Source organism: Theropithecus gelada, chromosome 12 (genome assembly GCF_003255815.1).
Source record: "Theropithecus gelada isolate Dixy chromosome 12, Tgel_1.0, whole genome shotgun sequence".
NCBI lineage: Eukaryota > Metazoa > Chordata > Mammalia > Primates > Cercopithecidae > Theropithecus > Theropithecus gelada.
In genome coordinates this window covers 3,207,539-3,351,717 of record NC_037680.1, presented here as the reverse complement: position 1 = coordinate 3,351,717, position 144,179 = coordinate 3,207,539, and the positions used below count along the sequence as shown (strand labels likewise).

Sequence of the window (144,179 nt, the reverse complement as noted above, 5' to 3'; positions counted from 1 at the left end):
CCTGAGCAAGCAAACACTTAGAGCACTGCACAGTTGAAAAAATGAGTTTTAAAACCATCTGTCAAGAAAAAAGATGTCAAAGTAGTCATCATGGGAAAAGTCAGAATTTTGATGGACTTCATTGCACTTATTCTGTGGCTATTATTTTAATTTTAAATTATGTATGTGGGGGAAGGGAGCACACCATAATCTTTCTAGTGCCCTGAGGCTGTTAAACCAGGCTCTGTTCACCTAGGCCTGTGTCTACGGGTGGGGGACTGCTCTAGGCCCTTTATGTGCCTTGTTTGATTTAATCCTGTAAGTGATTTTTTTTTTCTTTTTTTTTTTGAGACAGAGTCTTACTCTGTTGCCCAGGCTGGCGTGCAGTGGTGTGATCTCGGCTCACTGCAACCCCTGCCTCCCAGGTTCAAGCGATTCTCGTGCCTCAGCCCCCTGAGTAGCTGGGACTACAGGCATGCACCATCATGCCCATCTAATTTTTGTATTTTAATACAAAAATACATGTTTTTTGTATTTTTAGTACAAAAATACATGTTTTGTCATGTTGGCCAGGCTGTCTCTAACTTCTGGCCTCAGGTGATCTGCCTGCTTCGGCCTCCCAGAGCGCTGGGATTACTGGTGTGAGCCACCATGCTGGGCCCTCTAAGTGATCTGAAGAGATACATGCTCTTGCCTTCCCATTTTAGCCCCCAGTGTAACTGGCTCAGAGATGTACACAGTAAGTACAGACAGAATGGGGATGTGCTCCCAAATCTGCCCGACTCCAGGCGGGGTCCCTTTAGTTAACATTGGTCCTGGAGAGACCTCAGTGGAGTGAGGGACTGGGCAGGAGTCTAGCGGGGCTGAGGGGGAAGGCAGGCTCCCTGCTGGTTCTCGCAGAGGTTGGGGCTAAGTGGGGTGGGCCATGGGTCAGCAAGGTCTTCACGGCTGGCTGTAGATGGGGTTCTGGGTCTATTATCAGGGTGGTAGACGAGGGAGGGACAACGGCTCTCTGGAATTAGGTATGTGTGCTGTAACATGGGCTCTGGGCCACCTGGCTCCAGAGAAGCTATGCTGTTTTGGGGGGTGTCACCTCACCCCACCGTTGGCCTCACATTCATCAATTGTCCCTCATTTGGGCAAGAAAACCCAGGTCACACACGAGCTGGTGGGACAGCTAGGGCTCAAACCAGGTCCCCTGGCTTGGTGTCCAGTGTTCTTTCCTGTGCACCTGTCCCACCACCCTGTACAATAAGTGTGAGGGCCACAGTGTGGACCCTGAGGCCCCAGGAGCCTTTAGCAGGCCACAGCACACACACATGCTAAAAAAAAGTTATATATGCATGTGGTAAAAAAATCAAATAGGACAGAGGACTTCATGTGAGTGGTTGTACGTTGCCATCCCATCCCTCCTTACCTTTACTCTTTTTGCTCTCTGTATGCTATAATTTGAATACTTTCTATTATCTTTCTTCAAGTTCATTAATTCTGTCTTCTCGTGTGTCCAAACCCTGTGAAACTTAGCCAATTAGTCAATAATTTCAGATGCTAAACCTTTCAATTCTAGAATGTCCACTCGATTCCTCTCTACAGATTCCATTTCTCTGTAAAAATTCTCCATCTTCTCACCTATTTTCCCCATTTTTCTTCTATCTTCTTTAATATATTGCTATAGTTATTATCTTATCCAATATTTGGATCATCTGTGGGTCTATGTCTATTGGCTTTTTTTCTCTTGACTATTGGTTCTATTTTCCTTTTATTTGCCTGTCTTGTAATTTCCACAGTATGCAGAAGACTATTTATAAAGGAACTATAGCAACCAAATATTATATTATTTTCTTGTCAGGAAAGTCTGCCCTTTCAGGTTTAATTAACAACAAAACTGGGATGAAGCTGGGCTGCAGCTTTAGTTATAATCAGTCCATATCAGGTTTCAAAGGCTTGATGGGAGACCCTGAGTGCCTGGTAGGTCTGTCTTGTCAATCCCAAAGATATAGGAGTCATTCTTCCCTTTGGCAGTTTTAAACTCTGCTCCTTAGTTCCCTGTCCCCTGCTGCTTCCAAATTTGGCAGATGCCTTGAGAAGGACACTGGCAGTTTGTTCAAGACAGTCCCCCTTCCTGGGGAGGACTTTGCTTCCCAAATATCTAAGACTAAAGATTGGACTCTAGTTTAAAAACTCCCTAGTATCCTGTGAAGCTTCCAGATGCAGTGAATCAGCAAATGAACTGGGGGAAGGAGGGTGGCATGGCTGCCACACTTTTAAAAAATTAACAGATTTTAGGCCAGGCGTGGTGGCTCACGCCCGTAATCCCAGCACTTTGGGAGGCTGAGGCGTGTGAATCACTTGAGGTCAGGAGCTCAAGACCAGCCTGGCCAACATGGTGAAACCCCGTCTCTACTAAAAATACAAAAATCAGCCAGGTGTGGTGGCATACTCCTGTAATCCCAGCTACTCGGGAGGCTGAGGCAGGAGAATCACTCGAACCCAGGAGGCAGAGGCTGCAGTGAGCCAAGATTGCACCACTGCACTCCAGCCTGGGCAACAGAGCGAGACTCCATCTCAAAAAACAAAACAAAACAAAAAATTAACATATTAACATATTTTATTTTTCAGAGCAGTTTTAGGTTTATAGAAAAGTGAATAGGTGGCTGGGCACAGTGGCTCACACCTATAATCCCAGCACTTTGGGAAGCCGAGGTGGGTGAATCATGACGTCATGAGTTCGAGATCAGCCTGGCCAACATGGTGAAACCCCCGTCTCTACTAAAAATACAAAACATTAGGTGGATGTAGTGGGGGGCGCCTGTAATCCCAGCTACTCGGGAGGCTGAGGCAGGAGAATCGCTTGAACCCAGAGGTGGAGGTTGCAGTGAGCCGATTTCGCACCACTGCACTCCAGCCTGGGTGACAGAATGAGAATTCATTTAAAGAAAAAAGAAAGAAAAAAGAAAGAAAAAGCGAGAGGAAGGTACAGAGAGTTCCCATGTGCCTTCCTAACCCCAACAGAGTTTCTCCTATTATTAACATCGTGTATTAGTGTGGTACATTTGTTATAAGTGATGAGACAGTATTGATATATTATTAACTAAAATCCATAGTTTACATCAGAGCCCACTCTGTTGCCCATTGTATAGGTCTTGACAAACATATGACATGTATCCACTATCACAGCATCAGAAAGAATAATTTCACTGTCGTAAAATATCTTGTTCTCTCCACCTATTTATCCCTCCCTTCCTTCCTGCCTCCACCCCAATCCCTGGCAACCTCCGACCTTTTTTTTTTTTTGAGATGGAGTCTCGCTCTGTCACCCAGGCTGGAGTGCAGTGGCACAATCTCGACTCACTGCAACCTCTGCTTTCTGGGTTCAAGCAATTCTCTCCCTCAGCCTCCCGAGTAGCTGAGATTACAGTGCCCACCATCATGCCCGGCATTTTTGTATTTTTAGTAGAGATGAGGTTTCACCATTTTGGTCAGGCTGGTCTTGAACTCCTGACCTTGTGATCCACCGTCTCAGCCTCCCAAAGTGCTGGGATTATAGGCATGAGCCATTGCGCCCAGCCTGATCTTTTTACTGTCTCCATAGTTTTGCCTTTTCCAGAATGTCATGTAGTTGGAATCACATAATAGGTAGCCTTTTCAGATTGGCTTCTCTCACTTGGCAATGAGCATTTAAGGTTCTTTCATGTCTTTTAGTGGCTTGATAGCTCATTTCTTTTTATTGAGGAATAAAATTCCATTGTTTTGATGTACCCCAGTTTATTCAACTACTGAAGGACATCTTAGTTGCTCGCAACTTGTGGCAATATGAATAAAGCTGCTCTAAATATCTCTGTGGGTGCAGGTTCTTATATTAACACAAGTTTTCAACTCATTTGGATACAAACCAAGGAGTATGATTGCCACATTTTATGGTAAAAGCATGTGTAGTTCTTTCGTTTTTGTAAAGATGGGGTTTTGTTATGCTACCCAGGAGGGTCTTGAACTCCTAGCTCAAGTGATCCTCCTGCCTCAGCCTCCCAAAGCACTGGGATGAAAGGTGGGAGCCACCACGCCTGGCCTATGTTTACTTTGGTAAGAAACCACCTTCCAAAGTGGCTGTGTTCTATTTTGCATTCCCACCAGCAATGAATGAGAGATCACGTTGCTCCTCATCCTTGCCCAAATTTGATGTGGTCGGTGTTTTAGATTTTTGTCATTCTAATAGGTGTTAATGGCATCTCATTGTTTTAATTTGTAATTTCCTAGTGACACCTGATGTTGGATATCTTTTCATGTGTTTATTTGCCATCTGTATATCTTATTTGATGAGATGTCTGTTCAGATATTTTGCCTCTTTTAAATTTTGGATTGTATGTCTTCTTACTGTTGAGTTGTACGATTTTGTGTGTGTATCTATAGGTTTTGGACGCCCATCCAAATATATAGGTATTTTGCGAAGATTTTCTCCCAGTCTATGGCATGTCTTTTCATTTTTCAAACAGTATGTTTTGCAGAGCATGTGTTTTTAATTTTAATGAAGTCCAGCTTATCAATATTTTCTTCCATAGATTGTGCCTTTGGTGTTATATCTAAAAAGTCACTCCCAAATCCAAAGTCATCTAGATTTTCTCCTATATTTTCTAGAAGTTATAGTTTTGCATTTTTCCTTTAGGTCTGTGACCCATTTTGAGTTAATTTTTGTAACAGGTGTAAGGTCTGTGTATGGATTTTTTTTTTCTTTTTTTTGAGACAAGGTCTGGCTCTGTCCCCCAGGCTAGAGTGGAGTAGAGTGGTGTGCTCTCAGCTCACTGCAACCTCTGGGCTTAAGCCGTCCTCCCACCTCAGCCTCCTGAATAGCTGGGACTATGGGTGCATACCACTATGCCCAGCTAATTTTTGTAGAGAAAGGGTTTTGGCATGTTGCCCAGGCTGCTCTCGAACTCGTGAACTCAAGCAATCCAACCTCCTCGGCCTCCTGAAGTGCAGAGATTACGGGTGTCAGCCACCACACCCAGCATGGATTCATTTCTGCATGTGGATATCCAGCGGTTCTAGCACCATTTGTTGAAAAGACTGTCCTTTCTCCATTGAATTGCTTTCGCTCCTTTGACAAAGATCAGCAAACTTTATTTGTGTGGGTCTATTTCTGGGCTCTCTTTTCTGTTCCATTGATCTATTTGTCAGTTCTTTCACCAATACCACACTGTTTTAATTACTGTAGCTTTACAGTAAGGCTTGACGTCAGTATCAGTTCTTCAATTTGTTCTTTTCCTTCAATATTGTGTTGGCTATCCTGGCACCTTTGCCTTTTCATATAAACTTTAGAATTGCTGGACGCAGTGGCTCACGCCTGTAATCCTAGCACCTTGGGAGGCTGAAATGGGCTGATCACTTGAGGCCAGAGTTCGAGACCAGCATGGCCAACACAGCAAAACTCGTCTCTACTAAAAATACAAAAAGCCAGGTGTGGTGGTGTGCGCCTGTAATTCCAGCTACTCAGAAGGCTGAGGCCGGAGAATGGCTTGAACCTGGAAGGCAGAGGTTGCAGTGAGCCGAGCTCGCCCCACTGCACTCCAGCCTGGGTGACTTCATAAATAAGACTCTGTCTCAAAAAATAAAAAGTAAACTTTAGAATCAGTTTTCCAATATCTATAAAATAAGTTGCTGGGATGTGGGGGTTACATGGAACCAATCAAATTGCAGAAGAAACGTTTTGACAACACTGAGTCAAGATCTCTGTGATGGGATTGATTATCTCTGCATTTATTCAGATCTTTGATTTCTTTCATTAAAGTGTTGTCGTTTTCCTCATATAGATCTTTTATTTATTTTGTTCGATGTATACCTAAGTATTTCATTTTGGGGGGTGCTAATGTAATGGTATTATGTTTTTATTTTATTTTTTTCTTTTTGAGATGGAGTTTTGCTCTTGTTGCCCAGGCTGGAGTGCAATGGCACAATCTCAGCTCACCACTATCTCTGCCTCCTGGGTTCGAGCAATTCTCCTGCCTCAGCCTCCTGAGTAGCTGGGATTACAGGCATGCGCCACCACGCCCGGGTAATTTTGTATTTTTAGTAGAGATGGGGTTTCTCCATGTTGGTCAGGCTGGTCTTGAACTCCTGACCTCAGGTGATCCACCCGCCTTGGCCTCCCAAAGTGCTGGGATTACAGGCATGAGCCACTGAATAAAAGTTATTGCATACTCCACATAGAAAAGATCTAGCTGAGGCCGAGCGCAGTGGCTAAAAGTGCTGGGATTACAGGTGTGAGCCACTGTGCCTGGCCTATGTTTTATTTCAAATTTGACTTGTTTATTGTTGGTACATAAGAAAGCAATTTACTTTTGCATATTAACCTTGTGAGTAATATGCAACCTTGCTATAATCACTTATTTCAACTAAATGAAAATGAAAATTGCAATGCAAGATTGCAAGATGACTATAATAACTTATGCATTTCAGGAGGTTTTTGTTTTTAATTCTTCAGGATTTTCTACGTAGACAATCACATTATCTGTGAACAAAAACAGTTTTAGCTCTTCCTTCTCAATCTGTATGCCTTTCATTTCCTTTTCTTGTCTTAGTGTATTAACTAGCACTTCCAGTGCAATTCCGAATAGTAGTTCTGAGAAAGGTCATCCTTACCTTGTTCCTGATCTTGGTGGGAAAACATCTAATATCTCACAATTAAGTATGATGTTCACTGTAGGGTTTTTGTAGATGTTCTTTATTCAAATTGAAGTTCAGAGAACTATACCTAGTTCTCTGAGAGTTTCTATTATAAATGGGTGTTGGATTTTGTCAAATGCTGCTTCTGCATTTATTGATATGATCATGTGGGTTTTCTTTTTTAGCCTGTTAATATAATGGATTACATTAATTGATTTTCAAATGTTGAACCAGACTTGCATATCTGGAATCAATCCTATTTGGTCATGGTATATAATTGCCCTTATGCATTATGCACTGTTAGATTTGATTTGCATATATATGTATGTATATATATAAATGTGTATGTGTGTATGTGTGTGTGTGTGTATATATATATATATATAAAATGTGTATATATATATACACACATTTTTTTTTTTTTTTAGATGGCCTCTCTCTGTGTCGCCCAGGCTGGAGTGCAGTGGTGTGATCTCAGCTCATTGCATCCTCCACCTCCCAAGTTTCAAGCAATTCTGCTTCAGCCTTCCAAGTAGCTGGGATTACAGGCACACACCACCACACCCAGATTTTGTGTGCGTGTGTGTGTATTTTTAGTAGAGACAGCGTTTCACCATGTTGGCCAGGCTGGTCTCAACCTCTTGACCTCAAGCAATCCGCCTGCCTAGGCCTCCCAAAGTGCTGGGATGACAGGCATGAGTCACAGCACTCAGCTTGATTCACTAATATTTTATTGATGATTTTTGCATCTACGTTCATGAGAGGTATCAGTCTGCAGTTTCCCATTCTTGTAATGTCTTTATCTGCTTTTGGTATTAGGCTAATGCTCTCTTCATAAAATGAGTTCAGAAGTATTCCTTCTGCTTCTTTTTTCTGGAAGATGTGTTTGTTGTTGTTGTTTTTGCTTTTTGAGACGGAGTCTCACTCTGTCACCCAGGCTGGAGTGCAATGACACAATCTCAGCTCATTGTAACCTTCGCCTCCCGGGTTCAAGGGATTCTCCTGCCTCAGCCTCCTGAGTAGTGGGATTACAGGCGCCCACCACCATGCCTGGGTAGCTTTTTTTTTTTTTTTTTTGAGAGGGAGTCTTGCTCTGTGGCCCAGGCTGGAGTGCAGTGGTGCGATCTCGGCTCACTGCAAGCTCCGCCTCCCAGGTTCATGCCATTCTCCTGCTTCAGCCTCCCAAGTAGCTGGGACTACAGGCACCTGCCACCATGCCCAGCTAATGTATTTTAGTAGACACGGGGTTTCACCGTGTTAGCCAGGATGGTCTCGATCTCCTGATCCCATGATCTGCCCACCTTGGCCTCCCAAAGTGCTGGGATTACAGGTGTGAGCCACCACGCCCAGTCCTAGTTTTTGTATTTTTTAGTAGAGATGGGGTTTCACCATGTTGGCCAGGCTGGTCTTGAACTCCTGACCTCAGGTGATCTTCCTGGCCTCCCAAAGTGCTGGGATTATAGGTGTGAGCCACCATGCCCAGCCTTGGAAGAAGTTTTAAGATAATTTGTATAAATTATTCCTTAAATGTTTGGTAAAATTCTCCAGCGAACCCATCTGGTCTGGTGCTATCCATTTTGAAATGTTATTATTTTAACAAATTATATATTGAAAATTATAGTTGTAGATGCTATTATTGATTCAATTTATTTTAGTTATAGGCCTATTCAGATGACATATTTTTCCTTATGTGAGTTTTGTCCGACTGTGTCTTTCAGGAGATTGTCCAGTTTCATGTACGTTGTCAAACTTGCAGGCATGGAGGTGTTCAGAATATTTTTCTTTTTTTTTTTTTTGAGACAGAGCCTCTTGTCTCAACAAGAGCACTCACTCAACAGAGCCTCTTGCTCTGTTGCCCAGAATGGGGAGCAGTAGCCCCATCTCAGCTCACTGTAACCCCTGCCTCCCAGGTTTAAGCAATTCTCCTGCCTCAGCCTCCCAAGTAGCTGGGACTACAGGTGCACACCACCATACCCGGCTAATTTTTTGTGTTTTTAGTAGAGATGGGGTTTCACCATGTTGGCTAGGTTGGTCTCGAACTCCTGACCTCAGGTGATCTGCCTGCCTCCGCCTCCCAAAGTGTGGAATTACAGCCGTGAGCCACTGCACCCGGCCAGCATATTCACTATCCTTCAATGTCTTTGAAATCAGTAGTGATGATTTCTTTTTCACTTCTGATATTAGTGATTTGAGTCTCTCTTTTTTTTCATAGTTAACCTGGATAGAGTTTTATCCCTTTTGTGAACCTTTTTAAGAACTAGCTTTTGGTTTTGTTGATTTTTCTCTATTGATTTCCTGTTTTCAATTTCAGTGATTTCTCCTCTAATTTTTATTATCTTTTTCTCCTCCCTACTTTGGGTTTACTTTGCTCTTCTTTATCTAGTTTTCTAAAGTGGAAGCTTAGATTACTGATTTTAAATATTTCTCATTTTCTAATATACGTATTCAGTGATCTAAATTTCATCCCACAAATTTCGATAAGTTGTATTTTCATTTTCATTTAGTTGAAAATATTTTAAAATTTACCTTGAGACTTCTTCTTGTCCCAACACGTCATAAGTGTGTTGCCTAATCTCCAAATATTTTGGGGTTTTCTAGTTATCTGTTACTGATTTATAGTTGAATTCCATTGTGGTCTGAGAGCATATTTTGTATAATTTCTGTTCTTTTAAATTTATTAAGGTGCATTTCATGGCTGAGAATGTGGCCTATCCTGGTGAGAGCTCCACGTGAGCTTGAGAATGTGTATTCTGCTGTCATTGGATGAAGTAGTCTATAGATGTCAATTAGATCCAGCTGACTGATGACGCTGTTGAGTTCAACTATGTCTTTGCTAGTTTTCTGCCAGTTGGATCTGTTAAATAGAGGGGTACTGAAGTCTCCAACATAAAAATGAGTTTATTTCTCCCTGCAGTTCTATCAGTTCTTGCCTCATCTTGGGACACTGTGTTGCTAGGTGCATACACTTTAAGCACTGTTATATCATCTTTGAGAACTGACCCCTTTAGGGCTATGCAATGCTCCTCTTCATCCCTGATAACATTCCTTGCTCTGAGGAAGTCCGCTTTGCCTGAAATTAACACAGCCACTCCAGCTGTCTTTTGATTAGTGCTAACAGAGTACACTATCTCCATCCCTTTACTTGTAATCTATTTCTTTAGATTTAAAGTATATTTCTTCCATTTCTATTCATTGCCCTTGATTTGCTTTGTTCTTTCTAGCCTTTTCAGGTTGTGTGTGCGTGTGCGTGTTTTGCTTTCTCTGGTTTTAATCGAGCATTTTCTATGATTCCCTTTTTACTCCTATCATATACATTATACTTGTGGGGCTTTTTAACGTGTGTGGTTTCCCTTGAGTTTGTAGTAAATATTTACATCTAATTCAAGTCTTCTTTCATAAAACATTTTACCACTTCATGGGTAGTGCAAATACCTTATGAAAAAGTATTCTCAATTCCTCCCTTCCATCTTTATAACACTGCTGTCGTTCATTTCATTTATCCATAAGCTCTAATTACTACTATTAACCGAAAAAAACTTTACCTGTTAGATCAGTTAAAAAGAGAAAGCTACATTTTTATTTTGCCTTCATTTATTTTTTCTCTAACACCCTTGCTTTCTTTATGTAGATCTGAGTTTCTGACCTACATAATTTCCCTTCCTTTCTGAAGAATTTAACACTTCTTGCGAGGCAGGTCTACTGGTGACAAATTCTCTCAATTTTTGATTGTTTGATAAAGTCTTTACTTCTCCTTCACTTAAAAAAAAAAAAAAATCCTTGATTGTATTTCTAGTATCTCCTTCACTTTTGAAGGATAATTTGGTGAATAAAGAATTCTAGGTTGATGGGGTTTTTTTTCTTTCAATGCTTTAAATCCCATAAACCACTCTCTTCTTGGGTGTAGTTTCTGATGTGAAGCATGATGTAATTCTTACCATTGTTCCTCTACAAATAAGATGTTTTTCCCCTCTGGCTTCTTTCTATATTCTTCCCATGTCTTTGATTTTTGCAGTTTGAATATGATATTCTTAGGTGTAGATTTTTTGGGGTATTCATCCTGCTTGTTGTTCTCTAGGCTTCCTTCATCTGTGGTTTGGTGTCTGTCATTAATTTTGGAAAGTTCTGTCATTACTTCAAGTATTTCTTCTGTTTCTTTCTTCTCTGTGTGGTATTCCCATTATGCGTACATTATCCTTTTATATCTTTGGTATTTGTCCCACAGTTCTTGAATATTCCATTCCATCTTTTCCATTATTTCTTCCTCTCTGCATTTCAGTTTTGGGAGTTTCTATTGACATTCCTTGAAGCTCACTGATTCATTCCTTGGCTATGTCCCATGTATTGATGACTCCACTAAAAGCATTCTTCACTTCAGTTATAGTGTTTTATTTATTTATATTTCTAGCATTCTGTTTTGCTTCTTTCCTTCTTTCTTTTTTATAGAAACAAGGTCTCATTATGTCGCCCAGACTGGTCTCGAACTCCTGGGCTCAAGCGATCCTCCTCAGCCTCCTAAAGTGCTGGGATTACAGACGTGAGCCACCGCACCTGGCCTGTCTGATTCTTTCTTAGGTGTTTCCATCTCTCTACTAACATTACTTCTCTGTTCTTGCATGTTAGCCACTTTTCTTATTAGAGTCCTTAGCATATTAATCAATTATTTTAAATTTTCTGGTAATTCAAGCGTCTCTGTCATATCTGAGTCTTATTCTGATGTTTGTTCTGTCTGTTCAAAGTGTGTTTGTCTCTTAGTATATATGAAACATGATGTGTTGGGCAAAAGAAACTGAGGTAAACAAGCCTTTTGTGAGGCTTTCTGTACTTAATTCTCCTTCACTTAAAAAAACAAACAAACAAACTTGATTGTACTTCCAGTATCTCCTTCACTTTTGAAGGATAATTTGGTGAATACGGAATTCTTTCTGGCTTGGAGTTGGCCTGTGTTTACCGTTGGCTCTAGCTGTAGGTGTCAGAGGGGCTGTGTTTACCGTTGGCTCTAGCTGTAGGTGTCAGAGGGGCTGTGTTTACCATTGACTGTAGCTGTAGGAGTCAGAGGGGCTGTGTTTACCGTTGACTGTAGCTGTAGGAGTCAGAGGGGCTGTGTTTACCGTTGGTTGTAGATGTAGGAGTCAGAGGGTAACATTCACTTTCTATCTGGCTTGGAGTTGCGCTGTTTACCGTTGGCTGTAGCTGTGGGTGTCAGAGGGTAACATTCACTTTCTATCTGGCTTGGAGTTGGGCTGTGTTTACCGTTGGCTGTAGCTGTGGGTGTCAGAGGATAACATTCACTTTCTATCTGGCTTGGAGTTGGGCTGTGTTTACCGTTGGCTGTAGCTGTGGGTGTCAGAGGGTAACAGTCACTTTCTATCTGGCTTGGAGTTGGGCTGTGTTTACAGTTTGCTCCAGCTGTAGAAGTCAGAGGATAACATTTACTTTGGTGTTCTTGTCTGCGGCTTCCCTGTTGTCTTTGGGTTTCCCTAGAGTCGTCTTCATAACTCAGGTCTGAGATGTGCAGTTCAGTTGTACTCTCGTTATTACAGGAGCCCTGTTGATGTGGTAGTGAGGCGTGGAGGGGAAGCATTCTATAGGTCTCGGTCTTTTAATGAACCTCTGCTGGGGCTGCGACCAGCACAAGTGCTTCTCATTTGTCTTTCCCCGCTGGAGGTTGGGTGTTTCTCTTCCCACATGTCAGGCCCTGGTAAAACGGTTTCTCCTGAGCACAGACCTTGTTAAGAAGAGAATGCTCTGGGTCACCTTTTCTTTTCCTCTACCAGAAGCACCAGGGAATTTTTCTCTGACCTTTACTGTGACAACTTGGTAAAGCAAAACAAAGCAAAAAACTGAGTGGGACCCCATAAGACTGGCTCTGCTGGTATTTTTAACTCTCTCATGGAGCGCCCAGCAAATCATCGACCAAGTTCTAGGTTTCCCTACCCCGGTACTGGTTCCTGTGGAGTTTTCTTTTTTTTTTTTTTTTTTTTTTTTTTTTTTTTTTTTTGAGACGGAGTCTCGCTGTGTCGCCCAGGCTGGAGTGCAGTGGCGTGATCTCGGCTCACTGCAAGCTCCGCCTCCCGGGTTCACGCCATTCTCCCGCCTCAGCCTCCCAAGTAGCTGAGACTACAGGCGCCCGCCACCACGCCCGGCTAGTTTTTTTATTTTTGTATTTTTAGTAGAGACGGGGTTTCACCATGTTAGCCAGGATAGTCTCGATCTCCTGACCTCGTGATCCACCCGCCTCGGCCTCCCAAAGTGCTGGGATTACAGGCTTGAGCCACCGCGCCCGGCCCCTGTGGAGTTTTCTACTCCTAGGCTTCTGCTCCAGTAAGTTCTGGTTCTCTGTATGTGCTTCTCTGTCTCTCCATTTTGAGGGCAGCAGTTTGCCCCGTGGCCTCAAATCTCTGGTGGATCAAGAAAAGTTGATTATCAGTCCGTTCAGCATTTTTCTTGTTGTGAGGTTGGGGGTGATAACTGCTAAGCTCCTTACATGCCAACTGAAAACAGTGTCTTTTGAAGCGTGAAAGTTTTTAATTTTGAAGAAGTCCAATTTATTGATTTTTTTCCTTTGTAGGTTTTTTTGTGTCATATTAAAAAATCCCTGTCAAATTCAAAGTCACGAAGATTTTTTCCTAGTAGTGTCATGGTTTTAGCGCTAACATTTAGGTCTGTGATCCATTTATTTCTTTGTGTGTGGTGTGAGCTAAGGTCAGAGGTTTAATTTTTTACATATCCAGTTGTAAAGATTTCTTGTGAATATTATCCTTTCCTCACTGCATTGCCTTGGCATCTCTAGCAAAAGTCATATGCACATGAGTCTTATCTGGACACCCTATCTGCTCCATTGATTTCTTTGTCTCTATGCCAATGTCACATGGTTTTCACTGCTGAAGCTTTACAAATCTTTAAATGATGTAATTCATCCAGCTTTTAAACTTATTTTTCAAAGTTATCTTGGCTAGTCTAGATTTTTTTTGCATTTCCATATACATTTTAGAATCAGCTCATCAAATTTTACAAAAAAAGCCTGCTAGTCCTTTGGTTGGTATTACAGTAAATTTATAGATCAGTTTGGGAGAAATGATCTCTTAGCAATATTGAGTCTTCTGAAACATGAACATAGCATCCCTCTCAATTGATGTAGGTCTTTAATTTCTCACAGTAACTGTAGCTTTCAATGCACAGGACTTACACATCTTTTGCCAAAGTTATTCATAAACATTTCAAAATTTTGATGCACTATATTTAAAACTTTTTCTTCAGCCTCTCTCCTTGCTGAGATGCTATTTTTTAAACATTTAATTTCCAATTGCTTGTAGCTAGTTCACAGACATATGACTGAATTTTGCTATTGACACTGTATCCTGCAACGATGCTAAACTAACTTATTAGTTCTAAGAATTCTTCTGCAGGTTCCATGAAATTTTCTACATAATCATGTTGTTTGTGAATAAAGACTGGTTTATTCCTCATTTCCAAACCATATGACTTCCTTAAATGTTTAGAATTCTCCAGTAAAGACATCTTGGTTTGTAGTTTTCTTTGTGGGAAGGTTTTTAGCTACAAATTCAGTTTTTAAAAATACATATAGGCATATTCAGGCTATTTCTTCTTGAGTTAGCTTTAGTAGTAGTTTGTGTTTTATAAGGAATTTGTTTAGGTTGTCAAATTTATTGGCATAAAGTTGTTCATAATATTTTTTGTCCTTCTAATGTCTACAAAATAGTGATATTCCTTCTCTCATTCCTGATATTGTTTTGTTCTGTTTTGTTTTGAGATGGAGTGTCACTCTGTCGCCCAGGCTGGAGTGCAGTGGTGCAATCTCAGCTCACTGCAACCTCTGCCTCCTGGATTCAAGTGATTCTCCTGCCTCAGCCTCTTGAGTAGCTGGGACTACAGATGCCTGCCACCACATCCAACTAATTTTTGTATTTTTAGTAGAGACAGGGTTTCACCACGTTGGCCAGGATGATCTCCATCTCTTGACCTCGTGATCTAGCCACCTTGGCCTCCCAAAGTGTTAGTATTACAGGCATACGCCACCATGCCCAGCTAATTTTTGTATTTTTAGTAGAAACGGGGTTTTACCATTGTTGACCAGGATGGTCATGATCTCTTGACCTCGTGATCCGCCCGCCTCAGCCTCCCACAGTGCTGGGATGCAGGCATGAGCCACTGCGCCTGGCCTCCTGATATTGTTAATTTGTGTCCTCTGTTTTCTGATCAGACAGTGCTGTATTAATGAGTCAGATAGCTTCTCTGTGTTGTCCCTCTATTGTTTACTTCTTCAGGGCAGATTTCAAAAATCCACAGGCACCAAACTCAAAGTTTGACCCATCTAGTAGCTTCAAACATAGCCCATAGAAACTTATTTTTAGCCATTTAGAGCCTGTCTGCTTTGCATGCCCCATGAAACTGCACCCATCTGCCAGCCACAGACAAAATAAACCTGGTAGTACAAGACTCCAAGCCACAGCTGCCCTTCAGAAATCAGATCCAGATACAACGTGCTGCTGAGTAGCGTCATCTGACACATAAGCCCCTGGCAGTCCCCTCCGCCTTGAGTACCCTACCCTCCCGCACTTCTGCGTGGCTGTCCCAGGGCTGTCGCCTCTGGACAGCCTCGTCCCATCAGGGACTTCCCTCACATGCCACCCTATCAAAGTGTTGCCAAATAAAGCTCATCGTGTGCTATTGCTAAGTAATGGTCAGATCTTTTTTTCTTGGTCAGTCCTGAAATCCCCCTGTTGTTTCTGAGACAGAGTCTCACTCTGTTGCCCAGGCTGGAGTGCCGTGGCATGATCTCAGCTCGCTGCAACCTCCACTTCCCGGGTTCGAGCAATTCTCCTGCCTCAGCCTCCCGAGCAGCTGGGATTACAGGTGTGCACCACCACACCTGGCTAATTTTTGTATTTTTGGTAGAGACGGGTTTCACCATGTTGTCCAGGCTGGTCTTGAACTCCTGACCTCAAGTGATCCTCCTGCCTTGGCCTCCCAAAGTGCTGGGATTACAGGTGTGAGCCACTGTGTCCAGTCAGTCCTGAAATCCCTTGAACTCACTACAAATGGTGGTGAAGAAAGGGGAGGATTTTGGAAACGGTTAAGAAATTGATATGGGGTCCTCCCAGCCAGTAGGACAATCAATTGGCAAAAGGATCCTGGATAGTCCCAAGTGGTTGGGACTCAAAATTTGGAAGCCTTCCTCTCAGTGTGTATAGTATTGTCATGTGCCTCCCTCCCTCAGTGTGTATAGCATTGCCGTGTGCTGTATGGCACTTTACATTTTTGTTGGTTTACCGCAGACGCTCATTAGCTTGGGCAAGTGGTAGCACCAGTATTTGAATGAACGCACACCACTGGAACTGACCTTTGGGGCCCAAGGTTTGGGGTTGCCCAGGAGCAAGGTCAGTCCACCCGCCTGAGTCCTCCAGTAGGCAGTTGCTGGACATGATAAGACATTTGGGCCTGAATAATGAAAGGGGAGGATGGCATGTACCTGGACTGAGAACGGGCTACCCCTGACTTCCTAACAGTGTCCTGGTGATTTAGGGAACTCTTAGAGAAGAGCATGCTCTCGCCCCTGGAGACTGCAGTGGCGGCGAATGAACTGGTAAGGCAGAGGCATCAAGCCAAGGCTGGTCTCCTAAGCACGGCTGGAGCAATACCTCTGCTACTGGGACCTGCTGTGCCCGACCCCTGTGCTAAGCCAGCTAAAGCATCACTTAAAGTGACTAAAGGCGAGGAAGCTATATCCCTGCTCCCCCAGGACTCTGAAGGTGGTGGCTGTCCTACTGAGCAGGTGCTCCAAACCACGAAACACGGGTCAAGCTCTACTGCTTCTCACCAGGATGCCGCTGGACAGGAGGCAGGGGTTGAACGCCCAGGGAAGAAGAGCCTGAGGGTAGGACCCTGTGGAAAAGGACTGGTGTCCTCTAGAGGAAAAGGCAGCGTGACATCACCATGACAGGGATGAGTGGCAATCAATCACCTTCTGCTTTGCTGGTGACCACAGCAAAGTAATAAAAATGGAGAAGACAAAAAGGGAGGACCAAGAAGGAGGGGACAGCTCTCGCCTGGAAGAGAAAACGTCTTCTCTCTCGCCCTGTGGCCCTGTCTCTCCTAACCCAGGAACCAAGGAAAAGGGGCTGGCTGGCTGTCTAGAGTGTTCTGGCGGGGCGGGAGCTCCATCGAAAGGGCTGAAACTCAATGGCTGGCTGCCCCAGTATGGGATGGAAAAATGGTGTCCCTGCAACAGCATCCTGCACGTCAGTGAGGAAGGTGGGAATGACCCCCAGAGACGGCTGTGGACCGTGGTCCACAGACACCTTGTTGCCGGGGATTTTTAGGGCTTGGAAGGCTGCTGACCCTACGTTAGGTCCCTTTAGGGTCTGGGCAGACTGTCAATGGAAAATGTTAGCCGAGGCCAAAGGTCTTGGTCATCTGGGGATGTAGGAGTGGGCTTATCAAGCGACAGGCTGAATGCAACATGGTGTGGCAAGCCTTGAGCCACTCAAGGGAGTCCTGACTCCATCTGCTTCTTTCTCAGGAGAGCTTCTGACAAAGTCCTCTTCAGGGGCAAAGATGCGAATACTAAAACAATTCAAGGGGCCACAGCTGCCTGGACTTACTGGAAACTTAGAAAAGACAAACTCAGAGTGCTGCCCATGAATTCTACAAACAACACCCCACCTGACCTAAATCCAAATTACTATGAACAGTAAGACTTCCCCTCTCCTAAGCCAGACAAGCTTCCTACAGCCAGGCATCTCCTTAAGTGTGAACCCTGCAATGAACAAGAGAGGTTACTTTGGATCCTAAGGAGGCGAGGGTGCTCAAGATTGGATGATCTCTAGTAAATTGGTTTAACAGTTCCAGTAATTACTAGGGTTAGATGACAATTCTCAGCAGGTGTCTCCTCTGGAAATAGCCCCTCCTTCATATCTGGCCGTGCCCCCCATACGGATCCAGGGGTCCATGTTCATGGAAAACAGACCCTTCTGGTAGACAATCTCCCTTATTACCTTTCTCCAAGTTAATAGTTATCTGGGCAGGGTGCGGTGGCTCATGCCTGTCATCCCAGCACTTTGGGAGGCTGAGGCAGGTGGATCACTGGAGGTCAGGAGTTTGACACCAGCCTGGCCAACATAGTGAATCCCCATCTCTACTAAAAATACAAAAATTAGCTGAGTGTGGTGGCGGGAGCCTGTAATCCCAGCTACTCAGGAGGCTGAGGCAGGACAATCGCTTCAACCCAAGAGCGGAGGGTGCAGTGAGCCGAGATCACATGCCATCGCACTCCAGCCTGGGCGACAAGAGCAAGACTCCATCTCAAAAAAAAAATAGTAATGTGAACTCCAAAACATAAACCACACTGGGTGACGAAATCTCATATTCCAGGAAATGCTCATGCTTTAAAAGGACCTGTGGACTTTGCACCCTGGCTTGAACTAAGTCAGCGTGACAGGCTGTAATCCTTCCAAGGGGAATGGTTTGGGAGGATTAATTAAAGGGATAATTACCCAATTAACTGATAGTATTGGCCTGGTTTTGCTACAATGTACATCCCATTATTGGAATGGATCTCCTCAGTCGCTATGTAACTCATGGAACAAGCCCAAGTCTTTCATACTTTTTTTGTGGGTGCTGGGGATGAACTTTCCCCTCGTGGTGCAGGTGGTAAACATGCTACCTTACCGCTGAGGTGGGGCATGGAAGGATTACTGCCTGTCACAGCTGACTTAGTTCAAGCAGGGGTGCGAAGTCCACAGGCTCACCCCCACCCTTTCTCAGAGAGCTGGTTTCATACTGTTAGATTCGTTTGTCACAGTCTGCGTTTCATCCTAGGATTGTCCTGATTCCCTAAATGATTTCTATTTTTTTGAGACAGGGTCTGGCAGCCTCGAACCCCTGGGCTTAGGTGATCCTCCCACCTCAGCCTCCCAAGTAGCTGGGACCACAGGCACGTGCCACTAGGTCCAGTTAATTTTTACTTTTTTTTTTGTAGAGATCAACCTATGTTTCCCAGGCTGGTCTCAAACTCCTGGCCTCAAGCAATCCTCGTGCCTTAGCCTCCAAAAGTGCTGGGATTACAGGCATGAGCAACCGCATCCAGCTAAACAACCTCTCTTCTTGCAACACCGTTTCCTTGTGGGTTCATTAACATGCTAATTACCAGATAACACAGGAAGATGGATTACAGAGTAATAAGACAGGCTGGGTTCACCCTGGAACATGACCAGTAGTGACAGCCTCTATAACAATGGCACAGGTGGGGACCACCATGGGAAGACGGAGGTTCTGGGGAACTGCTACCAGCTGCAGGGCTGAGAGCAACATATCTGACATTTGTTCATTGTTCATCTATTCATACAGTCATTCATGCATGAATTTACTGGACACCTGCTGTGAGCAGGCACTGAGTGGCGCAAACATTCCTAGAGCAGTCTCATCAGAGAAAAGACACACACAGAGAGAGAAATTATACTACAATGCAGTTATGGAAACTCATTCAACAAAACTTTACTGAACGCTTACTTACTATTTGTCCAGGTCATGTTACTGATGCTGGAAAAAAGAGAAAAGGACATCATTTTGCCCTCAGGGAGCTGACAGTCTAACGGCGAGAGAGACATGTGAATAACTACAACTTCTATGGTATAAGAAAACACTAAACTGGAGACATGTTCAAAGTAGTGCAGGGGCGGGAGCGGAGTGAGACTTGCTGGGGTCATCCAGAAGGGCTTCTCGGCAGGTAAGCTGCGGCTGACCCACACAGATGTTAATCACAGCAAGAAAAGCTCTTTCACAGTGTTCCCTGTGCGTCAGGCAGGCTAGAGGTCTTGTCAAAAGTATGGCATATGTATCACGTGCAAAATGATTTGAAGTAGAATGTGGACCAATTTTTAATTTTTTACTTATGCATCTAAATGTGCATTACAAAAAAATATAATGAAGAAGCCAAACTTTCACCGATATGATTGCTCAGAGTGAGGCTAAAGGAAAGAGTTTTAAAACTGGTTTGAATCACAAATAGTGCATAGATGTGGAAAGCATCTTAAATGTGGCTTGCCAATGACTGGATTTTGAAAAGCACCGATATATGCATCTTTTTTTTTTTTTTTTTTTTTTTTTTGAGATGGAGTCTCACTGTGTCGCCAGGCTGGAGTGCAGTGGTGCGATATCAGCTCACTGCAATCTCCACCTCCTGGGTTCAAGTGATTCCCCTGCCTCAGCTCCCCCAGTAGCTGGGACTACAGGCATGCACCACTATGACCGGCTAATTTTTTGTATTTTAGTAGATTCAGGGTTTCACCATGATGACCAGGAAGGTCTCGATCTCCTAACCTCATGATCTGCCCGCCTCAGCCTCCCAAAGCGCTGGGATTACAGGCGTGAACCACCGCGCCTGGCCATATGCATCTTATTTTAGTGAGATGAGATGTGGTAGTTGGCGAGGTAGGGAAAGGGAAGAACACTGGACACAAGGAACACCAACTCAGGGCACACAGGAGAGAGCGCTCGGGCTGCCCAAGAACAGGTGGTGGGGAAGCGCGGTGGGCTGCGGGGCACACGGAGGGCTGGACGAGCGTGCAGGAGCAGAGCCCCTGCTTCTCTGTTCCACTGTCTGTGTAAACTTCTCAGATCGGTTCCCACGGTCATGTCTCTCCAGGAAGCTTCTCAATGGCACACACCATGTTACCCTCCCCTATGTCAAGCTTGTCCAACCCGTGGCCCAGGACGGCTTTGAATGCAGCCCAACACAGATTTGTAAACTTTCTTAAAACATTATGAGATTTTTTTTTTTTTTTTTTTTTTTTAGCTCATCAGCTATCATTAGTACATTTTATGTATAGCCCAAGACAATTCTTCTAATGTGGCCCAGGGAAGCCAAAAGATTGGACCTCCCCGCTTTAAGATGAGCGGTTGTTGACTTTAAGACAAAAAGGATGCTTTATAATGACAAAAAAGTCAATCCATCAGTAATATTCACCATTATAAACATAACGTACCAAACAACTGAGCACAAAAACACATGAAGCAAAAACTGATACCACTGAAGGCAGGAACAGACAACTTAACAAAAGTAGTTGAAGACGTCAATACCCAGCTTTCAATAATGGATGGGACAGCGAGGCAGAAGAGCAGCAAGGAAACAGAAGGCTGAGCAACACTCCAAACCAGCTACGCCTACAGACTTCCGCACAACACCCAATCACAGAACACACCGTCTTCTGAAGAGCGTGTGAAACATTTGCAGGACACATCAAATGCTAACCCATAAAACAAGCCTCAATACAATTAAAAGGACTGATGTCACACAAAGTGGATGTTCTGTGATCAAAATGGAATGAAATTAGAAATCAATAATAGAAGGAAATTTGAGAAATTCATAAATATGTGGAAATTAAACAACTCCTAAATACCAATGGGTCAAAGAAGAAATCAGAAGGAAAATTTAACAGTACTTGAAATAAATGAAAATGAAAACACAATATACGGAAATTTATGGGATGCAGTGAAAATAGTACTTAGAGGGAAATGTACAGCTGTAAACACCTATATTAGCCAGACATGGTGGCTCATGCCTGTAGTCACAGCTACTTGGAAAGCTGAGGTAGGAGGATCATCTGAGCCCAGAAGTTTGAGACAGCTTGGATAACATAGCAAGACTCATTTCAAAACAAAAACAAAAAACCCCACCTATATTTAAAAAGAAGAAGGATCTCAAATCAAGAATTGAAACTCCCACTTAAGAAACAGAAAAAAAAAAAAAAGAGCAAGCAAAATCCAAAGTAAGCAGAAAGGAAATAAAAAAGATTAAAGCAGAAATAAATAAAACAGAATAGAAAAACAATCAAGGAAAATCAATAAAAGTAAAAACAGATTATTTTAAAAGATCAACCACATTTCTAAACCTTTAGCTAGACCGACCAATAAAAAAGACAGAAGACAAATTACTAAAGTCAAGAATAAAATCGAGAGGCCAGGTACAGTGGCTCATACCTGTAATCCCAGCGCTTTGGGAGGCTGAGGCAGGAGGATGGAGACCAGCTTGGGCAAGATAGCAAGACTCCATCTCTTAAAAAAAAAAAAAAAAAAAAAAAAAATTGTTAATTAGCCAGGCCTGGCTAAGTGTGGTGGCTCATGCCTGTAATCCCAACACTCTGGGAAGCTAAGGTGGGAGGATCACTTGAGGCCAGGAGTTTCAGACCAGTGTGGGCAACATAGTGAGATTGCCTCTACAAAACAAAACGCAAAAAAACAAACAAAAAAAACTTAGCCAGGTGTGGGGGTGCACACCTACAGTTCCAGCTACTCAGGAGGCTGAGGTGGGAGGATTGCCTGAGCCTAGGAGGTCAAGGCTGCAGTCAAGCTATGATTGCACCACTGCACTCCACCCAGAATGACAGAGTGAGATTCTGTCTTGGAAAAAAAAAAAAAGGGGGGGCGGGGAAGGGAGGCCAAGGCAGGAGGATTACTTGAGGCCAGGAGCTCGAGACCAGGCTGGGAAACATAGTGAGACCCTAGCCCTACAAAAAAGTGAAAAAAAAATTAGCCGGGCGTGGTGGCTCATGCCTGCAGTCCCAGCTACTCAGGAGGCTGAGGCGGGAGGATCGTTTGAGCCCAGGAATTCGGGGCTACAGTGAGCCATGATCAAGTCACCAATTTCTAGCCTGGGTGACAGAGCAAGACCCTGTCTCTATAAAATAAAAATTAAGAAATAATAAAAGAGGGGAAATCAATGCTGACCTTACAATAATAAAAGGGATAACAGGGGAATCGTTTAAACTGTATGCCAACAAATCCAATAACTCAGATGAGATGGAGAAATTCCTACAAATAAACAAGCTATCGAAAAACTTTCCACAAAGAAAACGCCAGACCCAGATGGTTTCAATTGTAATTCCACCAAATGTTTAAAGAATTAATACAAATTCTTCACAAACTTTTCCAAAAAATAGAAGATGGAACATTTCTACCTCATTCTGTCAGGGGCCAATATGTTCTGATGTTAAAACCAGACAAAGACATCACAAGAAAACTACAGATCAATAGCCCATAAAAAATAAAGAGGAAAAAATCCTAACAGAGTACTAGGAATCCAATTCCAGCAACTTTTTTTTTTTTTTTTTTTGAGATAGAGTCTCGCTCTGTCGCCAGGCTGGAGTGCAGTGGCGCAATCTCGGCTCACTGCAACCTCTGCCTTCTGGGTTCAAGTGATTCTCCTGCCTCAGCCTCCCGAGTAGCTGGGACTACAGGTGCACACCACCACACCCAGCTAATCTTTTGTATTTTTAGTAGAGATGGGGTTTCACCATCTTGGCCAGGAGGGTCTCGATCTCTTGACCTTGTGATCTGTCCACCTCGGCCTCCCAAAGTGCCGGGATTATAGGCACGTGCCACCGACCCTGGTCAGCAACTTATTTTTAAAAAGATTATGCACTGTAACCAAATAGAATTTACCCCAGGAATGCAAAGCTGGCGTAACACTAAAAATAATCAATTAACGTAACATGTCAATACAATAGGATAAAAACCACATGATCATCTCAATAGATGCAAAGTACTTGACAAAATTCAATACCGCTTCACGATAAAATAACTCAGACTAGGAATAAAAGGCAACTCCTCAACCTGATAAAGGGTATCTATGAAAAATATCACAGCTAACATCATCCCTACTGGTGAAACACTGACGGCTTTCCTCTTAACTTCAGGAACAAGATGACAATGAATGTATGTGCTTGTTATTTCTGTTCATTGCTATACTGAAGGTTCCAGTCAACTAGGCAAGGAAAAGAAATAAATTCATCTAGATTGGAAAGGAAGAAGTAAATTTATTTATGTTTGCAGAGGATATGATCTTGCATATAGAAAAGCCTAAAGAATCCACTAAAAAAAATAATTAATAAACAAGTTCAGGCCAGGTGCAGTGGCTCACACCTATAATCCCAGCACTTTAGGAGGCCAAGATGGGTGGATCACTTGAGGTCAGGAGTTGGAGACCAGCCTGGGCAACATGGTGAAACCTTGTCTCTACTAAAAATACAAAAATTAGCTGAGCGTGGTGGTGCGTGCCTGTAATCCCAGCTACTTGGGAGGCTGAGGCAGGAGAATCACTTGAACCTGGAAGGCGGAGGTTGCAGTGAGATGAGATTGCGCCACTGCGCTCCAGCATGGGTGACAATGTGAGACTCCATCTCAAAAAAAAAAAAAATAATAATAATAATAAACAAGTTCAGCAAGGGAGCAGGAAACAAGATCAATACAGAAAAACCAACAGTATTTTTATACATTAATATTGAACAATCTAAAAATGGAATTAAGAAACAACATTTACGATAGCATCAGAAAGAATACTTAAGAATAAGCTTAACAAAAAATGCAAAACTTGTACTCTGAAAACTACAATAATTGTTGAACAAAATTAAAGAAAAATCTAAATAAAATGGAAAGACATTCCATATTCGTGAGTCTGTAGACTTAACAGTCAAGATGGTGTTGGGCGTGGGGCCATGCACCTATATAGTCCCAGCTACTCAGGAAGCTGAGGAGAGGATCACTTGAGCCCAGGAGTTCATGGCTGCAGTGAGCTATGATCACACCACTATACTCAGCCTGGCAACAGAGCAAGGCCTCATCTCGAAAAATAAAAGTATATGTTGTCAAGATGGCAACATGCCCCAAACCCAAACTGATCTATAGATGCAATGTAATCCCTATCAAAATCCCAGTTGGCTTCTTTGCCGATATCAACAAGATGACCCTATAATTCATAGAGAACTTTGGGGGACTCAGAATAGCTAAAACAATCTGAAAAAGAACAAAGGTGAAGGATTTATACTTCCTGATTTCAAATCTTCTTACAGTGCTATAATAAGAGAGCATGGTACTGGCAAAAGGACAGACATACAGATAAATGGAATAGAATGGAAAGTCCAGAAATAAACCCTTACATATATACGTTCAATTTATTTTTAAAAGTTAAACAGACTATTTTTAAAGCAATTTTAGGCTTACAGAAAAATTGATGGCTGGACAAGGTGGCTCACACCTGTAATCCCAGCACTTTGGGAGGCTGAGGTAACAGGATCTCCTGAGGCCAGGAGTTTGAGACCAGCCCAGTCAACATAGTGAGACCCTGTCTCCATCTCTACAAAAAATGGAAATAATTAGCCAGGCATGGTGATGTGTGCCTGTAGTCCCAGCTACTCGGGAGGCTGAACTGGGAGGATTGCTTGAGCCCAGGAAGTCGAGGCTGGAGTGAGCTGTGATTGTGCCACCGTACTTCAACCTGGGTAACAGAATGAGACCCTGTCTCAAAAATAAAAATAAAATGAAATAAAATAAAAATTGAGCAGGAAGTACAGAGAATTTCCATATGTCCCCCTCCCCATGCACAGTTTCCTATAGTATTAATATCTTGCACTAGTGTGGTACATTTGTTACAATCAATAAACCAATATTGACACATTGTTATTGTATCAAAGTTCTACTAAGTTTTGACAAGGGTGCCGAGACCATTCAATGAAGGAAAGAGTTTTTTCAATAAATGAAGCTGGAACAACTGTATAGTCACATACAAAACAATGATTTTGGACCCCTACCTCATGCCAGATACAAAAAGTAATTAACACAACAGCGCTGTAAAAATCTTAGAAGAAACACAGGAATAAATCTTGCATTAGGCAATGGATTCCTAGTTATTACACCAAAAACACAGGCAACATAAGAAAAAAATAGATACACTGAACTCCATAAAAATTAAAAACTTTTGTGCTTCAAAGGATACTATGAAGAAAGTAAAAAGACAATCCATGGAATGGGAGAACATTTTTGCAAATCATTTATCTAAGGCGCTTGTATACAGAATTTATAAAGAACTCCTATGCTCCACAAGAGAAAAGCAAATAACCCAATGTTTTAAATGGGCAAAGAATCTGAACAGACATTTGTCCAAAGAAGAGATACAAATGGCCAAAAAGCACATGAAAAGATGCTCAACATCATTAGCCATCAGGGAAATGTCAAAACCACAATGAGATGCTACCTCACATCTACTGCAAGGGCTAAAACAACAATAACAGAAAACAAACCGACAGAAAAAGAAGTGTGAGGATGTGGAGAAATGGGAATCCTCAAACGTTGGCTGGTGGAATGTAACACAGGGCAGCTGCTTTGGAAAATAGTTTGGCAGTTCGTCAAAAGGTTAAAAATGCAGTTACCATATGATCTGGCAATTCCATTCTTAGTTATAAACCCGAGAGAACTGAAAACATGTTCACACAAACACTTGTACATGAATGTTCATAGCAGCGTTACCGATCATAGCCAAAAAAGTGTAAACACAAATGTTTATCAACTAATGAATGAATAAGCACCATGTGACATAGCCATAAAATGAATATTATTCAGTCATTGCAAGAAATGCTACAATATGGATGACCTTAGCAAACCTTACACAAAGGGAAAGAAGCTGGACATAAAAGGTGACACACTGTAGGATTCCATTTATATAAAGTGTCAAGAATAATCAGATGCATAAAGTAGATCAGTGGTTGCTGAGGACTGGTAGGAGGGGAGATGGGGAGTGTTATGGGACTTCTTTTTGGGGTGATAAGAATATCTAAACAAAGATTGTGGGGATGGTTATATAACTGTGAATATACGGGAAAAAAAAACCGTTGAATTCCCATTTTAAAATGACTTTGTAGCATGTGAATTAAATCTCACTAAAGTTGTTACATTAAAAGAAAAAGCTAAAGTAAGAACAATATCTTTCAAGAATTGCATTGCAATCACATTAGACCACGTGATGAAATCCTCAAAAGCGTGGGACAGGTGGTAAATCCTGGCCAAGGCTCCTCGGGCCGCGCGGGCTGGGAGGGCTGCATCGCGCTGAAGGCGCTGAGGTTGCAGCGGATGCATTCCGGGCCAGTGATATGATGTGGACAGGAAAAGCCTTTTGCTCTGGGAAAAATGGAAGATTGAAACCTCTTCATGTCTTTTTCCTAGGTCCTGATTTGGGAAGACCAAAACAGGGACTTCTACAGTAGCGACTTAATCAGCAGATGCTGGGTGGTCGCCTCCGCACATGGCCTGGTGGGCGGGACGCCTTGCCTTGTCACGCGGGGTGGGTGGGCCTGTGCGTGGCCTCTCTCCAGCTGTGGCTGACAGTACTCATTCAGCCCAGGCTTCCAGGCCCTCCTAGGCCCTCCTATCCATTGAAGGAAATGGGAGATGACTGGGCAATGGAAAAGCCTTTGGAGTTAGAGGTAAATCCGTGACTTGACTTATTGCTGTGAGACCCTGGACAGCCGGATCTAGAGCTCTTGTTCTAGCACTGGACCTGGGAATCCCCAGAACCGGGCCCCTTACCCACACCATTGCGTCTAATCCACAAACCTATGAGGTAGGAGTGGCTTTCGTTCCCAGACCCGCCCTCTCCCTGCGTCCTAGTGCCACCGGGCAAACTCGGTGACCGCTGCCATCCAGGCGGTCTCAACTTGGTTCTGTTGTTTTGACAGTTGTCATTTTTGCCGTGACCCTTGTAATGTAATAGATTTGTTTTCTTTTTTCCTTTTTTCCCCCTATTTTTTTTCTCTCCTTCTCTGTCTCCTGCCTTCCTTTCACCCTCCAAAAGAAGTCTAACTATTAGAGTTGGCAGCAAAATTTAAAGAAAGTGGTTTAAAACTCAGAGAGCCAGGGATGGGCGTAGTGGCTCACGCCTGTAATTCCAGCAGTTTGGGAGGCTGAGGCGGGTGGATCACCTGAGGTCAGGAGTTCAAGAGCAGCCTGGTCAACACTGAAACTCTGTCTCTACTAAAAATACAAAAATTAGCCGGGCATGGTGGCGCGTGCCTGTAATCCCAGCTACTCAGGAGGCTGAGGCAGGAGAGTCGCTTGAACCCGGGAGGTGGAGGTTACAGTGAGTGGAGGTCAGGCCATTGCACTCCAGCCTGGGCGACAGAGAGAGAGTCTCAAAAAAATGAAAACGAAACAGAACAAGTCAGAGAGTCAGAAAATAGGAATTTTAGAGTAAGGAGCTGGGGCAATTACATGCTCTGGTAGCGTTTGAGAATCTGGGGGCCCCAAAGCTTCCCCCCGGGCATTTCTTGGGTACTGTGTGCCTCTCTGTGGGGGCGATGCTTCAAAGCCCCCAGCTCAGGAGATCTTTGTCGGCAGCGTGGTGAGTAGGACGAGAAAGGCGCACAGCAGTGTGCGTGCCAGGCCCCATATGCTTTTAAAAAGGGACTTTCTGCAGCTAGGGACACTCCGATAAGAGAGTGGAAACTGGTTTCCTCCCTGTGGCAGGGAGATTTTTCTTACCCTTTTGAACTGTTTCTTTTTTTAACCATGAGGAGGTTACTTTCCATCTAAAAAGTAATAATGTAAAAACCACACGGGGGTGAATGGTCTAGAGCCGAGAAGTGCCTGCCTCCGGAGGCTGCAAGCTCGGGCCCCTGCAGCAGAGCTGCTGCCCACTCTGCGGGAGGCCTCTTCTGGATGCGTCTTCATGGGTTACAAGAAGCACATTACTTTGACCCCAAAGGTAATTATCTTGACTCACTAACTACCTGAATCAGCATATCTGGCTTGGAATCACACAGCTATGACTCCAAACCTGCTCTTTCTTAAAACAGCAAAGGTGTTTGGTTGGTTGGTTGTTTTACCATTTACAGACATTCAAAGGACTCTTAAGGCAATGTTAAGACTTGTCAACTGGCTGGGTGTGGTGGCTCATGCCTGTAATCCCAGCACTTTGGGAGGCCAAGGCTGGAGGAGCGTTGCTTGAGCCCAGAAGTTGGTGACCGACCTGGGCCATCATAGTGAGACTATCTTTGTCTCTACTGAAAAAAAAGAAAAGAGGCCGGGCGCGGTGGCTCACGCCTGTAATCCCAGCACTTTGGGAGGCTGAGGCGGGCAGATCACAAGGTCAGGAGATCGAGACCACGGTGAAACCCCGTCTCTACTAAAAATACAAAAAATTAGCCGGGCGTGGTGGCGGGCGCCTGTAGTCCCAGCTACTCAGGAGGCTGAGGCAGGAGAGTGGCGTGAACCCGGGAGGCAGAGCTTGCAGTGAGCTGAGATCCGGCCACTGCACTCCAGCCTGGGTGACAGAGCCAGACTCCGTCTCAAAAAAGAAAAGAAAAAAAAGAAAAAAAAAAAAATTAGCCAGGCGTGGTGGCGCACATCTGTAGTCCAAGCTACTCAGGATGGTGAGTTGGGAACTTAAGCCCAGGAGTTCAAGGCTGCAGTGAGCTATGACTGTGCCACCGCACTCCAGCCTGGGCAACAGAGTGAGGCCCTGTCAAGAAAAAAAAAAAAAGACTTGCTGATATGGTTTGACTGTGTCCCCAACCAAATCTCATCTTGAGTTGTATCTCCCACAACTCCCACGTGTCATGGGAGGAGCCCGGTGGGAGGTGACGGAATTGTGGGGTGGGTCTTTCCTGCACTGTTCTCGTGGTAGTGAATGAGTCTCGTGAGAGCTGATGGTTTTAAAAACGGGAGTTTTCCTGCGCAAGCTCTCTCTTTGCCTGCCGCCATTCATGTAAGACGTGACTCGCCCCTCTCGCCTTCTGCCATGGTTGTGAGGCCTCCCCAGTGATGTGGAACTGGAAGTCTTTAAACCTTTTTCCTGTATAAATTACCCAGTCTCGAGTACGTCTTTATCAGCAGTATGAAAATGGACTAATCCACTTGTTACACATTTTGAGCCATGGAAAGTGCTCAATTTGGAGTACTTGAAAATTGCCACCCTTGGAGTACTTGAAAATTTTTGTATTTTTAGTAGAGACAGAGTTTCAGTGTTGACCAGGCTGCTCTTGAACTCCTGACCTCAGGTGATCCACCTGCCTCAGCCTCCCAAACTGCTGGAATTACAGGCATGAGCCACGACGCCCAGCCCTGGCTCTCTGAGTTTTAAACCACTTTCTTTAAATTTTGCTGCCGACTCTAATAGTTAGACTTCTTTTGGAGGGTGAAAGGAAAGCAGGAGACAGAGAAGGAGAGAAAAAAAAATAGGGGGGGAAAAAAAGAAAAAAGGAAAAAAGAAAACAAACCTATTACATTACAAGGGTAATGTATACCACAATATTTAAATGTTTTCCGTATGCCAAACAGTAGCCACACATAGTGTCTTATTTTCTTCTAACAACACCTCTATAAGGTAAGCGCTATTATTACTCCCACAGAGACCAATGAGGGAAGTGACTTATTCAAAGTCAAAGAGTTGGGAAACTATTGGAGCCAGGATCTGAGGCGAGGTCTGGTCAAACTCCAGAGCCCGAGCACATAATCCTTACACTACTGTGAACTGTGGGCAAGGAAATACGAGTTCACACATCACCAAATCCAGTGCCAAATTAAGCAGATCAAAAACATAATTGTCACTTGGAGGATAACCACAATGAAGTAGCCCTATCTATCAGGCACCTACTAGATGCTGGGCATCCTGCTGGGCACATCCATCCCCATGGCCTCTCTGTGCACTGACATCTGACGTCTTTCTCAGAGAGGAGGAAACTGAAGCTCACGGGGTGGGGGTGAAGTGACTTTTGCCCTAGACCAGATAGCCCATAGGCGCAGAAAGGAGATAAGACTCAGGGTCACATGACCTCAAAGCACCCTCTCTTGCCACTTCTATTCTTGCTCCTGTTCTCCACTCTAAGTGATCTGGATGGACCCCTGCATGAGCAGATAAAGAGACCACCCTGAAGAGTGTTCATTCCTTCCCCACTGCAATACTGCCATGGCCCTGCTTGGCCCGAGATGGGGTGTGGTTTGGGGCACACGTGTTCTTCCCCACCCTTCCCAAACCAGAAGCGGGCACCACACTGACATAGAAGGGGAGGACGAGGACAGTGAGTCGCTGGGGCTCTTTCTCTTACCTCAGCCCTGTTTCCTGGTTCCTCCAGGAACCTCACTGACAGCAAGCTTTGTGCTGGCTTCCATTGCGAAGTGGAGGCTCCTGGCTGGGTGTCGCCTGGACACTTTGTTCCTGGTGGGCACTGTGCACTCAGAAGAAGGCTGGGCCAAAATGGGTCTGCACTCAAGTTTCCAGTGGTATTTCATCAATAAGGAAGATCACTGAGGCTGTGACTCCAGACAGCGTTGCGAAAACAACTAGGAAATGAAAAAAGTAGCTGGATCAAAGGTTACAAAGGGTTGGCTACATTGGCTCACACTTGTAATCCCAGCACTTTGGGAAGTTGAAGTGGAGGATCACTTGAGGCCAGGAGTTTGAGACTAGCCTGGGCAACACAGCGAGATTCCATCTCTCCAAAAAAAAAAGAAAAAGAAAAATTAACAAAATTATATTTTAAAAAATGCAATCAAGGTATTGACTGGGGGGAAAGAAAGAAAGAAAGAAAGAGAAAGAAGGAAAGGAAGAAAGGAAGGAAGGAGGGAGGGAGGGAGGGAAAAAGAAAGAAAGAAAGAAAAAGGGTTACAGAGAACCCTGCTTGACTGAAGGAGCTTCACACACTGCCATTTTACCTACACACTGATAGAAGAAAATGCTTCAAGGAGACCTCAGTTGCCCAGATAACTTCCTTTAATTAAGAAATTTCAAAAAATTCCCTGAATGGTCTAGGTAATATGTTTGTCCAATCATGACCACAAGGCGTCTGAAGCAATGGAGTTCTGGTCCAGAGCTGTCAGTGCCAAGGAGATTCCCAGTGTCCACAGCTGCAGCTCCCAAGCTCACTGCTGGTCCTTCTCTGGACTCTCTTCCTGGGCAATAACTTGAAAGAAGTTGAAGTTTGTTATCTCCGTGACTCTACCTGGAGCTCCAGCCTTACACATCCCAATCAGGATGGGGCATCTCCCTGGCTCGACGAGCCACCGGGGCTCCAAACCTTCCTGACATTTCATCTCCCACTCCCATGGAACGTTCTCATACACGGTGTTCTGTTACGGGCACTGTTGCTCCACCACTCACCCAGGCCTAGCCTCCTGCCTCTCTAACAGCCCATGCGACCAAGTCCTAGCAGTCCTGTCTCTGAAGGTCCTCCCTATCCGTCATCTCCCCTTCATTTTCCCAGTTACTCCAGTTACTGTCCTACTCAAGGACCCCCCTCCCATCTGGGCTACTACAACCACATGGCCCATCCCTTGCTTCAATCATAGAATTCTTTCTTCAGATCAAAGCATATTCAGACACCCGATAATGGTAACAAAAGCAAGCTATCCTGGAAGGAGGAAGGAATCAGGAGGCAGAGGGATGAAATACCTATAGCCTATATCTCACCTTCTGAGTGAGGTGGACTCCCGCCTCATCTCTTCCCTGGAATTCCTGCGGTTCCCTGAATACACACCATGAAGTTTCCAGTTTTGAGATGGATTATTTCTTCTGCTCTGATTTCCTTTCTTGTCTGCCCAGCACATGGTTAAAGCATGAGATGTGAAACCAGGAAGAACCAGGTCTGAATCTTAGCTCCACCAGTGGTAGCTCCAAACCTTGGTCCTTTCTGAGCCTGCTTCTTCAACCCTAAGGTAAAAGTAATATCAGTACTTACGTTACACACCTGTTCACGGCGTTAAATAAGGCTATATTTAAGTTGCTTAGCAGAGAGATGGTAAGCACTCAATAAATGTTCAGACATCATAATTTTCCTCACCCTTCATGAGTCAACTCGACAGCACCTCCTCCACGAAGCTTTCCCCGATCTCCTCCAGCTGTGTCCCCAGTGAAATCTACCACACTGCATTTATAGTTAGGCACCATTCTGCCTCCCTCCTCACACTGTGACCTTATTAAGGGCAGAGGCTATCTTGTTCATCTTCGGTTCTCTGCTATTCAGTAGCATCCATCACTTAGCAGAGCTCAGTGTTCACTGAATTAATTAACAAAAAAGGGAGGAAGTATGATCATTCATTAATGAGATGCACTGAACGTGTGCTGTGTGACAGACAATATTCTGGCTGCTGGGGCTACATCTGTGAATAAACAGAGGGTGTTCTTGCCCTCATGGAGCTCCCATTCTAATGAGGAGGATACACTCAATAAACAACTACATGGATAGTATACTAGATAATGCAAAGTGCTTTGGGAAAAAATAAACCAGATTAGGGGTAACAAGGCAAGAAGCAGTTGCTTTTTTTTTGGAGATGGAGTCTGACTCTGTCACCCAGGCTGGAGTGCGATGGTGCAGTCTCAGCTCACTCCAACCTTTGCCTCTCAGGTTCGAGTGATTCTCTGGCCTCAGCCTCCCAAGTAGCTGGGATTGCAGGCGCCCGCCACTATACCCGGCTAATTTTTTTTGGTATTTTTAGTAGAGATGGGGTTTTGCCATGTTGGCCAGGCTGGTCTCGAACTCCTGACTTCAGGTGATCCACCTTCCTTGGCCTCCCAAAATGCTGGGGTTACAGGTGTGAGCCACTGCACCTGACCTGGTTGCTGTTTATGTTAGGTCAGGGAAGGCCTCACAGAAAAGGTGACGTCTGAACAGAGAGCTGAAGAAAGTGGGGGAGAAGGCGCATGGACATTAGAGGGTAGGAAGATAGGGAAGAGCACAACCCAGATCAAGGGAGAAGCCAAGTGTAGAGGCCCTGAGGGGAGAGCGTGCTGCATGGGAGGCCGGCCAGCCAGCGGGCGCCCTGGCTGGTGTGCTAGGAGAATGAGGTCGGAGAGGCAGTGGGGTGGGGTCCTGTGGGGTGCAGACTGTGGGTCATGTGGGGCTCCACCATTCCTTCTTGAAGATGCGCATGATTATTGCTTGATTACTTTCTTGGGCATCTTGAAAATCCTGTCCTCCTACCTACGTCAAAATGCAGCAGAAAGGAAAAGCCCTAATCTTACCAGTCTTAACGAGTACAAATGAAGTTGTTGTACATTAATATCTAAATCTCAATGGTTTGAGTTCTCACCTGTGCAAAGGTAGAAAGCCCCAGTTCCAGGAAAATCCTTTTCCCCCTAGTATTTCTAGGAATCCTAGGGGCATGTGCATGGTTGTATGATCCTACACCAGTTGCCGGGGTTGGTCAAGTCATGCCTTGGCAGCTTCAGGCTCCAGTGGTCCCACAGGCACACCACAGCAGGGCGCTCTACTCACCTAACCAGCCCCTAGGTCATCCAGAGGATTTATCATTATTCTGAGACTCCACGGGGCCTTGCCTGTGGATCCAGAAGGGTACCACTGTGCCTCAATACAAGACACTACTCTTGGGAGGTGAGAACATGCCCTCCGGGTTCAGATGAGAGGGGCTGTTCCACAGCAACATTTTTTGAACTCCAGTGTTACAGTGTCTATGGACACAGCTTTTAGCTCATACCTATAGCCCTTCTCTCCCCAGGGAGCCAACTTACCTTCAAGTTGGCTGGTTCAGGACATACCTGGACAGCAGCTTGTCTCCAGCCTTCTATTTTCTTGGGAAGCTGGGCTTGCTGTCAGACTGGTCCTTCTCTTATGGTAGATTTTCTCTTGAGGCTCCCATAGTCTCTGCAAGTGGGCCTCTGCCTGGGCCACTCCAGCACATCAGGCCTGTCAGTAGTCAAAGCCAAGAGCAGACAAAGTTCCCGACTTTCTCCCAGGATCCCCAGCCCCAATAAAAATCAGCGAATGTGATGCCTGAGGAGGATTATTGCCTCACTATGTACCAGTACTGCTGAATCCCATCTCCCACTCAGCTGGGACCCGCTGCAGTTCTTCCGCAGGATATTAGCTTTATCAACATCCCAAGGTTTTCCATTTCTTCTTCGAGGTGTGATTACATTGAGCAGTAACAGCAAAACCTGAAAGAGAATGGATACGGGTGTTCATTTCAGATGGTACAAGTTTAACAAGTCCAAGAGCAACTTAAGGTTCAACACAAAACTTCTAAGAATATATTTAAATCTTAGTACTTCATCCAGAAAACACCACAGCATAACTGAGAGCACTGGAGGCAGAAATAATTTAGTTTAGATCCACGAATTGCTTGCTATTTACTGTGTGACTCTGGGTAGCCGTTTACTTTAAACCTATTTTTCCCACTTATAAAAAGGTAATGATGACCACTTGTTGGAAAACTTGAGGGTAATACTTGTAAAGGTCAGAGTAAGACCCAACACCTAGGACCCAACACCTGGCAGGCACAAAGTCAGTTCTGCTTCCTTTCCCTTTCTGTAGAGAAATGCACAGGATATTCCTTATATGCCACTTATGCTGTGGGATTGACATAGGTTTGGTCCCTTATGCTATTGATTAGGTTTTGCTCTAAAAAGCTTTAAAAAAGAAAATTCATTACTATAAGATAAATTCAATTCCAAATTAATCTTGTAGTAACTCTAAGGTATAATTATGCTGCAATTCTAGTGTAGTTGGTTCTTATTTCATATTGAACATCATTATAGTCTCAATAAACCCTTAGCAGGCTTTAACTATGTCATAGCTTTCTCTCTGATTTCCTCAATAAAAACAAAATAGCAATAATTAGGAAAAATCAGAAAATGAAAGCCAAGGAATGAAAAATCTGAATAAAAGCTATTGCATACTCCACATAGAAAAGATCTAGCTGAGGCCAAGCGCGGTGGTCACGCCTGTAATCCCAGCACTTTGGGAGGACAAGGCAGGTGGATCACCTGAGGTCAGGAGTTCGAGACCAGCCTGACCAATATGGAGAAACCCCGTCTCTACTAAAAATACAAAATTAGCTGGCCGTGGTGGCGCATGCCTGTAATGCCAGCTACTAGGGAGGCTGAGGCAGGAGAATTGCTTGAACCCAGGAGGCGGAGGTTGCGGTGAGCCGAGATCGCGCCATTGCACTCCAGCCTGGGCCACAAGAGTGAAACTCCATCTCAAAAAAAAAAAAGAAAGAAAAGATCTGGCTGATACGTGGTCAGGAAGGCACACGGGATCTGGAATCAGGAGACCTGAGCTTGAATTCTGGCTCAGCCACTCAGTAGATGGGAGGCACGTTGGTCTCTCTGGGCCATTTTCCTCATCTAAGATGCAAGTATCTCACAGAATTATAATTGATGTTAAATGACAAGTGCTATATGTTAGTTCAGTTCAATAAGCCGAATAGAGACAATCAGACAGACCTGGTCCCTGCCCCTGGGAGCTCACAGTCTCTTTGACCTGGGCCCTACTTTTTCCCTGATCTGGTTTTTAGTAGAGGCCAGCTTGGAATTGCTACTCATGACTACATTGATTGACTTCCAGGAGAGAGCCCTTCGAAACACCAGTGCTCACTGACCTAACCTTCTCTGCTGGTCTTACATAGAACTGGTCTGGGGAACTCATTCTATTTCCATGCTATCTCTAGCCAAAATACTTAACTTCTTGCACAAACATCATAAAATAAAGAATTACAAATAAATCACTCCCCCTGCAAACTCAAAGACCAGGCTCATCCCCTCTCCTGACTGTGTGGCAATATCATCCGTTGCCCGAAAGAAATCCTCTCATACTGGAGACCAAACTCCAGGTCCCTTTATTGCCAATCCTGTGCCTTTACATGCCATCATAATAACATTTACAAAGTGTTTTCCCTAAAGCCTTGCCCACTGCTACCCAGTCAAGTAGAACCAAAGGATATCTAGCTGTCTGTCCTTGGGACTGACACGCCCTGAATCTCTCCTCTCGCATTTTTTTTTTTTTTTTTTTTTGAGACGAGTCTCACTGTGTCTCCCAGGCTGGAGTGCAGTGGCGCGATCTCGGCTCACTGCAAGCTCCGCCCCCCGGGTTCACGCCATTCTCCCGCCTCAGCCTCCCAAGTAGCTGGGACTACAGGCGCCCGCTACCGCGCCCGGCTAGTTTTTTGTATTTTTAGTAGAGACGGGGTTTCACCATGTTAGCCAGGATAGTCTCGATCTCCTGACCTTGTGATCCACCCGCCTCGGCCTCCCAAAGTGCTGGGATTACAGGCTTGAGCCACCGCGCCCGGCCTCCTCTCGCATTTTTAAGCAGTTATGCCACAGAAAGAACCTTTGGGCCCAGGACCCTGGGTTTTGTAAGAATCAGTCTTTGGGAGAACAGACCCAAACCCTCTTCTTCTAACGTGAGTGGTGTTTTTACTAGTTGCTTCTTCAAACTTTGTAATTCGAGTCCTTCTTTAAGGTAACAAAAATGCTTTTAAAGTCTTCTGCTGAATCTCGTACCAAACAATAACCTTCAAGTTTTGGTGAAACCATGACTTCTATGTGTCGAGCTTGCTTAAAACAAGGCACACAGGTAATCCTGCGACGTACTCCCCTTTCTTCAAAAACTGGTGGGCGAGCTTTGCGCAGTGGCACTATCATAGACAATGAGGTTTACTTGAGGAGTGATTATTGCTAACTGAAAAACTGAGGAACACAGGAAGTGCATGTCTGTAGCTTAATAGTACAGTCAGCCAACTTGAGACCTTGGCTCACGTATTTTTGCAACATTTCTAGCCCATGACAACACTGGGTAATCCTACGTCTTAGAACTTATCAAACATCTCTCTAATCGTTTAATATACAAGTAATAGACATCTACATCACTCGAAACTACACTCTGCCTGCTCCGGGAGGAGTCTTACGTCAGAGGACTTCTGCTGCTGCGATAGGGGAAGATCACAGAGACAGTATGGAGTTTGAGTCAGTAATTTCTGCCTGTCTGAGAGGAACAGTACACAGGCAGGTGGGGAAGAGTTGGTTTATAGACAGTGGTTACCAATGCCTTCCAAAAATCTACAGTACTTTACTAGTAGTCTCTCTCTACCCCACCAGGACAATCTCCGCAGAAACTCTGCGGTTAGAAGGCAACAGGATGATATATTTAAAGTGATGAAAGAAAAACCTGTAAACCGATTGTTTTTCTTTTTCTTTTTCTTTTTTTTTTTGAGACAGGGTCTCACTCTGTCACCCAGGCTAGAGTACAGTGGTGTGATTTCAGCCCACTGCAGCTTCAACCTTCTGTAGTCAAGGGATCCTCCCACCTCAGTCTCCTGAGCAGCTGGGACTACAGGCATGAGCCACCACATTCAGCTAATTTTTCTATTGTTTTGTAAAGATGGAGTTTTGCCATGTTGCCCAGAGTGCTGGGATTACAGGTGTGAGCCACCGCGCCCAGCCAAGAATTCTGTATCTGGTAAAACTATCCTTCAAAATCAAGGGAGAAACTAAGATATCCCTAAATAAACAAAAGCTGAAGGAATTAATCACCACTAGACCTACCCTGCAAGAAATGTTAAAGGGTTGTAAGGAAACAACACTAGACAGTAACTCAACGACTGTATAAAAATATACATTTTTCCTTTCAAGGTAAACACATAGACAAATATAAAAACCAGTATTATTGCAATTTTGGTTTGTAACTCCCCTAATTATTTTACAGGACCTAAAATAGAAAAGCATAAAAAACTATAAATCTTTGCTAGTGGGTACACAATACATAAAGATGTAATTTGTGACAGCAATAACATAAAGAAGAGATGGAGCTGTAAAGGACGTCTTTCATATGCAATTAAAGTTAGCAGTTTAAAACAGGTTGTTATAACATTAGGATGTTTTATGTAAGTCTCACGGTAACACAAAGGAAATAGCTACAGAATATACACAAAAGGAAGTGAGAAGGGAACTAAACATGCCACTATAAAAAATCAACTGAACTCGCTGGGCGCCGTGGTTCACACCTGTAATCCCAGCACTTCGGGAGGTTGAGGCGGGCGATCACAAGGTCAGGAGTTCGAGACCAGCCTGGCCAATACGGTGAAACAAAAATTAGCCAGGCGGGCGTGGTGGTGCGTGCCTGTAGTCCCAGCTACTCAGGAGGCTAAGGCAGAGGAATTGCTTGAACCTGGGAGGCAGAGGTTGCAGTGAGCCAAGATTGCGCCACTGCACTCCAGCCTGGGTGACACAGCGAGACTCCATCTCAAAAAAAAAAAAAAAAGAAAAAAGAAAAAATCAACTGAACTCAAAGAAAGACAGTAAGGGAGTAAATGAGGGACAAAAAAGAGCCTATAAGAGATACAGAAAACAACAAAATGGCCAAGAGTAAGTCCTTCCCCATCAGTAATTACTTTAAATGTAAATTAACTCCCAAATCAAGACAGATTGACAGAATGAATTAAAAAAAAAAGAATCCATCTATACACTGTCTACAAGAGACTCACTTTAGATCTAAGCACACACAGGTTGACAAAGAAAGGACAGAAAAAGATATTCCATGCAAATAGTGATGAAGAGAGTAGGGGTGGCTATACTAATATCAGATAAAATAGACTAAGTCAAAAACCAGTACAAAAGACAAAGAACATTATATATTTTAAAAAGGGTCAATTCACCAATTAGATATAACAATTACATATATATATACGCACACACACATATACACATACACACACACCCCCCCCCCAAACATAACAGCTCCTAACTATATGAACAAACACTGATAGAACTGAAGGGAGAAACAGATGACTCTGTAACAGTAGGCTTCAACATCCCACTTTCAATAACTGATAGAAAAGCAAGAGACAAGATCAAAAAAGAAACAGAGGCTGGGCGCTGTGGCTCACACTTGTAATCTCAGCACTGTGGGAGGCTGAGACTGGTGGATTGCTTGAGCCTAGGAGTTCAACACCAGCCTGGGCGACATGGTAAAACCACCCCCCATCTCTACTAAAAATACAAAAAATTAGGCAGGCACAGTGGCGCACGCCTATAGTCCCAGCTACTTGAAAGGCTAAGGCAGGAGAATCACTTGAGCCTGGGAGGCGGAGGTTGCAGTGAGCCAAGATCGCACCACTTCACTCCACCCTGGGTGACAGAAGTGAAACCGTCTCAAAAAGAGGACTTGAACAACATGATAGGCCATTTGGACCTAACAAAAGCATACAAAAAGCATACCACCCAACAATAAGCAGAATACACATATTCCTCAAGAGTATATGGAACATTCTCTGGGACAGGCTATTAGGCCACAAGTAAGTCTTAAAACATTTGAAAAGACTGAAATTATATAAAGTATCTTTCTAATCACAACGGAATAAAATTAGAAATCCATAGCAGAAAGAAAACCATAAAATCTACAAATACGTGGAAATCAAATGGTACTTTCTCAAACAACCAATGGGTCAAGGAAGAAGTCACAAGGGAAATAAGAAAATAACTTGAGACAAATGAAGATAAAAACACCAAAGCTTATGGGATGAAGCAAAAGCAATGCTGAAAGAAATTTGTATCTACAAATGCTCAAATTTTAAGATCTCAAATCAGCAACCTAATTTTATATCTTAAAGAACAAGAACAAACTAAACACAAAGCAAGCAAAAGGAAATAAATAATAAAGATTAGAGCAGAGATAAACATAACAGAGAATACAAAAAAGAGAAAAAAACCCAAAGAAACCAAGAGTTGGTTCTTCAAAAAGATCAACGAAATTGACCAACTTTTAGCTAGGTGAAGAAAAAGAGAAGACTCAAATGGGGGGACATTATGACCCATTTTACAGAGACAAAAAGGATTATAAAACAGTACTATGAACAACTGTAAGCCATCAAATTGGATAACCTAGACAAAACGGACAAATTAAATTCCTGGAAACACAACCTACCAACTCTGAATCATGAAAAAATAAAAATCTGAACAGATCTGTAACTAGTAAGGAAACTCTCAATGAACAAAAGTTCAGGACCAGATGGCCTTACTGGTGAGCTCCACCAAACATTTAAAAAACAACAAATACCAATCTTCCTCATACTTCAAAAAATTGAAGAGAAACACTTCCAAACTCCAAACTATGAAGTCAGTGTTACCCAGAAACACTTCCAAACTCCAAACTATGAAGTCAGTATTACCCTGATACCAAAACCAAAGGCACTAAAACTAAAGACCAATATCCCTAATAAATATGTTGCAAAAATCCTCAACAAAATACTAGCAAACAAAATTCAAGAGCACACTAAAAGAATTATACACCATGACCATGAAGGATTTATTCCCAAAATGCAAGGATGGTTCAACAACAAATATAAATCAATCAATATAATATACCACATTAACAGAATGAAGAAAACAACTCATGATCATCTCAATTGATGAAGAAAAGGCATTTGACAAAATTCAACACCATTTCATGATTTAAAAAAAAAAAAACAAAACTCTACAAACAAGGGACAGAAGGAAGTTCAACATAATAAATGTCATATATGAAAAGCCCACAGCTAATACCATACTCAATGGTGAAAGACTGAAAGCTTTTTATCAGAAACAAGAAAAGAATGCCCACTTTTACCACATCTATTCAACGTAGTACTGGAAATCTTAGCCAAAACAATTAGGCATAAAAAAGAAATTAAAAAGGCATCCAAACTGGAAAGAAATTAAATTATCTGTTTGCAGACAACATGATATTACATGAGCCCAGAGAGTACACAAAACACCTCCAAAACCAAACAAAACTGTTACAATAAACAAATTCAGAAAAGCTGCAGGATGCAAAAATCAACACAAAAATCAGTTGCATTTTTACATGTTAACAATGAACAATCCTAAAAGGAACTTATGAAAATAATTCAATTTATGACAGCATCAATTAGAATAAAATACTTAGGAATATAGCTAACCAAGGAGGCGAAAGACTTGTACATTGAAAACTACAGTCCATGCATGGTGGCTCACATCTGCAATCCTAGCACTTTGGAGGCCAAAGCAGGAGGATCGCTTGAGGCCAGGAGTTGAAGAGCAGCCTGGGCAACATAGCAAGACCTCAACTCTACAAAAAAAATTATCCAGGCATGGTGGCACACACCTGTAGTCCTAGCTACTTGGAAAGCTGAGGTGGGAAGACTGCTTGAAGCCAGGAGTTTGAGACAAGCCTGGACAACAAAGTAAGAATCTGAATCAAAAAGAAGAATGAAAAGAAAGTAAAGAAAGAAAAAGAAAAGGAAAAAAGGAAAAGAAGACTACAAAACATTAAGGAAATTAAAGAAGACACCAGTAAATGAAGATATTCTATGTTCATGATTCAAAGACGTAATATCGTTAAGTCAGTACTACCCAGAGCACCTCTACAGATTCAATGCAATTCCTAACAAAATACCAATTATGTTTACTGCATATACAGAAAAATCCATTTTAAAATTCACGTGAAATCTCAAATAGCCAAAACAATCTTGAAAAACAACAAAGATGGAAGACTCACACGTCCTGACTTCAGAATTTACTACAAAGCTACCGTAATCAAAACAGCGTCATAGTGGGGACAGACACACAGACAGTTCTATATTGCAACATACAGACAAATGGAAAAGAACAAAGTCCAGAAATCAACTCTTGCACATACGGTCAAATGATTTTTGACAAGGCGGCCAAGACCATTCCATGGGGAAAGTAAGTTTTTTGTTTTCAGTAAATGTTGCTAGGGAAACTTGATATCTATATGCAAATGGATAAAGTTGGAACCTATTTTACACAATATACAAAAAAATTAACTAGAAATGGATGAGAGACCTAAACATAAGAGCTAAAGTTACAAAATTATAGGGTAAAAGCTTCGTAATAGTGAATCTGGCAATAATTTTTTTGGTATGACACCAAAAACACGGCAATAAAAGAAAAAAGTGATACAGCAAAATTTAAATAATGTGTGCATCAAAGAACACAATCAACAGAGTGAAAACGCAATCTAAAGAATGAAATAAAATATTTGCAAATCATATAGCTGATAAAGCATTAACACGAATACACAAAGCACTCCTACAACTCACACCAAACAACCCAATCTAAAACTGGGCAAATGACTTGAACAGACATTTCTCCAAGGAAGATAAATAAATGGTCAAAAAGCACATTAAAAGATGCTCTACATCACTATCATTAGGGAAATACAAACTAAAATCACAAGATACCACTTCACATCACTTAAGATGGCTACCATCAAAAAATAAAAATAACAAGTGTTAGCAAGCATATGGAGAAATTGGAACTCTTGTGTATTATTGGTGTGAATACAAAATTGTGCAGCCCCTATGGAAAGTGTATGTATGGCACTTTCTAAAAAAATTTAAAATGGAATTACCATATAATCTAGCAATTCTACTTCTAGGTATATAACCAAAAGAATTGAAAAAAAAACAAAAAACAAAAAAAACAGGGAGGTTCTTTTTTAATAGTTTCTAGAAGTGAAGAAAAAGATCTTGAGCAAATACTTGTACACCCATGATCACAGCAGCATTATTCACAATGGCCAAAGGTGGAGGCAACCCAAGTGTCCACTGACAGATGAATGGACAAACAGAATGTGGTACATACACAAACTGGAATATTATTCAACCTTAAAATGCAAGGAAATTTGGACACATGGACAAACCTTGAGGACATTATACCAGTGAAATAAGACAGTCGCAAAAAGACAAATGTATGATTCCACTTATATGAGGTACCTAGAACAGACAGCTTGTCAGAGACAGAAAGTAGAATGTTGGTTGCCAAGAGCTTGGGGGAGGAAGAAAGGAGAGTTCTTTGATGGGTAGAGTTAAAATTTTGCAAGATGAGAAGATTTCTGAAGATGAATGGTGGTGATGGTTGTACACTGTGAACATACTCAATGCCACTGAGCAATAAAACTGTTTAAGATAGTAAATCTTAAAAACCAGAAGAGGAAGAAGAGGAAGAAGAGGAAGAGGAAGAAGAGGAAGAACAGGAAGAGGAGGAAGAGGAAGAAGAGGAAGAGGAAGAGGAAGAAGAGGAAGAGGAAGAAGAAGAGGAGGAAGAAGAAGAAGAAGAGAAAGAGGAAGAGGAAGAGGAAGAGGAGGAGGAAGAAGAGAAAGAGGAAGAGGAGGAAGAGCAAGAGGAAGAAGAAAAGCCAAGCACGACAGTGCGTGCCTACAGTCCCAGCCACTTGGGAGGAGACTGAGGCAGGAGGATTGCTTGAGCCTGGGAGTTCAAGGCTGCAGGGAACTATGATCATACCACTGCACTTCAGCTTGGGCGACACAGCAAGAGCACTTTGGGAGGCCGAGACGGGTGGATCACGAGGTCAGGAGATCGAGACCATCCTGGCTAACACGGTGAAACCCCGTCTCTACTTAAAAATACAAAAAAACTAGCCGGGCGCGGTGGCGGGCGCCTGTAGTCCCAGCTACGCGGGAGGCTGAGGCAGGAGAATGGCGGGAACCTGGGAGGCGGAGCTTGCAGTGAGCTGAGATCCGGCCACTGCACTCCAGCCTGGGCGACAGAGCCAGACTCCGTCTCAAAAAAAAAAAAAAAAAAAAAAAAAACAAACAAAAAAAAAACAAACAAACAAACCCCTTCACAACTCTGTATCATTATATCCAAGTTGTCAAAATTAGTATCATCAATTCTGGGACAAAACTAAAGTCTATGTTCTTGGAAGAAATATGCTTAAGTATTTGGGGCTCAAGGGACAAGTTGTCGGCAAGTTACTCTCATGAGCCTGCAAAAATAGTTCTATGTATATACAAGATGATAGAGTCAATGATGTGGCAAAACCTTAACACTTGGTAAATATCAGTGAGTATACCAGAGTTTATTTACTATTTTTGCAACTACTGTAAATTGGAAATATTTTCAAAATTTAAAGTTTTTCTGGCCAGCAAGGTTTGAGCTGCCACAAAACCAACACCAAGGATCATTTATATAGAAACTAACTTTTTCCTTCAAACACAGTACAGGAGAATCTCTTACCATCTTGAATTCCCCAGGTATGGTTTAAAACGTTATTATTTGCCAACATTGTAAGTTTTACCCTGTAATAGTGAAATTTTCAGGTAATTGGAGCTGACCCCATTACATGACAAAATCATATAAATAACTTACAAATCTTTCTTTTTTTTTTTTTTTTTTTTTTTTTTTTGAGACGGAGTCTCGCTCTGTCGCCCAGGCTGGAGTGCAGTGGCCGGATCTCAGCTCACTGCAAGCTCCGCCTCCCGGGTTCACGCCATTCTCCGGCCTCAGCCTCCCGAGTAGCTGGGACTACAGGCGCCCGCCACCTCGCCCGGCTAGTTTTTTTTGTATTTCTTAATAGAGACGGGGTTTCACCGTGTTAGCCAGGATGGTCTCGATCTCCTGACCTCGTGATCCGCCCGTCTCGGCCTCCCAAAGTGCTGGGATTACAGGCTTGAGCCACCGCGCCCGGCCTAAATCTTTCTTAAATACAACCTTTGTCTTTGTTTCAAATTTGTTTTGTAATGATCAATGTAAGGCTTCACTAGATGTCTGTGCTTTTTCCTTCTCAAGTTTTTTGAGGGTATTTGTATAAAACACTACAGAAAAGCTTAAAGTTTCTGTCTCCATCTAGTGGTTAGCTATTACCTTCTAAAGGCTTTATGTACCTGCTTTTTACAAAGCACTACATCCTACTGTGCTTCTGTGTTTGTTGAAAGTAAAGTTTGAGTTTCTTGTGAGCAGTGTTTTAGTACATACACTTCATTATTTTAGCTGTTCAAAAGTCTTTGTGGCCAAAAGTAGTTTTGTGTTTCTGAAGATCAAGGTGCCAATCAGTATGAGAGTAGGATTTCTGTAATTAAAATCATCTAGTTGATAAAATGTTCTTGGGCCTCATCATCTTGACCTTAAGAGACCTCTCATAATTAAGTCTATAGAGACTATTAAAATAGTAAGAGTATCACAAAAATAGAGCAACAAGAAACAGCCACAAGCTATAATTTTTCCTCTCTCCCCTAACTGCTCAACTGCTCTAAGCTTTTGGCATAGTGATTTTCAGTTATGTCCATATTTCCTTGAAGACAGTAGTATTTTTTTTTTTTTTTTTTTTGAGACGGAGTCTCACTCTGTAGCCCAGGCTGGAGTGCAGTGGCCGGATCTCAGCTCACTACAAGCTCCGCCTCCCGGGTTTACACCATTCTCCTGCCTCAGCCTCCCGAGTAGCTGGAACTACAGGCACCGCCACCTCGCCCGGCTAGTTTTTTGTATTTTTTAGTAGAGACGGGGTTTCACCAGGTTAGCCAGGATGATCTCGATCTCCTGACCTCGTGATCCGCTTGTCTCGGCCTCCCAAAGTGCTGGGATTACAGGCTTGAGCCACTGCGCCCGGTGACAGTAGTATTTCTTGATCTTTTCTGTTATAAGCCCCCATCCCAGAGAAAAATGAAAATCAAAATAATTATCCCAAGTAAGAGAAACACATTAATAAGATTTTGTTGGCATTCCATTTCCACCCCAACTGAGGTACTGCAATTCAATTCTGATACGAAACGCCCAGAGCTGGCATCAGACTGCACAGGTTTAACACATCAATCCTCCACAATACTGCCCTCACTTCAGATGCAAGCCACAAGTGGGGTACCCAGGCTACTGTCACTTCTGACCAGCTACAAATTTGGGGTTCCCATAAACCTCTCAGGTTTAAGAACTTGCTAAAATGACTGACAGAACTCAGGAAAGCACTATGCTTCCCTAGAAAACACTATGATTAGTTTTACTATAGAAGATATGAATTAGGAGGGCCAATCAAATGAAGGGATACATCGGGGAAGGTCTGGGAGGGAAGGCAGAGCTTCTGTGCCCCTGTCCCCAGAGAGGGGAATCCTTTCCCTCCCAGCACACCAATGCCTTCACCAACCAAGAAGCTTCATTGAGCTGTGGGGTCCAGAGCTCTTCATCAGGTGGCACGTGCCTGTGGTCCCAGCTACTTGGGAGGCTGAGGTGGGAGGATCACCTAAGCCCAGGGGTTCGAGGCTGCCAGCCTCCATCCTAAAACCCACCACACAGTCACCTCATTAGCATAACAGAGACACTCTATCACTCAGGAAACCACAAAGGTTTTAGACATTCCTTGCCAGCAACCAGGGGCAAAGGCCAGATAAATTCCTCATTATACCACGATCAGGCAGGATTGAACCTCTAAAGGTCACAAACCCCTGTAATATCGTAAGGTTTGTTCCCACACAATGAGAAACAATCTTTGCCCCTATTAAGAATGCATCCTCTAAGAAATGAAGAGACAGCCCCCCGAAATGAGAATGAAATTTTATTGTGTAAAGTTTATAGAAGTATGACTAGTATTCCTCTGTACAAAGTACACAACAAACAGTTTTAAATATAACTGAGAGAAATGCGAGTCCTATGACAACATTTGATACACACGGAACCATTGACAGACACACTAAAAATGTTTTAAAATATCTTCTTTCTCCAAAGAGTCCATTGCGCATTTCTCAGAGTAGAGACGGGGACATATTCCAGGCAAGGTCACAATGGCATTTTGTTGCCCTCAATGCTGATTTTCACTGCGTGGGCAGATCTGCTTTTTTTCCTGATATCTGTGAACTTTCTCATCTGTTTATCCAGTCGACTGATACCCTTCTTGGAGGTCGCCTGAAACTAAGAGTAAGGGAAAAATTAAAGAGCAAACTACTGAAATACATAAGTCTAGTTTTGTCTTTCATCTTCTTTTAACTGAAAGTTAGCAACCAGAAGAGCTCCTAGCTCTAGAATAACCAGAATGTGTGTTATGACCTCAAGAACAGAGCCTACAGACTGTTCTAATAGTATAAGAAGAAACGCATATTAAACTCTCTCAACGAAGAATAATTCTGTTGTCTGTGCTTTATTTTTAATTTTGCTGCAGTCCACGGAGGTCTCCTAGATGGGAGAAAGGGGGGGAAACTGAAACTATGATTCTCCGTATTCCATCATGTACATTACATTTGAACTGCATGCTTCTCCCTTTCGAAGACCAAATGTGGAGCTAACCACTTGACATACACTTTCAAACAGTGCTGGCATAGAAAAGAATGACCTAAAACAAAGTCAAGTCAGCTGAGAAAAAGCCTTAAGCATAATAAATGAGGTTAGATGATTAGTAAAGTGAACCCCTAAGTGCGGGAGCTCTTGAGTTTTTAGACTTGGGGTGAATCCCTGCTCTGATGCAGTGACTTCTGTGACCCTGGGCAAAGCACACCCATGGTAGGTCCTCTTTCCAGAACTGCTGAGAGAAGGAAATGAGATAGTGATGTCAGATCCAAGCACAGAGGCTGAGCACATATAGTCAGTGTACAAAATAGTAGGAGCTATTACTATTTTACTACTTCACAAGCAACTAGATTTACATTAAGTATACTTGACACAAAAAGAATATTAAGTCTTTACCCACTTGCCCTTTATGTTTAAAGGTTTGGTTTGGGGGCTATTTTATATTGAAAATACTGTCTTGCAAAGATGTGGTCTCCAAGAAACTGCCATCTTTTAGAAATGCTAGAAAGGTTTGCCGACTCTGTTGTAAAACAATTTAGATGTTTAAGAATGGTGAGTGCTTAAAAAGAGATGGGTTGGCCGGGCGCGGTGGCTCAAGCCTGTAATCCCAGCACTTTGGGAGGCCGAGACAAGCGGATCACGAGGTCAGGAGATCGAGACCATCCTGGCTAACACGGTGAAACCCCGTCTCTACTAAAAAATACAAAAAAACTAGCCGGGCAAGGTGGCGGGCGCCTGTAGTCCCAGCTACTCGGGAGGCTGAGGCAGGAGAATGGCGTAAACCCAGGAGGTGGAGCTTGCAGTGAGCTGAGATCCGGCCACTGCACTCCAGCCTGGGCGACAGAGCGAGACTCTGTCTCAAAAAAAAAAAAAAAAAAAAGAGATGGGTTTTTCTAATTCTTCTCCCCATACGTTTACTACTGAATCACCTCTGAAACTCAATTCAAAAGAATGCTAAAATAAAGTGGGGCCTGGGAGACACTCTGGGTTCAATACCAGCCTGGTGAGCTTCTTTTCTGTCCGGTAGCCTTCCAAATCTTATCCTAACTCTGGACCCAGCCTCAACCCCAACATGAAGCCAGCTGAGCACTAGGCAAGGAACTCGAAGTCATTCTTGATGAAGAGCCATGTTGACCTATCTTTCTAGGAATATCTCAATTCAAATATTACTCTGTATCAGTCTCAATACTTGGTATTAGTACTCTGAGTAAGCATAAAAAGTGTCAGATGAGAAAGAGCTATGCCACCATCGCACTATCTCCCAGATCTCCTGGACAGTCCCATATATCTGACTTCCTTTCAGAGGATGTGCCGTGATCTTAGTACTTGTACTCGGTCAACATCGGAAGCTTTACCTGCTCAAATCTCTGCCAACTACACAATTCCCAGCAGCTCCACACACTAATTGGACTCCCCTTCGCCTACTCCCAGGACCCTCACTAACTGTCTAAGCCCTGATGGATCCGTCTAGCCTCAGCAATCAGGACACACCCGGACCAGTGGGTTACAAAATACATGACTGGTAGTTGCAGATGCCTAGTTACCCCAAGTTTGAAAAGACAGACCATAGTACCTCACACACCGAGTTCAATGATCTCCCTCCAGATTCATCAAGGGAACACTACACTTCCTTAGAAAGTCAGAGTGTGTGCTACACTGCTTCACCAGAACAAGACCAAAAGCAGCTTCAATTATGGCACAATTGTGTGACGACACAATGCGAAATCACTCAAGAATGCTTACTCAAATGGATTTTTACCATGGTAAATAAAAAACCCAACAAGGTATAAAAGAATATGATCACAATGTCTCTTGGGAAAAACAAAAACAAAAAAAAACCCAGTAATATTGTCTATGCATACATATAAAAAAAAAAAGACATAATCTAAAATGTTAACGTTAAGTTGAAGTGGTATTACACATGGCACTAATTTAGTCTGTTTTCTGTATTTTTAAAAGTTCATGAAAAAATAGCCATTGCTTTTGTCATTTTACTGTTATTTAAAAGTATTCCATGGAGTAAATGAACATATAAAAAATACAATGTAGCACAGGTTACTACATTATTTAGGAGTAAAAAATCAGAAACCATAAAGGAATGAATAAACACATTATATTCATGGCCAGGCGTGGTGGCTCCCGCCCGTAAGGCCAGAGGATCGCTTGAGACCAGCTTGAACAAGATGGTGAGACCATCTCTACAAAGAAATAAAATACGTAATAAAAAAAAAGCAAATTATAATTTGGTCATTTTCTGTGGGTGTGTACGTGTGTGTGTGTGTGTATTTTTTTTTTCTTTCTAGAGACAGGGTCTCATTCTGTTGCCCAGGCTGGAGTGCAATGGCAGGATTCTAGCTCACTGCAGCCTCAAACTCCTGGGCTCAAGTGATTCTCCCACCTCACCCTCCCAAGAAGCTAGGACTACAGGTGCATGCCACCATGCCTGGCTAATTTTTTAATTTTTTGGTAGAGATGGAGTCTTGTTATGTTGTCCAGGCTGATATTTAGTATAATTTTAATTAATGTCATCAGTAGAAAAAAAGACAACAAATATGTCAAACTGCTTTTGAATGCTAGGACCGTGAATAATTTTTCTCTTAGTACCTAAAAATTTTCTATAATTATAAAAACTAAGTTCAAGGCATATCTGGAAATACATTTAAAACCTCAAATTGTTGGCCAAGCATGGTGGCTCACGCCTTAATCCCAGCACTTTGGGAGGCCGAGGCAGGCAGATCACTAGGTCAGGAGATTGAGACCATCCTGGCTAACACAGTGAAACCCCATCTCTACCAAAAATACAAAAAATTAGCTGGGCGTGGTGGCGGGCCAGCTGCTTGGGAGGCTGAGGCAGAAGAATGGTGTGAACCCAGGAGGTGGAGCTTGCAGTGAGCAGAGATCGCGCCACTGCACTCCAGCCTGGGCGACAGAGCAAGACTCGTCTCGAAAAAGGACAGAAGGGCAAAAAAGAAATGGGTGCAGGGGACATGGAGAGGTGGTCAGGGACATGGATATGGGCACAAGTAAGAAAGAAGAAAAGGAAAGAGAGGAGGAAGTTCTTGGCACAGAACTAGTCCTTCTCTACCCTTGATTTATACTCAAGAAATAAGAAAGTACATTTTGTTTTGATAGTCACTTAACAGCAACATGAACTGGCAGGTAGGAGAGTGGAGTCAGTGGAAACAGCTGCCAAAGCAGGGGTCATGGAGAAGCACAAAAGGCAGGCAACACACAGACTGTATGTACTCCACAACAAAGGTGCCACTATTAATCTCAAAGCACAGCGGATCAGTGAGTCGGGCTTATGAACGTTCCAAAGTCTTTTTCATTTCTGACCACATTGTGAGTATGGGTTAATCAAATTCATCTCCTAAATATTTAGTGTAAGGCTTTATGCAAGGAGTCCTCAAATGCATGTTGCTGAGCCACTGACAGCAGGAAAACAAGCTACTTCCCACCGAGAAGCCGCTAACCAGTTTACAGCCTGTAACACATATCACTGTAATTCTGGGTCCTAACAAAAACCTTTTTCATAAAAATGGGTACCAGTCAGGAAGACCCAAATGCATATTAGGGAAGTAATTATCTATTAGTCTCTAGGATACTGATAAAGAAAGGGGCTTCCATGTCAAAATTTCTAAATATTCAAGAGGCCTTGCATAGCCCAAGGTGCCTGTTACGGTCATTATTTCGAAACTAAAAGCAGACGCGGCCTCTTCTGATTCAGAAAGCACACACACACACACGTTTCACTCTGACTGCTGACAATTCAAGCCCATGCACAGTACATGCTTCCTTGGGAATACCTCTCGTGTACACACTCTGGCAGGGCCAGGCCTACAGGGGCATCCTGTTGCCTTCAATGCTGAACTTGACAGCACGATGCACTTTGCTGAGTCGTTTCTGTTCTGCAAATCGCCTCTTATGCTTTTCCAATCGGCTTAGGCCCTTTTTAAGAATACCAGGCTAGAAGCAGTAGTTTGATTGGAGAATAAAAAGAGATTACGGAGAAACACTGAAGATCTACTGAGCAGTATTTACAGTGATAACAGAGTAAGCGTCTACCCTAATTATTGCCAACGGAATTGCTTAAACTGTCTAAGAGAAAGGGAGAGGTAGGTCTGCTGAAGCATGTAAGCTCTGTTTCTCATGGTTATTAAAAAAAAAAATTCACTGTATCAGAATACACCAGGTTTCAATTTCAAGCCTCACTTGAAGGGATTAATAAAAACAAACTTCTCTACCTGATAATGTTGCATTAGGTCTGAGGAAAAGTTCATCAGCAATAAACTTTAATCCTGGGTAAGACTTTTCCTTTCTCTATTGCTCAGTTTGTGGTTTGGCTAGATAAGCGACCAGAAAACAGTCCTCTCTGAATCAGACAAGCCTTAAGAGCTACAAGGGTTATTAACGCATGAAGTAAAGAGTAAAATAGTAATCTGCAGGTGAGATCCACCTTGCCGATCCTCCACTTGCTTACCCTGGATGACTCCATTTCCACATTCCATTTGGGCCTGACCACATAGTCCTTGTTTGAGGGCATTGGGACCCTTGCCCGGGCACAGAATCCAGGATCTCCAGGTCTAAGAGCCCTGAAAAAGGGAAGAGGAAGAGCATGTTGCTTATGTGGCCAACCACACTGGGGCACACAGGCCATTTCACACTACTGTTTCTACATCCACCCATTCAGCTGCAATGTTCCAAACCGCTCTGCTCCCCACCTCAGGTCACCCCATCCACCCTCCTGCCGCCTCTCAGCTAGCCTGTCACCACACACACTCCAGTGTGCATTCCTTGCTTCTCTTCCAAAGCCAACTTGCTCTGCATCTCCATGAATCATTTTCTCCTCTCCTCAGCTTCAGATATACTCATGCCCCTCTGCCTTCCAAGGCTAGTCCCACCAGCATGAATCCCCTTTTCTCTTGTCTAGTGGAGTCACTCATGAGTTCACTTGTGAGATGAGGAACTGTGAAGAACTGAGTCGTCAAATGACCCCCCAAAACTCTCAGTATGCCCATAAAGTAGTTTTTCAATATACAACTCCTACAGTAATTTTTAATGTTTATTTTTGTAAAAATCTTTTGAAGATAATTACAGATTCAAATGAAGTTGTAAGAAATGATACAGAGAGAGATCCAATGTCTCTCCCAATAGTAACAACTTGCAAATCTACAGTATAGTATCACAACCAGGATACTGATGTTGATACAGTACACAGATCTCATTTACACTTCCCCAGTTTCACTTGCACTCATTTATGTGTATGTATTTAGTTCTATGCAAATCCGTGGGCAACCATGCTAGACTAAAATAAGATTACTAACCTTCCAAAGTAAAGCCTATCTATAGATGCCTGGGCATTCAAACCATTCAGCCTTTAGGTAACTAGTAAAGAGCGGATCTATGTGTGTCTATTGGGGATGGGGAGAGAAGGGTAAAAAATTCTCAATTGTTTCTATTCTCTTGTACAGTTTACCCCATTTTTAACCTTAGACTTTTTTTTTGAGACAGAGTCTCGCTCTGGTGCCCAGGCTAGAGTGCAGTGGCATGATCTCAGCTCATGCAAGCTCCGCCTCCCAGGTTTGTGCCATTCTCCTGCCTCAGCCTCCCAAGTAGCTGGGACTACAGGTGCCTGCCACCACGCCCAGCTAATTTTTTGTATTTTTAGTACAGATGGGGTTTCTCCATGTTAGCCAGGATGGTCTCGATCTCCTGACCTCCTGATCCGCCTGCCTCAGCCTCCCAAAGTGTTGGGATTATAGGCGTGAGCCACCGTGCCCAGCCAACCTTAAACTTTTATAACCTTCATATACGTATGAACAGGTTAATTGGCTTGCCAAGAAAATTCCCTGTAACTCTTACTTTCCTTCTGAAGCACGGCCTCATCATCAACTTCCTTCTTAAACAAACTTGCTTCCTCTGGCTCATCCCCTATTCTCCTCTTGCAATCTGGATGCTGCCTGACTACCAACTCACCCGCACAAAGCCTTCTGCAGCACCTGCCACTGGCCCATGCTTTTGCCATTGCCACCTCCAGCTCAGCCTCATTCCCCTCCAGGCTCTGCTCCAACACATAGGACCACAGCTGCTCATTCACCTTCACTGGCTACTCTGCCTGGCTATGCCCCCTTTCAAAATGGTTTAGTTCATTTCTTACTCTATACTTTCTTGACTGAACAATCTTTTCTATGGAGAGAACCATCAAATCTAGGTCTCTAGCCCAAACATCTCTTTACAAGTTCTAGACCCATAATATTTATAGGACTATCTCATTAGGCATCTCACATTTAATATGCTCAAAAGAGAACTTGCCCGTTTCCTCAAATCCACTTCTCCCTCCATTTTGGTGAAAGGTAATGAACACTGTCTCAGCACTTAGGTTAAAATTTTGGCTGAAGTCTTTAACTCTAGCCATCTTCTCTCCCACTAAGTCACCAACATATGACAGCTTTGCCTCTGCAATATCTTCTCACCCCTCTGTTCCCCCACTACCACCTCTGTTTAGCTGTACCACTGCCTCAGTCCCACTGCCCTCCAACCCATCCTACACGATGCCATTGGCATCAGCATCCTAAATCAAATCAAACCAGATGGCTTCACATCCAGTCTCAACAACTTCGTGGGGAATCACAAGGCATGCAAAAATTCCTCATCTTGATTCAAAGCCCTTCACTGGTCTATTATTTCCAATCTTATCTTCTCCCACCTCAGGCCCCAAACTACTGTCCAACCCCTTCAGTCTACTTGCCATTCCAAACACAGACCTGGCACACTTACCCCATGGCTTTACCAAAGACCTCCCTTTGCCTATCATCCTTGTTTTGAGAGCATAGACTATTTTTAATTTGTTTTTAAATTCTCAGATCACAACAAGGAATCTAGCACTTAGCAAGCAGCAAAAAAATCTTTGAATGAAGTGTTTTCTCAATTTTCCTTACATCCCCAGAGTACCCAATACAATGCTTTGTAGATACTAAACGTTAAAATGAAAGTCACCTCCAGTGAATGAGAACATAACATCATTTCATTTACTACTTTTCTTAAAGCAGCAAACGGAAATTCTCTACATAGTCTAGGAAGAAAACTTAACATTAAAACCTTACTTCTCCTCTCCTGTCAGCACCTTTTCCAGGTCTCTTCTGGGTGTCTGACCACCAGTGCTGGAAAAAAAGTAAACAAGGAGATACCAGGAATATTAGAACCTAATAACTCAGAAAAAGAGCAAACTAAAATATCAAACTTAGACCATAACTATTAATAGCTCTTTTACGATGGATCAGGGAAAATAACTCCTAATCTTTAAAAAGTACTACTCATTTTAGTATTCATCTGCATAACAGGTTTCCTTGTGGGTGAGCCGTAATTGCCATATTTGTAACTAATGACCCTGTCCTCCTAGATGCAACTGTATGTCCACTATATTGATACAAACCAAACCTATAACATTTTTTATTCTAGGAACTCAGAAATGCAACCCAGAAAGTTGTTTTCTGCAAGTGGCTGGAACACAAGCAATCAGTATCGTGAAAGAGGCTCTGTTCCAACAAACTGACCCAGAAAGGTCTGGTTAGGAGGACGGGACCCTGACTACACACTATCACATTTAAACTAAAAGGATATTGTGAATTATGTAGATATATCAAGCTGAGAGGAAAGGAAATTCTATCATCTTGCAGGTTTCCTAATGATCTTACTTAAAACTGAGTTACTACAACAATAACATGTATTCCACTTACTCATACCTGTTCCCTCATACCTGTTCATTCTTCGTCGTTGAGGCATCTGTTCTAGATCTCTCTGCTCCCTTTCTTCTCTTGTCATTCCTTTGTAGTTGGAGGTAAGACCAAATATAGGCCTAGACCACTCATCTGTAGTAAGAAAAAAATCAATTATTTTGCCCATAAAATTGCATTTCCTCTACCATTTTTTTCAAATAATTGCACCCTAGTGTGAGGGGATATTCTAGACATTTAGAATACTCTTTCCTTGAAGAGCCATTATTTCAGAAGAATTTATAGGATAAACAAAGCAAAATGCCAGTATCGTGACTAACTCTGGCTGATTCAGAAAATTTAATGTAAAAGATCACCACAGAGATTTAAAGAAAGTAACATGTGACACACTTTGATAGTCAACAATTAGCTGGATTGACATTTCATAAAAGACATTTATTTAAAATTTTTATTTATTTTAAAAGGTAAACTAATTTCTAAGTTTACTGGAAATACAAAGTCTTGAAATTCTGCTTTCTTATCCTAACCCAAAACAAGCTCCCTCACCACTACCTTACAAAACGGTCTATATCTGTAAAAACTACAGTTTAACAGTATGGATGGAGACTCTGTACTTCATTAAGTCTAATATAGCTGCTACAATGACCATGAAAGAAAGTACATGCCACTGTTCAGTCAGTCAAAGTCCAGGAGCCAACTGATGCCTTTGTTCTGAGACATAATGTAGCTTACCGCTACATTTAATACACCATACAAATGAGAAAGGACCTTTATAGACCGAACATGGCTGCTGTCACACAAAGAAGGAAGCAGGGGTTCTCAGGGGGTCTAAAGTCTTTTACAATCGCCCCACTGACCCCACTTATGGATTCAGAATCGCTGCTGGAGTAAGTCATGGACACCAGGAGGGATATTCTGCTTTTCTCAGTCTGGGGCAAAAAAAGAAAGTCGCAAACCCACTGCATAAAAGCACCAAAAGTTTATCACTTAATAGGCAGTAAACTGCAGACTACTAACAAGATCAAAGACAGCAGTATATATCTGTTTTATAGAAGAAATTTACATTTCTCTAAAAGCTTTTGACAAACTTAGCAATTCAAAAGAAAAATAATTATTATATTCAAATGTAGTAGTTACTTTTTCAATCTAGCCTTGAAGTTCTTAAAATTCCTTTTCAACATGGAACATAGGAAGAGTTAAGAAGGATAACAAAAATGAACACGGGTTTCATTCTTAAAACTGAATAATTTCACAAACAATATGCTTGATCACATAAATTTTGGTTTAGACTTCTCTGGCATCATTAAATAAGAACGTGCAAAAAGGTTCTGGAGACCAATGTGCAAGCAACAACAACAACGGGGACTGTTTCTTGAGTACTTACTATGTGCCAGGCACCATGCTTCAGACACAACCTCTCATTTAATCTTTAAAGTCACCCAGAAGAAAACACATAATTATCTCAATTTTACAGAGCACAAATCACTCGCTAAGGAAACGCAGTAAGGTAGGTGGTGGATTCATGATCTGAATCCAGGTAATATCAACACCACAGCCTGCAATCTAACCCCTCTCTCTCCATGCTCTCGACCCATGACTAGAAAACGCATACTTTTTACTTGCGATTTTTTTTTTTTTTTTTTGGAGACTGAGTCTCACTCTTGTTGCCCAGGCTGGAGTGCAGTGGCGCGATCTCGGCTCAGTGCAAGCTCCACCTCCTGGGTTCCAGTGATTCTCCTGCCTCAGCCTCCCAAGTAGCTGGGACTACAGGTGCGTGCCACCTCGCCCGGCTAATTTTTTTTTTTTTTTTTTTTTTGAGACGGAGTCTCGCTCTGTCACCCAGGCTGGAGTGCAGTGGCCGGATCTCAGCTCACTGCAAGCTCCGCCTCCCGGGTTCACGCCATTCTCCTGCCTCAGCCTCCCGAGTAGCTGGGACTACAGGCGCCTGCCACCTCGCCCAGCTAAGTTTTTGTATTTTTAGTAGAGACGGGGTTTCACTGTGTTAGCCAGGATGGTCTCGATCTCCTGACCTCGTGATCCGCCCGTCTCGGCCTCCCAAAGTGCTGGGATTACAGGCTTGAGCCACCGCGCCCGGCCGCCCGGCTAATTTTTTGTATTTTTAGTAGAGACAGGGTTTCACCGTGTTAGCCAGGATGGTCTCGATCTCCTGACCTTGTGATCCGCCCGCCTTAGCCTCCAAAGTGCTGGGATTACAGGCATTAAGCCACTGCACCCAGCCTTACTTGCTATTTTTAATAATGAATAGTATACTTAATTATACTGAGAAGGTTTGTTTTGTTTGGTTTTTTTAAAGTCTAAAAGAAAAGGCTGGTACCTGTACGAAGCTATTCAAAACTTTCGATTCCACTTTACTGACTCATTCAAAACAAATACTAGTAAAAATACAGCTTTTATATATACGCATCTCTCTCTTATCTACAGACATAAACACAGCAAACGAAAAGGAAAATGTACATACTGATTAATTTCCCTGCCATGTCCTTGTTGGACCTTGATTCCTTGGGGTGTTTATAGAGATACATCACTGCTCGTCCAATCCCACTATGCTTCAGGGTCTCCTGGCTCACACTAGGCAGCTGGGGAACATAAACACATACACACACATTAATCACTCAGAAGCTGGGGGTCTTGCTAATCTATACTAGAGACCTGGCGCCTTCACAATAGTACAAATAAAAAATTCCATTTTCAGGATCTACAGAAATAGAGCACAAAGATAACTTTGTGTCCACATCAAAAGTTCAGAGTTCAGGCCGGGCACGGTGGCTCACGCTTGTAATCCCAGCACTTTGGGAGGCTGAGGCGGGTGGATCACCTGAGGTCAGGAGTTCAAGACCAGCCTGGCCAACATGTGGTGAAACCCCATCTCTACTAAAAATACAAAAAGTGGCCGGGTGTGGTGGTGGCTGCCTGTAATCCCAGCTACTCGGGAGGCTGAGGCAGGACAATCGCTTGAACCCAGGAGGCGGAGGTTGCGGTGAGCCGAGATCGTGCCACTGTACTCCAGCCTGGGAACCAGAAGCAAAACTCCGTCTCAAAAACAAAACAAAACAAAACAAAAACAAACAAAAACAACAACAACAAAAAAGGTTGAGAGTTCAGTATTACAGCTGAGTTGAAGTAAAACCTAACAATGTGAGAAACTATGAACTAAGCATACTTAGAGGTTAGCAGTTTAATACAGGAGCCAGCACAGGCCTCAGAATCCAACAGACCTAAGACTGAACCCAAACACAGCCACCTTCTAGCTATGTAACCTTGACAAGTCATTTAACTTCTCTGAATCTAATTCCCTCATCTGTAAAATGGAAATAGTACACCTACCTTGTCAGTTTACTGTGAGGAAGAAACGAACCAATACATATATAAAGCACCTGGCACAGTGCGTGGCATAGGAGGCTCCTTGGGAATTGCTTCAGAAGTTAAATAGCTTACCCAAGGTGTCACAACTACGTAAGGTGGCCCAGCTCAAGATTCAAATGCAGGTTCCTATGACTCTGAATTTGGTGTTCATTCTACGTCACGTCTCCCCAGAACTTGCCCACTACTGTGCTACTCTTCTCAGACACATCACAGCTGCTCTAAGATCTTTTCCCTTCAATGCAATAGTTACATGAAGTTTTATAAGGTCTTCCCTTTCACGCTCATTTTACTAGATATGTTCCTTTTTTCCAACCCCTCTTCGGGCAGGCTGTAGCAGAGAGAACATATACAAACACTGTAAACTACACAGGTTATGACCACACAGACCACAACAGATACTTAATGAAGAACAGTCAGATGATCTGTCTCTAACCTCTTGCAGGATCTTCAGCAGCTCCTCCCGGATCTTGAGTGCGGGCAAGCTCCTGTCTGGCAGGGGTGAGAGCCACTCTTTGATGGCAGACATCACACCGCTGTCAATGAATGTTTCTTTAAGGTCCTGCCTGCGGTAATAAGAAGAATCTTTAAAACTTCCGTGAACCTTGGTTCTACTGTATCTTCTGACTTTTCTTACATAGTTAGTGATGTTTCTAAAAACTGCTTTAAAAAAGTTATTCATATAAATTTGGTATTTACTGAACACCATTCTGGTTTCAAAAGCAGTGTGACATTTAGTTCTTATCTTCCAGAAACGCATATACCTGACAAAAAATGATTTGCTGAAAACAAAACAAACTCAAGTTACGCAAGATAAATTAATGCTGATATGAATGGTACAGACAGTAAGAACAATTAACTCCAATCATTTCAACTAAAAAAAAAATAATGTTCAATCTATTGAAATAGTGATTATTGAAAAATTGTACATGGTGGTGAACCCAGAATTGCTATTCTCTGCAGGACACCAATGAGACCAGCACTCTGCTGGCAGGACAAAAAACAAACAAACAAACAAAAAACACCCTCAATAAAATAATACTTAAATTCCATTTCATGTACTAGAATCAGTTATGTTAATAGAAAACAAGACATTATATACATAAAACCCGCCACAGAGAGTTTTCCCTGTTAGAACACAGGGAGAAATTTTCTAGTTACAGACGCTCTAGGCCATGCTGGTGGTGGCTCACTGATGCACCAATACATTTCCTCAGTCATCAAAAGTAGGCTACGGCTTAGTTCAAAGGGAAAGCAAGGTTGCTCAGAAATATGAGCAAATCGGGGCCTGGCGTGGTGGCTCACACCTGTAATCCTATTCCAGTACTTTGACTTTCGGGTGTAGAGACGGGAAGATCGCCTGAGCCCAGGAGTTCGAGACCAGCCTGGGCAACACAGCAAGATCCTGTCTCTAAAAAAAAAAAAAAAAAAAAAAGCAAATCAACGAAAAAAGTTAGAAACAAGGATCTACTCAAAAAGGGCATCATTACTTCAGAAGGACCAATAATTGTGACCCATTAGAGTCATACAAGCCTTGGACAATGCAGCCTTCAGGTAGGGTCTTCCAAGATTTACTGTTTTCCATCACACGGAGAAAACAAATGTAATTTTACTAGACCAAAAACTGTCTATAAAGAACAAAATTAGGGGCCAGGTGCAATGGCTCATGTCTGTAATTCCAGCACTTTGGGAGGATGAGGTGGGAGGATTACTTAAGCCCAGTGAGTTCAAGACAAGCCTGGGCAACATAGCAAGATCCTGTCTCTACCAAAAAACAAAAACAAAAACACACAAAATTAGTAGTTTCCAAGTTTTTCTTTCATTAGTATCAATTTTTTATGTGTTCTGTTTGCACCAGGCATCAAGGTTTAATAAAAGTTTATGAAGAAATATAATTTAGGAAATTTTATTCATTATCTTTCTGTGAACTGATAGAAGGCTATCATTATTTAGTATTCCTAGAACACCAGTACATCATTTGAATTATCATTCCATGAAAAGGAAAAAGACATTTTAAAGAAAACAAAACACTTACTTCTTAAGGTGCATAACTACAGTAGGCAGTAAAGTTAATTTTTTCAGTGCCGGCTTTTTTTGATTGTTCAACTGTCTGTCTTCCTATTCAGAAAAAAAACAAAGATTTTTTTTTAAAACAGTACTCATTGTTAATATTGAATTCACTGTAATTCTGAACCTTAAAATAAAGTAACAGTTTTTCAAAGAAACAATTTTTCCTACAAGAAAGAGTAACTTAAGAATGGATCTTTTGCAGAGCACCAAGCTCTGTATCTATGTCAGTCAAACCCACAAAACTATTTAACAACTACAAGTTGAGAGAAACCATTTTAAGTTAGAATATTAGCATGACTGTCAAGTTTTCAGAGTTCATTAAAGGTACAAATTACAACTGGGAAATTTTGGTTTATGATACTAGGGACAATTTTCCAGGTGTGAGGTTGTATGATATTGGAATATACTATATCAAAGAAGAGTTTCAGTATTTACTTGGGCAGTTTTTTCTATTTTTTTTAATTATGAAAAATTTCAAAGTCTACAAATACAGAATGTAGAATAATATGCCTGTTGCATACATTTCAACAATTAAATACACACGGCTAGTCTTCTTTTAGCTACTTTCCTCCATTCTTGAATTGTTTTGAAAGAAATGCTAGACACAGATCATTGAATCCACTGCTGAACTCTCAGTGTCTCCAAAAGATCTGAACTTGTTTTTTAAACATACTACTGGGCCAATTTTTATAAGTTGAGCAGATTTTTACAATGCAATGGAAGAAGCCATGTCTTGATCAGGAGCAAGAGAACAACACATGAATTTGTAACACCTTTAATATATGAAGAAACTAAACTTTGTGGTGAACTAGCCAAATCTGAGAATAAAACCATGCCCCATGAAACTAGCAAAGCCATTCACCTAAAACGTTTCATTTTACTGAATATTTCATCTTTTCACTTTTTCTAAACACGTGACTAAAAAATTAAAATATTTCCATGATTAAAATTTAGAACAGTAAATGCTTTATTACAAAAAGCAAAGCATCTTAACTGTCATTTAAGGGTTAAGCATCAAAAAAAGGGCATCCAATAAACTCAGTGGGAGGAAAAGAAGGTGAACCTAGAAGCAACACAACTCACCTCAGCAGCTTCGTTCATCTTGACGATCATGGCGCTCACGACGTCGTCTGCGTCACTAATAAAGGTGCCACCATCGCGGTTCCGCCTGCGCTTGCCACTCATGCTCTTTTTTCGCTGCAACATCATCTCAAAATCCGACAGAAAGTCCATACTAAATCAGTAAACAAAAGCAAGTGAAATACAAGTTGTCTTTTAAATACACATTTACTTTCACCACAATTAATAACACCAAATTTCTTAATTCTAACTCAATGAAGTGCTACCTTCTTTTAAAAGTGCAAGTACAGTCATGCGCCGCATAACGATGTTTCGGTCAATGACGAACTGCGAATACGACGGTGGCCATCCAGTAAGCTAAGGTTAACTTTTTATTGAAGAAAAAAAATATTTTTTGTAAATTTAGTGTAGCCTAAGTGTACAGTGTTTATAAAGCCTATAGTAGTGTACAGTAATGTCCCAGGCCTTCACATTCACTCACCACTCACCTAGACCAAATTCCAGTCCTGCTTTCATTCATAGCAAGTACCTTAAACAGGTGTACCATATTTTATCTCACACACACACACACACACACACACACACTAAAGAGTTGGGGTGTTGCTCTGTCACCCAGGCTGGAGTGCAGTGGCACAATCCTAGTTTACCGTAGCCTCAAACGCCTGGGCTCATCCTTCTACCTTAGCCTCCTGAATAGTTGAGACTACAGGCCCATACCACCATGCCTGGTTAATTTTTTAAATGTTTTGTAGAGACAGGGACTCACTATGTGTCACCCAGGTTTGTCTTGAACTCCTGACCTCAAGTGATCCTCCTGCCTCAGCCTCCCAAAATGTTGAGATTACAGGCATAAGCCACCACGCCCAACTATACTGTATTTTAACTGTACCTTTTCTATGTTTAGATACACAAATACCATCGTGTTACCACTGCCTACAGCATTCAGTACAGTAACATGCTGCACAGGTTTGTACCCTAGGAGCAATAGGCTTTACCATACAGCCGAGGTGGGTAGTAGGCAATACCATGTAGGTTTGTATAATACTATGATGTTCATACAACAGCAAAATCACCTAATGTCACATTTTTCAGAATATATCCTGTTAAGCGACGCATGACTGTACTTACAACTTGCTATTAAAAGAACAGTTGATCCTAGACTTTATGTTCAATTCCTGTACTACCCTGTCATATATATACACATGTAAATCACTAATAGCCCGGAACTTCTCATGCAGTATATCCACACTTGCATCTATCGGTTTGAGAAAGTACATTTTAAGTTCCAACTGAGGGGACTCATTCAGCTTTAGTGGCACTGCCCTTTCTTGGACTAGGAAGGTGTTCATTATCTGAATGCTGTTGTCTTATACATCATGAGCAGAAAAAATGAAAAATAAGCTGCCGCTTTTCAGTGATAAGAAGTATAACTCTCAAAACATAATGAGAGATACACATGGAAATCTATAGGCTTGCTAAGCACCTCAAACCTTTATGGCTTTCTTCAGAATCATTCCACTTAAAAAAGAGGAAGTTAATCTCTGCCACTATCATATCAATTCAATTTCCAGAAGTACTACCAGACTCATTCGGTTTAATTACTGCATGCCGCTAGGAATTCAAAATGAAACTACTTTTTAAAAACATCTTTACAACTGGAAAGAGTAACTAATCCTTCTATTACTGTATAACATCTTTTACGATATCAGATTTTTCTGAACATAGATTCCAACTAGCTCAACAAAAGTAAGTGAAATATGGTCAAGTAATATTTTGTAGTTAAGATGTTAGACTTACTTCCCCTGCCCCATAAAATCAGCTTTTCTCTCAAAAAGGTATTTTTAAAATTAGGTTATTTTTCATAAGAGTTTATTTGGTGAAACATAAATTAAGTGTGGTGCCATATAAATACAACTCCACAAAGAAAGACATCTAAGCACAGGCTAAATGAAAACAAGTAACAACAGCAGGTAATTCACTGACAACACCGTAAATGGAGAAAAACAGGAATAGATCCACTCCTAAACTTAATCGGGAACCAAAATGAAAATTTAATAGTCTCTACCTTGATTTTTTAACTTCTCTTTAACAAATTCCTTAAAAACAAACTTACTGTTTTCCTCTCTTTATGTTATCATCAGAATCTGAATCTTCTGCTTCTTTTACCTGTGTTTCACTTTTTTCTTCTTCCAGATCTTCTTGGTTAAAACCCTAAATGCAAAATTATCACAACCTCCTTACAGATTTTCTTCTGTATTAAGTGTTCTTAGTATTTTGCATTTTTAAATTAATTCATTCACAAAGAACAAAAATTCAATAGATATCAAAAGGTACATAACAAAAGGTCCCTCTCCAGCCACTAGTGTTACTAGGTTTCTTGCGTTTCCTTCCAGAAACAATGTACGTTTATATAAGCACTTCTACACATACTTCGCATCCTCTCTTATTATACAAATGGAAGCATACTATTCAGAGTGGGTACGGATAATGCTCTGCATGTTCCAAATTTAAGAAAAGAATCTAGAGGCCAATGCATGTCAGTATTAAGTCTTGTCATTTTTTTCAAGGCTTTAGACTATTTCACAATATGGCTGTAACTACGATTTGTTCACTTATTTGCCTAGTCACATTTAGTTTTACGTATTTGAAATTGCGAAATACTTGCCAAACTGTATTCCATAGAGGTTATACCAATTATCTCGCCAGCAAGCATGAGGACTCCTGTTCCCCTACGTCCTCACTACTATAGCAGGCTATCAAACATTGATATCCACCAATCTCTGGATGGAAAAACAAATCTCAGGGTAGTTTTATTTGCATTTTCTTACTATGGGGGTAACGTTGGGCATTTTTTCACGTTTACAAAGCCATGTGTCATTCTTTCCCTGTGAACTCTGAATATCCTATGCGCATTTTTTGCTGGACTGTTCATCTTTTTATCACTATGTAAAATCTCTTTGAAAATTAGATATAGCCCTCTACAAGTGACAAGAACTGTACAATCCCCACATTTGTACAGTTTTTGTTTATGCTAATATTTGCCAGGCATAACTTTTCATTTTTATGTAAATGAAATGGCCAGTCTTTTCTTTATGGCGTCTACCTTTTGTGTTACACTTAGAGGCTTTCTCAGTGGTTCACCTAGTATATTGTTTTTCTCACTGAACTGAAACTATAACCAAGTTGATGTTAAGTCTCCAAAATAGGTAAGTATACCTTATTCTTACAATACGGTGCTTAACTAAGTATGAGCTCCATGAAGGCAGTGTCCAAGCAGTCTCTGAAACATTTGTTGAATCAATTCTTCCTTTATATTTTCCTTAGGCTTACTTTCTTATTTCACTATTGTCCTGAATTTGATTCTAAATTCATCTACCTTCACTCTCTATTGCATTGGTTAAAAATAAGTATTGCTTTTTTAACCCAAGAACTATTTAAGCAGGCTTTAAGTTTCTGAGTGGCAAACAGATTGGAAAATATATACAGACACTTGATGGCCGGGCGCGGTGGCTCACGCCTGTAATCCCAGCACTTTGGGAGGCCGAGGCGGGCGGATCACAAGGTCAGGAGATCGAGACCACGGTGAAACCCCGTCTCTACTAAAAATACAAAAAAAAAATTAGCCGGGCGCGGTTGTGGGCGCCTGTAGTCCCAGCTACTCGGGAGGCTGAGGCAGGAGAATGGCGTGAACCCGGGAGGCGGAGCTTGCAGTGAGCCGAGATCGCGCCACTGCACTCCAGCCTGGGCGACAGAGCGAGACTCCGTCTAAAAAAAAAAAAAAAAACAAAACAAAACAAAAAAAAAAACAGACACTTGATATATGACAAAGATGGCACTACAGAATAGTAGGAAAGGATGATCTTTTCAATAAATGGTGCTGGGTCAACTGGATACTCCAGATAAGGAAAAAAATCTTAACTTTTACCTCATATCACATACGAAACCAATTTTAGGTGAATTATACAATTAAATGTGAAAGACTGAATAATCAAGCTTCTAAAAGATAACTTGTATCTTCATGACCTTGGGGACAGGCAAAAATTCTTAGGCACAATTCAGTTTTCACCATAAAGAAAAAGATTGGTAAATTTGATCCTATGTTAAAATTAAGCACTTTTGTTCATCAGAAGACTCCATGTTAAAGGAATGAATTTAAGATATTCTAAAAAAATTTTAAAGTTAAAAATTTTTTTAAAAAAAGACTCCATTAAGAAAGTGAAAAAGAAGTAACAAAATGAAAGGTATTTTTAACATTCGTAACTGCCAAAAATGATTATATCTGGATTATATAGAGACTCGTCCCTGTTTTTTTTGGTCTGCTTCCTCTGTCAGTTACATTTCTCTTAGATTATGGATTTGTCCATTTCTCTTTTCAGTTCTATCAATTTTTGATTTTTATGTGTGCATATATAAAGTCATGTTATTAGGTGCAATTTTAAAATCTTTTTATCGATATAAAGTGACCTCCTTATCTCAAGTACTTTTTTTTTTTTTTTACCTTAATGTCTACCTCCCTCTTTTAAAATATTATAGATACCACACCAGTTTTCTTTTGGTCCATGTTTACATGAAGTCCCTTTTCATGTACCTTTATTTTCAGCTTTACCTTCTGTTTCAGACAAATCTCTTGAAAACAGTATTTGGCTGGTTTTTAAGATCCTGTCTGGCAATTGTTGTCCTTTAACTGGAACATTCAGTATTTACATTTAATTTAATTTCTGATATTATCAAAATTTAAATCTACTGTTTTACCATGTAATACTTTCTACTTTCTAACTGTCCCTTGTCCTATCGTTCTTTTCCTTTCCTGCTCATTTTCGACTGATTAGCTCCATTTTTTCCCCCCTCTATTAGTTTAGAAATTACGCATTCCATTTTAGTCTTTAGTGGTCACTCTAGAGACTACAACACGCACCCCATCAGTTTACTAATGTACGTTCACAGACATTCGCAAAGGCCTGCAAGCACTTCAATTCCACGTATGCTCCCAATTCACTGCTGTCATGTTTTCATTTTATATATATTCCACATTAAACACATTTCATTTTGTATAGTCAATACTCATTTAGACTTATACACATACTTTTGTTGCTCTTTTCTCCCTCCTGCATCTCTAACCTTCCATCTGAGATCATTCTTTCTTGCATTTCTTTCCTTCTGTATTTCCTTCAGCTGGTACATTGTTAATTAATTCCCTCCTTATTTCATCTTCATTCCTGGAAAGTATTTTGGCTAAATTTAACGAAATTCTAGGTTTGCCATTAGTAGATTCTATTGTTTCTGTTGTGAAGTCAGCTGTTAGTCTAATCGTTACTTTTCTGAATGTATTTTTTTTCCTGTGGCTTTTACACTTTCCTATTTTCGTTGGTTTCTTGCAGTTTTATTATGATGTAGTTAGGTGTAGATTTCTTTTTGTTTATCTTCCTTGCAATGTGTAGAACTTCTAGAATCTATGGTTTAGGTATCATTTCTTTTTAAAATACTGCTTCTGCTATACATGTAATTTTCCCTCTCCTTTCATTATTCCAATTTTTTGTGAAAACTTTTCATATATAGTCTATGTCTTTTACTTTTTTCTATAACAGTGTATTTCAAAGCTTCATTCTAGATCCCTCCTTCTAACCTATCTTCCAGTTCACTAATTTTCTTTTCAAGTATGTCTAATCTGTTGTTAAACTGAACCACTAAGTTTTCTGGTTTTTTTCTTCCCTCCTGCCCTGTTTTTCTTTTCAAACAGGACCTCACTATTTTGCCCTGGCTGGTTTCGAACTTCTGGGCTCCAACTACCGTCCCAGTTACCCGCCGAGTAACTGGGACTACCAGCTACTTGCACCTACCTGTCCACCAAGTTTTTAATTTCAGTTACTGTATTTTTATAGTTCTAAATTTCTACTTGGTTCTTTTCCAAATTTGCCTTCTCCTTTTTAAATTGTTTGCTCTGACATCTTTAATCTTGTTTCTTATCTCCCTGAACATATTTAAGGTGATATCTAAAATTCCTATATCTAGGGCTCTAAGTCTATTTCTATTGTCTGTCATTACTAGTTTCCTTTTAATGTTATTTTTGTATATTGTACTGTATATATGAAAAACTTAAACCACTGTCATCTTATTTCTGAGACTGAGGTTCTCTAGTCTGCCAGAAGATTCAAAGATGGCCTAAAATCTGAGCAAAGGCTATTTTACTTCCCCTTGAACCCAATGGTGCTGCTCTCTGAAGTCTCAATCCAGAGTATGGGGTTTACAAAGCCCCCTAACCTCAATAGGCCCCGAATTCTAAATTTTATCCCCAAGTCTTGAGGCTGTCAAAAATATGAGTAGCCTCTTGGCCTGACAGGTAAACACCCCCACAGAAAAAGCACTTCTAAACACTGAGTTACCACTTTAGGTTTCTCTTGGCTTAGTAATTCTTTGCTACTTTGTTCCTAGATAATGAGCAGATTTCTATATATTTTGTCTAGCTTTTCTAGTTGTGCTTGGCAGAAGGGTTAGCCCAATCACCCAGAATGCCGTTGTGAAAATCGGAAGTTCCCCAATTACTGTGAATCTTGCCCTTTAGCATTATTAAGTGCCTTTCTTTGTTTCAATGTGTCCCTTCCCCCTTAATTCAATTTTGCCCACTAGCTTCCTTTTATGCCTTTGTATATACCCGCTCATTTTACTTCCTGAATCCCTCTTCTAGATTTTTCTCCTGAATACATCACAAAGATGTTTTTCTCTTGAATACATCCTACTTATTAGAATCATCTATAATTACATCACTGCCATAAAAACAACAAAAAAAGCACAGCCAAGGAGGAAATATTTCCATCTTATACTTACTGTAAATTCTTCTTCCTCTTCATCACCAGATTCTCCAAATATGTCTGCAATAAGATTTCTAGAAAGTAGACAAATATAAAAACATTCATTTGCTTTCTTCTCATTTGCATAGGAACCATTTTTTTAAAAATAGAATTTACATACAGTAAAATGTGCAGATCTTCAGTGTCCAGTTCAATGAGTTTTAACAAACGTATACACTCATGTAACCAGCACCCTATACACTCATGTAGCCTCCCGAGAAAGTTCTCTCATGGCCCCTTCTAGCTGGTCCCCGAATTTCCACATCCTAGAGACAACTGCCACCTTGACTTCCAACACCACAGATAAATTTCGCCTACTGAACTTCATGTAAATGGAATCACATATGTCCTCTTTGCTTTCTTTCATTTAACATGTTAATTCTGAGATGAATTCTGAGATTCACCCACATTGTAGTGTGTTCAGTTCAGGAACTAAAATACTAAATCCCCAAAGACATGCAATTAGGTAGGACATATTGTATTACAACACAGACCCCTCTGTACTGCCTAGTTAAGAACCCCTGAAAACTCATGTTACACTGTCACTTACTCTTCTTCATTGCCTGACTCACTGTCACTCCCAAACAGATCCTTCTCTTCATTTTTCTTATCAGACAATTCTTTCCCAGCTTCTTCCTCACTGTCAGATGCTATGGTCTTCTCTCTTTTGCCTGACTTGTCTGATACAGCATCACTGTCAGAGTCATCTGCATCAGAGACAACACGGCTCTTCTTTGCTGCTGTTGAAAAGAAAATCATCATTAATTTTATTTTATCATGGTTATTGTATTACAAAGCATAACAGATGCTTTAAAATGGCAGTATGCGGCAAAAAAAAAAAAAAAAAAAAAAAATCTCAATCAAAGGGCCTCCTGACACATGGTTTAGAATTTTTAAAATAACTAAATGGCTCATTTAGAGTCATCTTACAAATTTTCTGTTATTTTACTTAAGAAAAAGTGGCCAAAAGATGAAGAAAGATATCATCAACGTAAAAGCAGTCACCTTTCCTTTTGGGGAATCAAGAAAATTAAAACTAGATTGACGGGCAAAATTGGCATCCTTTCTATGCTGCCTAGTAGCAATTGAACTAAAAAGGACTACATATTTCTTTCTAGGAATAGTCTCCACGTTCCTCTATCATTGCTGGTCAGTTTCAAATTTCCCATCTTCCTTAACAAATCGGCAACATGTCTGGTACCTTTTCCTTCTCCTATAAGAACTGTCAGGTTATAATGAAATATGTCTTTTCCAAAGATAAGTTTCATAAAAAAGTAAACAAGTAAAACTTACTATCTGTGAAAATGGAGTCTTAGGTAGTGGCGGAGACTGAAACACTCCAGAGAGAGATGGTGTCTCTAAATAGAATCCCCTCAAAGTTTCCCTGTATCTGAATATTCAACAAGGTTTAACAAATGAAAAGACGTACCTGTGGGAGCTCAGTTACTGATTGGATGGGATCTAGTGAACTAAGTGTCAAAGAGACCCGCAGCTCACACTGAATACAGTTAGGGGTTTTCACGTAAACATTTTTCTTTGAAACATTACCTCTTTAAGTTTAAAACAAAAAAATCTGAGTATTTTATACTCCTATTGACATGTGGTTTATCACTTTGAGGCAGTCAGAGATTAATATATGCTAACAGAACTCAAAGGAAACTTACTATTAAGCTTAGCTAATGATAACCAGGGGAAATGAGTGTCCTAGTGATATTTTAGAATATTAAGCTGAGTAACAGACTACAGATCTGACATACCAAGAGGATACACCGTTCCACAGTTACAAGCTCACACAATGAATAAAGCCACTGATAAACAGCCCGAGGTAGTTCCTTACATGCTTTCTCTCCATCTTCACTATCAGAAAGCACCGCCGCCTTTCTCTTCGCTACTTTCTCCTCCTCACCCTCTTTCTCATCTTCATCACTGTCCAGTTTTTGCTTTTTAGGTTCTTCCTCCTCACTATCAGAACTGTGAAACTTTTTTCTGTCCGTATGGCTGTCTGAGTGGAAGGAGTCATTCTGCATTTCTGTATCCTCTCCCTTATTCTCCCTGTCGCTGTCATCATCTGACTCTGGCTTCTGTTTGTGTCTGGACGCATCCTCAGTTTCTGAGTCACTGGCAGGTCCCTTCCGAGGCCCCTCGCTCTCAGAGTCACTGACTCGGGGTTTGGGTAGCTCCTCGTTTTCAGAATCACTGGCCTGGTTCCTTGGGGGATCCTCACTTTCTGAATCACTGATTCGGGGTTTGGGAAGCTCTTCATTTTCTGAGTCACTGGCCTGGTGCCTCGGAGGGTCCTCACTTTCGGAGTCACTGATACGAGGTTTGGGAAGCTCCTCGTTTTCAGAGTCACTGGCCTGGTGCCTGGGGGGTTCCTCACTTTCCGAATCACTGACCTGAGGTTTAGGAAGCTCCTCACTTTCGGAATCACTCATTCGAGGTTTGGGAGGCTCCTCATTTTCGGAGTCACTGGCTTGGTGCCTTGGGGGTTCCTCACTCTCAGAGTCACTGATTTGAGGTTTTAGAGCATCTTCTGTTTCAGAGTCACTAGCAGGACTCTTCTGGAGCTCCTCAATCTCAGAATCACTGGCGGGGTGCTTCCCAACATCTTCGTTTTCTGAGTCACTTGCATGCCCATTAAGAAGCTCCTCATTTTCAGAGTCACTCCCAGGTAATTTCCTGGTCTCTTCACTCTCAGAGTCGCTCCCGTGCTGATTGACATCCTCATTTTCAGAATCGCTTGCGGGAGGCTCTGCACGTTCCTCAGATTCAGAGTCACTGTCCTTTTGCCTATGAAGCTCCTCACTTTCAGAGTCACTAGCATTAAGATTTATGGGCTCATCATTCTCAGAGTCTGTCACATGATGTCCTTTGGTGAGGCCATCTTCTCGATCACTAGGTTCATTCTGAAAAATTAAGTGAAAAAAAATTAGGAAAGTGCAAACAAACAAAAAACCCTTTAATAGTAAAACATTAAATTTTTTCAGTGATTTTTTTTTTTTTTTTTTTTTGAGATGGAGTCTCACTCTATTGCTCAGGCTGGAGTGCAGTGGTGCGGTCTTGGCTCACTGCAAGCTCTGCCTCCTGGGTTCACGCCATTCTCCTGCCTCAGCCTCCCAAGTAGCTGGGACTACAGGCATCCACCACCACGCCCGGCTAATTTTTTGTATTTTTAGTAGAGACGGGGTTTCACCGTGGTCTCGATCGCCTGACCTCATGATCCGCCCGCCTTGGCCTCCCGAAGTGCTGGGATTACAGGCACAAGCCACCGCACCCGGCCAATTTTTTAAAATATGAGAATATGTGCACCTAAATGGAGAATTCTTGTCCTATACCTATATAGAAATACCCCTACAGAAAGCCAATCTGTGAAATGGTTTTATCTGGATTTCCCGAATGGGGAAATATAACCAGCCTTCATTAAAACAACTTTGTAAAGCATGCTCTCAGATTACTATAGAAAACTGACCGCAAAGAGCCAGATTTTTTTTTTTTTTTAAAAGGCGAATTTTCTCATACATACTTCTGTTTTGTAAAAATATAACTAGGCCAGACGTGGTGGCTCACACCTGTAATCTCAGCACTTTGGGAGGCCGAGGTGGTGGATCACCTGAGGTTAAGAGTTCGAGACCAGCCTGGCCAACGTGGTGAAACTCTGTCTCTTTAATACAAAAATTAGCTGAGCATGGTGGTGGGCACCTGTAATCCCAGCTACTAAGGAGGCCGAGGCAAGGAGAACTGCTTGAACCTGGGAGGCAGAGGTTGCAGTGAGCTGAGATTGTGCCATTGCATTCCAGTCTGGGTGACAGAGTGAGACTCTGTCAAAAATAAAAATAAAAATAAATAACTCCATTTTTCAAAGAAATACTAGCAAACATGTAACCAAGTTCTTTTACATAGACATATTCTTGGGTTTTATAAGGTTAAAATTATTTTATTTATTTATTTTTTTGAGACGGAGTCTCGCTCTGTCACCCAGGCTGGAGTGCAGTGGCCAGATCTCAGCTCACTGCAAGCTCCGCCTCCCGGGTTTACACCATTCTCCTGCCTCAGCCTCCCGAGTAGCTAGGACTACAGGCGCCCACCACCTCGCCCGGCTAGTTTTTTGTATTTTTTAGTAGAGACGGGGTTTCACCGTGTCAGCCAGGATGGTCTCGATCTCCTGAACTCGTGATCCACCCGTCTTGGCCTCCCAAAGTGCTGGGATTACAGGCTTGAGCCACTGCACCCGGCCAAGGTTAAAATTATTTAAGGGAAAAGAAACCATAAAATTTAATTTTATTTAAAGGGTCAAATAACGTATGGGCACCTTCTCCCAAGATAATTTAAGCAAACAAAGAAAGGAGGAGTTAACATTTCCTAAGTAGCCAGTAAGAGCCAGTACCACAATAGGCTCTCTCCTATGGTACTTCTCATGATAACAAAATTGAGGCTTACAGTAGTCATGGTCCTGTGTTTAGTAACCCTAGAAATAAGAAAGCTTAAGTTTTAGGGAGAACGTGATTCATCTAACTACACCAACACATAATGTTACTTGAAATAATTACTCTGAAAACATGCTCTGGGGCACAAACTTGATATGTGCATATTATAGCTATGATTTTTTAAATGCAGAGGAAAAATATACAAAATTAAACATGCCAAAATACTAACAAGTGTTTTAGGATCCAGTGAATTTTGTCTCCCATCTGGTAGCTCAACTTTAAATAAAATGGTAACAATATTCTAGCTTAAAAAGTGAAAGTATTTCCATGTTTGAGTATTCCCTCTAAAAATTTACTGAGCCAAATATTTGTTAGATACATGACTGAAGCTATGTGAACCTACCACAGACTATTTTCAAGGGACCAAAGAGCCTTTAAATAATACCTATGGCCAACATCATGCTATGAAACCGTTAAGTGACAAGATAATTCTTGTCAATGACAGAATAAATGGCATGAAAATGTTCTCATAAAACCCATACTTTTACTAACCCAAGTATGCTGTGTCTACAAATTCAAAAATAATATGAAAAATTGTAAAATAAGCCTACAAGGCAAATGTTTGAAGAGTTTTTTAAACATTTTATCACCATTATGGCAGCACAGCATTGCAAAGAAAGAGTCAATGCTATACACAGTCACTGAAATACAGCATTCAGAAACGTTTCCAAAACCATAAACTTTTCAAAATCCCTAAATACATTTTCTTGAGTTCTCACCGGGCACTCAGCACAGTACTGTAATGGATTCCTTGTCAGTCACAAGCTCTATTATCCCACTGAAACAGGCACTTATCTATTAAAACGGTATTAGGACTCGAGAGATATCATAGAATCTTACAATTACAGTACAATACTCTGTATGTTGCCTAAAGTTTACTTTAGCCATACTTCATAATTTAAAAGAATGCAGATGGAAAATTGAACTATCTAGATTGTAAGCTCTAGGAAGGCAGACATATTTTGGTTTGTTTTCCTGAGGCATCCTCAGAGTGCAGAATGCTCTCCAGTACACACACACACTAGGTAGAGTTTGAGCATTCCTAATCTGAAAATTCAGACAACTCCAAAATCTGAAACTTTTTGAGCACTGACATGACATCACAAGTGGAAAATTCCAAACATAAGCACCTAATACAAACTTTGTTTCATGTGAAAAATTATTTAATATAATGTATAAAATTACCTTCGAGCTATAAGATAAATGAATTTCGTGTTTAGACGTGGGTTCCATTGCCAAAATAGCTCACTACGTATAAGCAAATATTCCAAAACTCGAAAAAATTCTAAATCCAAAACACTTCTGATTCCAAGCATTTTGGATAAGGGATGCTCAATGTGTATTTGTTAAATTAGTAATAAAGGCGTTAAGTGGGAATAACATAAGATGAGGAAAAATTAATCCAACAAGAATGTATTTCATGTCTACTATGTGCAAGACGCCAAGACACCAGGCTGAGTACGTCTCAGGGCCTGACCTTACGAGCTGCTAATGAGGAGCCAGCCAAGCACACCGTAACAGTATAGTGTAACATGCACTATTCACAAAGTACAATATTTCAAAAGTGCACTGGAAGTGCATCTATATGAAACTGAGCTGCAAAAAAAAAGGTGTGCAGACAGTGAGCCAAGATCACACCATTACACTCCAGACTGGGTGACAGAGTGAGACTCCATCTCAAAAAAAAAAAAAAAAAAAAAAAAATGGTGTGCAGACAACAGGCGTGTTTGCATGGAGTCTGTGATGGCTGAGTTAAGATGGGAGGGTGGGGAGAGGCATACAGTGCCAGCAGTGGCAATTAAAGCAGAAGGCAAAAAGGAAAATTGCAATTGGCTTTTGGAATGCTCTCCATGACAAACCCATCACATAACTCTAAGGCCATGTCTATGTGTGACTTGATTTATTTTAGTTGAAACAACAGAAATCATCTCTAGCTAAGTCCAGAAAAAAAGAACAATCTTCTCAGGATCAAAGTGAGTTGAATGACTAAACACTCGGGAAGGTTAAGTACCAATGCAGCACAGAGAGCTTAGAAAAGGGAACTCAAGGATCATTTTACTAGAGTACCATCAGTAACATGACTTAGCTATAAACTGTCTAGAACCTAAATTATAAATCCCCAAGAGAGACGACTTAACTGGCCAAGGCAATATCAGAAACTGTGACTCAATCGGTTACAGCTGGATCGGGGCACAGCACTGGGAGTCACTCCCAAAGAAGTGAGAGATACTGGGCAGTCATCTAAAACTCACCCGCTACACTCTACCCCAGGTTTCCTGATGCATGGTGTGGCATTCCAAAACAAACAACCCCTACAAGGACACTGCATAAGACAATGATTGTGAAATTTACAAATCTTCATGAATTTTTCATGAGTTTCATGAAAACACAGCATTATGTATGGCACGACAGGGCAAAAAAGGGGAGAAATAACTGCAGTTAAAAAGTACTAGTCTGATACACTCAAGCTAAAGAATACACTTAGACGACAACACCACAGAATTTGGGATGAGTATGCTGGAAATTATACAGTTAAGCTTAAAAGTTATCAAAACAATATCTAAAGTTTTTAGAGTGGTTTTGGCAATTAAATTGCAAGCTTAAAAAAATCCAAAAGACAGTTTTTTTAAAAGTCACATGAGTACAACAAATCAACAGTTGAAACTGACATGTAATGTAGTTTTTAAAATAATGTAAGACATTTCCTAGTGGTAATGGTAAAAGAAATCGAGCAGTCAGAAGCTCCTTAGATGCTTTAGAAACATCTATAATGCCAGCGGGTGCTGTGGCTCACAAGGTCAGGAGATCAAGACCATCCTGCCTGACACGGTGAAATCCTGTCTCTATGAAAAATGCAAAAAATTAGCTGGGTGTGGTGGCGCGCTCCTGTAGTCTCAGCTACTCGGGAGACTGAGGCAGGAGAATCACTTGAACCCAGGAGGCGGAGGCCGCAGTGAGCCGAGATCGCACCACTGCACTCCAGCCTAGGTGACAGAGCAAGACTCCGTCTCAAAAAAAAAAGAAAAAGAAGGAAAGAAAGAAAAAGAAACATCTATAATGCCTCATACCTCCTTCCTTAGCCATCAATCACACTGCAGTTATAAACAACTACTGGTTATCTATCATAATAAACAATCTTGTTTATCTCAGTATACAAAGAATAACCACACTATGACGACCAGGGCCACAATACACAGAGAGATAACTGACATTCTTAAACTGCCAAGTAAATAAAACTGCTATAAATCAAATAATAATTTGTAAAGTATTCAAAGTATTACATTGTCAAATGGAAACTTGTACAGACCCAAATAACTCAGGACACTTTGTTTCTTCTTGACTGGTCAGAAGTGTCAAACTCAAAGTACTTGATGTTGTATATACTACTCTACCATTATAAACTGGAAAAACGCTCACCACTAAGCCACACAGTAAATTCCATGAGGAAGTATCTACAGAAGCATGTCCAAAAGCATGTTTCACTAGGCCCGAGTTCCAGAAGACACAGCTGAAACTATCATACAGGACTTTGTCAGTGCGTGTTAGTTTAATGAGCACAAAAGAATCTGAGACACCCTGCAGTAAAATAACAATGCTGTCAATCCCACGTAGTTCCTGGAGTGCTGCAACACCGAGAAACTCCCAAGCAAACACTTAATATAGTGAAGCTCTAAACCAGAATGTCCCTTGTCTATCAAAAGTTGATCTTAGAATAAGAGTCAGAAACAAAGGCACTCCTGATGAGTAACAACAACAACAACAAAACTACACAAAGCTTGTTTTCTGTTTGGTTTGTCTTTTTGAGACAAGGTATGACTCTGTCACCCAGGCTGGAGTGCACTAGCATAACCATAGCTCAGTACAGCCTTGAACTCGATCGTCCTGCCTCAGTCTCCCAAGCAGCTGGGACTACAGGCACACGCCACCACGTCCGGATTTTTTTTGTTTTGTAGAGACAGTCTGTGTTGCCCAGGCTGTTCTCAAATGCCTGGCCTCAAGTTATCCTTCTGCCTTGGCCTCCCAGCAAAGTTTAGGATTTTATGATAATGATGCAAACTCCTGCCTACCTCTTCAGACTCACTTCTTTCCACTCACCATCAACCCTATGTGTTACAGCAGCAGTTCCCAAACTTCAGTATGCACAAAAATCACTTGGGGAACTTTGGAGAAAACCATACGAACTTTTGGTGCTTCTCACCTACAGATATTAATTCAGTGTATCTGGGAAACGTGTCACAGAATCTGAATTTTGACATGTGGGTCCACATGATTCTGACCACATTTCAGAAATTCTACTCCAGTTTCAGTAGAGTGGAACTACTAACTTTGTGCCTTTACAAATGCTGTTCCCTTTACCAAGAATATCTTTCTTGTACCTCGTCTTTTTCATGCCTAAAAACTTGCCAAAAATACTCATCTCCTGAGGTCTCTTCCATCTTTCTCTCTAGGTAGAATGAACGGACTTTGTGCAACACAATGTGACAGTTAAGGCCGTGGAATTTAGAGTCAGAAAGACCTGAGGTCCAAGCCCCAGCTCTGGTACTTTCTACTACGTGATCAAGGACATTTTCTTGACTCTTCAAAGTTTCCATGTCCTTGATCTGATGGAATTAGGAATAGTGTCTATACCGTAGAGGGCAGTTCTGAGGAATAAAAGCATGCAAAGCAGTTAGCACAGAGCCTGTGAGCGTTCAATAAATGTTATGTACCATCAATAACACAATCTCATTAATCATTAATTACAAAACACTCCCCCCTTCAAGACTCAACTCAAATACATCCTGTGACGGCTGCTGACCTGGTTAGCCATTCCCTCCCTTCATATCCCCATGGCATCTTGTACGCTCACATTTCACTGAAAGGTGACTTACACACTTATTTACATTTATCTGATACACCGACCTTAAGATCCGAGGCTATTCTGTAAAAATGTATCTTTTACCTGCGGCATAAAAAAGACACTCAAAATATACTCACCAAAATGAAAAAGAAACCCCACAAGCAACGCTTAACATAAAACAAATGGAAAATAATGTTTGCATTAAACATTATTAGAATCAGAGACAAAGACTAAAAACAAAAACAAAGGAAAATGTAGACAGAATCAAAAGAACTAATAAGATATAGGACAGCAATGGCCAAGACAAATCTTTTAGTTGTTTTGATGTCCTCCCCATAAGGATGCTTTCCTTTTACTAACACAGCCCCCTGGTGGAAAGATCCAAACAAGAGCAGACTGCCATCTTTACTCAATTCAAGTAATGCTGGAGCTAACGGCGTTGTCACTGACTTCAAGGGCAGATGGCTGGGCCCACTGCGCTTTGCTCACAGTCAAAAAACCGTGAGAAGCCAGGTTCCATTTCCAAACAACATCTTCCTCAATGTCTCACACTCCATTTTTTCCTGTGGGACACTCGGGAGGGTACTTTTATACACAGATGAAATCTACAGGCTTCTGGATATGTTAAGATATGCATTTCCTTTGATGCATTTCCTCTGATACATTTTCCATGAAACAGAAACCAGCTGAAACAAAACCACACAACTAACTGGCAAAAATACTGTCTAAAAGAATATATGGTAAAAATAACAAAAACTAGAATTGGCAACTAGTTATAACTAGGTCACATTTGACGGCCACCCCTCCGCTTGGTGCTCAAACTGCTTTATTAAAAAGTTACATTTCCAGAGATGACTATTCAAAGAGATTTTTAGAGAGTTTTTCCCCTTCTTCCCTATCTGTCCTACCACAAAAGGTGTGAAGCCATCTAACCCAAACTTACTTATTCAGCATCACGTTCCATTAAGCTATTCCATTTTCTAGCCACAACAATCACTCCTGAAATATATCAAGTCCTTCTTAATGTTAGGCCCTGTATCTATTGCTCTTCTAGCTAGACAGAATTACCGCCACCCCTAACCCGTTTCTCCAACTGGCAATGTCTCTCCTTCTGTCAGCTGAAATATCATGGCTACTGAGCCCATCCTCCCTTCCTCTCAGTGCTTGGTATGTATCCTTGCTACAATGACATACTATATTGTAGTCACCTATATTTATAGGTCTGCCGCACCCACACAGACATCTTAAAGTTTTAAGTTTGCATTGCTATGCCTAGTAAACAATCAACATTCAAAAATGTTTACAGAAAGACATGAATAATAAATCTTCACACATTAAATAAACTTAAGCAATAGTGCCAATTTTTTGGGAAATGCATTCCAATCTAAAGGTTTAATTATCTGGCCGGGCATGGTGGCTCACACCCGTCGGCCCAGCACTTTGGGAGCCCAAGGTGGGAGGATCACCTGAGGTCAGGAGTTCAAGACCAGCCTGGCCAATAGGGTGAAACCCCATCTCTACTAAAAATACAAAAATTAGCTGGGTGTGTGGCGCATGCCTGTAGTCCCAGCTACTCAGGAGGCTGAGGCAGGAGAATTGCTTGAGCCCAAGAAGCGGAGGTTGCAGTCAGCCAAGATCACACCACTGCACTCCAGCCAGGGTGTAAGAGTGAGACTGTGTCTCAAAAAAAAAAAAAAAAAAAAAAAGTTTAATTAACTTGATTTGGAAACCATATAATAACACAGTTGGGGACAGAGAAATAAATGTCAACTATCTCGGGCTGCACATGAGGTACAGGGGTAGTTGGGAATACAAAATCTTCAAAGACAGATGTGTAAAACTTCTACAGGCTTCTGGATTGAGAAATCTAAACTTCAATACCTTTCCTTCAAATTTAAGAAACTACCTTTCCATGTATCCTTCCAACTAATCTACGAGGAAAAGACAATTTGATACCTAATAGTTACAATTTTTTAGTAAGGGAATATATATTAAAGATAAATTTAAAAAGGAAAAAAACAGCTAGTAAAGAAAGGTTTATCTTTACATGAAAGGGTTCTTCACAAGGTTCTTCTAAATTTTGAATTTTTTAGTACATTTTGAGTTAGCTGTTGCATGCTTATAAAAATGGGTTACCATATAAAATGTCATAGTATTCTACCAAATTATTTTCCCTTTGATTTGAAAGATTAATGAGCACTGCAGAAATAAAACAAATGCGAATCACACCCAAAGATCACCATCATTTACATTTTAGTCCTTTCAATCTCTTCTGTGTAAATTTATTTTAAAACAATTAAACTAGGACCTAGAATCACAATAATGGCTTGTATCTTTCAAGTAATAGCGGCAGGAAGCAGACAAATTCCTAGGCAGATAGCGGTGGGTCCCTGGTGAAACATGACCTTCAAGTCAAACATAGCTTAAACGCAGTAAACTGAGCTGCTAGAGCACCTGACCGAAGTGAGAACCTTTATTCCCGTTTGCCTGCTCTTTCCTTAGTGGTTTTTTCGGAATAAGACTAATTTTTAACTAATCAAATGCTGCCTTTCCCAAGGCTACCTACAGCCTGTATCTCCCCAATTCTGAGTCTATAAAAACTCCAGAGTTAGCCACAGTTGGGGACAACCCACCTTTGGGAAGGGGCTGCCCACTTCAGGTCCCCTCTCTGCTGAGCTGTTCCGTCGCTCAATAAAACTCTTCTCCACCCTGCTCACTCTCAGTTGTCCGTGTAACCTCATTCTTCTTGGATGCAGGAAAAGCACTTGGGACCCACCAAATGGAGGACTCAAAAAGGGGTGTAACACTGTACCCCTCCCTCCTGCTTACCCAGCAATGGGGGAGAAGAAATTGCTGGGCGTGACACACCACCGTTCGCCAACACTGTGGGCAGCAGGAATGAATAAGAGCTGTAGTGCTTCTTGAGAGCCCAGACCTCGGGACTCTCCAAAGCAGGGCTGTAACACGCACCTGCTTGCCAAGCCCTGGGCGGTGGGAACAACCGAGCTGTGACACCCTTGGGGCTCTGCAGTTCCTGGCATCTGAGTTTTCAGGCACCACCACATCCCCCTAGTCTGGACACTGGCGCCTTCTATGGAAGTTGCTTGTGGCACACTGGGTCCAGCTGCAGCCTCGCACGGAGCCGGCACCTGTGTCAGTGCCTGGAGCTGCCCGCCTGCGCAGCAGCTGACCTGCCTGGCTGTGTGCCGCGACCAGACCCAGACCCTGCACTCGGCTCATTCCCACACCTCTTGCCGTTCTGTACCTGTCTTGCTGGCAGAGGCCGGTAGCAAAAACCAAGTGCAGCCTGCCAGGCCGAGTGGGCAGGGAGAGTCCAAGTGAGACCGGAGCCCAGCGAGGCCCAAGCAGGGACACTGCTGGCCCCAGAGGTTTCCCGCCAACAGGAAGTGGCACCCTCCAAAAAAATGCTGCATCACAAGTAACATGTTCAATTCTCCATGTCACTATTCTTTGAAAACAATTCCAATAGCTGCATTGCCATTCTTATAAACGTCCTATTTATAGTTTAATCGCTCATTTTCTACATTGTTGAGTATTTCTTGCTTCCTTTCTTATGTTTATCACACCTCATTTGTCCATTTCAGCGTTTTCAACCCAACGGCGGTTTTGGGTCTTCACCCAACGGGTTAGTGGGAAATTCAAGGGGCTGTTTTTGGTCATCAACGATAGGGAGGATGTGTTACTAGCAGTTCATTTAATGCTCAGTAACCAAGACGCTAAATGTCCTGTTAATATACAGGCATGCACCCAAGTATCCACAACTGGCTTGCTAAGAATCTCTTGTTCAGGAAAGCAACACAAGGCTGCTCTCTGTGGAGGTGTGGCCACAGGCAGGACCCAAAGGACCTCACCCATCCAAACACACACAGGAATCTCCCTGAGACGAAAGAGCTCAATGGGCCCAATACAGATTGCAGTAACAGACAAGAGAAGCATAATGGGTCCCTTTGGGATTTAAACTGAGGAATACGCAAAAGTCTGACCAATCTGTAGGAGATAAACATCAAGCCAAACAAGGACTTTTGGCATCACAGCATGAGAAGTTCTACTGACCTTCTCCCCAGTGAAAATTATTAAAAACAACCACTTAAAGTCTCTACAAATGGCCCTAATGGCAAAGGGCAAATGAAGAAACGCCTACACAAGTTCCACAAGAGAGACTATTTAAACCAACATCAATCCCTCCTTCCAACCTCACAATTCAGTGAGGCTGACGCCACTCCAGATTGCTGTAGCCAGAAACACAGAGCTCCCTCTCTATCCTGCTTCAGTCAGAGGGCTTCCTTTGCAGAAAGAGCAGGGCATCAGCATCTCTCATCCTGCTCCCGAAGCCTGTTTCTGTGGCTAAGTTCCGAAAGACTGTGGTTGAGAAGCGGAGATTCCCATCTTTTGACCAACCCTTACTTGCTTAAAGAAGGCTCTACCTTGGGTGGGCCACACTGAGAATACTGGGGCCCTAATCACCCTTGCGCTGGCTTGTGAGCCCATGCCAAGAGATGCAAGCTGAAAGGATTTCAGGTTACTAACTTATTCCCACTCCTCCACCCCCTACCCAGAGCTCAGTGTTTAAAAAAATACAGAAGGCATCCTAGGCAGCGTGGCGAAACCCCATCTCTACAAAAAACACAAAAATTAGCTGGGCGTGGTGGTGTATGCCTGTGGTCCCAGCCACGAAGGAGTCTGAAGCAGAAGAATCTCTTGAACCTGGGAGGCAGAGGTTGCAGTGAGCTGAGATCGAGTCATGGCACTCCACCCTGGGCAACAGTGAGACCCTGCCCCCTCCCCCACCCACACACATACATACACACAAAACAGAAGAGAAAAACACAGCTGAACAGAATTACTAGACATAAGCTCGAAAGAGGACTTCAGCAATACTATAAACCAACTAAATCAAACAGATATCTAAAGAACTAGGCGTGGCACAATTGCTCACACCTGTAATCCCAGCACTGCTGAGAGGCCAGGGTAGGAGGACCACCTGAGGTCAGGAGTTCGAGATCAGCCTGAGCAACATAGCAACATAGCATCTCTACAAAACAATTTAAAATTAGTCAGGCATGATGGTACGCAGCCGTAGTCCTGGCAACTCAGGAGCCTGAGGCGGGAAGACTGCTTGGCCCAGGAGTTGAAGGCTACAATGAGCCATAATTTTTTCACATGCTCGCTGTGTCAAAGTGAGCCACAAATACACCAACCTGGGTAACAGAAGAGCTCGTTAAAAAAAAAACAAAAAAAAACCTGTATTCAACAATAAAATATATATTCTTATTAAGCACATGGAACATTCTCCAGGATAGGCAATGTGCTAGGCCCTAAAACGGACCTCGACAAATTTAAAAGAATAGCAATATACAAGGTTTGTTCCTCTACCGCAATGTCATAAAATTAGAAATAGTAGGAAAAATGTTTAGGAACAATATGAATATGAAATTAATAAAATAATTCCATTTACTAAGCATCAATCAAAGAGAGTAACATACTCATAAATGTAACAAAGAAATCCAACATGTATACACAGAAAACTATAAATCACTGTTAAAAGCAATTAAACACTTAAATAGACATCCCATGTTCTTGGATGAACAGACCTTACACTGTCAAGATGGCAATATTCCCCAAATTGATCTACAGATTCAGTGCAATCCCCCTAGCAGAATCCCAGCTAACATCTCCGCAGAAATCAACAAACTGATTCTAAAATACACAGGTAACTCCAAGGGACCCAGATTGGCTAAAAGAATCTTGAAAAAAAACAAATTAGGACTCATACTCTCCAATATCAAAACATACTACAAAGCAATAGTAGTTAATACACTAGTACAGGCACAAGGATAGACGCAGATATGAAAAAGATTTTCAAGTCCAGAAATGAAGCCAAATATCCTATGGCCAACAGATTTTCAACAAGGATGCCAAGACCATTCAACAGGGAAAGAAAAGTCTTTTCAACAAACGGCAATGGTACAACTAGACAGCCAATGCAAAGAATAAAACTACACCCCAAAAAGTCAGGTAATAATTGCCGACAAGAGTATGGAGAAATCAGAACCCTTAAATACTCAGCTGGTGTGAATGTAAAATGGTGTAACCACTGTGGAAAATAGTCTGGCAGTTCCTCAAATGATTATACAGAATTACGTTAGGACCCAGCAATTACCTCTCTAGGAATAAACCCAAGAGAACTGAAAATGTATGTCCACAGAAATTTTGTATACAAATGTTTACGGCAGCATTTTTCATAATACCAAAAGAAAAAACCCAAATGTCATCAGCTGATGAACGGATAAATAAAATGTAGTATGATCCATATAATGGAATATTATTTACCACAAAAAGGAATGAAGTACTGATACGTGCTACAACATGGCTACACCCTGAAAATATTATGCTAAGTGAAATAAGTCCCAAAATACCATATTTTATCATTCCATTTGTAAGAAATGTCCAGAACAGGGACTCTATGAGACAGAAAGTATATTAGTGGTTGCTGAGGACTGTGGGGTGGGGAGGGGTAGGCAAAGGGAAGAGGAGGTTAGAAAGGTAACAGCAAAAGTGTTTCTTACGTGATGAAATTCTAAAATTGACTGTGGTGACAGCTGGGCTACTATGAAATACTAAAGATCACTGAATTGCACACTTTAGGTAAATCGTATAGTATGTAAATCGATCTCGACAGAGCCCTTTTTTGGGCCAGGCACAGTTGCTCATACCTATAATCCCAGCACTTTGGGAGGCCAAGGCAGGCAGATGGCTTGAGCCCAAGAGCTTGAGATCAGCCTAAGCAACATGGCAAAACCCCACTGCTACTATAAATACAAAAATTAGCTGCGTGTACTGGTGCATGCCTATCGTCCCAGCTACTTGGGAGGCTGAGGTCTGGATCATTTAAGCCTGGGAGGTTGAGGCTGCAGTGAGCTGTGATTGTGCCACTATGCTCCAGCCTGGCCTACCATGTAAGATTCTGCCAGGAAAGGAACGGGGAGTGGAGGGGAGGGGAAAAAGAAAAGCTGCTTTTTAAAAGACAGGCGATTCTTTTTTTTTTTTTTTTTTTTTTTTGAGACAGTTTCGCTCTGGTTGCCCAGGCTGGAGTGCAATGGCATGGTCTCAGATAACTGCAACCTCTGCCTCCCGGTACGAGCGATTCTCTTGCCTCAGGCTCCCTAGTAGCTGGGATTATAAGTGCCTGTCATCACGCCTGGCTAATTTTTTGTATTTTTAGTAGAGACGGGGTTTCACCACCATGTTGGCCAGGCTGGTCTCCAACTCGTGACCTCAGGTGATCCACCCACCTCAGCCTCCTAAAGTGCTGGGATTACAGGAGTGAGTCACTGAGCCCAGCCCAAGACAGGTGCTTTTTAAAGATCAACGTTGATGCAAAAAACCCATGATGAACAAAATATTTAAAATGTGAAGACAGAGTAACTGGTACTGGTTTTTCCTTTTCCCTCTGGCCCAAATATAGACCAACACAGCATTGTTACTGATCCTAACTTCAAGATTTAGATATTTTGCTCATTTTTTTGCATTAATTTTGAGTTTTTAAATATCATTTATCTTGATTACTGTTTTTCAAATCTTGGAGAAAAAAATAAAGCCAACCATACAAGAATAAACAGAGATGTTACTAGAAACGGCCATTAGGCAGGCCCATCAAAGACAGATGGACAGAACAAGCTCCCTAAACAGAAAGATTTACAGCCCATTACATACATGTGTTACAGTAAACTCGTTTTCTTAGTGTGATATGAGACTTGTTCTGTCACCTGTCCGAGATTATTTATAGACATATACAATTATTTTAAGAAAAAGTAAGTTTCTTTTTTTAATAACTAAAGGAGCTTTTAATAAAGTGGTTAAGAAACCTGCAAAAATTACTGGTCTTCAAAATCTTATCAGTATTTCCTATACTGACCACTATCTTAAAGATTGTGTGTGTGTGTACTGAGTAAATACTATAGATGAAATGAATTAAAAAAAAAACACTAGCCTAAATTCTAAAATACAGACGAGGGGTTAAAAAAAAAAAAAAAGTACCATTATTGGGAAAATTATGCTGTGAGTACCATCTTATGGTAGCAAAATAATGGCCCCCCAAAAATGTCCATGTTGAACCTGTGAATATGTCACTTTACATGCAAGGGACTGTGCAGATGTAATTAAGGTAAGGACCTTGAACTAGGGACATTACCCTGGATTATCCAGGTAGGCCCCATTATAATTACAAAGGTTCGTACAGGAGGGATGCACGAAGGTCAGAGTAAGAGAGAGATGTGATGACAGAAACAAGAGGTCAGAAAATGAGTTGTGAAGACGCTATGCTGCTCGTTTTGAAGATAGAGGAAGGAGCCTCAGCCAAGAAATGCAGGTAGCCACTGCAAACTGAAGAAAGCAAGGAAATGTGCTTTTCCTCAGAGAATAACACAGCCCTGTGACACCTTGATTTTAGTCCAGTGAGACCCATTTCGGACTTGACCTCCAGAATTATAAGATAATAATTTTTTGTTGTCTTAAGCCACCAAGTTGTATCAAGTTGTTACAGCCTCAATAGGAAATTAGTATATTTTAGGCTTTGGACCTGTAATTCGTACTGCCCCATTTTTTTTGTTTTGTTCTTGTTTGTGAGACAGTGAGTCTCGCTTTGTTGCCAGGCTGGAGTGCAGTGGCACGATCTCCACTCACTGCAACCTCCACCTCCCGGGTACCAGAGATTCTCCTGCTTCAGCCTCCTAGGTAGCTAGAACTACAGGCGCGAACCACCATGCTCGGCTAATTTTTGTATTTTTAGTATAGACGGGGTTTCACCATGTTGGCCAGGATGGTCTTGATCCCTTGACCTCATGATCTGCTCACCTTGGCCTCCCGAAGTTCTGGGATTACAAGCATGAGCCACCATGCCTGGCCTTTGCACTGCTTCATTTAATGCAACTGTACTCTTTTAACATCCCATTACTTCTAAAAAAAAATTTTTAATGAGAAAACAAAATTTCTTCTTAAAAGTCATTTTAAACAGGCAAAAGAACATTAACACAGAACTCAACACTTATATACAGTACAACTGGCACTCTTGAAGTACTAGTGGTTTAGCAAATTAGCATAACCTTCCTGGAGAGGAATTCTATGAAGAGCCTTAAAATGTCTTAGTCTCTTTAATCTCAATTCTCCTGGCAGCTTTCTAAGGAAACAATAAAAAATGATCACCAATGTTTATGTACAAAAATCTTCAGGGCAGCTTCGGTTATTTAATATAACAGCTAAACAGCATAAATTACAATAATTAGAAAATTGCTGAGTAAGTAATGCTGCTTATTGTGAAACCATTAAACATTACACTTATTGGGAACGTTCAATGACACAGGGAAACACCTAAAAGTATCATCTTAAGCGAAGAGATAAAAATAATATATAGGCTGGGTGCAGTGTCTCACGCCTGTAATCCCAGCACTTTAGGAGGCCAAGGCCAGCGGATCACAAGGTCAGGAGTTTGAGACCAGCCTGGCCAACATGGTGAAACCCTGTCTCTACTAAAAATACAAAAATTAGCCAGGCGTGGTGGTGCACACCTGTAATCCCAGCTACTTGGGAGGCTGAGGCAAGAGAATCACTTCAACCTGGGAGGCAGAGGTTGCAGTGAGCCGAGATGACGCCACTGCACTCCAGCCTGGGACAGAACAAGACTCTGTCTCAAAATACACAGATATAGATAGAAAGATAGATACAAAATATATATAGTAAAATCTCAAGTAAAGTTAAAATATATACACACCATATACATGGGACAGAATGAAACTGCAGGAGAAATAATGTGAAAAGGCTCACAGTCATTTCTGTAGTTGGAGTATGCTGGTTTTAATTTTTTTCTTTAAACTTTACAGATACAGGAGCACCTCAACTTATTATGGGGTTATAGCCTGATAAACCCATAGTAAGTTGAAAATATCATTAAGCCAAAAATGCATTTCATACATCTAACCCACCAAACATCACAGCTTAGCCTAGCCTACCTTAGATGTGCTCCAAACAGAGGTAAGGTCTACAGTTGGACAAAATCACCCAACACAAAACCTATTTTATAATAGAATGTTGAGTATCTCATGTAATGTATTGAATACTGTGAAAAACAGAATGGTTGTATGGGTACTCAAAGTATGCATACAGCACTTGCAACATCGCAAAGTTGAAAATTTTTAAGTCAAACTATTGTTTAAGTCTGGGACAGTCTGTGACAACATACACATTACTAAGTAACTTCCAACTATCATTAATTAAAATATTGGAATTTACTCTGAATGTTTAAAAGCACAGAAAAAAACCTGAGTGACATCAAAATATATAGAAGATGAGCCTTTTCCACACCCACATTTAGTTCTCTGAGCTCCCCTACTCCTTACTGACCCCACTTCAGTTACACTGGCTCCTTGAAGCCATCAAGCACACTCTCACCTGGGGTCTTTGCCAGGGGAGTTCTCCCCCTAAACGTCCATATCCACACGGCTATTCCTTTGCCTCCCTTCACACCTTGGTTCAAATGCCACTTTCTTAATAAAAGGCCTATACGGTCCCTATTTAACACCAAAGCCTGACCTCCATCCTTTGTTCTGTTCTAATTATCTGTTTTCTTCACAGCATGTTACCTTCTAGCAAACTACACAATTAAAAAAAAAAAGTTTATTGCTGAATGTCTTTCTCCTCCTACTGGAAAAACATACCTAAGAAGAGAAAGATTTTAACTTCTGGTCACTGATAAGTCCAAAGCACCTGCAAAAAGAGTCTGACACATATTAGGCGCTCAATAAATACTTGCTGAATGTATGATATACTGTCAAAGGACAGAGTCAATAATATAATCTCTAATCATACCTACTAAAAATTGGACAGTTTTCTGCATATGTGTAATCAAGAAAAATATAAGGCATAGAAAGTTCTTAAATCTTTCCATCTTTATCATTCCTGTTTCAGTCATGTCTACTGAAGACCTAAGGCGAATTTATTGAAAAATTTCCCAATTTTATCTTGTTAACATGATGTATAACCAGAAAGGCAAATACAGCAGTTCTGAAATATTTACGTACTAGGCCAAATATGTTAAAATGTACACAAAACCCAATACTATTCTGTATTATTAAACAGAAACAGCTCTTAAAACTATATTTGCGGGCCAGGTGTGGTAGCTCACGCCTGTAATCCTGGCACTTTGAGAGGCTAAGGCAGGCAGATCACTTGAGGTCAGGAGTTTGAGACCAGCCTGGCCAACATGGTGAAACCCCGACTCTACCAAGAAAACAAAAATAGCTGGACGTGGTGGCCTGTGCCTATAGTCCCAGCTACTCAGGAGGCTATGAGGTGGGAGGATGTCTTGAGCACACGAGGCAGAGGCTGCAGTGAGCCAAGATCTCACCACTGTACCTCCAGTCTGTGTTACAGAGCCAAGACTGTCTCAAAAAAAAAAAAAAAAAGTATTATTACATACTTTATACACACCATAACAGTTCAAAATGAGAAGGGCGAATGGTGACATAAATTTTGACAGGTGATAACCCCCGTAACCTTCAAGTGGTATTCCTTCAGAATGCAAATGCTCAAGGCCCCACTAGGACATTATTGCAGAATAGGGAAACTTAGTCAAATATCAAAGGCCAGGCCCATTTTCTGAATCAATATGCACAGTTGAAAGCTGCCCAACATTTGAAATGTGACCCAATCAGAACGTATTTCACTGTGATTTCAACAGTAACCAGACCATCCCTATTTATTTTTCAAGCAGTTTTCTATTAACTTATGCTCCTTTTCTCTCAGAGATTAAACCCTAAACTGTCACAGAGATTCTGTAACTCCTATAACATAACAGGTCTCACAGAATGCAAGGGAAAAGCCCTCCCAAAGATGTTGGTTAGCCAATACCTCTGAATGACGTTCTACACTTCCAGTGTCTGATCCGGAGTGTTGCTCATTTACATCATCCTCACCGTCTGACCCTGAATCCCGTTCATCCTGTACTGGGGTAGCACCACCATCATCTGATTAAAAACAAAACAAAAACCAACTTATGGTGTAAGATGAATGACATCTACAGTGAAATGAACACACTGAATCAAGAATAACGTAAATGCAAAAGTTACCACTGAGGAAGCATAACTAAAGATGCTAATATTTTGAATAAGACAATACTCATACAAATACCAACAATCAACACGTACTCTGAAATATGTGGCAGCAAAACTACGCCATAAAAACAATTTGTAGCTTAAGAAACAACACTAAACACCGAGTCAACAATTTATTTCAACTTCATGTTAAAATTGGATCTGTCTTTCTCTCCAGGGCATTTACCACCTTCTAATATTTCTACCTGAAGTTATTTTGTTTAACGTGGGTCTTCTTCACTTGAATGAAAGTGCCACAAGAACAGGGATTTTGGTTCACTGCTAAATCTCTGGAGCCCAGAACACTGCCTAGTACCTGATATATAGTAAGCATGTGTTTACAAATGAAGAACACAAGGAACTCCAGTCCAAAACTACTGAAAATTTCTTCAAGAAAAGCATATATAAAATTGTAAATAAAAACTGTTACCCAACTTTCTTTAATATTTTTGTTGAAATGGGGTCTTGCTATGTTGTCCAGGCTGGTCTCAAACTCCTGGCCTCAAGCGATCCTCCTGCCTTTGCCTCCTAAAGTGCTGGGATTACACCCAGCCCCAATGCTTTAAAAATACAGAGTAAAATCGTATTGAGAGGAAGTTAGGGTTGAGAAGATAGGAAGACTTAACAGTTTTATAAAAATAAGCAAGTTTTAAAAAATGAAGTAGTCAACTACAGGAAAACCAAAACGTTCTATAAGAATGAAATCACATTCTCCTTTAGGCAGCCACATGGGGGGGGGGAAAAAAAAAAGAAGAATCATTATGATACTATCATATTAATGAGCTAATCTACTTAGCTAAGAAGAATATACGGTCATGATAAAAATAATAGTTTTGAAGTTTAACGATTATGCTGCAACAGTGGGAAGACAGGGGAGAAGGGGGCACACAGGCTAAAATGTCCTAGCACAACAGAACATCATTAGAGAATGCCTAAAAATGATGCAGCAAGAGAGTGAACGAATTAGGAATACACAGGTAAACACACCAAACAGCTAAAAGAATGGGAAGTGGGTGGAGGGAGTAAGTCAGGGAACTGCTATTTTTCTGTTACCTCTTTTAGTACTTAACCTATGTACAGGTATTACATATAATTACTTTTTTTTTTTTTTTTTTTTTGCTCCTTTTGCCCAGGCTGGAGTGCAGTGGCGTGATCTCAGCTCACTGCAACCTCCACCCCCCCTGGTTCAAGTGATTCTCCTGCCTCAGCCTCCTGAGCAGCTGGGATTACAGGCGCCCGCCACCACACCTGGCTAATTTTTTGTATTTTTAGTAGAGAAAGGGTTTCACCATGTTGGCCAGGCTGGTCTCAATTCCTGACCTCAGGTGATCCGCCCACCTCAGCCTCCCAAAGTGCTGGGATTACAGGCGTGAGCCACCGTGCCTGGTCCACTTTTTAAAAAGTAACTTTTTAAAACACGAATGGAAAAAAAAACTATTTTGGAAGTATCAGGAAAGTGGTTTTTTTTTTTTTTTTGAGACAGAGTCTTGCTCTGTCGCCCAGGCTGGGTGCAGTGGTGTAATTTCGCTCACTTGCAACCTCTGCCTCCCGGGCTCAGGGCTCAAAGGATCCTCCCACTTCAGCCTCCTGAGTAGCTGGGACTACAGGTGTGCACCACCACACTAATTTTCGCATTTTTTTGTAGAGACGAGGGTTGGGGGTGGGGGTAGGGGCGTAGCGGGGTGGGGGTGGTGTTGGTCTCACTATGTTGCCCAGGCTGGTCTCGAACTCCTGGGTTCAAGCCATTGGCCGCCTACGCCTCCCAAAGTGCTGGGATTACAGGCATAAGCCACCGCACCTGGCTTAGGAAGGTGTTTTTAAGCAGTGCATGCTTGGAAAACCCTTTGCAGTCATTACAATTCACTGTCCTATGTAAGGAAAAGCAATGAACTCAAAACAGTAAAGAGCTTAACGCTTAAACCATTGAGAACTCAAGTTTTTTTTAAATTTTTTTTTAATTTTCAATTTTTGTGGCTACATAGTGGGTGTATTTAAGAACTTTTGAGACAGAACCCTCAATACAACTAGCACACAAAGGGAAGGCAAACCCCACGTGTTTCCCACACCAGGTTCTGCTTCACTTATCCTTAATCTCAGGTGCCGAGCACCGTGCCAGCAGAGTGGGCCCCAGTAAGAGTTTACAGAATAAACAAACAGTAAAGAAAGGAGACCAAACTTCGGTGAGGAAGGTGAGGAGAAAGAGGAACCGTCTCAAGGTGGAAGAAAGGCACAAAAATCACAAGTGCCAGAAGTGCATTCCTTACTCTATGCATGCAACTGAAACATGCGTCCTGCACTTATGTCCGGTGTTGCAGGCAAGATTAAACCACTCCTAACTAGGAGTGAAAAGTGTAGGAAGGATCCCCCGCCCCATCGCCCCTTGGATTCTCCAACTACTCAACTACTGAAAACTCTTAACAGAAGATACCTCTCCTTCCCTAGCACTTTGCACACAATAGGAGCTTAATATACGAAAGTGACTTCCCAATTTCAGCAAAAACCTTCGCCGATTCAGAAGAAAGCTTTCCCACCAGAATCCCGTCTCCAACGTTCTAGCTTCGAGGCTTGCAGCCGGTGAGTGGGCTCTTGCCCTCCTCGGGCCGGGTCGCGGGAGGGAAGGTTTCGGGGGCCTCCTTGCCCCCACCCGCGGGGTGCCAGGCCGAGACCCGCCGAGTAACTGCTCCGCCCCCCAGCCCGGTCCCCCAGGTCCCTGCCCCACCTGACTGGTCGCCGCTGTAATATTCCGAGTCCATGGCAGGCGGACTCTCAGCGGGGAGTGTCCGCGCCCCGCGCCGCCCCCGTCACCTCCTTCCAGGCGGTGTGACCCCGGAAGGCGCGGCTGAGTGTTCAGAGACTCCCGCCCGACAGGAGAACTTAACGGGTGCGGAGAGTAAGAAAGCGGCAGCGGCAACGGCGAATGCTTTGACCTGGAAGCGGAGGCAGGCTGGCAGGCTGGCAGGCAGGCAGGCACGCGAGCCGGCGCTCTACTTCCTAGAAGCACCGCTGGGGCCAAAATGGCGTCTGCCCACGACCCTCAAAGGAATGCAGCGCGCAGGCGCCGCAACCCGTCAACCGGCCAATGAGAAGACGGAACAGCACTGACGCCAAGGCACGGCCGGAAAGGAGACTCCTGGGAAAACTGAGCTGGAGCTCGGGCTTTAATTAAATACCTTGCTCGGGTGGATCCCGGTCTGGCCCCCGTGGAAATAACGTTATCATTGATTCTTTATCATTTTCTAGATTCTGTGTCCGTGCCTTGTTTGAAGAGCTTTTGAGATACTCTTCCGAAAAATGAAGACCCGCTCAAATGACTTTTCCGTCATTCAGCCAAACCACTGTGGTTCCCGTCAGGCCCCGAGGCGCCTCGTTCCCGCCCGCAGTAGGCGAGAAAGCGAGCGTTGCTCCCTGGGACTTGTAGTACGACGACCGCGAGCTGTGATGCGTTACCAACTGGCGCGAGCCACGGCGCCTCCTCTCCCAGCGTCTTCCTCTCTTTCATCCTTGTTAAGAAGCTATTTGGCCAGCAGTAAGAAGTACACATCTTTGCTTCTAGAAGGGTTCCCCTGATGAAACACCGAGGAAGGTGTAGTTGAACTTTACCTGAGCCCTGTGTTCCTAGAAAACAGCGGTGATTAAGAAACCCCTTCATCTATTTGTGTTTCTGGAACGGCACACTGTGAAGAACCACCCATCGCCACGTGACTCAGATAAAACGCGTGCAGATGACCCCCTTGTTTGCCTGTGACGAGGCCAGAGACCTTTCCCCTTTATTCTGAGCCTGTTAATAAAGCCAGACAGACCTTAAATTCCCGCTGATGATAATCGAGTAATTAGTTGAGATTAGAACACTCCCCCGACCCCAAACTAGTTAGAGAATATTTTCTGTTCACCTGACTGAAATTTATCCTGATTGCAAAACAATCCCAACTGTCAATCATTCCACCTTCCTCCCTATAAAAGGCAAAACTGCGCTGCCAAGACACTGATCGTCTCTGGAGTGCTCTCCCTGTTGAAATAGGCTGAGTAAAATCTATTTCCTTACTTGTTCATTTTAGTCTTGGACAGGGAGAGGAACATTCTTGACTTTTGATGGGAGGAGGGCCAGTAGAGGTTTAAGCAAAGATTCCCCAGGAGGTGTAGACATGTAGAAAAAGAGCGTTTTGTTACCACTACAGATATCTGACCCTTCGTTAGCCAGTCAGAGTATGCTGGCAGAGCCCAATTATAGGCTCCTGAAGAGGACGTGGGAAGAGAAGAAAGGGGAGAAGTGGTTTCTCTCTGGAAATTCCCATTTTCCTGCAAGAGAGTTCACGGATATTCTTTTCCGATGTGGTGGAAACAGCATGGAATCCAAATTCCTTATTTTCAGCTGCGGGAATGACAGCTTCTCAGGCAGTCTTGAGAATCAGAAGAACAAAGAATGAGCAATGCCCGACACCAAATCACTTGATAGAAGATATCAAGGCTCTAAGCCCTCTTCTAAAGGTGAGAGTATACCTGTGTAAATGCAGAGTACACCTGTGTAAATGGAGCAGGATTAAAAGATGAAAATTCCAGGAAGAGTTTCGGTGGAAGAGAACCTTTTAGTTTCACCAGAGATGTAAGTCCAGCAGTCAGGAAAGTGGTTGGGTTATAAACAATGCAATTGCCAGATGATAATCACTGAATTTTAGCGTTAAAACTAACTGTACTGGTGGTTTGGAGAATGGATAGAAACACTCCGGACACACAACAATGTTCTTAGCTCTAGAAGGCTGCAAAGAAGCATCAGATCTAATTTTTGTACTCAGAAAGTCAACAATTTAGTAAGACAGGACACATCTTTCAAATGAATACAGAGCCTTAGTTAAAGCAGTGTGCTTGTCAGTGGAAACACAGCTTACCGAGAGTTCCCAGAGCTCCTTCCTACCAGTTGGCTGTCCCTCCTGGATGCTGGTAGAGAAATTCTGTAGTGGCACAGATGCGTCTTTCTGAGTCTTGGCCGCCTTACATTTTCAGGACTGCCATCTCCCTACCCCTCACACCCCACCCCAGTGCAGTTGGCCCATGGCAGTGATTGGGAGGCACCCAGAAGAGAGGCTGTTTCCCACACCAAGGGTGCTCAGGACAGAGAAGGATGGAGAGGCAAACTTGCAGCAGTCCACAATGCTTCCTCCCTTAACAGATAACCCAGAGACGCTGCATTCCCTAAATGAATGTAAGATGTATTTGGAGACACTCTGAAGACACTGCCATCTGCTGAACACGTAAGGGAGCAAGAGACCAAATAATATAAACAACAGCCTGGCACCATCACAGCTGTAGACTGGGGGCTTAGAGCCCTAGGTTGTGGCCCTATCACTGGGCTTATTGTACTTGGTGAGCCGGGACAAGCTACCAGTCTTCTATGAGCCTCAGTTTCCACATGTATCAAATGAGAGAGTTGAATCAGGTTTCAAGTCCTCTTAGCTTTTTTCTATGTCAAAGAAGCCAGGTCTCTAAGTCTGACCCAGCTTCTTGTGCTTGAGCCACTAGCAAGCCCTACCAGGGAAGACACAAACGAAACTTACTAGCTGTGTGACCTTGAGCAAGTTGCTGAACCTCTCTGTGCTTCAACGTCCTCACCTATAAGTTGGGGATAACAGTACCATTTACGTCACAGAGTTGTCATGAAGCTAAATGCACATATATAATTGTATAATATGTTATAATTATATATATTACATGTATAATATTAAGCATGATATATATATGTTATATATATAATGATTCCTGGGACAGAATATTGTGAAATTAAATAATTCAAACCTTTTTTTTTTTTTTTTTTTGAGATGGAGTCTCGCTCTGTCACCCAGGCTGGAGCACAGCAGGCTGGAGTGCAGTGGCATGATCTTGGCTCACTGCAACCTTCACCTCTTGGGTTCAAGCAGTTCTCGTGCTTCAGCCTCCTGACTAGCTGGGACTACAGGTGTGCACCACCACGCCTGGCTATTTTTTGTATTTTTAGTAGAGATGGGGTTTCACCATACTGGCCAGGCAGGTCTTGAACTCCTGGCCTCAGGTGATCCACCCACCTCGGTTTCCCAAAGTGCTAGGATTATAGGCATGAGCCACTGCACCCAGCCAAATAATTCAAACTGAAAGCTGTTGGAACTTAAATTGTTCTGAGTCTTCAGAGGAATGTGACTATGCACCCTGAGTCACATGTCATGCAGCTGCAACTTCTGCCGTTTTACCCCCTGTAAACAATTGAGACTAAGTGGTGCCAGAGATAAAACCCCCTCAGATCACTCCCCCTCCTACAGAGTAATAATGTCATCTCGTTGGGATGCAGCATCCTGTAACCAATCAAATCACTGTAACATATGCACTGTCTTGTGTGGAAAATGTTATAATCCTGCTAAAATTTTTCTGTCTCTCTGTGTGTAAGTAAAATTTAACTTCTCCACTTTGGAACGCTGAACCCATTCGTTTGGAGTTGAGGTCTCCTAGGTGGCTATCCACACACTCAAGTAAACTCTATGTGTAATCATATTTTATGCATCTTATTATTTAAGATTAGCAATATATATGTTAGCTATTATCATTATTATTAGGCATTGTGAAGATACAAAAAACTAACACGATTCCTGCCTTGAGAAGCTTACAATTCATTAGGAAGTACTGCTTTGAAAAAAGAAAATGCTAAGAGGTGAATTGTGTGATGTGGGTAACAAGTACCATGGGAATTAAAAGGAGGGTAAGGCTAGAGTGAACAATCAGGCTGGCTTCTTAGGGGAGGGCGCTTGAGGTGATATTTGAAGGACAAAGGCCGATTTGGATGGAAAGATAATATTTCAATCATGGTAAGCTAACAGTCTACCGTGTAGTTATGTTGTTATAACAACATCAACACATTTCAGTGGCTTGACGTGATAATAGTTTATTTCTTCCTCTTGTCAATGGGCAGTGGGGTCAGCGGTGAGGTGGAGGTTGCACTCTGCTTCTAGCAGTCATTCAGGGATCCAGGCTCTTCCCATATTGTGGCTCCACCATTTCCCAGGGCCTCAGAAGCCCCTAGTGGATGCTCTGCGTGCCACCAACAAATGGGAGAAGAGAGGGTGTAGAAAGGTGCAGGACATTTTAATGAGCCCAACCTGAAGTTGGAGCATCTCACCTACTCTCATTCCATGGCCCCTTCTAATTGTAAATGAGGCAGGAAAGAATATGTCCACTGTGGGACCAAGAAGTAAAGGAAAGTGATCTTGGTGGACATGCAGCATTCTAGACAAGGGTAAGAAATCCACCCCAGTACTTCTTTTCCCAGAAATGAAGTTCTTAGCAGTGAGCCTAAGCTTCTCACTCTCAGCATCTTCCAAGAGCTAGGCGAAGTATTACTATCATCGTAATTAGCATTATTAACATCATGTATTTAGTTTATTGAGTTGACACGTAAGCAAGTTTTGCTTTTCCTTGTCAGTGTCTCAATCTCCCCAAGGCAATAAGATTAGTCATCAGGATATGCCATTAACCCTGGTCATGGGACAGAGGTCCCATGTTTATAGTCAGTGACCTGGGTTTAAATGCCAGGGCCTAAGACAGATTTATCCGCTGAATGCCCAAAGCCCTCTAGAGAGGAGGAGGTGACCTTTTCATTTTGTGCCCCTACTTTCCCCTTCTTGCTGCCTCGGACAAATCTCTGGGTAGGTTCCTCAGAGGGCTTATGGTGACAAAAGCACCACTAGAAATGAGTTCTTTCCTCCGGGGCTGAGACTGTGGATGCCTAGCTGGCCCTTCAGGACTTTGGATTCAAGACCTTCCCAGTCGAGGAGCAGCTATCTTGAAGCTGCTGTTCCAGGAGGAAGAAATATCTGAGTTTTCCTGATGACACAGTCATCTCCTTGGCATGTCAGAACCAAGGTCCTCCAGGAAGCACTCATCTTCCCTGCACCCTCCCTCTGAGCCACATCTTCCTGCCACTGAAGGAGCCCAAGGGTTAGGGTCACCTCTTCTGGGAGGAGCTTTGTTCTGGTCTTTGTTGGCCTCCTCTTTCTGCCAGCCTCCAATGGCACCTGGGCCTGTGAACTATATATTGGTTCCCAACTGGGACTTTGTCCCCCAGAGACATTTGGCAATAATATGTGAAGACATTTTGATTTGTCACCACTAGGGGTGGGGGCATAACTACTGCTAAATGTTCTGCAGTACACAGGACAATGCCTCTCATCCCCCAACAAAGAATAATCTCGTCCAAAATGCTAATAGTGCCAAGACTGAGAAACCCTGAACTACAGGACAGAATGTGCCCTGTGATCTACTCTCTTGTACTGCGCACAGCTGTGGTTCCAGGGAAGCATTTAAGCCTCGCTTCTCTTCCCAGATATTCCATTGCCCCAACATCTCAGAAACTAAGGCAACAAAATGGGAAAGGCCTTCCAAACCCTGGGCTGGGGCCAGCAAGTTGGGGAAACACCTTTTTTTGAAAATCTCTGAAGACAGGATGTCTCATGCATCACTGGGGTGAGGAAGGAGGGTGTCTGGTTTGTCTGAGGGTTGGCGTGGTGTAAAGCATCCCAATAAGCATGGGCCATGGGGTCAGGTACACCCTAATTCAAACTGCACCTCTGCCACTTTTGGCCGTGTGGCCTAAGCAAGTTTCATAACCTCTTTGACTTTAACTTCCTTGCTATGAAATGAGGAGAAACACCCCTCATTTGTTGAGGTTTGTTGAGGGTTGAGTGAGATGGTACAAGCAAAGAGCCCAGCACAGAGAAAATCCTCATCACATGCTAGCTCTTTCCGAGACTGAGAATTCAAAAATGTTCTAAAGACTAGTTCAGTCGCAGAGGTCTATGCTGCCAACCTTACTGTTTCATAGAGTTAATGGATAATTTGGCTGCTGTAGGCTAGATGAGAAGATTAGGGCCGCTGTAAGCAAGCAACTTCAGGTAGCTCTATGATACACTGGTAGAGCTGAAGCAAAAGGCTCGCTCTGTGTCAGTAGCTGTGATGACGCCATAATGGGCTTGGTCACTGACAGGAATGCAATGAACCACAGGTTGTCCATGGGCACATTTCAGCTCAGCTCACAAACGTATTTTTAAAGGTTAGCAGAATATTCCCATCTTGGGAAATCAGCACTATGCTAATTGTGGAAGTAGCACTGGGCTGGGAGACAGCCAAGCCTGGTCACCCGTGTTACCAGGAAGCGCCTGTCCTGCCTTTCCCCAGCCCATCTTCTTGATTTCCAGGGCTTGGGGTCCCTTGGCTATAGAAAGCCTGAGGCTCCAGAAGAACCATGCCTCAGGGTGTCCCCCTTTGCACCAACTCACACAGCAATCAGACCAGGTCTTTGCAATCACAGGCGCAGTTTTGACTGGGAGGGAGGACCTGGGAAGGAGGACTTGGCATGCTACTTGAGAAAGACTAGCAACCAAAAATTCACGCCCACTGTTTCATAAGTTCCCCTTCTGGAATCTTCCGTAACGACAAAATACAAACAAGGCCGAGAGCACAGATATGTTCATTGCAGTGTTGTGTGTGATAGCAAGGGATTGGGTACCTCCCAGTGTCCACCCAGGGAGGATGGGTATACAAATGATGGGGCACTTGTGTGACATACCGTCACGCTGTTTCTAAAGACCAATGGTAAAAGTTTGGTACAGTATCAGAAAGTTCTTGTGATATAATGTGTAACATAAAAGAGAGAGAGACAGAGAATAGCACATCAGTATCTAAAATGTGTTTCTGTCCCATTTTGCATAAGGTGAGAACGGGATGGGAACATCTGACAGATTGTTTTGGTCCACACAGATTTTCTGTCCCAATATTTTCTTGCATGAGGGCAGTAGAAAAGGTCCTAAGAGGACTCAGTCTCAGCCCCATAACGAGGGATTCACCATCTCTGGGAGCTGCCAGGAGCAGCAGTGTCAGCCCTAGAGGAGCTAGATGGTGCCTTTCTAAACCCGAGAAACCACCTGCAGCATGTAGCTCAAAAAAGTTGAGTGTGGACCCAAAAACTGGACGAGATTTTAAGGAGCAGGAGGCTAGTCAGAGCAGGGGCAGAGCTTGGGGTCTGTTCTCAGGGGAACAGGCGGGACGGGGGACTGCCTGAAAGACTCGGAATATGCAGCTCCCTCCAAGTGGTCCTTCAAGGGATCTCCCAACTCGGTTCCCTGTCTTTGGCATGGGTCATTTGCTTTGAAGATACAGAAACTCCTTCAAGCCATGTCAACAAAAACAGCATTTAATAGATGGAAACTCCACGGAGCCCACCCACAGATGATACAGGAAACTCTGAGACGTCGGGGGTTCCCTCCTGTCTCTGTGGCCACTGGGTCTCCACCTCTCCTTTTCTCTCCCACCACTGCTTTGTCTGTGTCCCCCCAAAAGGTCCACGTTCAGGGTTGCCACCCTGCCTTGACCTCTGTTCTGAAAGACAATGGCTCATTCCCACATTTCTGCCTGCAGTTCCCGAGTCCCTCCAAGTCCAAGGAAAAGAAAGGAATCTGATTGGCTCTAGTTGGGCCAACCGTAAGGATGACCAAGACCCCTTTTTTATCCAACACAAGGCCTGTGGCTGAGCAGGTAACTCCCTGCCCCTATTATCCACCCGCCTTCAAAGCCTTGCGTAAATGAGCTCCCGTTGCCCTCATGCTCACTTCGAGGGCCTGCCTGGCCCCTCCAGTCTGACCCCTCCCAGAGCCCACTGCCAGATGCACTTCCCTTCCAAACAGTCTATATTTGCCTCAAGCCCAAAGCCCCCTTGATCAAGTGCCAGCCCGAGCCTGCCCAGTTTGTTGCCAGGGACCCTCCTGGGAATCTTGTTGTCTGATGGCCTTTGTCTCTAAGGCTTCCTGATGGCCCCAGACATGCCCCAGGTGTATGCTCCTTTCACACTCAACACAGGACACTCTTTTGACCAGGTGTCCAAGCAATTCTCCAGCAGACTCTGACTGGATGTCCTATAATTCGATTCAATCGGACACTGTCAACCTGGAGTCATAGATCCCACAGGTTAAGGGCTCAGTCCCACAAAACTGCCCCACTTCAAATGCAGTCTCAAGTCATAGGTTGCCACCCATACTTCTGACCAACTGGCTATAAATTGGGGTTCCCACACCCCACTCCTTCAGTTGGATTTGCTAGGACAGCTCACAGAACTCAGGACGGCACTCATATTGACCAGTTCCTGGGAAAAGATTTTACAAAGGATTACAGATGAGCAGCCGACTAAACACGCTCACGTGAGTTGTGTGGGAAGGGCATGGCGCTTCCATGCCCTCTCCCGCATGCCACCCCCCAGGGACCTCAGATGTGTGGGAGCTCATCAAATCTTTGTTCAAGAGTTTTACCTTCCCAGAGGTCAGTAGGCGGGGCTGAAAGTTCCAACCCTCTACTCACTAGGTCTTTCTGGTGACTGACCTCATGCTGAGGCTAGGTAGGGCCCCCACATGGTCACCTCCTCAGCATAACTTCAGGTGCTATCAAACAGACTCATTATGAGATGATCACTCGGGAATTTTTTTTTTTTTTTTTTTGAGATGGAGTCTCACTGTCACCCAGGCTGCAGTGCAGATGCGCGATCTCTGCTCACTGCAAGCGCCACCTCCCGGGTCTGTTCCGTTCTCCTTCCTCAGCCTCCAGCTGGGACTGCAGGCACCTGCCCCCACGCCCAGCTAATTTTTTTTTTCTTTTTTTTGTATTTTTAGTAGAGACAGGGGTTTCACCGTGTTAACTGGGATGGTCTAGATCTCCTGACCTTGTGATCCACCCACCTTGGCCTCCCAAAGTGCTGGGATTACAGACGTGAGCCACCGCACCCGGCGATCACTCGGGAAATTCTAAGGGTTTTAGGAGTTCTGTGACACCAACTGGGAACAAGGACCAAATATACTGTATTTCATATTATACTACCACCCTCCATTAGAGCCTGGGGTGCTTGGGGGCAGAGCTCCTGCCATGCAGCACCTGGGAAGATGCTGAGCCCCCTGGATGGTCAGCTGATTGTCACCACGGGATCTGGCTGGTGGCCAGAGCAGGTGCACAGACTGCAAACCCTGGTGGCTTCCGGGCAGCATGCATGGCTGCCCTGCAGAAGGGGCCTGGGGTAAAGAGCAGACATCATGAGGCTCTGCCAGCTGGGGCTGAGGGAGGCGTGTGGGAGTGGAAGTACCTGGAGCCCAGGGACAAAGTCCTGTAATAAATTACGTGGGCCCAGAGCACTCCCAGTCATTTCCTCTTGGAGCCCTACCTCCTCTTCCTCTGTCCCTTACTCCCGGACACACCCGGAGTCCCAACACTACCTCCTTTCCTGACTCTTTCAGGGTGCCCAGGGTGGAGGGGATCCCCTTACAAGGTAAGGGCGTGCTGGGGGCACGTGTCTGCCAGTGGGGAGGGGGGGTCACCGCTCTGAAGAGGGTCGCTGGGCAGGAAGTAGGTCCAAGATGTAGGTCCCCTGGCAATAAGATGGAACAGGTCTGAGGGATAGAGAATGGAGAAGCCCTTCAGGAGCCTGGAAACCAGAAACCGCAGCAGGGGACTCAGTCCATCCGGCTGAAGGGCAGCCCCGGGGGGGCTGAGGAGGAGGAGGAGGGGGAGAAGCTCCCTGCAGGAGGGGAACGGCAGGTGCCAAGGCTGCTGCCACCCTGAAGCCTCCTCACAGCTGGAAGGCCTCACTCTGGAATCACGGGACGTCAGGGATAGCCTGGGTCCCATAATGAGCCCCTGCCAGATGTCAGCTGTGCCGTGTGTGACATCCCACTGCGTCCTCGCAACACAGTGGTGGAATTGCCTCCATTTTACGGCCACAGAGACTGACGACCGTGAAAGTGAAGCCATGGAAGTGAAGGTGCCCACAGGAAGAAGCACAGCTGGATTCGACTCCAAAGCCCAGGCTCATCCACCGTACCCATGTACCTTGGGCAACTGACTTTAGTCGCCTCTGGAGGGCTAGGGCCCTGGGGAGAGGCAGGACAGGCCTGGAGTGGGGTGGGGGGTGGGGGGCGAAGAGGTGGCTGAGGAGAGGGACCACGCTGGGGCTCACATGGGCTGTCCCCCTTGAGCTGTCCAGGTGGTGTGTGTCCCATCCCCATTTCACAGAGGACGAAACTTGAGACACAGAGATCGTGAGAGCTGGCCCAGTGCAGACAGCTGGTGGGTGTGGGGCCCCCAACCCACATCCCCCAAATTCCGCATGACGAGGCCTCCCCTTCAGGCTCCACTTTGTAACCCTGGACTTGAATTTGGCTCTAATTTTTCAGACCCCTGAACTTTGTTTAGGATTTTAGTTCGGAGATTCGCACACACCCTCAATGAATCATTGTTAGGAACCCCTCAGCTCATCAGCCCTCTGGGCAGGAAGCCCACCCCATCTCCCTGGACCTGCGGGGGGCCCTGCGTCTGCCCCTCAGATGCCACTCTAAGAGGATAGTCCTCAGGCGGCTGTCTTGGGGCCTGCTGCATCCACAGCTCTTCCACAGGGCTTTGTGGAGAGGCGGCACCGCAGGGATGTATGTGTTGATATTACCTCCTGTTTTACATATGTCAAAAGATAAAATTATAACAAATTTATCTTAAAGATCTTAATTGGCTTTTATTTGCAATTCTAGAATCGGGCAACACCCCATTCTACAGAATACAATGAATGTTCTGATGAGCGGAGCAGAGGAGTTTGGCTTTATAGACAGAACAGGGCACAGAGAAACAGAAAACAAAAAGGGATGAGTCATTTCAAAGTTATTTTCCTTGTAAACGCTAGAGCAGAGGGAACTTCCCTATCATGCCCACTGAAACTGGCCCATCTGGGGCTCCAGCTGTTGTCTCTCTCCTAATTCTTGGAAGGTCAGATAATTTTCATTTCGGCCTGGTGCTGTGGAACTTCAGCATGAGTGACTCCATCTTGGTCTGGCCTGTTGGGCTTGTGTAGGAGCTCAGACCAAACCAATGACCTCCATACATTTTACTTAACACATGTATTTAAATGACGCTTGTGTCCCCATTCTTGGTCCACATAACAAGCTTTTCAGGGAGGAAAGCCAGAATCCTAGCACATTTTTCACAGAAGAAATCAGGAAGAGTAAAGGAGGCTGGGCATGGTGGTGGCTCATGCCTGTAATCCCAGCATTTTGGGAGGCTGAAGTGGGAGGATTGCTTGAGCCCACAACATGGGGAGACTCCATCTCGACAGGAAAAGGAAGAAGAAGAAGGAGGAGGAGGAGGAGGAGGAGGAAGAGAGAAGAGAGAAGAGGGAAAAGGAGGAGGAGGAGGAGGAGGAGAAGAAGAAGAAGAACAAGAAGAAGACGAAGACAAAGACGAAGAAGAAGAAGAAGAAGAAATAGGAGGAGGAGAAGGAGGAGTAGGAGGAGGAGAAGAAGGAAGGACTTGACCAAGGCCACTGGACTGTGAGCTCCTTGAGAGCCTGAGCTGGGTTTCCTCGGGTTTTTTCCATCTCCTGCACATGCCCAGGCCTCAGCAGAGAATGGACACTTGGCACGTGCTGAATGAATGAATGGAGTAGCTAGTGGCAGAAGAGGAGCTCAGAATGAAGTCAAGTTTTCAAATCCAGCATCAGTGTAGATTGTGTTGCCTGCCTTTCCAGCAGTGTGTAGTGTGATCCTTCACTGCCAGCTGGGGGGGTCGAGGCTGCAAAGGCACAGTGACCCATGTACGCCAGAGGCACAGACCTCCGGCATTGAGTGGTCAGAGGAGGCAGTCCTGGGGCTGAGGACAGGTAGGGGTGGGAAGGCATGCAGCAGGCTGTGAGGGGAGGATGGCGTGAGGATGAGGGTGGGGAACGGGGCATGTTCCAGGTGGAGGAAGTGGCGTCTGCAAAGACACAGAGCAAAGGAAGTACCAGTAAGGCTTGGGCACTGTTGGCGCTTAGCAGGAATGAAATGCAGTTGAGGGGAGTGTTAAGATATGCTCTGGAATGTTTCGTGATGATAGAAATGTTCTCTTTTGCACTGTCCAAAACAGTAGTCACTAGCCACAAGTGGCTGTTAAGCACTTGAAGTGTGGCTAGTGCAACTGAGGGTCTGAATTTTTTTTTTTTTTTTTTTTTTTTGAGATGGAGTCTCGCTCTGTCGCCCAGGCTGGAGTGCAGTGGCCGGATCTCAGCTCACTGCAAGCTCCGCCTCCCGGGTTTATGCCATTCTCCTGCCTCAGCCTCCCAAGTAGCTGGGACTACAGGCGCCGCCACCACGCCCGGCTAGTTTTTTTGTATTTTTTAGTAGAGACGGGGTTTCACCGTGTTAGCCAGGATGGTCTCGATCTCCTGACCTCATGGTCCGCCCGTCTTGGCCTCCCAAAGTGCTGGGATTACAGGCTTGAGCCACCGTGCCCGGCCCGAGGGTCTGAATTTTTAATTCAGCTAATTTAAATCTAAATAGCCACATGTGGCTAGTGGCTACCATATTGCACATTGCAACCTAGAGGGTCTTGCTTATTAGGCTAAGAGAGAGGCGAAGTAGAATAAGCAAACGCTTTGGATCCAAACATTTGCAGATTCAAATCTTGTTTCTTTTATTTTTTTTGAAATGGACTCTGGCTCTGTTGCCCAGAGTAGAGGGCAATGGCATGATCTTGGCTCACTGCAACCTCTGCCTCCCAGGTTCAAGCAATTCTTCTGCCTCAGCCTCCCGAGTAGCTGGGATTACAGGTGCACACCACCACGCCCAGCTAATATTTGTATTTTTGTAGAGATGGGGTTTCACCATGTTGACCAGGCTGGTCTTGAACTCCTGGCCTCAGGTGATCCGCCTGCATTGGCCTCCCAAAGGGCTGGGATTACAGGCATGAGCCACTGCACCTGGCCCTGCAGAAATCTTCAGTCAAGAAATCTTGACTCAGTCACCTACCAAATGTGGGACCTTAAGCCTCAGTTTCCTCACCTGTCAAATGAAGTAGCATCACTCACCTTGCAGGGTTGTTTTACAGATAAAACTAACGAGCAGGTGCTGGAAAACTTTCAGCACAGTGTCTTTCTGAGCTCCTACTCCGTTCTGGGGGCTGGGGACAGAGTACTGAGGTTATGAAAAGGAACCACAGTGCAGCGGTTCATGCACAAGTATATGTATCTATCAATTCCTCTTTCATCCATCCCCTGCCTTATTGAAATACTAAACAAAACAGAGTGATATGAGGCAGCTTACCGTATACCTATAATACAACAGAATCAAAAAATAAGCTGGGACATAGGGAAATGAAGATAGGAAAATACACTGCAGCTGGGAAAAGGTTAGTAAACAAAATATACGTCAGAAAATCCCATATATTTGCTAGGCATAGACACGAAATTTGTTCTGAACTTCCAGATAGTCACACATAAAACTATGCAGTAAGGATTACTAATGTTCTCAAGTTAGGCACAAGCCAGTTTCCAAGGGGAGGACCAGCTTTCCTGATTGCAATGTCATGAAGGGGATAAAAAGGGAGAAAATGACATTGGCTGTAGCAGTAAATTCAGGAGAGCTTTTAAAGTGCTATTTGTAGGAAAGGAAGGAAGATTTCTCAAGGACCATCTCTACATGAGGGAGGGCACCTCACAGGCTATCTCTACATGAAGGGGGCTTCTCAAAGACTATCATAAAAAGGAATGAGTAAGGACTTCCTCCAGGGCTATTTGTTTTTTTGTGTGTTTGTTTGTTTTAAAAGAAAAATCAGTAGTTTTTAAGGTACAGGTGTTTTTTGGTTACATGGATACGTTCTTTAGTGGTGATTTGTGAGATTTTGGTGCACTCATCACCACAGCAGTGTACACTGCACCCCATGTGTGGTCTTTTATTGCTCACCCCACTCCAGCCTTCCCCCTCTCTAAGTCCCCAAAGTCCATTGTATCATTCTTACGCCTTTGCAGCCTCATAGCTCAGCTCCCACTTGTAAGTGAGAACATACGATATTTGGCTTTCCATTCCTGAATTACCTCACTTAGAATTATGGCCTCCAGCTCCATCCAAGTAGCTGCCCAAGACATGATTTCATTGCTTTTGTGGCCGAGTAGTATTCCATCCCGTATGTATACCAGATTTTCTTCATCCACTCGTGAGTTGATTGACACTTAGTTTACTTCCATATCCTTGCAATGGTGAATTGTGCTGTTATAAACATGCATGTGCAAGTGTCTCTCTCTCTTTTTTTTTTTTTAAGATGGAGTCTCACTCTGTCGCCCAGGCTGTAGTGCAGTGGCATGATCTTTGCTCACTGCAATCTCCGCTTCCTGGATTCAAACGATTCTCCTGTCTCAGCCTTCCAAGTAGCTGGGATTACAGACGCCCAACACCACGCTCAGCGAATTTTTGTATTTTTAGTAGAGACGGGGTTTCACCTTGTTGGCCAGGCTGGTCTCGAACTGCTGACCTCGTGATCCACCTGCCTCGGCCTCCCAAAGTGTTGGGATTACAGGCGTGAGCCATCGTGCCCGGTCACAAGTGTCTTTTTCGTATAATGACTTATTTTCGTTTGGGTAGATACCCAGCAGTGGGATTGCTGGATCAAACAGTAGGTGTAATTGTTTAATTGTAGTTCTTTAAGGAATATCCCTACTGTTCTCCATAGTGGTTGTGCTAGTCTACATTCCCACCAGCGGTGTAAAAGTATTCCTCAAGGGCTATTTCTAGAATGAAGGGGGGCGTCCAATGGGCTTTTGCTCTATCTGATGAAGTGGGGCTTCTCAAGGGATCGCTCTAGAATAAAGCAGGATTTCTCAAGGACCATCCTACAAATGAATGAAGGTTTTCAAAGGCTATCGCTACAGTAGAGGAAAGTTTCTCCAGGCCTACCTCTAAAATGAGGGAGAGTTTTTGAAAAGGCACTTATACAGTGAACAGGGGCTCCTGCAGAGCTGCATCTACATGAAGGAGGGTGTTTCAAGGGCTGTCTCTGTAATGAGGAATAATTTCTCAAGGGTTATCTCTATATAGGAAAGGGGGTTCTCACAGGCTGTCTCTACAACTTAGAAAGTTTTCTCAGGTGCTAGCTCTAAAATGAAGCAGGGCTTTTCATAGGTCCTATCTATAATGTGGGATATCTATCTCTACGGTGAATGACATCATCTCCAGGGCTATCTCCACAGTGAAGGGAGCATCTCCTGAGCCATCTCCATGGTGAAGGAGGCATCTCTGTGGCTGTCTCCATGGTGAAGGGGGTATCTCTGTGGCTGTCTCCATGGTGAAGGGGGTATCTCCAGGGCTCTCTCCACAGTGAGGGGGGCTTCTCCAGGGCTGTCCCCACAGTGAGTGTCATCTTCTAGATGCTGTATCCACAGTGAAGGAGGCATCTTGGGAGCTGTCTCTCCTATGCTGTCTCCAGGTAGACTGACAGCATGGCATAAAAGTGCAGCTTAGGATGAACTGCCTCTGAATAAGTGCAAGCCAAGCATTTTACTGCAAAGCGGTAAACGTCATTACCGAGGGCTGTACAGGATCCCCTGGTAGCAGAGGGTCTCAGACTCCAGCTCTGATTGAGGGGAACAGCATCAAGGAGTCTGAAGGAAACAGTTGAACCAGGTCTAAAACTGCAGGCTGGACTAGAAGCTAAACAGGCTGACACTCACCCATACCTACACAGGAGCCATATGGCACCTGAAGCCAGTTGTGTGTGTCAGGTGTGCGTACGTGGTGGGGAGGGATAAACTTAGTCAAATTTGCTCATCTTGTGATGCTGCACAGGATGGGCAGGATCTTTGCCAAATCCCCAGCCCCACATTTCCCCTCTGGACGGAGAGCAGAGCCCTTCTGGGAGCAGAGATTCTCCTAGAAGAGGTTCTTCTCCAGGGCACCCTGCCTTCGCTGACTCTCCCAGGAAGGGCTGGGCTCTCCGGGAGCAGGGTCTCTTCCCCGGGGCTGCCCTGCCATCGCTGACTGCCTCCTGAGGAAGCTGGATTTCTCTAGCCACACTGTTACATGTTGTAGGATTTTTGGCAGTGGGGTGGCTGGGCCCTGTGCCCACTGGGAGAGGACAGGATGGAGGACTGGAGTTTCGCATTCTTACCCCGGGCTTGCCTGGGCAGAAGAGGAGGGAGCCCTCATGGTGATCCAGGAGCACCACATCTCTAGGCCAGAGAAGATCTCTCAGGGGCATACACCTCCGACACTGTCAGTCACATGGTATTCATGGGAAGCATATCTCGTGGACATTACCCTGAATGCTGAGTTGTCCTGTGGGTATTAGACTCCCTTCCAGAAGAGGGGTGTGCCCTTCTTCACAGGGAGCCCTGGGCTGTGGAGACAGGCTGGAGCAGGGCAATGGAGGGGACTTGAGATCTAGACTCAGGAGCCTTTTTCTCTAGCATGCACTGATAACCCCAGCACCACTGACAGCGGGGCTGCCCCCGCTTTCAGCTCCTCCTGTGCCTCCCTGGCAGCTGTGTGGGGGCCCTGTCTGTTGGGCTATCCCATGGTGGCTCCCCACTGAGCTTAGCAGCCGGGCTGTGCAGATGGTCATCACTGTCTGGGCGGGGATGGAAGCTCAGATATCCCAGACAACCCCTGTTGACAGTAAAATAAATAACAAATGCAATCTATGGATAACGAAAAGCCAGACATGACAGAAAGGAGCCATGTGTGAAGCAAAAGTCTCTTCCCTCCTTCCACTCTCCACCCCAATAAATGACAGTTAACGGTTCAATATAATTACCTCCCCAGAGTATTTCTCTCCATCTCCCTCTTTCTCTATATATGTATATACGTATCTTCTCTCTCTCTATGTATATTTTGTTTGTTTGTTTGTTTCTTGAGACCAAGTTCACTCTGTTGCCCAGGCTGGAGTGCAGTGGCATGATCTCAGCTCACTACAAGCTCCGCCTCCCAGGTTCACACCATTCTCCTGCCTCAGCTTCCCGAGTAGCTGGGACTACAGGCACCCGCCACCACACCCGGCTAATTTTTGTATTTTTAGTAGAGACGGGGTTTCACCGTGTTAGCCAGGATAGTCTCCATCTCCTGACCTGTGATCCGCCCGCTTCAGCCTCCCAAAGTGCTGGGATTACAGGCGTGAGCCACCGCGCCTGACCCTAACTACGCCTTTTAAAGAGCTGTGTGGTATTCTACCCAAAGGTTGAACTTTAATCCAGCAGACCTCTGTTGTTGGACAATTGGTGGTTTGTTGAGTTTTTGTTTCCATTTTTCACTATTACCATCAATGCCTGTACATCTACCTTGATGAACTTTTACAAGTATATTTGCAGGATATGTTGCTAATAGTGGGATTGTATGGACAAAAGGTGTTTAAATTTTTGATATGTGTTATCAAATTGTCTTCTACAAATAGTGGCACCAGTTTACCCTTTGCCACAGTGCATGGGCAGGCAGGGTCATCTCTGAGGCCACACACAGCAGCGGGCCTCCTGGGTGGGCCCACGTGCTGCCTGGGGGCCCCCTCCTTCCTCAGGCTCCCATCCTGGGTGAGCAGCCACACACTGGGATGAGATCAGACCCTTCGGTTGGGGGACATTGGGAAGTTACTTAGCCTCGAGCGGCCTCAACTCTCTGAGAGACAAGTTGGGGAAAATGAAATAACTTGGGTGAAGCACTGCCCCACAGCATAGAACGAGGCTCTGCTGGGAGCAGCTCCCCTTTCTTTTCCTCTCCTCCCGCCCAGGACCTTGTCTGGCCTGGTGGTTGGGTGCACAGGCTCTGCCACAGCCCTGTCACCACTAATGCCAAGGCTCAGTTTTTCCAAATACGGATGAGTGTGGGAAATAATCATACGTGCCTCATGGGCTTATTGTGCAATGGAAGGGGCATTGTGTGTGGCGCTCTTGGCCCAGTAAATGCCCAGTAAGTGCTGCGCTTGTAATGATACCAGGACAACTCAGCCTGTGAATCCTTGGACTCTGGCAGGCGCCCTCCCCAAGGCTGACCATTTGTAGTGACCTTTCTGGGGCCCAACTGGGGCCCGCTGACCAGCCTGGGCTAGCCCCAAATTCAGGGCATCCAGCCCAGATCTAGACTCTGATGACTTTGCCTCCTTTGGGTGGCGGCCCTTCCAACCTGTGTTCTCGAGTGATGGCTTCCATGCCAGGTACCCTCAGCTCTGGGGAGTAGGGAATAGGCAGCCAGCTGGTGGCATAGGAGAACTTCCAAGTCTTACTCATCTCTCACCCAGCCCCTGATGTCCTTTCTGCCTGAAGAACACTCAGACCCCTTTGGTGGGAAAAGCTTTGTCAGTCCTCCAGTGTCAGTGCCCCTTCTGGGCTGGTATCCCATAGGCCAGAGTCTCAGTGTTAGTTTTTTCTTCTTGGACCCCTGCTTCCTCATCTGTGAGGTGTGATGTCTCCACGGACAGCACAGGGTTGCTGTGAGGCTCAAATGAGAGAACCTGTGGAAAGTGCCCTGCACACAACTTGGCACTCAGTTGCCTGCCCACTCCAGCCCCGTCCTGGTCCAGCAATGCTTTGATCTTCCCTTCACCTCCACCTCCCCACTTGCCTTTCAGCATATTCTTACTCACTCTACCCATACTCCAGTTCAGTGGCACCACAGAAATGCATGTTAGTGGTGTGGCTTCAGACCCACAGCAGCTTTGAGGAGGGCTTTCAGAACTAGCAGTTTACCCTTGTCTTCTCAGGTGAAGGTCACCCCCATTCTGGTCCCTGAGATTAGGTAGGACACTGATCCCCATAAGCTCAGTCACACTGACCTGCTTCGGGGCTTGACAAAGGGAACTCGACTAAGAAGTCATCCCATTCCCAAGGGGCAGAAACTTTCAAGCACACCAGTGCTTCCTGTAAGGGGCAATGCCTCACCTGTTTTCCTGGGCAGGTTCATCCATCCATCCATCCATCCATCCATCCATCCATCCATCCATCCACCCACCAATCCATTCATCTGTTTGTTCATTCATCTATTCATCCACCAATCTATCCACCCATTCACTTACCCAATCCAACCAGTAATCCATCCACCATCCATCTATCCACCCACCCACCCATTCATCCACTCATTCAACCACTAATCCATTCATCCATCCATCCACCAATCTATTCATCCATTAATCCATCAGTGGATCCATCCATCCAACTCCCATACTTCTACCTATTCATCTACTAATCCATCCATCTATTCATCTATCCACCTATCCATCCACCAACCCATCCATCCATTTACCTATCCACCCATCCATCTGCCCACCCTTCCACCTACCCACTCATCCATCCACTCATCCCATTCATCTGTCCACTCATCCATCCATTTACTCAGCAATCATGTCCTGAGCCCTGACTAGTATGGGTAAGGCACTGTCCAGCTCTTAAATTTCTCACAGGCGTGGGAGAGACACACACTGTGACACATAAAAACAGGGATAAGTGCTGAGGTTGAAAATTGCAACCTCTGCATGTGAGGATGTCTGTGCCTGTGTGTGTGTACATGCATGCATGTATGCTAACACACGTGCTGTGTGTGTGTTCCAAATTCATATCAGATCAAGTAGAGAGACACTGAGGTAAAAGAGAACATGGGGTGTTTCAGGAACTGCATGATACTCAGTGTATCCTGGGGAAGAGGTAAGATACAAGGCAGGCTGAAAAGGTGGGCAGGCTATGATGCTGAAGATCCTTGAATGTCATAAAGATAGGCACATTCTTAGCTGTGGGAGGCATGACATGGCCAACTTTTGCATCTTCTAAAGATCACTTGATTGGTGTGATGGAGGGTGATTTTTCTGAGAGTCCAGAAGCAGCAAGGCCACCTGGGATGCTTCCATCCTCCCAAGTGAAGGATGACAGGAGACTAAGGGATGGCAGGAAGGAGAGTGCCTCAAGTTTTTTCTTCCTTTTAATGTCTTACCTCATTTTGGCATTAGAGTAACGCTGGCCTCATAGAATGAGTTAGAAAGTATTTCCTCTGCTTCTGTTTCCTGGAAGATACTATGGAGAATTAGGCTCATTCCTTCCTTAAATGCTTGGTAGAATTACCAGTGAAACTATCCACTGGAAAGGAATAACAGAAAGATATTCCACTTACCCACTCATCCACCCACTCATCACATTCATCTGTCCACTCATCCATCCATTTACTCAGCAAGCATGTCCTGAGCCCTGACCAGTATGAGTAAGGCACTGTCCAACTCTCAAATTTCTCACAGGTGTGGGAGAGACACACACTATAACACATAAAAACAGGAATGAATGCTGAGGTTGAAAATTGCAGGCCGGGTGCGGTGGCTCACGCCTGTAATCCCAGCACTTTGGGAGGCCAAGGCGGGCGGATCACGAGGTCAGGAGATCGAGACCATCCTGGCTAACATGGTGAAACCCTGTCTCTGCTAAAAATACAAAAAATTAGCCGGGCTTGGTGGCGGGCGCCTGTAGTCCCAGCTACTCAGGAGGCTGAGACAGGAGAATGGCATGAACCCGGGAGGTGGAACTTGCAGTGAGCTGAGATCGCGCCACTGCACTCCAGCCTGGGCGATGAGCAAGACTCCATCTCAAAAAAAAAAAGGAAAATTGCAGCCTCTGCATGTGAGGATGTCAAAAAAGGTGCTTCCTTTTTTGAAAGGTTGCCAGTCATTGATTCAATTTCTCTAATAGATATAGAATTTTCAGATTATCTATTTCTCTTTGCATGAGTTTTGGTAGTTTTCATTTTTCAAGGAATTTGTCCATTTCATCTAAGTTGCCAAATGTGCTATTCATAATATGTCTTTCCTATCCTTTTAATGTTCATAGGATCAGAGTGATGTCTCCTCTTTCATTTCCAATAGCAGTTAATTTGTGTCTTCTCTTTGCTTTGCTTGGTGAGCCTGACAGAAGTTTATCAATTTTATTGATGTTTTCAAAGAACCAGCTTTTGGTTTCATTGAATTTTCTCTTTTTTATTACCTGTTTTCAATGCCATTGATTTCTGTTCTAATTTTTATTTTTTATTTTCTTCTTATTTTAGGATGATATTGTTCTTCTTTCTCTAGTTTCCTAAGGTAGAAGCTTAGATTATCGATTTTCGATTTTTCTCTTCTTTTTTTTTTTATTTTGAGATGGGGTCTCGCTCTGTCACCCAGGCTGGAGTGCAGTGGCGGATCTCAGCTCACTGCCACCTCCACCTCCCAGGTTCAAGTGATTCTCCTGCCTCAGCCTCCCAAGTAGCTGGGATTACAGGCGTGTGCCACCAAGCCTAGCCGATTTTTGTATTTTTAGTAGAGACAGGGTTTCACCGTGTTGGCCAGGCTGGTCTCGAACTCCTGACCTCATGATCCACCTGCCTCAGCCTCCCAAAGTGCTGGGATTACAGGTGTGAGCCGCCACACCTGGCCTCTAGAGTTTTCTTCTATGCATTCAGCACTATAAATTTACCTTAAGTACTTATTTCATTGGATTCCACAGATTTTGATGTGATGTTTTTATTTTCATTTAATTTTACATTTTTCTTGGGACTTATCTGACCCATGTGTTATTTAGAAATATGTTTCCTAATCTCTAAACATTTTGAGATTTTCTAGTTATCTTTCTGTTACTGCTTTCTAGTTTAATTCCACTGTGGTCTGAGAATATACTTTGCATGTATTTTCACACTCTCTTGTCAGGTGCACTCATGTTAATAATTGTCATATCTTCTTGATAATGTATCCCTTTATCATATGTAATATTTCTCTTTATTCCTCATAATCTTCCTTGCCCTGAAGTCTGCTCTAAAACTAGTATAGCTACTCTGACTCTTTCTTTCTTTCTTCTTTCTTTCTTTCTTTCTTTCTTTCTTTCTTTCTTTCTTTCTTTCTTTCTTTCTTTCTTTCTTTCTTTCTCTTTCTTTCTCTCTTTTTCTTCCTCATACAAAACACTGATGTATCTACTCTATTTTGATTAGTATAAGCAACCTAATACTAACTCAACCCTTTCTTTTAACCATTTCTCCAACCCTTTACTTTTAATTTATCTGTGTCTTTAAAAAATAATTTCAACTGATATTTTTATTAGGGAGTGCATGTACAGGTTTGTTACATGGGTACATTGCATGATGCTGAGGTAGAAATGATCCCGTCATCCAGGTAGTGAGCGTGGTACTCAATAGGTAGTCTTCACATTTAACATTTAACATGGGTTTCTTGTGGACAACGTATAATCGGGAGCCTCAAGTTTTTAAAAGACAAAATCTCCAGGTCCTAGGGATCATTTGGCTATGAAAAATAGAAGACTCAGTGTTTCTTTCAGCAACTGTTAGTTTCATTTGCTGAGATAAAGAATACAGGGGCAGGAGCAGGTTTGGGGATCGAGGAGATGAGGTGCTATGGTCACATTGAGTTTGATGTGCCCAGGGCATATCTGAAGGACGTGTCCAGGGAAAGAGGCCTTGGTGGGTCTGAAGATCAGGGTAGGGATGAGAGTTGGAGACACTAATTTGGTACTCAGCAGGGGTGATCCTGGTGGCCCTGAGAGAGTGGGCACACATAAGGGGAGTGTGCAGGCTAAAAGAGAATAGAACAAGGGCTGGCAGATCAGTGGGAATTATTTGGTTCCAACAGTCAAATCCAAATGGCTTACCCCAAATAATCAAACTGCAAAAAGGCAGAGGCAGGATTTCTGTGTTTTGTCTCCTTCCCTCCACGTCTGCCAATTTTATTCTCTCAAATCAGCTATTTTTAAGAAGCTAGGACCATAGCTCCTGGTACTTCTGGAATTGGATTTCATAATTTTGGCTTTAGAGAAGAAAAGCGACCCTCAACTCCCACTTAGAACATCCCAGAAAAAGCTGTGATTGGCTCTGGCTTGGACCACATGGTCGCTTGGGGTCCCAGGATTCACGAGATTCTCATCAGCAACACGATTTGAACTAGGGGAGATGTTCCCCAAAATGATATAGGAGGAAGGCATACTGGGCAGACAAAAATCACCAGCCACTCCCTTGGACACCAAGAGGTCAAGATGAGTGAAAGGGCCAGGCACGGTGGCTCACACCTGTAATCCCAGCACTTTGGGAGGATGAGGTGGGCAGATCACTTGAGGCCAGGAGTTCAAGACCAGTCTGGCCAACATGGAGAGACCCCATCTCTACTTAAAATACAAAAATTAGCTGGGCATGCTCCATGCCCATAGTCCCAGCTATTCGGGAGGCTGAGGATCCCTTGAACCCAGGAGATAGAGTTGCAGTGGGCTGGCATTGCACAACTGCACTCTAGCCTGGGCAACAGAGTGAGACTCTGTTTAAAAAAAAAAAAAGCTCTGGGAGGAGATTGAGTGGTGCCCCAGAGGCAGAGGGAAAGGCAGGAAAGTGCAGCCTTGTAGGAGCAAAGGGAGATCGGCAGGAAGGCATGAAAGGTGAGAAGGTGGAGGCAGTATTATGGAGTGGCTGCTTCAGGCAAATTGGCTGTGGAGCAAACCCAAGGAGGAGGAGGGTACGAAAGCTGAATGGGGACGGTGAGGCCAAGAAAATGCATATTAAGATAGACAAGACGTGAGCTTATCACTATCCAGAGGGCAAAGGACCAGGAGAGTGGGAGAGGACGAAGATGTGAGGGGAGGATAATGTACTAGTCACTTGTCACTGCAGAACAAGTTATCCCAAACTTTAACAGCTCTGAATAACAAATATTTATTATCTCACACAGGTTTTGGGGTCAGAAATCTAAGAGCAGCTCATCTGGGTGGTTCCGGCCCAGGGACCCTCATAGGGTTTGTAGTAGTTGCTTGGGTTGCCATAACCAAATACTGCAGACTGAGGATGGGGTGGGGGTGGGGCTTAAACAATGGAAAAGTGTATTCTCCACTGTTCTGGAGGCTGGAAATACAAAATCAGGGTGTCAGCAGGGTTGCGTTCTTCCAAGCATTTCTCCTTGGTTTGCAGATGTGGGCACAGCCATCTGTCCTCTTGCCACCTCTTCACACGGTCTTCCCTCTGCATGTCTGCGTCCTAATCTGTTGTTGACTATAAAGTTGTCGTCAGAATGTTGGCTGAGCTGCGGTGATCTGAAGCCACAACTGGGGCTGGAGGGTCCCTTCCAAGATCACACAGCTATTAACTGGGGCCCTAAGTTCTCACCACACGGGCCTCTCCTTCGGGCTGTTTGAGCATCCTCACAACCTCCAGGCTCCCCAGGCCTCTACTCCATTCCTTCTACTTTATTCTATTTGACAAAAGCAAATCACTAAGTCTACACTCGAGGTGAGGTGAATTAGTCTCTATCTCGTGAAGGGAGATGTGTCAAAGAATTTGGGACGTACATTAAACCACTACGGTAATTGATAAAGCAAGGGCTCTAAAAGCAGAGGCTGGGGAAGGTAGGGCTGGAAGGATTTGTGTGGGCTGTCAGGGTTCCCTGCCCCTGGGCAGTCATCTAAGTCTGCAGAGGTACAGAGGAGACAGGGAGTGGCAGAGTTGGAAGCTGAATGTGGTTTCTCTCTTGTTTCAGTCAAACAGGTCAAGGCATTCTGCAGAGTGAGTGGTGGAAAGGAGCTTTGAAACAGGGATTTTGGCAGAAATGGCTGACTGGGGCCTAAAGAAGGATCCCTGGACACTGCTGAAGGCCTAGCGGAGGTGCAGGCCATGAGACCACCCTGCCCCTGTCTGTAAGGGGGTGGAATGCATCCCCAGCCCTGCTCAGCTTCAAGGCAGGAACTTGGCAAGGAGAGATCAGGAATCAGTTCAAGGGAAATCACAGTATTCTCAGGAGGGCAATGGACCACAGGGGCCCACGTCATGTATGCTTCCTTCTGGTTCAAGTTGGCGTCTGGAAAAAAAAAGTGTGCTTCTTGTATTTTCTTTTCTTTGGGCCTTTTAATTTTTTTTAATTGATGCATAATAATTGTACATCAATTATTATGTGTGGGGTACAGTGAGGGTGTTTCAATATGTATTTTATTTTTGTATTCCATTCACAAGCATTGATCTGACCACTTTCACTCCAAAAAGATTTCCAGGCTAGTTGGGGATGGAAATGAAGCCAGGAGGTGGGTTGGTAGACGGAGGAGACATGGAAGGACCAAGGGGTCATGATGGAATGAGAACCAGTTGCTCACGGGAGCCAGCTGGGGCCAGGGCGGGTCATGGTGGGGAGGGGCGGTGGAGGCCACAGCTTCTGAAGTGGAGCAGTTCTGGGCTGTGGGAAGACCAGGCAAGCCATGGAGTGGGAGTCCCTAGGGTTGGGGGTCAGAGGAGTGGACGTCTATGGTATGTGACAGGCCATGTGGGGAGTGGCAGGACCAACATGGGGGCTCTTGTGAGGGAGATTCTGGTGTCTGGAGAGGAATGATGGGACATGCTTGGAGGTCAGATGCTGTGCCGGGGAGGAGGGCTAAAGGCCAGTCAGTTCAGGACCATGGGTGGGCCTCAATCTTCCACATGGGATGGAGAATCCAGAATCTGGAAGCAAAAACGGGTAGCCAGAGGCAGGGCAATTCCCCCTGTGTCTTTTCCCACCTGCCACCCTCTGAAAGAGCTGTCTGGGAGCCGGGATTCAGTTACATAACAGGCATTCTCTGCATTTTTTTACAGGTTCTTAAACATTCCCAAAGCAGAGGATATGGGGCAAACAGGAGGGATTTTGGAGCTGGGGAGAAAATTCCCCTTCTTTGCTTACTAGCTGCATAGCCTCTGCAAAGTCTCAGTATTTCTCAGCCTCAATTTTCTCACCTGTAAAACAGGGACAGAAGCATTTCTTCTCAGAGCTGCCTCCGCCACTTTGCATCCTCACTCATCCATCAAAGCCATTGTCAAAGTCACATCCTCTCCAAGACCTCATCCGCTTTTGCTGGACAAGTATTGACTGATGGCTATGGCCTTATAGGATAGTTTGAATTCAGGTAATGGGATACCTCCAGATTTGTTCTTTTTGTTTAGTCTTGCTTTGGCTATGTGGGCTCTTTTTTGGTTCCATATGAATTTTACGATTGTTTTTTCTGGTTCTGAGAAGAATGATGGTGGTATTTTGATGGGAATTGCCTTGAATTTGTAGATTGCTTTGGGCAGGAGGGTCATTTTCACAACGTTGATTCTACCCATCCATGAGCATGGGATGTGTTTCCATTTGTTTGTGTTGTCTATGATTTCTCTCAGCAATGTTTTATAGTTTTCCTTGTAGAGGCCTTTCACTTCCTTGGTTAGGTACACACCTAAGTATTTTATTTTATTTTTTTGCAGCTATTGTAAAAGAAGTCGAGTTCTTGTTTTGATTCTCAGCTTGGTCACTTTTGGTGTGTAGCAGAGCTACTGATTTGTGTATGTTAATTTTGTATCCTGAAACTTTGTTGAATTCATTTATCAGTTCTAGGAGCTTTTTGGAGGAATCTTTAGGGTTTTCCAGGTATGTAATCATATTGTTAGCAAACAGCAAGAGTTTGACTTCCTCTTTACTGATTTGGATGCACTTTATTTCTTTCTCTTGTCTGATTGCTCTGGCTAGGACTTCCAGTACTATGTTGAAGAGGAGTGGTGAGAGTGGGCATCCTTGTCTTGTTCCTGTTCTCAGCGGGAATGCTTTCAACTTTTCCCCAATCAGTATTATGTTGGCTGTTGGTTTGTCATCATAGTGTTATACCCAGACCGTTTGTTCCCCAAAGAAGACCACTAGAGTCCAGAGTCAAAGCCAAGCGGCAAGGATCTTTTACTGCAAGTTCGAACTTGGTCCCTCCATTCTACAGCATACAAGAGGGCCCCGAACAATGCGAGTGCCTGCTTTTTATAGCCCGATGTAAATAAGATACGTAAAGTTACAGAGGAACAAGGGAATTCTTTTGGTTACAGCATTACAATTGGTTTACATTTTAAGTTATACATTTAGCAGTTTTCTATTGGTTCCCACGCTTTCAGTAAAACCACAAACGGCTGTGTCCTTATCGGGGACTTTTCCAGGTGGTGTTTGTACTGGGCTCAGGAAATTGAGAGATATATGGTGGGATGTGTTTGTACTGGGCCTGTTTGTGTTTAGCCCAGGGCTGAGGAATGTGCTTTGTGTTGAGCCCGGGGCTGAGGAATGTGCCTGATTTCTTTCAATAGATGGCTTTTATTACATTAAGGGATGTCCCTTGTATGCTGATTTTGCTAAGGGTTTTAATCATAAACGGATGCTGGATTTTGTCAAATACTTTTTCTGCATCTATTGAGATGTTCATGTAGCTTTTGTTTTTAATTCTATTTATGTGGTGTATCACATTTATTTATTTATTATTTTTATTTATTTATTTATTTTGAGATGGAGTTTCGCTCTTGTTGCCCAGGCTGGAGTGCAATGGCATAATCTCAGCTCACCACAACCTCTGCCTCCTGGGTTCAAGCGATTCTCCTGCCTCAGCCTCCCAAGTAGCTGGGATTACAGGTGTCCACCACCATGCCTGGCTAATGTTTTGTATTTTTAGTAGAGACAGAGTTTCACCATCTTGGCCAGGCTGGTCTTGAACTCCCGACCTCGTGACCCCCCCTTGCCTTGGCCTCCCAAAGTGCTGGGATTACAGGTGTGAGCCACTGCACCCGGCCATCTAATTGATCTTATTTTGATCTTTTCTCTTCTTGGTTAATCTTGCTAATGGTCTATCAATTTTATTTATCTTTTCAAAGAACTAGCTTTTTGTTTCATTTATCTTCTGTGGGTTTTGTTGTTGTTGTTGTTTCAATTTCATTTAGTTCTGCTCTGATCTTGGTTATTTCCTTTCTTCTGCTGGGTTTGGATTTGGTTTGTTCTTGTTCCTCCAGTTCCTTGAGATGTGACCTTAGATTTGTGCTCTTTCAGATTTTTTGAGGTAGGTATTTAAGGCTATAAACTTTCCTCTTAGCATCACCTTTGCTGTATCCCAGAGGTTTTGATAGGTTGTGTATTATTGTTTGGTTTGAAGAATTTTTAAATTTCTATCTTGATTTCATTGTTGACCCAATGATCATTCAGGAGCCAGTTATTTCATTTCCATGTATTTGCATGGTTTTGGAGGTTCCTTTTGGAATTGACTTCCAGGTTATTCCACTGTGGTCTGAGAGAGTTCCTGATATAATTTCGATTTTCTTAAATTTGTTGAGACTTGTTTTGTGGCTTATCATATGGTCTATCTTGGAGAAAGTTCCATACACTGAGGAATAGAATGTACATACTGTGGTTGTTGGGTAGAATGTTCGTAAATACCTGTTAAGTCTATTTGTTGCAGAGTATAGTTTAAATCCATTGTTTTTTTTTTGTTGTTGACTTCTGTCTTGATGATCTGTCTAGTGCTTGTCAGTGGCGTATTGAAGTCCCCCACTATTATTGTGTTGCTGTCTGTCTCATTTCTTAGGTCTAGTAGTAATTGTTTCATAAATTTAGGAGCTCCAGTGTTAGGTGCATATACATTTAGGATTGTGATATTTTCCTGTTGGACAAGGCCTATTATCATTATATAGTATCCCTCTTTGTCTTTTTTAACTGCTGTTGCTTTAAAGTTTGTTTTGTCTGATATAAGAATAGCTACTCCTGCTCACATTTGGTGTCCATTTACATAGAATGTCTTTTTCCACCCCTTTACTTTAAGTTTATGTGAGTCCTTATGCGTCAGGTGATTTTCCTGAAGGCAGCAGATGCTCGGTTGGTGAATTCTTATCCATTCTGCCATTCTGTATCTTTTAAGTGGCACATTTAGGCCATTTACATTCAACATTAGTATTGAAATGTGACGTACTATTCCATTCATCATGCTATTTGTTGCCTGTATACCTTTTAATTGTATTTTTGTTTTATAGGTCCTGTGAGATTCATGCTTTAAAGAGGCTCTGTTTTGATGTGTTTCCAGGATTTGTTTCAAGATTTAGAACTTTTTTAGCAGTTCTTGTAGTGCTGGCTTGGTGGTGGCAAATTCTCTCAGCATTTGTTTGTCTGAAAAAGACTATCTTTCCTTCATTTATGAAGCTTAGTTTTGCTGGATACAAAATTCTTGGCTGATAATTGTTTTGTTTAAGGAGACTGAAGATAGGGTCCCAATCCCTTCTAGCTTATAGTGTTTCTACTGAGAAATCTGCTGTTAATCTGATAGGTTTTCCTTTATAAGTTACCTGGTTGCTTTTGCCTCACAGCTCTTTTTTTTTTTTTTTTTTGAGGCGAAGTTTCACTCTGTCGCCCAGGCTGGAGTGCAGTGGCCGGATCTCAGCTCACTGCAAGCTCCGCCTCCCGGGTTTACACCATTCTCCTGCCTCAGCCTCCCGAGTAGCTGGGACTACAGGCACCCGCCACCGCGCCCGGCTAGTTTTTCTGTATTGTTTTAGTAGAGACGGGGTTTCACCGTGTTAGCCAGGATGATCTCAATCTCCTGACCTCGTGATCCGCCCGTCTCGGCCTCCCAAAGTGCTGGGATTACAGGCTTGAGCCACCGTGCCCAGCCTGCCTCACAGCTCTTAAGATACTTTCCTTTGTCTTGACTTTAGATAACCAGATGACAATGTGCCTAGACGATGATCTTTATGCGATGAATTTCCCAGGTGTTCTTTCTTGTATTTGGATGTTTAGGCCTCTAGCAAGGCCAGGGAGGTTTTCCTTGATTCTTCCCCAAAAAATGTTTTCCAAACTTTTAGATTTCTCATCCTCCTCAGGAATGCAAATTATTCTTAGGTTTGGTTGTTTTACATAATCCCAAACTTCTTGGAGGCTTTGTTCATTTTTTAAAATTCTTTTTTCTTTGTCTTTGTGGAATTGGGCTAATTCTGAATTGGGTTAATTCAGAGCTTGTCTTCAAACTCTGCAGTTCTTTCTTCTGCTTGTTTGATTCTATTGCTAAGACTTTCCAGAACATTTCGCATTTCTCTAAGTGTGTCCCTTGTTTCCTGAAGTTGCAATTTTTTTTTGTCTATGCTCTCTGTTTCACTGAAGATTTCTCCCCTCATTTCTTGTATCATTTTCTTGATTTCCTTAAATTGGACTTCACCTTTCTCTGGTGCCTCCTTGATTAGCTTAATAATTGACCTTCTGAATTCTTTTTCAAGTAAGTCAGGGATTTCTTCTTGGTTTGGACCCATTGCTGGTGAGCTGGTGTGATTTTTTGGGGGTGTTAAAAAACCTTATTTTGTCGTATTACCAGAATTGTTTTTCTGGTTCCTTCTTATTTGGGTAGGCTATGTCAGAGGGAAGTTCTGGGACTCAAGGTTGCTATTCAGATCCTTTTGTCCCACGGAGTGTTCTCCTGATGTAGTTATCTCCCCCTTTTGTGAGACTGGTATAAAAATAGTCATATAGACCAATGGAACAGAATGGAGAACCCAGAAATAAACCCAACTGTTTACAGCCAACCGATCTTCAACAAAGCAAACAAAAACATGAAGTGGGGAAATGACACCCTATTCAACAAATGGTGCTGGGATAATTGAAAAGCCACAGGTAGGAGAATGAAACTGAATCCTCATCTCTCACCCTATATAAAAATCAGCTCAAGATGGATCAAGGACTTAAATCTAAGACCTGAAACTATAAAAATTCTAGAATATAACATCAGAAAAACGCTTCTAGACATTGGCTTATGCAAAGATTTCATGACCAAGAACCCAAAAACAAATGCAACAAATACAAAGATAAATAGGTGGGACTTAAACTAAAGAACTTTTGCACAGCAAAATAAACAGTCAGCAGAGCAAACAGACAACCCACAGAGTGGGAGAAAATCTTCACAAACTACGCATCTGACAAAGGACTAATATCCAGAATCCACAAGGAACTCAAACAAATTACCAAGAAAGCAAACAAACAAACAATCCCATCAAAAAGTGGGCTAAGTGGCGGGCGCCTGTAGTCTCAGCTACTTGGGAGGCTGAGGCGGGAGAATGGCGTGAACCCGGGAGGCGGAGCTTGCAGTGAGCCGAGATCACGCCACTGCACTCCAGCCTGGGAGACACAGCGAGACTCCGTCTCAAAAAAAAAAAAAAAGTGGGCTAAGGTTATGAATAGACAGTTCTCAAAAGAAGATATACAAATGTCCAACAAACAAGGAAAAATGTTCAACATCACCGATGATCAGGGAAATACAAATCAAAACTGCAATGCAACACCACGTTACTCCTGCAAGGGTGGCCATAATCAAAAAATCAAAAGATGATGGATGTTGGCATGGATGTGGTGAAAAGGGAATGCTTCTACACTGCTGGTGGGAATGTAAACCAGTACAGCCACTGTGGAAAACAGTGTGGAGATTCCTTAAAGAACTAAACGTAGAACTACCATTTGATCCATCAATCCCACTACTGGATATCTACCCAGAGGAAAAGAACTCATTATTCGAAAAAGATGCTTGCACACACATGTTTATAGCAGCACTATTCACAATTGCAAACATGTGGAACCAGCCCAAATGCCTATCAATGAACAAGTGGATAAAGAAACTATGATATCGATATATCATATATATATAGACATATATCATATATATAGATATAGACATATATCATATATATGGCATACATATGTATGACGGAATACTACTCAGCCATAAAAAGAATGAATTAATGGCATTCACAGCAACCTGGATGAGATTGGAGACTATTATTCTAACTGAAGTAACTCAGGAATGGAAAACCAAACATCCTATGTTCTCACTTATAAGTGGGAGCTAAGCTATGAGGATGCAAAGGCATAAGAATGATACAATGGGCTTTGGGGACTCGGGGGGAAAGGGAAGGAAGGGGGTGAGGAATGAAAGACTACAAATTGGGTTCAGTGTATATTTATCTGGTGATGGGTGCACCAAAATCCCACAAATCACCACTAAAGAACTCAGCCATAGACCTGGTACCCACCTTGCACTACTCACAGGGAAGGGGAAAATGCCAGCACTCAGTCAGGGTAACTCAGGGTTTCCTCCTTTAGATGGGACAAGTGGGCTCCTCCCTGCTCCTCCTCCTGCTGGACCTGGCTGCCTGCTCCTTCTAGAACCACCAGGTGCTGGGGACAGGTTTGAAAGGAGGCAGATCCGGGTGTGATTCCCAGCTGTGCTACTAATTAACTGCGTGGCATTTCCTGCATTGAGTCCAATGTCTAAAGTGAGGGAACACGCACATTCTGCAGTGCTGTGAGGTTTAAAGTTGTGTCTGTAGCTCCAGTGGCTGCTTACCTGAGCACTTCCCAGGGTGTGTGATGATAACTGGTTTTCATGGATATCTGACCAGATAAAACTGGGGCTTCGGGATGACAGGGAACCACCCACTCCCTGTATCAAGCCCAGGACTGAGTATGAAATATGTCTGCAATAAAGACTGAAGAAGCTGAGAACAGCTCTTGTACTTGGGCCAGGACTGTGACTCATTCATCCATTTATTCAGCATTGTTTCTGAGCCAGGTCCCATGCCGGGACCTTAGGGTAGTGTCGGGGAACAAGCCCAGTTCCTGTGCTCCAGGGGCTCCTATCGGGGGTGCGCGTGGAGCTGACGTTCTGCTTTCTCTCTCCATACAGGTGTGTGGAACTGCTGACTCAGGATGTCGGGGTTCAGGCTGGTAAGAATTGTATGATTTGATCTAGGGGTTATTGGTGTAAGTTACTCAAGGCCAAGTTGAATCGCTCCCAAGGAAAGAGAGGAAAGGCAATGAGACCCCATAGGAAAATACCAGAGACAGGTGAGTTCAGGAAACACGACAGATTCTCGCATCTCAAGAAAACAAGTTTGGCCAACCACTGGCCTCGGCAATACATGTAGTTATGTATAGTTATCCCTCACTTTCATGCAGGGCTTAACATGTGCCTTTGTCTTGACAAAAGGGATTTCTTTTCTTTACTTTTCTTTTTTTTTCCAGACAGATTCTCACTCTGTCACCCAGGCTGGAGTGCAGTGGCGTGATTTCAGCTCACCGCAACCTCTGCCTCCCAGGTTCAAGTGATCCTCCAACCTCAGCCTACCGAGTAGCTGGGACCACAGGTGCATGCCACCACACCCAGCTAATTTTTGTATTTTTTGTAGGGACGGGGCTTTACCATGTTGCCCAGGCTGGTCTTGAACTCCTGAGCTCAAAGCAGTCCACTCGCCTTGGCCTCCCAAAGTGCTGGGTGTGAACCACCTTGCCCAGCCAACGAAGGGATTTCGCAGTTGTCTCACTGTGGCAGTTGCAGGGAGCTCCCCCAGAGAAAACAGGGAACTGGGGAACTGTGGGCATGGGTAGGACTGAAACCCAGGTCTGAATCACCACTTTGGACTCTGCATCGCGTTTCCTTCACTCAACAAATATTCCTGTGTTCCGGTGGCCAAGGGATGGCTCCTCCATAGGAAGAAAGCAGAGGAGTTTTGCATTTACTGTTGAATCAACATAGACCCTGGGGAACTGCCCTGCCCTGCCACGGGGCATAAAGGGTGGAGAGCTCAGAGGCTGGAGAGCCCAGAGAGCAGAGGTCCCAAACCAGCCTGTGCATCCTTCCCTGCCCTCCACATTTCCACCCTTGCCCCATGCCCCGCAGAGTCCAGGAGAGCAGGATAGTGCTGCAAAGTGCTCTTTGATAAGAAAATGCCCCAAATGCTCTCCTCCTGAGTGCAAAGCCACATAGGACATCGTTCCTGGCTGCTGGAGCACACTGCTGAGAGGAGGACCTTCACCACGCAGGAGCCCCTGGCGCTGCCACTAAGCCTGGCAGCATCGGACTCACAGAATGGGCAGCCAAGATTGGCTCCTTGTTTTCAATTACAGAATAGAGCTTAGGCTGTTTTAGGCTGTAGAGAGGTCACGCGTGGTCTCAAACGTCAGGTTGTGAGGCTTCTGGTAACTAAGTTGCAAACCTGAGAGCGTGGCTCCCCCTTGGAGCATGGTGTGATTTTAAGACAAAGCCAAGCATTTCACAAAGGAATGTGCCGTGGGATGCATCAGTGCCAAATTCCCTCAGGGGATGCCACTAATGGCAAGCAGAGTTTAGAAAAACACCTCTCAGGGCCCTATTACTCACAATTACAATTGCAGGCTCGCTCTGTCTTCAGACATTGTAAGTCTTTGAGAGGAGAGTCATCTCTCGGCTCACTGCAACCTCGGCCTCCCAGGTTCAAGCAATCCTCCCGCCTCAGCCTCCCGAGTAGCTGGGACTACAGGCGCCCGCCGCCATGCCCGGTTAATTTTGTATTTTTAGTAGAGACAGGGTTTCACCACGCTGGCCAGGCTTGTCTCGAACTCCTGACCTCAGGTGATCTGCCCGCCCACCTCGGGCTCCCAAAGTGCAGAGTGGTCATCTTTTTAATGAATAAGTCTTTCAGAGGGCCCATGCGGTTGTTGAGTCCTCTGTGGTGCCCTCCGTGCTGGACACTAGGCAGGCTCCCTGCCACAGGGCACTCCATCTTCACCGCAGCCCTGTGAAGCAGGCCCCTTTCAACAGATAAGGAAGTTAAGGTTCAGAGCTGTGAAGTGACTTTCCCAAGGCCGTATAACTCCTGGAATACAGAGTAGGGATTAGAACCCAGGCAGGTCTGCCTGACTTCACTGGGGCTTGGACTGCCGTAACAAGGTGTCACAGCCTGGGTGGCCTAAACCACAGACATTTATATTCTCACGGTCCTGGAAGCTGGAAGTCCAAGGTCAAGGTACCTTAGGGTTGTAGATGGCTGTCTTCTCATTTTATCCCTTCACATAGCCTTTCTTCTGTGCTGTGGGGTGAGGAGAGGGAGAGAGAAAAGCAGAGAGAGAGAGACAGGGAGAGAGAGAGAGCGTGCGTGTATCTCACTCTGGTGCCTCTTCCTTTTTTATAGACACCAATCCTGTTGGATTAGGACCACACCTTAGGACCTTATTTAACCTTAATTACCTCCTCGAAGGCCTTATCTGCAAATATGGTCATGTCAGGAGTTGGGGTTTCACTATATGAATTCTGGAGGGACACAATTCAGTCCATATAATGAGGTTTATTTATATTTTTGCCCATCTTCTATAGCGATCTTCTTCCTAATTCTAATTTTATTTTATTTTATTTTTTATTTGTTATTCTTTTTTGACAGAGTATTTTGACAGAATATTTTTTATTCTTTTTTGACAGAGTCTCACTCTGTCAGCAAGGCTGGAGTGCAGTGGTGCGATCACAGCTCACTGCAACCTCCACCTCCCAGATTCAAGCAATATCATGCGTCAGCCTCCTGATTAGCTGGGATTACAGGCACCCACCACCACGCCTAGCTTTTTTTTTTTTTTTGAGATGGAGTCTTGCACTGTCGCCCATGCTGGAGTGCAGGGGTGCAATCCTGGCTCACTGCAAGCTCTGCCTCCCAGGTTCAAGGAATGCTCCTGCCTCAGCCTCCTGAGTAGCTGGGACTACAGGCGTGTGCCACCACACCTGGCTAATTTTTGTATTTTTAGTAGAGACAGGGTTTCACTATGTTGGCCAGGCTGGTCTTGAACTCCTGACCTCGTGATCCGCCCGCCTCGGCCTCCCAAAGTGCTGGGATTACAGGCGTGAGCCACCGCACCCAGCCAATTTTTGTATTTTTTTAGTAGAGGCAGGGTTTCTCCATGTTGGCCAGGCTGTTCTCAAACTCCTGGCCTGTCTTGGCCTCCCAAACTGCTAGGATTACAGGTATGAACCATGACACCCAGCCCCTAATTCTAATTTTTAAAAAATTTCTATATCATTTTGCTGACTTTTCTCCTTCCTACCTTTTATGATTCTTCCCGTGTTTTTCTAATCAGGGCATGTTCTCTCGCGGTTTCCAATTTTGTTTTCATTCTGGTGCACATTTCTTTCATTTCCTCCATTTTTTCGTTCAGCTCTGCCAACTCACGTCTCATCCTTTTTCTCAGTTTTCCCCCATCTAATTCCTGGGCTTTTCTGCCTAATCTTTGGTCAGTTTTTGTAAATGATGGTGAAATATTCGGTCACAACTTCCCACGGCTCTGTGGCAGTTATTTCTCTTTTGCTAAGTGTTATTTGCTCCCTTCCTCCTCTTGGGTTTCAGTACCTCCGAACACAGACCTGTGCTGCTTCCTTTTGGATTACTTCTCTTCAGATGGGGTGAGCTCTCTTGGATTAGAAGGAGGTTCGTGCGGGGTCAGTGCCACAGTGCAGGCTAGCAGAAATCTCACATGCGAGTTTTTAGTCGTTGCTTCTCCCACCCAATAGATCTGGGTACTGCAGAGCTTCTCACGGGGCAAGGCTTCTCTTTTCCCACCCCGCAGAGAGACTGCTTCCTGCAAATATGGCAGACCTGCAAATATGGTCTGTTTCTTAGAACCGAGACAGGCCAGGCAAGCTCCGACTGCCACCTTGTGCCCGTGCTCCTGCTGCTGCAGCAAGTCATGCTGCTTTTGCACGCCAGGATGGGCTGCTGCCTTGGAGAATTGAACTTTGCCCTCTCTTTCTGGAATCTACAGCTGGGGCCACCTTTTCAACTTCCTCCTGTGTCTCCTAGCGTTTGTTTCTGTTTCTTATCCTCCTATTGCTTGCAGGTGATTTCTGAGAAGATGCAACTCTTGCTACCATCATCAAGCTTGAGAAGCACTTTCTCTTTTAACCACTCAGCCACGCCACCTTCCTAAATAGTTGCCAAGTTTCTTTTTCATTATGAGAGGTTCTGTGGTGAGACCGGAGCTCCTGTTCTTGTCAGCTTACTGTCCCAGACAAGACAAAGACATGGAGAGAAGCTGTACAGGTGCTTGGTACCTACCTGCCCAGTGAGCAGGGCAGGTGACACACGATCAAAGGAAACGGGGGCTAGGAGAGAGAGGGAGAAAGAGAGATGGGAGAGGAATGGGGAGGGGGGAGGATAGGAAAGGAGAGACAAGCTCCAGCCACCTTGGGAACTCTGGGCTGGAAGGCAAAGCCCTAAAGAGAGGTAAGTATCCAGCAGGGAGGGGAAGAGAGAGCGGGGATCACACCACTGTCTTCTGTCTGCCCTCCAGGGTGACCACGTGTGGCTGGAGCCTCCCTCCACCCACAAGACTGGCGTGGCCATAGGAGGCATCATCAAAGAGACAAAGCCAGGCAAGATCTTGGTTGAAGATGACGAGGGCAAGGTCAGTGTTCTGGGGCTTTCCTCTGGGCCCCGGCCTGCCCCCACATCCAGGGCCCCAGAGCCCTCCCCACCCTGTGGAGCCTCTCCCTAACACCAGGGGCTCCAAGGCCAAGTGGGGACCTGAGTGGCAGGACAGATCACGGTGGAGTCCTGCCATGGTGAACACAGCCTCTGTGTCCTGGGGAACGTTTCAAGAGTTGCAGTCCAGGGAAATGAAGAGAATTTGGGGACCAGGAAGTGGAGAAGTGGGAAAGGGGCTCTGGAAGGACCAGAGGGGCAGAAAGCCGGTTTGCAAAATGAAACTGGCAAGGGGGAAAGGTGGGTGAGGAAGGTGTGTGGAGAGGCAGGAAGCGGCAAAACGCACAAGTGAGAGGCCAGCAACCTGGAGTGCCCAGGGGTGACCAGCTCGTCCACCAGAGGAGTCAGGACCAGCTAGGTGGTAAGCGGGGAAGGGCTTACCATGGAATGTCCAGCCGGTCACTTAGCTCCTCAGATTGTCCTCTCTGCTCAGCTGGGTGCTGCAGGCTTAGCCTCCAAAGAAAAGTTTCTAGGCTGTGGCCTGTGAGATCCAGATGATGGAAGTCAGTAAAATAACAATATCTTCTATTTGTGTAACACTGTAGTTTTTTAAAAAAAAAAAACAAAAAACTTTCACTTGCACACTCTTATTCCAACAACCTGCAAGGCTCCCAGCTGCAACCTGACCCTAAATCTAACTTCTGGTTACAAGCTCCTTTGTCCCTGGTCTGAAATTCAGCCCTAGCCCCAGCTACGCCTTAACACTGGGCCCTAGACCCATGCTGATCCAGTCATAGATGGATCTGATTCTGCCACAGGAGTCCCTTGACCCTTGGCATAGACTGACCCTGGCCGGAGGCTGGCCACCGCCCCAGGTCAGCTGATCTGTGACCCCGAAGGCTACTTTGCTGCTGAGAGCTTGGAGGGGAGGGTGTGGCAGGCTGGCCACGGGGATGGAGGCCACGCCTCAGGGGAGTCTGCACCCGTTGTTCCAGGAACACTGGATCCGAGCAGAGGACTTTGGTGTCCTCAGCCCCATGCACCCCAACTCAGTCCAGGGCGTGGATGACATGATCCGCTTGGGGGACCTGAACGAGGCGGGCATGGTACACAACCTCCTGATCCGCTACCAGCAGCACAAGATCTACGTGAGTCTCCCCAGCCCTGTGTCCACAGGGGAGCCCCTCACAGGTGCCGACCTCCTGGACAGGGAGAAGAAAATGATGCATGGGGGCATTACCCCCCCATGCCCTCACTGGGGGAGGTGGGCGAGGTGCCTAACTTTTCCCAATCTCTGCTGCCCAGTCCCAAACAGGGCGACCCCACCCTGGAGGGGAGGAAGCCGCTGCATAGAGTGACAGCACAGTGCCTGGCACAGTCCGTGCTCAGTGAGGGCTGCAGATGGCCATCAGGTGGCCATTGTCCTCTGCCCTCTCCATCCCAAGCATGTTGTAGAGACAGGGTCACCAGACAGAGAGCTCCTGGCCTCCCAAGAGTGAGTCCCATGACAGCCAGGATCCCAAGATCCTGATTCATCAGACGAGGGGGCCATGGGGGTGGATGTGGGCCCTCCCCGCAAACCTGGCCTGGATGGAGGTTCACCCCAGCCTGAAGCTCTCATCCTGGTTCCAATGCAGATTTTTCCAGGGGAGGTGGTATTTCCAAACCGACACCAGCTCGGCCTAAGTATGTGTGGCCTGCAGCAGCCACTGCCTGCTGGGGCCTCTCTGGTTGGAGGGTGGCCGGCTTGGTTCTGACCGGCCCTTCTGGACTGTCCAGAGAAAGGCAGCTTGTGCTTCCAAAGGGCTTGTGCCTGCACTCCTCATCTGGTGGCACAGCCTGAAGCCAGAGGGCACGTCCTCTCCTTTCCTAAAGTGAAAACCAGGATGCCATGGTCGTGTGGCGTATTGTGCAGACTCTGCCTGCCCCACCCACTGAGGGGCAGTGGGGCCGGGTGGGGGCTCCAGATGGGCAGCTCATCCAGGGCGGAGGTCCCAGGAGCACACAGAATATTGGTTGGGCTCCGTGAGGGCCACTTGTTGACCAGCCTATATGAAAGCCCCTGTGAGATGCACGTGAAAACCCATTTCATACTTAGTCCATTTTTATCGAGCCCCTCCTAAGTACCAGGCAAGGTACAGTTAACATTTGATCTTCCTGGAAATATGTCCCCCGGGAGCTCACCTTCCTGGTAGACATCTCATCTTCCCATAGGAGGGACCTGCACAGCCGAATGTCTTATCTCCCTGGCCCAGAATCAGATTCTACTTCCCCACCAAAGTCAGCAGCCCTGATAACTCCCTGAGGGCAGGACCAAGGCCAAGTATCTCTGCCAGGGGCAGAGGGCACTGACCACCTGCTCCCTTCCCAGACGTACACAGGCTCCATCCTGGTGGCCGTGAACCCGTTCCAGGTGCTGCCACTCTACACCCTGGAGCAGGTACAGCTCTACTACAGCCGCCACATGGGCGAGCTGCCGCCGCACGTCTTTGCCATCGCCAACAACTGCTACCTCAACATGAAGAGGAACAAGAGGGACCAGTGCTGCATCATCAGGTGAGGCAGAGGGGTCAGGCACCGCCTCCAGGCATCTCCCTGAACTGCTCCCCACAGCACGCCTGCCAAGTTGGGCAAGGCAGGAGCTCTCCCTACTCCATGGCACACACCCTTCTCCACAGCACACAACGGCCCCAGCTACCCTGCACCCCGAGCAGTTCCTCCAAAGCTTCCTTCCTTCAGAACCTAGGCTTTCATCGTGTCACCAGGGACTGGACTGCCCAGCCTCTAATAACGGTTTACTGAGTCAAGGAAGGAAGTTGGGCTGGGTTCCTTTAGAAATGGGCCTCAGGGGTCGGGCATGGTAGCTCATGCCTATAATCCCAGTGACTTGGGAGGTCAAAGCAGGAGGATTCCTTGAGGCTGGGAATTTGAGACCAGCCTGGACAACGTAGCGAGACCCTATCTCTGTAAAAATAAAAGAAGAAAAAGGTACGGGACCCAGGTTAGGCACTTGAAGATGCAGGAGTTCAACAGCTGAGGACCCACGCAAAAAAATCTCAAGGCAGGCCCCAGGTGAGGACAGAGGAACAGCAGCTCCAGGGGGCAGCTCTCAGGTCACCAGGGGACCAGAAGGAAAGTGTTCCCTCCAGTCCGGGTCCTGGCTGCTTCAGAGACTCCCTGCCTGGGCTGGCCTCTCTACCAGTGACCACAGACCCTCCTGGTGTCGGGAGGAGGAGTGTTCAAGGGAACAGGAGGTGGAGTGGGAATTTGGCTCCCAGGCACCTTGCTTGGTGCTCCAGTAGAGTCACTCATTCATTCCTTCCTTCATTCAATCATTTGAGGTTTTATCATGCCCCAACTGTGTGCCACCCACTGTCCCAACATGGGGAGGCGGCAGCTAACAAAAGGGACCAGAATCCCTTCTTCAGGGAGCTTACATTCTAGAAGCGGAGACAGACAGGCAACAAATAAGTGCATTTTTATGCAGGTCCTAACAGCTTTGAAGTAAAACACGGCAGGGGAGAGGAAAGGGTGATGTCAGCCTCTGCGTTAGGTAGGGGGCAGGCCAGGCACGGCCTCTCTGAGGCGGGATGCTGAACAGAGACCAGAATGAAGTCCTGAGGCACAGGTGATCACATTTCATGTCCTCAGCAATTCTCTGAAGGAGATGCTCTCATTCCCCTGATATGGCCCCATGCTACTGCTGGAGAGACCTACAGTCAGAGGGGCTGAGATCCTGTTCCAGCGGCACACAGCGCTGAAGTGGGGAATTCAAACCCAGGGCTCTGGAGAAGACAGCAGACAGGTGCCCTGGGAGAGAGCTGGAACTCCCAACCTGCCCCCAGAGGCAGGGCGAGAAGCCTCTCGGCAGAACTGGGCCACGGGCTGGCTGGCCAGGAGCTGACAGGGTGGCGCCCCTTGGAGGCTGGCGGGGCTGGCCGAGTGTGAGCAAGGAGAGGAAAGGGCTGCCTGACATTTGGTTCCTTGTAGTGAGCAGAACGTCACTTGTCACTTTGAGTCAAATTGCATTCTCCTCCTGCCCTTTCCTCCCCCAGGGCTGTGGGCAAGTCCCCTTAAGCCGCATCTCTACAATGGCAGGTTATTTGATGAGCTTGTGTTTATAAACACGCCTGGCGTTTGACAGGCACTCAGGGGAGTCCACAGCTATCACTGGAGGTTTGTTGATCTCACTCTGCTTTGCTGGCATAGTGATTGTGGGTATTTTGATCATAACTTTTTAAAAAAGGTAATATTTTGGCCGGGTGCGGTAGCTCACACCTGTAATCCCAGTACTTTGGGAGGCTGAGGCAGGTGGATCACCTGAGGTCAGGAGTTCAAGACCAGCCTGGCCAACATGGTGAAACCCCATCTCTACTAAAAATATAAAAATTAGCTGGGCGTGGTGGCCAGCACCTGTAATCTCAGCTACTTGGGAGGCTGAGGCAGGAGAATTGCTGGAACTGGAGGGGGCAGAGGTTGCAGTTAGCCGAGATGGTGCCATTGCACTCCAACCCAGGCCAACAACAGCCAGACTCCGTCTCAAATAAAGAAAAAAAAAAGACAACATTTTCAGGCCAAGCATGGTGGCTTATGCCTGTAATCCTAGCACTTTGGGAGGCTGAAGCGGGCAGATCAGCTGAGGTCAGGAGTTTCAGACCAGCCTGGTAAAGATGGTGAAACCTTATCTCTACTAAAAATATAAAAATTACCTGGGTGTGGTGGCAGGCACCAGTAATCCTAGCTACTTGGGAGGCTAAGGCATGAGAATCACTTGAACTCAAGAGGTGGAGGTTGCAGTGAGCCTAAATCATGCCACTGTACTCCAGCCTGGGAGACAGATTGAGACTCCATCTCAAAAAAAAAAAAAAAAAAAAAAAGTAATATTTTCAGATGAAGCAATATCTGGGATTTGCTTTAAAATAGTACAGGAGGGGAAACAAAATCGGCTAGGAGTTGAAGCTGGATAATGGGACTGTAGGAGTCTGTTATGCAAACTCTAAAGTGTAGGAATCCTCTGGGGATCCTGCGAAAATGCAGATTCTGATCAACAGAGCCTGTGTGACCTGGGCATCTGCCTTCTGAGCCTCCTGCTGGCCTGTGGGCCATGCTTTCATTAGGAAGACATTGAGTCATCTCACTCAGCCTTCTGTATGTCCTGGGCACTGTGGTGCTGACCCTGGAATGAATCAGATCCAAGTGTGCCAAGGAGCTTGCAGCCGAGCAGAGAAGAAAAGACAAACACAATAGCGTGTACAACACAGGCAGCCTGAGACCCACAGGGGACTTCAGGGCTTCAATGCAGTGGGATATCTGCAGGGGAGAGGCCATCCTTGTCAGACTGGCTCAGAAAGCAGGACTGGGGGTTTGTAGGAGAGTTGAGTGGTGTTGAAAAAAATAGTTGTTGTGTGGTCTCATGTCCCTGCACACCCTTTTTGCAGTGGCGAGTCTGGGGCTGGCAAGACGGAGACCACCAAGCTCATCCTGCAGTTCATGGCCACCGTCAGTGGCCAGCATTCGTGGATTGAGCAGCAGGTCCTGGAAGCCAACCCTATCCTGGAGGGTAAGCATCGCTCTGGGACCCGCCCTTCTCCCCCAGCCCCACGAGAGCCTTCCTGCCAGGTGGGACCATGGGGAGGGACAGGATAGGCCACAAACCTTCAGCAACTCCTCCAGACCCTTGGGACACAAAACACAAGGGTGGGGTGCATGGTAGGGATAGGGGGGCCAGGCAGCACAAAGGGGAAAGATTGAGGACTTAATAAACTTTCAACAGGTGTGTTTTCCACGGGATTGTAAGGAGTATTCTTTTTAAAAAGGGATCCAAGATCAAATCAATTTGGCAAATGCTAGATGTGTCTGTTCAGTTGCTGGAACTGAACTGGAAAGCAGTTGCTGGGCCACGGTGAGGACTGCAACAGGTTTATCGAGGGGTAAACCTGCAGAAGACAAGGTGGGAGGAAGCAGGAGTGGGCAGGATGAGTCTTCAAACTTGGATGCTGCTCAGACCCTTAGGAACGGGAAAAGGAGAGGAAGCAGCTTGGGTCGGGAGCGGCTCATGCTGTGATGCAGATCTAAGTCTCCGCCAACCCAGCAGGGGGCTCTGGAGCAAACTCCTCCTTAGAAGCCTCTTGCCTTTGCCTGGGTGACCCGGCCTCAGTCTTGTTAGGGCTGCCCGGAAGCCTGTGGCCTCGGCCCCAAGGCTGTCGGCTGCTGTCTCTCTCGTGTCTTTACAATTGAAGTTTGCTTTACATATAGTAAATATTCACCTTTTTCAATATAGTAAATATTCACCTTTTTCAATATAGTAAATATTCACCTTTTTCACGTACAGTTTCGTGAGTTTTGACAAACGCATACAGGCCTATGGCTCCCATCATCATCATGAAATAGAATGTTCCCACCACCCCCCAGATCTTCCCTCACGCCCCTTCGTAGTCACCCCGTCTTCCGGACCCCTCCCCTGGCAACTGCGGATTTGTCTTTCCCCTGCCTCCCTTCATAGTTTTGTCTTTTCCAGAATGTCATAGAAGTAAAATCACAGGGTTTGTAGCCTTTTGTGTCTGGTTACCTTGGCTATTTGGGATTCTTCCTTGTTGCTGCCTGCATCAGCGATTCATTCCTTTTTAATGCTGAGTAGAATTCCACTGCGTGGAGGTACCACAGCTTCTCCACCCGTTTAGGACATCTGGGTTGTTTATCGTTTTTAGCCACTAGGAGGAAAACCTCTATAAACATGCACATACAGGTTTTTGGGTGCACATAGGTCTTTCCCTTGGATAAATATGCAGGAGTGAAATTGTTGGCTCAAAAGGCAAGTGAGCCATTTTACTTTGTCAGAAACTTCCGAAATGTTTTCCAAAGTGGTCGCAGCATTTTGCTCTCTCACCAGCAGAGCAGGTTGTCCTGTGACCCCACCAGCACCTGGCATGGTGAAGGACATGGTCTGCCCTCTGACATGTGTGGAGCATGCTTGTAACTCCCATGGCCCTGACGACGAAGGATGTTAGCGTCTGTCCGCATGCTTACCTCCCCTCTGTATATCTGCTCGGGTGAAGTGTTGGTTCAAATCTTTTGCCTATTCTTTCATATTCTTTAATTGGTCTATTTCCTTACTAATGAGTTATTTTTGCTTGTTTTTTGTTTTTTTGAGACAGAGTTTTGCTCTTGTTGCCCAGGCTGGAACACAATAGCATAATCTCGGCTCACTGCAACCTCCACCTGCCGGGTTCAAGCAATTTTCCTGCCTCAGCCTCCCGAGTAGCTGGAATTATAGGCATGCGCCACCACACCCGGCTAATTTTGTATTTTTAGTAGAGACAGGGTTTCTCCATGTTAGTCAGGCTGGTCTTGAACTCCCGACCTCAGGTGATCTGCCCGCCTCGGCCTCCCAAAGTGCTGGGATTACAGGTATAAGCCACTGTACCTGGCCACTGGTGAGTTTTAAGAGTTCTTTATGTGTTCTGGATACAAGTCCTTTCTAAGATAGGTGTTACATCTTACATTATGTCCAAGTTTGTGGCCTATCTTTTCATTCTCTAGACAGTGTCTTTTGCAGGGCAGAAGTTTTAAATTTTTAAAGTTCAATTTGTCCTCTTTTTTCTCCTATGGGTCATGTTTTTTTGTGTTGTATCTAAGAAATCTTTGCCTAACCCAGAGATTTTCTCCTATGTTTTTCCTATATGTTTTGTAGTTTTAGATCTTATATTTAGGTTGATGATCCAGTTTATGATTTACATTTGTGATCCGATATTTTTCTATAGTGCAAGGTACACAGCACAGAAAAGAAGACTTTTGGCTGGGCGTGATGGCTTACACCAGTAATCCCAGAACTTTGGGAGGCTGAGGCAGTCAGATTGCTTGAGGTCAGGAGTTCAAGACCAGCCTGGCCAACATGGGGAAACCCTGTCTCTACTAAAAATACAAAAATTAGCTGAGCGTGGTGGCGTGTGCCTGTAATCCCAGCTACTCGGGAGGCTGCGGCAGGAGAATCGTTTGAACCCAGGAGGCAAAGTTTGCAGGGAGCCGAGATCGCACCACTGTTCTCCAGCCTGGGCGACAGAGTGAGACTGTCTCAAAAGATAAAAGATAAAAAGACTTTTCTGTCTTTCCTTCCTTCTTCCTTTCTCACCTTCTTTTCTCCTTCCTTCCTTTCTTTTTCTCTTTCTCTCTTTTTTTTTTTTTTTTTGCATGTAGATACTCTATTGTTCCAGTCCTATTTGTCAAAAAGACTATTTTTTCTCTATCGACTTACCTTTGCACCCCTGTCTAAAATCAATTGACCATCCATGTAAGGGACTGTTCCTGGATTCTCTATTCTCTTCAGTTCCTCTCTCTGTCTATCCTTTCACCAGTGCTCCAGTGTCTTGATTTCTGTAGCTTTATAGGAAGTGGTGCAAGCAGAGAGCATGTGCCCTCCAATTTTGTCATTCTTTTTCAAACTTGGCTATTCTAGATCATTTACCTTTCCATATATAGTACATTTTAAGATCGGCCTGTCAGTTAGTACAAAAAAAGAAAAAAACTGCCTGCATCAGATTCTTTCTTGAAGAGACACCCAACCAATCACCCCCATGATGGCCACACTGGGCTCAATAAGCTAAATAGGTTTCATACCTGTGGCACTTCTCAGAGGCTTTGCCGTGCATTCAGATTCCTTGAGAAAGAGAGACAAGGTGCTGTGTTTCTTAAACCTACTTCCCCAAGGAACCGTCTTCCTCTGTTTCATGGGACTATGCTGGATGCTGCTATTCTGAAACTGCATCGTAACCATTAATGGGCCATAAAATCAGTCTTCTAGAACAAATCAAATATCATAGAATAGAAACACCCCAGCACATCACTCTTCATAAGAACTAGTACTGAGTATTTTGTTCTAACTTTGTGTGTGCAGGTGGACATGTGTATATACTAGGATGTAATGCAAAATATCTTTCTTACTGTGGATCACATCAGAAGAGCTTGCAGAAACAGCTTTACAAAAAACACTTTGGAACGTGCTGCCTCCTGATCTGACTGCCTCCGTGTGTCCTGGCCTTGACACGCTGTTGCCAGTCCCCATGCCAGCTTGGCCTCTCCATATCAGCCTCAGCCCTGCAGCCTGAGCCATCTTTCTAAGCTGCGAATCTGCTCCCACACTCTCTCAGAAGCTTTACTGCTTCCCTTATCACTGCAGAATGATTGCCCAACTTCTGAGACTGGCATTTAAGGCTCTGTGCCACCTGGCCCTACCTACTAACTAGTTCTGTCTACCTTCCACTGCTTTCCTCCTGTATCCCACACTCTGACAAGACTTCTGCGTCTGCAAGTGCACTTCATGCTTTCTGACCTCTGAGGTTTTCCCCGAGGTTTTTGTCTTCCTCTTAGCGGGCCCTTGGCTGCCATCACTGTCTGGCGCAGCAGTGCACATTCTTCAATTCGAGCTTGGCCACCTCCTCTGAGCAGCCCTCTTAGATGATCCCACTCATATTACATTTTCTCCTCTCTGCTCTCATCATGGCCGTCGCCTGCGTACCTTCAGCCTTTGGAAACGCCAAGACAATCCGCAACGACAACTCAAGCCGCTTTGGGAAGTACATTGACATCTATTTTAACCCCAGCGGGGTGATCGAGGGCGCACGCATCGAGCAGTTTCTCCTGGAGAAGTCCCGGGTCTGCCGGCAGGTGAGGCCTCCACCCGCCCAGGTCGGGAGTTGAGGGAATGGGGGAGGTTTCCAAGAGGGGCCCCCTTTCAGCTCTCTCACCTCTCCTCCCGTCTTCCCCAGGGGCCCTCCCAGAACCCACAGGCCTCACTGGATAATGAGGGCTCTTCCCCAGTATTCCAGGACAGCAAATGATAGAAATTTTTCCATTTTGAGCGGGGCTCAGTGGCACATGCCTCTAATCCCAGCACTTATGGTAGGCCAAGGCAGGTGGATTACTTGAGGCCAGGAGTTCAAGATCAGCCTGGCCAACATGGCAAAACCCTGTCTCTACAAAAAAATACGAAAAAAAAAAAAATTAGCTAGGCAGTGGCACACACCTGTAGTCAGTCCCAGCTACTTGGGAGGCTGAGCCATGAGAATTGCTTGAGCCTAGGAGGTAAAAGTTGCAGTGAGCTGAGATTGCACCACTGCACTCCCGCCAGGGCAACAGAGCGAGACTCTGTCTCAAAAAAAAAAAAAAAAAAAAGAATTTTCTCCGTTTTGAATTTTCCATTCATATAAATTTCTTCTTTCTTTGGTGCCCACCAGTCCTCATCTCTACTAGAATTAATTCTGAGACTAGGCTAGTTAGGTGGCTGTATCTTCAGGTGTGTTAGGGGCCATGGCAGAAAGACACAGATGACAGTATCCCAAATGCCACATGGCCAGGAAGTACAGAGGCATGTGTCCTGTGTTGTCACCTCAGGCCCTGTGCTCAGGGGGCCCCTTGCTTGGTTTCAGGCTCTGCTATTGCCACCTTGAAATTGTTACTAGCTTTTGAGCAAGAGGGCCTATGGTTCCCTTTCACACTGGGTGATCATGGAGCCAGTCCCGATGGCAGGGATCCCAACACGTGGCACCCACAACAGAAGAATTAATGCACCTGTGTGTGTGTGGGGGGGATGCTCTCATATGATGGCATAACCCCTAACACATGCATGTGTGCAAATGAGCACACACACACAGAGGGGGTCCAGAGGGGAGAACGCCACCAACAGAGGGGCTGTGGCTGTGTGAGAGGGACACATGCCTCGGCACTGTGGCAAGCTGAGAAAGAAGGTCACATTTAGTGACTTCCCCAACCTGGTGCTATACTTTTCCTGTTTTATCTCATTTGACCTTCACAACCATGAGAGGTAGGACTCTTTATCCCTGTTGTACAGATGAGAAAACTGAGTCCAGATAAGTTTGGTCCCTTGTCCAGGGCCACAGAGAGAGCACATGGCGGAGTCTCTCTGCCCTGTCCAGAATCTCCTACCTCTTGATACAGTGGTTGCTGAATTCATAGACCTTGTCACCCAAAATGGGCAGGAAATTTCTAAAGCAGGTGAGAAACAAGCCCTGCCCAAGAAAAGAGAGAGATTTAAAAATTATGGCATATCTATACTACAGAGGAGGAGGTCTGTCCGTGTTGATGTGAAGGATCACCAAGAGATATGTTTAGGTGAAAAAAAGGAAGTTGCAGAACCATAAATATGTTTTGTGTAAAAAAGAAAGAAAGAAAGAAAAGACAACTATTTATAGATATGCTATAAGTAAATGTTTTTTAAAAAATGTATAGGTTCTGGGGCGGGGAGGAGGGGATTTAAGGAAGGGGAAGGCAGGGTGGAAAGGAGCTCTCATCTTTTTGTGTTTTGAGACAGGGTCTCACTCTGTCACCCAGGTTGGAGTGCAGGGGTGCAATCTCAGCTCACCCCCGCCTCTGTCTCCTGGGCTCATGTGATCCTCCCACCTCAGCCTTTTGAGTAGCTGAGACTAGAGGTGTTCACCACCACGTCCAGCTAATTTTCTTATTTTTTGCAGAGATGAAGCCTCACTATATTGCCCAGGCTGCTCTCAAACTCCTGAGCTGAAGTAATCCTCCTGCCTCGGCCTCCCAAAACTGCTGGGATTACAGCCCAACTGAAACTCCCATCTTTTAACACTACTGTATATGCTTCAGATTGTTTGATTTTTATGAGAATGCATTTATAAATAGTGTTTCAAAAAATACGAAAGGCACCCTAGGCAACATGGCAAAACCCCATCCCTACAAAAAATACAAAACTTAGCTGGGCGTGGTGGTGTGTGCCTGTGATCTTAGCTACTTGGTAGGCTGAGGTGGGAGGATGGCTTGAATCCAGGACTTCGAGGCTGCAGTGAGCCGAGATTGCACCACTGCACTCTAGCTTGGGTAACAGGGCAAGACTTTCTCTCGGAAAAAGTTTTAAAAATGCCGAAGGCCTAGGGAGCCCTGTGGCTGTCAGATCTCTCGTGGGCCACTAAGTACCTGTGAAGAGAGCCCTGACTCTGTGCCATCACTCCTGGCCTGGGGACTTTGGACACAGCAGTGTCAGGGCTTCGAGGAGCAGTCAAGATGCAGGGAAATGCCTGACAGGAGTTCTCAGAGCAGGGATGAGACAGCTGCGGAGGCCCAGGATAGGGACAGCAACCAAGCCAGGCTGGCCCTGGGTCAGTGCCAGAGCTGCTCCTGGCTGAGAGACTTGGAGCAGAGGCCAGGGCTGGGCTGGACAGAGGCAGTCTGAGGCCCTGAGGCCTCAGGGGAATGGCCCACGGATCTGTCTGGAACGCCCTCTCTCCCTCCCAGGCCCCTGAGGAGCGGAACTACCACATCTTCTACTGCATGCTCATGGGGATGAGTGCTGAAGACAAGCAGCTACTGAGCCTGGGCACGCCCTCCGAGTACCACTACCTGACCATGGTGAGCTGCCCACCTGCCGCCTCCAGTAGCCAATGGAAGGGAGGAAAAAGAGCTGGTGCCGCTTCACCCTCCGTGACAGCTGCAGAGAAGCCCAATGCTGGCCAGGCCCCTGAGGCAGGGCTGGTTCCCTTTCCCTCTCCTCGTCAGCCCCTCTGTGCTGGGAATCACCTTGTCCGCGTGCTTCCCGCTTCCCATCACATGTACCCCATGCCCCAGGCTGGACCTCATCTTCCTTTGGTCCTCACTGGATGACAGGCTCCCGGTGCCCAGTGGGCCACACACAGGGAGTTGCCCACACGCCTCCTGTTCCTGATTTCACTCCAATGGTCTGTCCTTACAGGCCCCCTAAAACACAAGCCCCGAGCCCCAGGAAAGCAAAGCCCTTCCTGTGCTCCCAGCTGCACCTGCCACCTAGGACAGGGCAGCATCACAGCCATCGCTCATTAGCTTAGGTGCCCTGGCTGTCAGGGGAATTGCACCTCCTGGTTTATTGACCACGGAGTGGACCCAGAGCGCTCTGCCTCTGGGATCTCTCCCATGCAACCCTCTCCCCTGGGTCCACTGCTCCAATGCCTTCACCAGCCCTTGCCTGGACTTCATGGGCCCCCCCTTACCAGTCTCGACCTCTAATCTGTCATCCACCCTGTAGCCAAGGCACTCTTCCTGTAGGAAGGTTTGCACCATAGTGTCATGCTTTGGATGGCACTGCTGCAGTGACCCCTGTGACCTGTAGGGTAGAAGTCCAAACTCCTCGGTGTGGTTTCCAAGTCCCTCCAGGATCTGCCCCTCTGCCGACCTCTCCCTTCTCAACACCCACCCCAGCCTCCCCGCAGCCCTGTCCCTACCTCCCCACCTCGTGGCCTTGCTCCCATCATCCTCTACCTAAACTGCCCTCTGTCCTCAGAGACAGTGGGGCCAGCTTTGCACCTCCTCCAGGAAGCCTTTCTCCACCTCTCGATAGGGCTGGCCCTAGCCCCTGTGGTCTGGGCACCTATAACAGGCAAATGGCCATGGCACGGTCCCTGGCTCCCTGCCTGCCCCCCTGGATGCCCAGCACAGGGCCTGGCCCATGGCGAGCCTTGGAAAGCGTTTCTTAAAGGAACAAACCCACAGTGTGCCCCAGAGAGACAAGGCAGGCTCGAGTAGGCACGAACGACAAATAGAGGATCAGAGAAGAAGTGTGAGTTGGCCAAGGTCACACCGTGGCCAGATGCTGGTGCTGGCTGCAAGGCCCGATCATGCTGTGGCTACTGTGTCATGATTCTGCCTCTGAAAAGAATTATATGTGGTTTCTGAGCGTGGACCCTGCCTGGTCCACCCAGTGCCTGTGAAGGGCAGTGTCTCAGCTTTGCTGGCCCCAGGATGGAGGTGGTGGGGCAGGGGGTGGCCCCATTAGCTGAGGCTCCCTGTCCCGCAGGGGAACTGCACTTCCTGTGAGGGGCTCAACGACGCCAAGGACTATGCCCACATCCGCTCGGCCATGAAGATCCTCCATTTCTCTGACTCCGAGAGCTGGGACCTCAGCAAGCTGCTGGCTGCCATTCTCCACCTGGGGAACGTGGGGTTCATGGGTAATGCCGGGTCTGCCCCAACCGCACCCTTGGGAAGGGGGCGGGCAGGGGACAGGAGCAAGAAGGCATCTCTAGGGGTTCTCACAGGAAGGGTCCTGTGGTCCCACCAAGGCCTGGAAAAATACATCTAAAAACTTCAGCTGTGATTTTGCAGGCCTCGTGAGGTGAACGGGAAAATGTCAAAGCTTAAGGTTCTCCACAGGTGGAGACTGTGGCCAATCATCCCCTACTTTTAGCTGGGACCCCAAAGGGCTTCCCCCTTAAGGTTCAGGTAAGCCAGAGTAAACAAATCCATGCATGAACTTGCAAACCAGGTTGTGAGCATGGGGCGGTCTGGGGATTACGGTGTCCTGACCCGTGAACACACTAAGCACCTAACGGAAGTTACTGACAGTCCTCACTGAAAGAAAACACCAGCAAGTTAGATTACAAATGATTCCTGCAGGTAGGTTTTCAAACACAACATCCAGCATGAAGCCAGGAAGAGATAGGAACAAGGAAATGAAATACTATGAACAAGAACCGGCAGAAATAATAAACAGTAGAAATCGATCCACAAAGATTTCAAAGTTG

The 144,179-nt window shown here is 44.3% G+C and overlaps 2 protein-coding genes across 2 annotated transcripts in view; one reads left to right on the top strand and one right to left on the bottom strand.

The window, feature by feature from the left end:
* Nucleotides 1–46,524: 46,524 nt before the first annotated feature.
* IWS1 (IWS1, SUPT6H interacting protein) lies at nt 46,525–93,657 on the bottom strand. The gene is made up of 14 exons (XM_025404563.1): nt 92,577–93,657; nt 89,616–89,731; nt 70,207–71,275; nt 68,920–69,109; nt 68,347–68,404; nt 63,638–63,735; nt 61,528–61,678; nt 60,410–60,492; nt 58,811–58,940; nt 57,473–57,590; nt 55,017–55,128; nt 54,364–54,420; nt 51,741–51,852; nt 46,525–46,888 (listed from the first exon to the last, which is right to left on the bottom strand). Exons 1-14 carry the CDS (start codon nt 92,608–92,610, stop codon nt 46,757–46,759), a joined length of 2,460 nt encoding a protein of 819 aa, XP_025260348.1. The 5' UTR covers nt 92,611–93,657; the 3' UTR covers nt 46,525–46,756.
* A 31,461-nt stretch (nt 93,658–125,118) lies between these two features.
* MYO7B (myosin VIIB) overlaps nt 125,119–144,179 on the top strand; it is a 79,323-nt gene continuing 60,262 nt past the window's right edge. Inside the window, exons 1-8 of the mRNA XM_025404793.1 lie at nt 125,119–125,161; nt 129,524–129,637; nt 130,650–130,802; nt 132,026–132,210; nt 135,093–135,214; nt 139,172–139,314; nt 141,922–142,035; nt 143,453–143,606. Of these exons, the coding sequence (XP_025260578.1) occupies nt 125,144–125,161; nt 129,524–129,637; nt 130,650–130,802; nt 132,026–132,210; nt 135,093–135,214; nt 139,172–139,314; nt 141,922–142,035; nt 143,453–143,606 (1,003 nt within the window). The 5' untranslated portion in view covers nt 125,119–125,143. The remainder of the gene's footprint in view (nt 125,162–129,523; nt 129,638–130,649; nt 130,803–132,025; nt 132,211–135,092; nt 135,215–139,171; nt 139,315–141,921; nt 142,036–143,452; nt 143,607–144,179) is intronic.

Bases quoted from the DNA above. Each gene is read 5' to 3' on its own strand.
- IWS1 (XM_025404563.1), bottom strand. From the start codon at position 92,610: ATGGACTCGGAATATTACAGCGGCGACCAGTCAG. The intron at 55,129-57,472 runs GTATGTACATTT...TTCTTACTACAG, and splicing joins CATGGCAGGGAAATTAATCA to ATGAGTGGTCTAGGCCTATA. The intron at 46,889-51,740 runs GTAAGCAAGTGG...CCTTACTCTTAG, and splicing joins TGGAAATGGAGTCATCCAGG to TTTCAGGCGACCTCCAAGAA.